This window comes from Nomascus leucogenys, chromosome X, assembly GCF_006542625.1.
Source record: "Nomascus leucogenys isolate Asia chromosome X, Asia_NLE_v1, whole genome shotgun sequence".
Lineage (NCBI taxonomy): Eukaryota > Metazoa > Chordata > Mammalia > Primates > Hylobatidae > Nomascus > Nomascus leucogenys.
The window spans coordinates 138,504,763-138,642,799 of NC_044406.1; the positions used below are offsets into that span (position 1 = coordinate 138,504,763).

Genomic DNA, 138,037 nt, shown 5'->3' on the forward strand with positions numbered 1-138,037 from the left:
GCGGAGCCGGGGTTCCCATCACCGTCCAGTCTCCCGACCCCAGGTGCTAGGCTCACCTCAGGCAGGGACCTACCCCGATTCTCAGGCGATGCCTGGACCAGGAGGCAGGAGGACTGGCCTCTGGTGTCGAGACTTGGGTGAGCCCCACTCCTTCTCTGTTCCTTCTCTGTAAAACGGGGGGTCGACTGTGCTCTGTCTTGCAGGATCCTGGGGCAAGCTTCACTTAGTCTCAGCGGCATACTTCAAGTCTGCCGTGCCCCAGTGCTACCCTGTCCCAGCTTTGGCAGCTGCCCCCAGGCAGAACACTGGCCCACAAACCATCCTGTGTCACCCACAGGACGCACAAGGAGATAGTGGCCTCATCCCTGACTCCAGAGGCATTTGCTGACTCCCCAGATGGTCCCTGTCTCTGGTCTGTACCTGACAGGGTCCAAATTCAGGTCAGACACCAGAGCCCTGGACGGCGAGGGTGCCCTGCATATAGCAGAGGACCCCGTGTGGCTCCTACGGGACTGTTAGCTGGAGTGGCAGCTCCTCAAGGAGCCCAGTGAAGACCCAGCTGCCAGGCCTCCTCCCCACCTTGACCAGCCCTGCACCCCTCTGGATCTCACACATTGCCCCATTGCCCCAGGATGGAGACTCCTGCCTGATGGCCCTTGCCGGCCCCTGCCCCTCCTCCACTGCTTCCCTTCTCCCCTCCACCCAAGCCTTGCCCACAATTAACTCATTTCTTAAGATTGCTTCCAAACCTAAGTCAACGCTGGACAGGGCTGTAGGAAAAGCTTCCTCAATACTGGCCCTGAAGAGCCGAGCCAGCGGTGAGATCAGTCCTCTCTGCCAGCCCCCGTCTGCCTGCCCCCGCAAACCCTGGCTCCCACAGCAGAACCCGGGGTTGGGGCTGCAGGGACACCCCGGTTGGAGCAGGGACTTCCGGCAGCCCTCTGAGGGTGCTGGGCTCTAGGAACTGGAGCCAGACACACCCTTGTTTGCCCCTCACTCCACCACACGCCCCTCTGGCCCCACCCAGCAGTCCCCTCATCGAGCCCAGCCTATTTTCCACCTCATGTCATCCTGACCCACAGGTGCCCCTCTGACCAAGAGCATGCGTGCAGCTTAGGCACATCAGAGACCCCAGACTGTTGGCCAAGAAGTCTGGGGGGAACCCGTGACATGGCTTCACCCAGGCAGTGCCTGGAACACCCATGCTCCTATGTAGGGGGTCAGGACAGCCACAGAACGTCAACTCTGCCCCCTACCCCATTTTACGGAGGAGAAGCTAGAGACCTGGAGGGCAAGCAGAGGAACCAGGAGCCAGCCCAGCCCGAGGCACACCCATGCCCAAGCAGCACTGGGGTCTCAGGCACGGAAGGCATACCCTCCCCGCCTGGGCTGTGCCCACAAATTCTATTTCCTCTGGAACCCGGAGGCCTCCACACTGCTGCCCATGGCAGAAGCCCATGGCCTTGGCACCCACCCCCTCTCCTTTCACAGCCATGGATGCAGGGCCCAGCAGCCTGCGGTGGCCGACCCTGTCTGTGGTGGGCCTCTCAGGCCTGCCACGTGTGAGACAGAAGCCCCATTCATGGAGGCCACTGGGCCAGAGCCAGCGGAGATTCAATGCGGGCCTCACAGCAAAAGGGCAGGACCGCCCGGTCTGAGGAAAGGGCAAATCTGTCTCTCTCTTCAGGTGGGAGCAGCGCACATTGTGGGGAGTTGGGGGCAAGATCTGGGGAGGCGTTTGCTCAACAGAAGCGGGGCCTTCCCAGGGAAGGGCTGGGGTGGGCAGGGAAGGCTCCAAGTGCCGCAGCCAGGGCCAGGAGCTCAGGGAGGAAAACCAACTTGTGCCGTCCGCCATCGTCCTGCCGTGGCCACCACCGTGCCTCTCCCAGCTCTCCTTCCTTCCATGGCGGCCAAGAGGAGTGTGCTGCTCCCCATCCTGGCACTGTGGGCGGGGTGCTGCTCAGGAGGGGCCCCACCAACCCCCATGGGCTTGGCTACCCTGCAGCTGCTGCCCAGCCCACCAGGGGCCCCCAACGGTGAGTAGCTGGCACCAGCAGGAAGAAGACTGCCGCAGGCTGCCCACCTCAGGCCCACTTTGGGTACTCAGGCAGGGCTGCACAGGGCCCGTGGCCCTGAGAGAGCCCTCCCTGGTGGGCGAGGGGTGCATGCAGGCTCTAGGGGCGAGGGAGGGAAAAGGCCTTCCTAGGAGCGGGCGCTACAGTGAGGCTGAGAGCGGGTCGGGGTGTGCTGGGGAGGAGTTGCTCTGGCTGCCCCAGTGCCTCGTGAGACAGGAAGAATCTCAGGAGACTGGAAGTATAGGGCTTGGGGGTGAAGTGGGGTCGCTGGTAGAGAGGGGCTCGAGGGGCCTGAGGACATGGGCTACGAGTGTGGCCTTTGTCTTATAGGCCAGTGGTTGTAGCCACACTTGGTGGCCCTGCCCCAGGCTTGGGGGTAGGGCAGGAGGGGCCAGGTGGGTGGGTCTGGCCCCCACCCCTGCAGACAGAGCAGTGTCCCCCATGGTTGGCCCTGGTTAAGGAGGAGCTGCTCCATAGAGGAGGGGAGGCATTGGGGTTATCAACATTCCTCCAAAGTGGCCGACAGACCCCTTGAGGTGGCCCCCGGGCTTGCCTAATCCCCAACAAACCCCCTGTAGCAGACTCTGGGGCTTTCACCTCTAAAAGCAAATTGTGCCAGGCAGCAGCGACCCCTTCATCTCCCCAGAAGCTGTCCCTAGGAAGCACGTGTGAGGTCCTTGCTCACCAATGGGTATGGGGCAAAGGGGATGCTGGGGAAATGCCCTACCGCCCCCCCTCCCGCCCTTGGGACACACTGGGGAAGTGAGGGGAGGTGGGACCCAAGGTCCCTTGAGCAGCCCAAGGCTTTCTACGCAGGGCTGCTGAAGCTCCCCTGGGCCCAACCTATAAGCCCAGCCCCTTAGCCCTAATGGGCCTAGAGCGCCCCCCCCACCCCCCGCAGTGAGGAGCTGTGTAAGTTCTGAGAGGCAGTCTGGGTTACCGGCCCCAGGGGCTGCTGGCCTGCTGGTGACGGTGGGGACACACTGTTCTCTCCCCAGTGCTCCTCAGGAGGTAAGGGAAAGGCGGGGGGAGGCCTGGGTAAAGAGGAAGGGCGATGGGCTGGCTAGCAGCTGACAGCCCCTTGGGGAAAGGAGGCAAGGCCCCCAGCCCACACTGGCTCCTTCCGCAGGTCAGCTGCAGCCCATCCCTGGCATTGGCCACCCAGACAAGCCTGAGGCCGGAGAGCTGGACCAGCTGCGGTCTCAGCCCACCCCGAAGCAGGGAGCTCAAGGAACCCCCACCCAGTCCCACTCCACTGGCTGGAAAGCGCCCCCCAGGCCAGGGCTGGCCCTGAGGAAGGAGTCACCCCCAGTGACCTCGGAGCAGGAGCAGGGTCACAACAAGGGCCTGGTCACTGAGTGGGCTCAGCCCCAGGCCACAGCTGCCATAAGGGCTGGGGCAAGGAAGCCCAGGGCCTTGAAGCTCAGGCCCTGGCAGGCCGGCAGGGACCCTCAAGCTCAAGAGGGGGCAGCAGTCACCGAGGAGGACCAGGGCCAGAGGACAGGAGGCCGGGAAGACAAGGAAAGGAGCCTGAAACCCAGGAGGCCCCCCAAAGGTGAGAACTGGCCAGGACAGGCGGCCTTCAGGTGGGGCCTGGGGCCTGCTGGGGCTGACAGGACCACGCATGAGTTTGGCTACCCAGACACTGCCCCGTTCCCAGTGTTTCCAAGCCAAGTGCCCTCGTGTGCGGGGTGGGAGGGAAGCCCTCCAAAGTCACGTCCCCTCCCCAGCCTCAGAGCCCCCATTTGGGCCTTTGCCCTTGGTGCCAAGGGGAGGGGTCCCAGTAACCCGTCGCTCCAGCCCAGGCTGGCTGAGTCACTGGCAGGCCCTGGGAGCCTCAGGCAAGCCCCTGTTCCTCAGTAGGCCCCTGTTGCTTGTGACCCAGCGGGGGCTGTCTCTCTTCCTCCAGGGACCTCCCATCATCCTGGGCCGAGGATCCTGCGCCCCCAGAAGGACCACAGCCGAGGCCGGGATGGCAGCGGCAACACCTCCAAGACCCCGGGCCGTGGGTGGAAAAGACCAGGAAGCACACATGGGCCCAGGCACAGGCACGCAGACCTGGGCACCACCCAGCAGGCCATGCCCTCTCTGCCGGCCTCATGCCTCCTGGCCCAGGCAGTCATCGCCTGTGGCAATGTCAAGATGAAGCATGTCCCTGCCCTGACCGACCCTGGTTTGACCACACTCTACCTGGCAGGTGGGTGGCCTCCTCCCCCCACACCCACCCCTGCGGCAGGGATGAGAAGGCCGAGACCTGGGCTCCCACCCTGGCTCCCCTGAGCAGCCCTGTCTGGTGTGGGAGGTACAGAGTGGCAGCGGGCAGGGGGCAGAGAATATGGCTGCCCCGTGTGCGCACAGAGAATGAAATTGCCAAGATCCCAGCCCACACGTTCCTGGGGCTGCCCAACCTGGAGTGGCTGGATCTCAGCAAGAACAAGCTGGACCCCCGAGGCCTGCACCCCCATGCCTTCAAGGTATGCTGTGGCCCATTCACCTGCTTCCAGGGGGCCGGGGCTGGGGCTGGGGCTGGCAGGTCCCAGATGACCCAAGGCATCCATTCACTGCAGGGTGGAGCTGCTTAGGGGGTAAGGCCTGGAGGAGGCACTGCAGAGAGCACCCAGCATGGTGGGTTTCCACAATTTGGTGTGACGTGTTCCATCACTGGGAGTAGCGGGAGCAGTGCAGGCCTGCAGGCCTGCAGGCCCTGTATAGGAGTGAACAGAAACCTTCCCAGACAGGCCTGGATTCAGTGGGAACTAGGAAGCTGTGATGCCACCAACAGAGTGCCCTTGGTCAGGATGGGCCCAAAGCCATGCCCAGGAAGGCCTGTGCCCCGACCAGCAGGCCCCCAACCCCAGCCCACCTATTCCCCACAACCCCCCCAGAATCTGATGCAGCTGAAGCGGCTGAACCTGGATGGGAACTCGCTGACCACAGTCCCGGCCCTACCTGCCTCCCTGCAGGAGCTCAAACTCAACGACAACCTCCTGCAGGGCCTGCAACGCAGCAGCTTCCGTGGTGCGGGCGAGTTCCGGGGGCAGGGACCGAGGGGGCCAGGCCTGGGCAGGTGCCCCCTCCCCCAGAACAGGGGTTGGCAAGGGGTGGGTCTGCCCTCCAGGAGGCACACTCGGGAGAGTGCCCAGGGCAGCCTGGCTGGAACGCAGAGGAGACTGCCAACCTGGGTAAGGGGCCCTGGCCTCTAGGGGCAGGCAGGGGTTCTGGAGCTACCTCGAGGAGCTCTGCAATGGCTCACCGCACCCCTCTGCCCGCCTGCCGGGCTCAGCCAGCTGCTGACGCTGGAGGTGGAAGGGAACCAGCTGCGTGACAGGGACATCTTCCCCCTGGCCTTCCAGCCCCTCTGCAGCCTGCTCTATCTGAGGCTGGACCGGAACCGGCTGCGGACCATCCCACGCGGCCTGCCGGCCTCCCTGCAGGTGAGCTGGAGTCCCCAGGATGGGGAAGCAACATTGTTACCGTCAGACAACCCTGCCTCTGCTTCTGCTGAGGGGGCGTGCAGCAGCCCACAGGGGGATCTGTGCGCTGAAATTCACGAGGCTTCAGGCCTCTCCTGAGCTTGACCTAACCTTCCAGAAGCCCACAGTGGGACCTCCTGGATGGCTCTGCATCCTCTGGGGTCTCTGAGTAAGGCCCATACCTTCTCTCTGGACCATACAGTCCCCTGAAAATCCACCCCTGCCATGGGCCTGAGAGTGGCAGAGACTGGCACCTGAGTTGCACAGACATGGCTGGGTAGAAGGGGACAGAGCTGGCAGAGAATGGGAACAGTCAGAGTTGGAGCCTGACCAGGTGGCCAACAACTGGCAGGTGGGCCCCTCACCCCGACCCCTGACCCCGACCCTAGGAGCTGCACCTGGGCACCAACCTCATCGAGGAGGTGGTGGAGGGCGCACTGAGCCACATCCACAGCCTCAGCGTGCTGGTGCTCAGCCACAACCGGCTTCAGGAGCACCGGCTGGCACCCCGAGCCTGGATCCATCTCCCGTGAGTGGCAGCCCCAGAGCTTCGCCCCAATGGGCATTCGGAGGCAGAGAGCAAGGATGGTCCAGAGCAGTCCCGGGAGGCAGGTGGGGAAGGCAGAGAGGGCGATGCTGAGCCACGGAGCCCCAGAGAGGGCCGGGAGGCAGGGGGCTCCAGGGGAGGACTTGTTCCTTGGGCCTGGTCTTCGGTGGGTCACCGGGGTCACCTCCCTCCCTGCTTCGGTTAGCATGGGCCCTCAGTCACCACAGACTCTTCCAAGATATTGCCTGCAAGCTTGCAAGGCATTCCTTCTGTCTCTCCCACCCAGCAGAATCCCCCTTGCCCTCCCATGCCTAGGCCTGCCCTGCCGGCGCCCAGGAAGCTCACCTGGGAGGTGCCACGGGCCTGGATGGAGGACAGCAGTGGTGGGGAGAGCTGGCCCAACGATGGGTGCAGTTAGGAGGTGACAGGGGCAGGAAGCAGCACGGAAGGGCTGGGGGCACAGGAAAGTGGGGAAGAGAAGTGCATGCATGTCCTGGGGCTGCCATCACTGAGTGCCACAAACTGGGTGGCTTCAAACAACAGAAATAAACTCTCTCAGTTGCAGACGCCAGAAGTCTGCAATCTAGATGTTAGGGGGCCGCGCTCCCTCCGGAGGCCTAGGGTGGGATCCTTCCTGCCTCTCTCAGCTTCAGAGGGCTCCAGGTGTTCCTGGGCTTGTGGCTGCACGTGGCCGTCTCCCCTGCGTGTCTTCCTCTGTCTCGTCTTCTGTCTTCTGTCTCTCAAAAGCACACCTGTCATGGGAGCGGGGCCCACCCAGGGAACCCAGATGAACTCAGCTCGACATCCTCCCCTGCAATCCTTACGTCTGCAAATAAGGCCACGTTCACAGGTTCTGGTGGACATAGATTCTGGGGGCCATTCTTCACCTCATTCCAAGAAAAGTCAAGGGCAGTTCCCTGCATCTGGTTGGGACAGCTAGGTAGGGATGCTGGCACACAGGCCACTCACGGCGACCAGATGCTGTAGGGCTGTGGGAGTCGGGCTACGGAGTCAGGACACAGTCCTGGGAACAGCGGGGAGGGCTGGGGGAGGCCGGGTGCCAGGCGAGAGGCTGAGGAGGGCCTGATGACCACCAAGGCAGGGTGGGGCCGCAGTGGGGAGGGAGGCGGGGGTCGACAGACAGTCTGACCCGCCATTCCAGGGACCAGAGCCTCCCGCCCTGCATCCTCGCGTTCCAGGAAAAAGTTACCAGGACGTTTGGGTTTAATTATTCCTTTTTCCTCTCCCCCACTTGCCAAGGGGGCAAAGGAAAGCAGACAGCAGCCTGGGAGGGGCTGCCCGGCCGCTATTCCACTCCTGCCTCGAGGCCTGGGCAGGGGGCTGGCGGCCAGTCAAGCCCCAGCTGCCTCAGCCCCGGCCTCTCCTGGGCTCTGGCGCCGCCCATCTCTTTTCGGGCTGGTGGAAAGGGAGGGGCCCGAGAGGCACAGGAGCAGCCCGAAAGGCTGACCCTAGCCATGGGGGCTGAGGGTGTTGCCAGGAGAAGCCTTCCCTGTTCCCTCTCTCCATGTTCTTACCCATTCCGGAAGCCTCACCACCCTCTGCCCTTGCACACCTGCATGGCCACAGGGACCAGGGCTTCCTGCTGCTGGGATCAGGGCCTCAAGGAGTCAGGTGTCCACCATGGAGCGACCGGGGGCTCCTAGCTGAAGGTGGCAGCCTGAACTCCACTGTCAGACAGCGAGGGCTGTGTGACCTCCCAGGGTCCCCCAGCCCTAGCCCTCGTGGAGCCTGATCTTTTTCTCCCTACCCATCTAGCTTCTACACATCTGAGGATAAGACTGGGAGAGGCAGGATGAGGGCAAGAGAGTGGGAGGGACAGAGGAGAGGGCTTTGAGGCTGAGGACCGGCAGGGGCAGAGAGTTCCCCGGCCCCACTTTTCTCCTAGATTTTAGGCGTCACTCTCTGAGCTCTGTCAGGTGTCAGGATTAGGAGACGGGAGACCCTGAGGCAACACCTGGAGGGAAGGAAGTGAGTGGGAGGACGGTCCCTCGGTCTCCACAATGACAGCAGGCATCGCTAGCCCTGCAGGGAGCAAGGAAGGCCCCCACCCAGATCCTCTAATCCCTAGGCCTTGGGGGACAGAGGAGGACATAGAGCCACACAGGGCCTGGCCTGACTCACACAGGAGTTGCGAGAGTCCCAGCTGTTGAGAGAGAGTTCGGGTTGCGGCTGCCATCTCGGAGTGAATCCCCACGCTCGTCTTGGGAGTGTGGGGCTGCAGCCCCTGGAGCTCCCCTCTAGGAGTTGCCAGCCGTCAGCTCCCTCTGCCCCTGTGTGCCCCGCCCCATAGGAGGCTGGAGACCCTTGACCTGTCCTACAACCGGCTGGTGCGTGTGCCCTCCTTCCTGCCGCGGGGCCTGAGGCGCCTGATGCTGCATCACAACCACATCGAGCGCATCCCTGGCTACGCGTTCGCGCACATGAAGCCAGGCCTAGAGTTCCTGCACCTGTCCCACAACAGGCTGCAGGCTGACGGCATCCACAGTGTGTCCTGCGCGCCTCACTGGCAGAGCTGCTGCTGGATCATAACCAGCTGCAGGCCATCCCACGCGGCCTCCTGGGCCTCAAGGGACTGCAGGTGCCGGGCCTGAGCCACAACAGGATCAGGTAGGGCCTCCCTCCTCATCCCCACACCCGCGGCCGTCTCCACCCCGGCACCCCTGCCAGCACACAGAGGAAGAGATACCCTGAGGCCAGGAGGCCCCGCCTTCCGGCTGGGCTAGGACAGGCTGGCCTTTGGGCTCCTTACGCACAGGCCGCAGAGGCCGAGGGCAGGAGTCGGGGCTCGTCCACCCTCCCCCAATCCAGCCATCCACCCGTCTTGGTTGCCATGATGGAGGCTGTGCCCAGTGGCTGGCAGACCTGGAAAGCCAAGGGCAGGCAGTGGCCGGATGCTGGCAGGGCTGCAGCCCGGAGCAACAAGGGCTGGGGCTGGGGGCCTGGCACTGAGCCTCGAGTTGGGAGGGGGCCAGGAGGCCGCAGTGGTCTCTGAAGCCTGCCATCACTCCTCCACAGTGCTGATTCTGTGGCTCGGTCTTACCGCTTCTCTCAGGGCAGGGGTCTCTGTCTCTTCTTGAATGATGCCTACCCCTTCTTTCCGGGGTCTTCTCTCCCCTGCTTTGCCCCACCCCTCCCTTACAGACAAGTGCCCTTGAATTCCATCTGTGACACGCGCGTGGCCCGGGACTCCAACCTCATCTCCACACACCTGGAGAACAACCTCATTGACCGGCACCGCATCCCGCCCACTGCCTTCTCCTGCATCCGAGCCTATCACAGCGTGGTCCTCCAGCCCCAGCAGGGGGAGGAGGGGGGCTCCTAGCCCCGCCTGCCGCCTTCGTCCCGCACACACTCTGCTTCTCGAGGGGGTGGAGGAGCAGGCTGAGCTGTGCTTGGCCTTTGCACCACTGGGAGAAAGGTCTAGAAGACCCCACTGCTTCCAGTGCACCCACTTCCCATTGACCGGTGAGGCCCCTTCACTTAGCGAATGGCCCAGGGGTGAAAGGTGGCACAGGTTTGTACTTGAACATAATAAATGCAGCTTGGGCAGGCTCACCAGCCAGCCTCCCTCCCTCCAGGAGCTACGCTGCATGGCCTGGCTCTCCCATGTCCGTGCGGTTTCTGGGCCGCACCTGAGACTGTCAGCAAAGAGATTCAGAGGGTTTGGGTCCCACAGCTTCTCTGAGAGCCTCCCCACCCCCACCCTGCCTCACCAGGGTCCTGAAGTCCTTGCTCGGTCCCAAGCCATCAAGGAGCCAGGCTCCCCACCTTTGCTTGGGGCAGCATCTGCACCTGATCCCTCTCATCCCTGTCCTGGGCCTGGACCCAAAGAGGTGGGCTTGGCTGGCAGAGCAGGAGGACGTGGAGGTTCAGGGCACCTGCCATTGGTCCTAGAGCCACCCACACCTGCACTGAGACCTGGGGCAGGGGCTAGTGACCACCGCACAGTGGCGCCTCTCAGGAAGCCCCTTTGCCTCTCCCTTGACACCTCCTCCCATTCCTGGCCCCAGAACCCTCATCCCAGCCCCCAACACGCACACCCACCCGCAAGAGAGGTCCCCAGGGCCCCACCCTCAGCTCACAGATGAGTAACCTGCCCAGGGATGTATGGCTGGCTTGCTGTGAGACCAGGCTGTGCCCCTATCTGACCTGGTGCCAGGGAAGGGTGGGGAGTGAGCATATGGTCTGTGCAAAGCCAAGCCCCTCCCTGAGCACTGGGCAGGGACCACCCCCGGCCAGAGTTTCTGACTGTCTGCCTGAGCGAGGCCAGCCCTCCATGTTGACCTCCCCATGTGCCAGGAGTCCCTGGGAAGTGACAACTCAGCCCTGCCGAGCCCTGAAGACAGACTGGCCAGATATGCTGGTGGAGACCCTGGGTCTGTTGGGCCCTCGAAGGCCACTGAGGCCATTGCCCCGTTGGCCTGCCTGAGTGAGGGGGCCCCTGGGAACCGGATGGGGTTCCTGGGACAGCCTCCACAGCTCTCTAGGCCACCAGGCCCTGTGCCAGGAAGGGATAGGGACAAAGGGTCACAACCAGCAGGGAGCACGACAGCCACTGCCCTGGGGTGGGGCTCACAGAGACAGCCAGGTGACAGGCATGGAGGATGCCGCAGTGGAGGGCCCAGCAGAGACACAGCCCAGCCCCAAGGAGCGCATGGCTCCGTCCCTGTCCTCTGTCCCTCTAACTTGTGAGCCTCCAGCATGCCCCTCTGGCCCTCGCTATCCCATCCCATCACCTCAGCACCCCCATCTCGATCTGGGCACAGCCTTGCTATTTCCCGGCCTTCCTCCACCCTGGCGGGGCCGCCCCTCTCCTTCCCCTCTGCCTCGGGGCTGCTGGATGTGGGTGGAGCAGAGGAGGAAGGGCACAGGGTGTCCGCTGCGAGGACCTCGCCCCGCCATCAGCTCTGCCTAGGACCGGGGCCTGGGAACTGAGTCTCGCCTTGCTCCCATTCCCGTGGCCGATTCCCCCTACCCCTGCCCCCACCCCTGAGTTCTCAGTGGAGAAAGCGCCAGACTGTGGCGGGGGCGGGAGAGGCCTGGGAAGCTGTGGGCTGTTTGCTTTGGACTCATCCCGGCATTCCTTCTCCTCCAGCTGGCCCCTCAGATATGGCACTTCCTGTTTGGGCTGGGTCAGAGGTCAGCAGCCCTCGAGGCGCTGGCCCCACTCTCCCAGCTCTCACGACCCCTCCTCCCCACCTGGCCGCCCCAGTCCCTGCGCCTCTTGCTCAGGTCACCCTGCAGCCCCCACCTTCTCGCAGTCCCAGAGGTCAGGCCCAGGAGGCACAGGAAGCGCAGGCTGGGCGAGTCCCCCACATCTCCTGCCCACTTCTTACCACTGCCCAACAGATGAGGCAAGTGGGGAGGAGAAGGGGAGGGGCCCCTCAGCTGCAGGAGGGCAGGGGCCAGGCGGGCCACCCACAGGTGGTTAATTCCACTTCTCAGAGCCTCGGCGGGGGCTAATCCTCCTGTGACCTTCCCGACTGGGGAGGCAGGGGACTCGCATTCGGGAAATGTACCTTCGGGCTCTTGGGGTCGTCACCTGGCCAAGGGAGAAGCTGGGCTGCAGCCGACCCCACAGGCCTGGCCAGGCTTCAGCCAACCTGCGCTCCAAGATGGGGCAAAGGGACTGGGCCTTTATTTCCCCCTCATGACTGGGACAAGGGTGCTGTTTTCAGCCCAGGGGATTCCCCAGAGGGCCAGGAGTTCAGGGCTGGGGGCTTCACTCCTTGGGGCTGTGGGAGGGCTGGTCAGAGTCTAGCTGGCACCGCAAGGGAATCTCTAGACAGAGCCCCAGCCCGAGAGCAAGGGCAGCCCAGCCGTGGCCCTGCACCTGCCTCTCCTTCAACACGGGCCACGCTCGGACACCCACTCACTCCCACCTTCGCTGTGATTACTGTGCTCCTCTTCGGGGTGGCTGCTGGCGCCATCTGAGGGTACAGCAGTGGGCGCAGCCCAATCAGTGACCCCAAAGTGCTGGGCATCTGAGGGGACATTGCAGTGACAATTGCAATAGTGATGGCAACAGGGTAGGTGTGGCTAGGGTCAGAAGGGAGGCGCTCATCAGTCCTCAGATGGGGATGGGGATGCTGAGGTGATAGGGTGGGACTGAGGGTAAGGACAGTGGGGACAGCTCACAATTCAGAAGGGTGGAGAATGCGGGCGAGGAGCCATGCCCTCCCTGGGGCTGGGCCTGTGTCTCCGGCCTGAGACCTGGGTGGGACCTTGCACCTCTGCTCCGCCTCTGCCAGCTGCAGTCCCAGAAAACTGCCCATCAGCTTCCAAATTCTTCTCCAACTGGCCCCCCACAGGCCCACACCTCGCCTTCGCCACATTCTGTTCTGAGCCCTCCCTCCGGCCTAACACCCCCATTCACAAGCATCTCGCCTACTGTGCCACCCTCCACCCCCTACCCCCATAGTAGCTGCCACCATGGTCACACGGGGACAGTCTGCGAGATGCTAAGCTGTCTGGCCCTCAGGACAGGTGCTATCCCACCCCATCTTCTGAGCATCTGGGCCAAAGATTGCTCCGAGCTGAAGTCAGGGCTCGGGACAGGGCCCAGCCGCTTCCCACTCCCACCAGAGCCTCCCAGTGCTGCTCCTGGGCTCTGGCCTCCCTGAGGGAAGACCACAGGGGTCCTAGGGTGCCCCTGGCCTCTGGCTCCCGGACTTCGGCTTCCAAGGCGACCCATCTTCCATCCTCTGGCCACGCCCCAGGCCGTGCCTCTCTAAAGATAGCTAGACGCAGACCGGGCCTCCCCGGAGCCCCCATGCAGGCCGTGAAATTACAGCCCTGGTGGCCCGGAGGGGAGAGATGCTATGTGATTATGTCCTCAGAGGAAGGTCAAAAAAAGCTCCTGGCATGGAGAGTGCCAGCTTTCACCAGCCACACCTCGGCCATCCAGCACTGGGAAGCTTCCAGATAGTGGAGGCTCCGCTCACTCAGCACCAGCTCGGCTGCCCCGGGGCATGTTGGCACAAGCCTCCTCCATAACCGCCCCACCCCCTGAACTCAGAGGTCCCCGCTGAGCATCAGCTTCATGCCGCTTCGAGGCTGCAGGTCATCCAGAGACCCTTGAGTGGTGGCGGGGTTGCCCACTGGTGTCTGCCCCCGAGGGTGCGGACACTGGGAATGGACGAAGCCCACAGGCTAGGAGTGAGGCCCACTCAAGGCCATGAACTTGGGGCCGCTCTGGGCAGGGTCACTTGCTCAAGAGGTAACCTCGACGTGTGAGTGACAGGTCCCTGGATGGGAATTTGTCCTGGAGGCTGAGGCTGTGCAAGAGCTACTCCCCAGTGACGGAGAGGCGGCCTCAGGGCACTGTCTCCTCCTCTAGAAGCTCTCCCTGCCCCCCAGTCTTGTACGGGCACATAGCACTTGTCACCTCCTTGCTTCTTGAGGGTCTTGCTGATGGTCCAGGGGGTGGGAGCGCTGCCTGTCTGCCTCGCCCACTGCAGCTCTCTGTCCCAGCTCTCTCGGCTCGCCCTCTGTCTCTCTGTCCCATCCCCAAGACAGGCATGGGCCCTTCTGTTCACACCATCAGGATGGAAGGGTGGGGGGGTTCGTGTCCAGGCAGAAGGGTTCGAGAAGCAGCCGCCCACAGAGAAGAGGGCCCACTGGACACACTTGGGGAGCAGGGCAGAGGGAGCCCAGGGCCCAGTTCTTGTTTCCAGACCCTGGAGAATCACGGAACAAGCAGCCCACCTCTGTACGGGACCCCTGCATAAGAGACCACCTCCCAGGCTCCTAGGCTCTGCCCTCTAGGACTCACACCACCCGCCAGTATTTCATGCCCAAATGGGACCAGAGGGCTCACAGCCTGCCCTCTGGGCGCCCCTGCCCCGCTTCTCTCCTGGGCCTCCCTGCTGTAGCTTTGAAGACAGGGCACAAACAGCTGCAAGCCAGCTGTGGGGGACAGGCTGCAGCTGACTCCAGGTCCTCTTCCCCACACTGGCCAAGGAGATGGCAGCTGGCCCTGCCTCCCCTCCTCCCAGCCCCCTTCCTCCGTGGCCCTCTCCCTCCCTCAGACACGTCCTTGTCCCATCCTTCCGTCCCATGGCTGCCGCCCCACCTGCTACCTCCCAGCAGCTGTCCTGGGTGCTGTCCCGGGCAGGCTGGGGTGGCAGCTGCCTGAGGAGGCCTAGACCAGAGCTAGACTCAGAGCAGGGAGACCACGGTGTGGCCTGGGGCCCTGTGCAGGGGCAACTGCCAGGGCAGGACAGCTTTCCCTGGAAGCCTGAGCAGGCTGCCCAGGGCTGCCCTCCCCACGCAGCTGAGGGGGTCGGGCTCCTTGTCAGGTGGAGAGAGCTGAGCTCTCGGCTCCATCCGGCAGGAGAAGGGGTCTCCCGGGCTGAGATGCAAGGCAAGGCTGGTGCCAGCAGGACCTTCCGGCCCTCTACAGCCTTTTGGGGGAAGCATCCCAGCTAGGGCCTAGGGGGCCTGTGCAGTGGCATCCCAGGGTCACATACAGGCCGTGCTGGAAGGGGCCGGGTTCTGCTTCCCCCACCTCCTGCGCCCTGTCTGCCGCTGGTTCCTGGGGAGCTAAGACAGCTGTGTGTCCGCCTCCTCCCCAGGAGCCCTGAGGGCCTCAGGAAATGCCTGCTCTTCCTTCCTGCCTTGCGCCCCCCGTGCCTGCCTTCCCCCTGCTCCCCCTGCCTCCTCCCAGCCCTGAGAGGCCAGAAGGGCAGAAGGCTGCCTGCCCGCCAGCTCTGCTCGCTAGCGAGGAAGCTCTGTTCCTAGAGCACTTCAGCTGGGATCAAAGTACCTTCTGCGCTGCAGAGAGAGCCCAGGCCTGAGGACAGGGGAGTGGGAGGGGAAGCAGAAGGGGGAGGCCCTAGGACTGAGGTACTGCCGGGCTGGTCTGGGAGTGGCCCCCAAATTAGAGGGCCAGGCCAAGTGATTCAGTGGGCCCTAGCCAGGCCGAGTGACTCAGTGGGCCCCAGGCCGGGCGTGCAGTTATGGCTTATTGCAGACTGCAAACCACAGATACAAGAACCTTCCAGGCACAAGGACCGTATTTGTATGAGTATTGCCCCCAGAAGCAGCCCCCAACTTCAGGTAAGAGCTGCAAGGTGCATGCATAATGTGTCTCCCCCAAGCAGGGTGTCGCCTCATGGCCACTTCCAAGCCCCCTCCAGGAACATGCCTGGCTGAGACCTGAGGGTGAGGTCGGTGCAGGGCCGGACTGCAGCGTCGCCTGGCTCCCCTGTGTCTCCCCACACACCCCCCCCCCCCGCCCCGCATGTGTGCCCTTCCTTCCACCGGCAACTTCCCTCTTCCCTACTGGTCTGCTCCAGCTCACCTCCTCCAGGTAGCCCTCCTGAGCCTCTGGCACTGCGCATGGTCCTGTGCCCCCACGGTATTCAGAGCTGTTTCACCCCCACTGGGACTCCTGGAGGCTGAGGCCCTGAGTGACGGCTCCTGGGTTCTCAGTCCCCAAGCAGTGCAGGAAGGTACTGGGTACCAGCACCTTGGGCAACAGGCGTGCCTTGAGTGGGTTTCTCCTTTTTTCTGAAACGGCTTTACTGAGAGTGACTGTGCTTCCCACACGATTTGCGCATTGAGCACGTACAAGGCGAGGGCTTTTATTTGGTGTATTCACAGAACTGTGCAACCATCATTCAGTCGATTGTAGAACATTTTCATCACCTCAAAAAGAAAACCCATACCTTTAGCTACCACCCCCCTAGCACCCACTGCCCACGAATCCGCTTTCTGTCCCCACCGGGGAGCCTATTGTGGACATTTCAAATGAATGGAACTGGAGGCCCTGCGGCCTTTTGCGACTGGCTGCTGTCACTGAGCGGAATGTTTCCAAATGCTTCTCTCTCCACCCAGACTGCTAGTCAGGCTTCGCTGCCTGTCCCAGTCTCTACCGACATATTTCTCCATGAATGAGTTGGCAGTGGGGGAGGGAAAGAGGGTGGGACAAAGATGAGACCAGGCCGCCATGAGTCGGACGCTGAGGCTGGGCAAAAGGTAAAACACACAAACCGGCCGAAAAACAAGCCACCCCCTTTGTCTGGAAAGGGCACATGTGGTCTCCAATCTCCTCATTCCAACCACGAAATCAAGAGAGAACCAGGGTTACCAGCCTGGCCCCTGGTTTCCCACGTCTCTCTTCTCCCTGGCCCAGTCTAGAAGCTTCTTGCAGGCAGGTACCGCAGTTTGGTCAAAATGCCATGTGTCCCAGGTCCTGGCCAGGCCCTGAGCTGCCACTGGTGAACAGGAAGGGGGTCTGTGCCCTGCCATGCCCCCAGGTAGAGCTCTCCTGGGAGCATCCTCCCTGGCCTGGGACCTCCCAGACCCCACCCCCCGGCCGAGTGATGGCACTGCCAGGGGGTGAAGACCCTCAGCCCTCCACATTGTCTTCTCTCCATTGGATGCCCTTCTCTCTAGCCACCCCTCTCTCCCTCTCTGCCCCTTCGAGCTTTTTCTCTCAATATGCAATTTTCTCTTTTGGTCTTCCGCACTCCTGGCCCCCAATTCTATTGCAGATCTGTTTCTCGCTCCATCTAAACCCTTACCGCTGTGTCTCAGGAGCTGCTCTTGCTGAGGGAAGAAGGGGACACTACGGGACAGGGGGGCAGTGTCGTACTGAGGACCTGGGCTCTAGACACTGGAGGAACTGGACTCATTTGGGCCCTCAGGAAGTGGCCGAGGCTTGGTGGGGTAACCCGGTTAGCCCCCGTAAGTGACCAGCACAGGGTTGAGCCCAGAGGAAGTGGCCACCCACAGAGTGGTTCTCATGTCCGAGGGGACCTGCAGGGGTTGAGCAAGAAGACTGACTCGCTGGATCCTTCGTCTCTGAATCAGCTCAGGGCAGGCAAGCGGGGGAGCCCCCGCCCCGTCCTGCCACCACCAGACGGATCGGGCCCTCTTTTTAAGGGAAGAAAGGCTGGAGTGGAAGGGCGGGTACAGGGCGCCAGGAGCCTACATGAAGTCCTTCCAGAAATCCACAACAGCTACCTCTCTGATCCTGGAGAAACCACCTCCTTGCTTAGGCCCAAGCAGGTTCCCGGCAGGCTCAGGACCAAATTCCAGGGGCCACTCACGGGCCTAGCAGCCCAAGGCCGCCTCCCCCGCGTCTTTCTTCCATCTCTCTTTCCTCTGCCTGGCGAGATGCCAGCCAGCACCTCAGTGTTCCCATCTGGGCAGTGGAAAGTTCGACTCTCTGGGTCCTTGTTTGAGTGAGTGCGAGTGTGTCCGTTCCTTTGGTGTCTGCCCCAGGCCGGGGAGGGAGGGTGGGGAGGTGGTGGGGGCGAGGGGGCGGGGGCTCAGCTAGTCCAGCCGTCTACAAGAAAATTGCTCCCTTTGAAGCTGCCAGGGGGGCCGGGAAGCCTGCCCCCTCCTGCCCGCCCGCCCTCTCCGCCCCACCAGCCCCCTCCCTCCTTTCCTCCCTCCCCGCCCTCTCCCCGCCGTCCCCTCCCCGTCGGCCCGCCTGCCCAGCCTTTAGCCTCCCTCCCGCCGCCTCTGTCTCCCTCTCTCCACAAACTGCCCAGGAGTGAGTAGCTGCTTTCAGTCCGCCGGACAGACCGGACAGATAGACGCGCGGACGGCCCACCACCCCAGCCCGCCAACTAGCCAGCCTGCGCCTGGCGCCTCCCCTCTCCAGGTAGGGCTGGCTTCAAGCTGCCTCCTCAGCAACCCAGAGATGCCTCTGGCCCTGCTGCCTCCGCTGTCCCAAGCCCTGGTCCTGCTGTCCCCAGTGCCCCGAGGGTGTCCACAGATTTCCCCAGTGCTCTCTGGAGGCTGCTGATCCACGCCCCTTCATCGCCACCCTGCGGTCCCCTTGGTCCCTGTCAGGCTTCTGCCTCGTCTCGCACCTTTCCCTCACCCCTTCCTCTCCCTCTCCCTTCTGACCTTGCTCTGCTTCATCCAGCTCTTGTCTCTCTGCCTCCCACTCGGGGTCCGTCTTCTTGGCTGCCACCCTAGAGCGTGGCTGGGTGACTGGCACCCCAGCTTTGCCAACGGCCCTGTTTCATCATTGCAAGTCCCAGGCGCATGCTCCACTCCCTCAGCCTCGCTCTGCCCAGGCGCCTCCTTGCTCCAGGGCTTGGCGCCTGGCCCGGGTTGGGTCGGCTCGGGGAGGACCGCCCAGTGCCCACCGAGCTCAGCACCCAGGAGCAGTGCTCCGCTGCACTGCCCGAGGCCAGTCCTTGGCATGGGCTGAAAGACTTAGTTTCCCAGGCACGCCCCAGGCACCCTGCCCAGATATTCCTCGCTCGCTCACCCCCAGGTTAACGCTCTGCCTCTACGTCCTCTGTGAGAAGTCTGGGTCCTGGGAGCCCTCGGTGGCTCAGCCCTGCCTGTTTCCAGGACCCCCTTGGACTGGGACTCAGAATGGATGGGGAGGGGAAGGTGAGAAAATCAGGCAACTGTGCCATGTTCCCCAGGGCGGACCTGGCTTGGGGTCCCAGAGGGGCCTGCCAAGGGACCCAGGAGAGGGAGCAAGAGAGTGCCCTGGAAGGCCCAGGGAGGGGAGCGCCCCCTCACTGCTCCATGGGTGGGGCTGGGTGCCTGAGCTCCTGCTGAGCAGAGCAGGGGGCCCAGGGATCTGCAGGGCACAGGGCACAGGGCACATCAGTCTCCAGTGGTCTGTCTTGGTAGGCAGGCCTCTCTCCTGCTGTCCTGGCTGCCAGACTGCTCAGGTCCCATCCTCAGGGGGCTCCTGTTTCTGTGCCCTCGCCCCTCCCTGGCCTGCCAGCTCTCTGCCCTATAGCAACTAATTGGAACTGAGACAAGCTGGAGATGCTCAGCCCCCCTGCCCCCGTGCCAGAAAGGCTCCCGGGGACCAGCGCCCGGGGGTGCGGGTGAGCACCTCCTGGTGACACCCAGCCGCCGGTGCCAGCCGCACCCCAGCAGAGCTGGTGTATGAGCATGGGTGTCTTGGTGCAGAGCGTGCTCATGTATGGCTACTGTGGGCCAGTATGGTGAGCCTTTGAGGGCAAGCCCGTGTGGGTATATTGAAAGGAAGATGCAGGGCTGCCTCCAAGCCACCAGGGCTGGGCGGTGGGAGCAGGTTGTGAGCCAGGGAGCAGAGGGGGCTCCCATGGCAAGCTGGCCAGCTGTGGGTGGCAGCCCTGGCCTCCCTGGCCCACCTTCAAGCCCCAAGGACCCAGGTGGCAGTGGGCATTAACCCTACCAACGCATAGATGGGGAGTCTGGGAAAGGAAGGAGGGTGTTTCCAAGGCAAGAATGAGTTTCCTGTCTTTAGCAACATTCCAGAGTCACTCAAACAAAGCTATAGCGTGTCCCTTCCAGTGACAGCGCCAAGTCCCCAGAGGAGGGGTTTGTAATGAGTTCACACTTGACAGCACTCAGAGCCTTCAGCAAGGGCTTCTGAGTCCTTGCCATCCTGTATAGAGGTGGGATGGGGACCTCCCCCCCTGCCGTCTCCAGTGCTTCCCGGGCCCACCCCATCCCCACCCCCACCCCCACCCCCCACCATCTCCAGCCTGCCGGGGAGTCACATGTCCTCGGCCCACAGAATCCCCAGCACACGCCCCACCCACAGGCCTAGCCACAGCCCTGGGGTCCCTGGCACCCCACCTGCCAGGGCCCTTCCCCTGCCTTGCTCACTCCCCAACACCCCTGATGGTTGGAAAGGTCTTCCCATGCCCACCACGACCCCCTCCCACTCATCTGTGGGCAGGAGAGCTTGGTCCCTGCCCCACGTTGCCCCGCCAGCATCCAGGCCCATCACCGAGCCCCCTACAGGCCTGGGAACCCCACTGCTGGGTGGGGACACACCAGCTGGGGGTCTTGCTCACACCGAGGGGCTGGGGGTGGTGGTGGCTTTCCCAGGGCACCCTGCCTTGGGCTGCAAGCCGCTGGGTGGGCACCGGCTCCCTCGGAAGGCAGCCCAACCCGGGATCCTGCCCGCCCTGGCCCCCACCCTGCCGGCCGGGGCCTGGGGCGATCAGTGCCCCAGCTCCTGTCCTCTTCTGCTCAGATGCTGGGCTGGGAGACCAGGGGCCACAGCTCGGCCACTCAGAGCCCTTTCTGCAAGTCTTAGAGGGAGCAGTTGGGGGGTGTGTGCAGAGGCGCTGCGCTGTGGGGGGGGCGCATGGCTCAGTCCTCCGGGCCCGAGGCCCGCCTAGCGTAAGTGGCCTCCAGGACTCATGGCCAGGCCCTTCTCCAGCCTTCCAGAAAGAACCAGCTTCCCAGGGTTCCCTGGGGAAGGCCTGGGGCCACCTCCTCTGGAGGGGTGGGGCCTGTGCTTCATTCCTCCTTCCCCAGGTCCCCTTCCAGGCCAGAAGGTCCCCTCCCCGACCTGGAGCCCACAGCCAGAAGCCCCTTCTGGGACTCTAGTCTCCTGGGAACCGCCCCAGCTGCCCCCTCCGCCGTTTGCCTTCTTCCCCCGCCCCGTCATGGCTCTAGGTCAGAGCAGCCTCTGGGGTGGCTGTGGAGGGGCCACCAGCCTTGGCACTTCCGAGGACTGCAGAACCCTCCCACTCCCAGCTTCCCACCTTCGCAGCTCTGATCCCAGCCAGCCCGAGGGGCAGGGTCAGGTCCCGGCTCCCTGGCAGGCCTGGTGAAGGTGCTGCCCATTCCCAAGGGGCTCATCTCTGAGGCTTAGGGGCCTGGGGCTCTAGCCAGCCTTCCTGCATGGAACTCTCCCGGTCTACTGCATCTTAAGCCTGAGCTCCACTTAAACACCGGCCTGAGATGAGCTGGAGGACCAGGGGCCCAGCGGACTCTGTGGGTCTCTTGAACTTGCCTCTGCTGGGCATCCCAGCCCTGTTTGGTCCCTGAGGTGTTCAGATGGGCCAAGGGGAGCATAGTGGGCAGACTCCTGGGTGGCCACAAGATTAGAAGGCAGCCCTGTACCTGGAGGCAGGGGAAGCCTGGGAAGCCAGTGTGACTTCTATCCTCTGGAAGTCTGAGTCCCTGCTTGGCCTTGACTGCCATCCCATGGTTCTTGGAGGCTGCCCTCATGCAGAGAGACGCACAGCCATGGGAGCCCAGCAGTCCCAGGAGCCTGAAGCTAAGCAGGCTGTGGGCCGCCCTGGCTGGCTGGCTGGAGGAGGCTAATCCCAGCGCAGCCCGAGCCCCTGGCAGAGAGCGGGTTGCGGCAGGGAGGGGCTGCAGGAAACCCTCCCCTCCCCTCCTGGCCTTGGTGGGCCTGTACCAGGGAGGGAGGGAGGCAGGGCCCCAGGCTCTGGGGGACAGGCCGGGAACATCTTCCCTGGGGCCCTGAAGTGCTCGCCTGGGGAGACGATGGCTTTTCCAGGAGACTCTCTGCAGACAGAGGCAGAGGTGAGAGGCTGGGCGGGGGCTGCCCTGCTGGCTGTGTTGGGGCTGAGGAGGGGCTTCTGGATCTGTGGGCCACAGGGAGGCTACTGATGGTGGCATCCAGAGAGAAGGGCCATGCTTCCAGGGGAGCCCCCCCACAGCCCCGAGAGTGTGAGGCGTGTCAGCTTTGGGGCCTGTGGTACCGTCTGCAGTGGGAGAGGGTGGGTCCAGACATGTGGGCAAGGACACAGACGGACAGACAGACAGTGTGTGCAGTCCCAGCTCTGCTGTTTCCTCACCGTGTGGCCTTGGGCAAGAGTTTGGGGCCAACACCCTGAGCCTCAATTTACCCCCTCATCAAGTCCTGAGAGCATGGCTTCCTTTTTATAGTCAACGGGGGACGGCAGGGGGCTAAGTCAAGAAATCACATGAGTCCCCTGCTCTGCCTCTGAGAGGTGACAGCATCCTCCCTTTTCCTTGGAGACTCTAGCAGGAGGCCCCGGATCTCTTCGGGGAGTGGGAGGGGGCAGCAGTAGTCCGTGTGCAGAGGACCAGGAGCGCACAGTGGGAAGGGCTGAGTCCTGCACTCCGCCAACTGTGGAGACAGGCTGGACCTTGACATGGGCACCACAGGCTGCAAAGGCCTGGCACAGAGAGGTGGGAGGTGGCTGGGCGCATCAAGGGGGAACTCCACCCTTGTCGCCACCCTGCCAGAAAACCTCTGGAAAGGATTTGAGCAGCAGATGAGCCGGGGTTTCCCAGCCCCTCCACGCGTGGCTGCAAGGGGAGCAGACGCCCGAGCGTGGCTGCCTGAAGGGCGTGCTGGGACAGTGGCAGGGGCTTGGAATGTGGCTGGGTCCACCCCTCCCCACTCCAGCCCCCAGCCGCTCAGGCAGCCACTCCCACAGATGAACGCACACACCAGGCTTTGGCAAGGCCATGGAGGGTACACATCCCCTCTCTGGTTGATGCCCAAGTACAGGCTGGAGCCATCGGCGGGGAGGGACTGGTGGACTGGGGCCTGGGAGAGTGGCAGGGGGCAGGCCGGGTGTCAGCCGGGGCACAAGCACCAGGCTGCTGGTTGAAACTGGGCCCAAAAGGCTTTGGCGGCCAGAGGGGAGGGGAGGAGGGACACAGTCCCAGGCACCCCGCCGGGCTGCGTGGAAGGTGGCACGTGGAAGGTGTGTCAGAGTTCAGGTCGGGTTGCTCAGGGGGGCAGACGCCCAGGGCTGAGGCTGCGGAGACAGCATCCGGCGTCTGCCACTTGGCAGCTGTGAGCCACACCATCTGCAGGCGAGCTCCCAGGGCCCGCCAGACCTCAAGCCCTGCTCCCGCCGCCCTTGGCCTGGCCTGAATGCCTGGCACGGACCCTCCATGTTCTCAGAGGCTGCCAACGCGTCTTGTTTGGCTGTGACCTCGAGCAATCCAGTGCAGAGGACTGCGCTAGCTTTCAGAGGGGCAGACAAGGAGGGCCCTATTGGGGTGGGGGCGGAGGCTCCAGGAAGCCCAGCCTCCTCCCTCACTCCCACCTGCGGTCGCCGAAACTGGGGCTTATGCCATTGCTGCTCCTGTCCTTTGCTCTAAAGAGATGGCATCCAGGGAGCTCAGGGCACACTTTGGTGGGGCTTGAAACCCTCCCTGAAGTCCCTGAGGACACACCCAGGGAGGCCAATGAAGGGAAACTGAGGCCCAGAGGCCTCAGTTGTGGCGGTGGAGAGTTGAGGACTGGAGGGACTTGCCGTGGATCTCACAGGATCTGACTATGGAGTATTCCTGCTTCCTGGGCTGGGGTCCCCGCCTGCCTTATCTCTGTGTGGATATATGTGTGTATATGTGTATGTATACATATGTATATGTGAATGTGTATGCATGTGTGTATAGATGTGTGCATGTATGTGTGTGCATACGTGTATGTGTGTATACGTGTGTATGTGTGCCGGTATGTATGTGTGTGTGCACGTGTGCATGTATGCATGTGCGTATATGTGTACATGTGTATAAGTGTGTATGTGTGCGTGTGTGCATGTGTGCATGTGTGTGTACGTGTGCATGTATGTGTATAGATGTATGCATGAATGTGTGTGTGCATCTGTGTATATATGTGTGTATATGTGTATCATGTGCGTGTGAATGTATATACATGGGTGTGCGTGTGTGTGTCTAGGTGTGTGCATGTATATGTGTGTGGATGCGTGCATGTATGTGGATGTGTGTGGATGCGTGTACATGTGTGTTTTATATAGGTGTGTGCATGTGTGTGTGCACATGTGTGTATGTATATGAGCGTGTATGTGTATGTGTGCACCTGTGTGTGTGTGTGTGTGTTTACGTGTGTGTGTGCATGTTCTGGCAGGATGGAGGGGCTCGGTGTGAGGTGGTGGGGAGAAGGCAGGGGCCAGGTTTTGGGAGGACAGCTGAGCCTATACTGCCAGGACCTCCCAAACTGCCACCCCCAGTCTCAGGCATTCAGGCTGTCACAGGCCCAGAGACGCGGCTGGAGCCCCTGTGGCTGAGGAGCACAGCTGAGAGCTCAGGCAGGGCCTGGAGGCGCCAAAGCTGAGTTCCAAGTCAGGCTGAGTGACTTGGGAGAAACCAGAGCCTGTCTCTCGGCCTTAGCTTTTGTGTCCGTAAAATGGGGATACTCATCATGCCAGCTCCAGGGGATCCTTCCCCCCAGGCTTCCCTGGCTCCCTCTGACTTCATGGGCCCCTTGCTGCCTCCTGTGGCCTCAGACACGGAGCCTGCCCCTTCCTCGGGAGAGGTCTCAGTTTTGTGCCAGTTCTTTGAGGGGAAATGAGGGATGTGCCGGGAAGCCTGCCCGGCCCCCACCCCTCCAGCCTGCCCACTGTTTGGGCACAGCCATGAGCCATGGAAAACCAGCCAAACCTTGTCCTACTGCCTCTGTCACGGGGCCCGGGTGTATGGGCCTCCCAGCCCTCAGCCTCCCTCCCCGCTCCGAGAGAATCTCTTCCCCTCGCCCCCTTCTCAGTCTCTTGGAGACCCCCCCAGACATCCCACCGTATCAGGCAGCCTGCCTCCAGAGCCCTCGTTGCCCCACAGCTTGTCCCGGGAACCCACCTGAGACCCCGATGGCCAGTCTTGCCGTGACTGGCCTGCCCTGCGCCTGTGCCCCCTGCCCTGGTGGAGGGCCCGATTCCCTAACAGGAGTGCCTGCAGGGAAGTCCCAGCTCCTGGGGAGACCCCTGGCCCCGGGGCAGGAGTCCCTGTAGAGTCCTCCTCCAGGCCAATGCATGGGTCCTGGGGGGCTCCAAGCTGGCCATGGTCAGATGGTCCTCTGTCCCCTCAGCCTTCCCCAGCCCCTCCCCACAGCCTCCCCTCGGCCCAGCCGGACCACCCCAACCCCACCTGTCCAGGGCTCTGGTGGGGTGTTCCAGCCCTGACTCACTCTCCCTGGGAGGTAGCGGCTTTGGCAGGGGCGTCGGCAAGGAGGGGCAGGGCAGTCTCCTCCCTCCCCCACTCCATCTTGCTCTCCTGCTTCCATCCTGCCCTTCCTGTTCTCTCCTACTGCTTCTCCTCCTCCTCCTCCTTCTGCCCCCGGGTGTCCAGTGGCACTGGGAGAGGGTCCTACAGTGGCAGCAGGCATCGGAGGCCCTGCCCTGCCCCGGAGGAAGGGAAACACCATCCAGGTAGGTGAGTGTTGAGCCTTCTCCCTACTTGGGGGCTAAGACCCTCCGGGGGGTTCCCCTAGGTCCTGCTGGGCCGGCCTGGTGCTGGCAGGCCCTGGGCTGCAATTGTGGGCTCTCAAGGCTCAGAAGAATGAGGGAGGCTCGGTGCTGCCCCAGCAGGGGCCTCCTGGTGACCCCAGGGGTCAGCATGAAGTCCAGCTCCACATGAGGGGGCAGCTGAGCTAAGCCTTGGGCTCCGACTCCCGCTTTGCAGTGTGGCCCAGGGCCTGTGGGCTCAGGAGGGCTCTGGGGCCGGCTGCGGAAAGGCCACTCCACAGGCCTGGCAGCCGCTATAGCCACAGCCTCACCACAGGCCCCTCTGTCCACAGGTGTGGGAGGGGGCATGGGTGGCTTCTAGGGGGGATGCCAGTGCAGGGGGGACCTGTGCCAGCAGATGCTCCCTGGAGCGCTTTATGGGGGCGACAGGACAGGCCTCCATCCCAACCCTCCCCTGGGCTTCATGGAACTGGAGGCACAGTGCTTGTGCTCAGACCCAACCTGGCCCCGAAGTGGCCTCAGGCCCCCGGCCCGCTGGTAGCGAGGACTCCAAGGCGGCAGCCCCCGGCAGCCAGCCCAGCCCCCAGGGCAACGGGGGAAGCATCAGGCAGGGCGGGGCTGCTCATAGGGTGCTGGCCTAGGGGGCAGAGCCCCCACCTCCCCACGGCCTCCTTAGACCCCTGCAAGCGGCAGCTGGGCTTAGGGGGCTCACTCGCTCTGCTGGAGCCCCAGACAGCCCCTCCCCAGCTAGTACTGGCCCTAAGTGAGGGTGTCATGGGCGTGCGACTGCTTCAGGTCTGCCAGAGGCCCCTGCTGCCCAGCTGGGCTCCCCGTCTCCAGATGCACCGAGGGCCACCCCAGGCTGGGTGGCGAGCAGGGCAGGCATGTTTATTCCCACTTAGCAGATGGGGAAGGTGAGGCTGGGGTGAGACCTGGGCCTTTGCTGAGGAGTCAGGGTGGATGGAGTGGTAGGAGAGGCCGGGCTCCAGCCTCTTCCTGTAGGGCACGTTCCCGGCTGCCTCTGGACGGGAGACCGTGTCTGATGAGGAGGAAGGAGGCAAGCAGAGGTGGGTGCTGGGGGCAGGCTCGGGCAGGGCTGCTTCCCCTCCACTCCCACCCTCCGCCTGGGCCTGGGGGGACTCAGGCAAGCCTGACCCTGCCCTACCACCCTGGTGGCAGCCTGCTCCCCCGGGGGGCCTCTCTGGGCTGCCGAGGCTGTGGGCAGGGAGGAAGGGTGGGAGCAGATCCGGGAGCTCCAGGGCTGTTTGGGCCAAGGCGGTGTGGGCGGGGGGCTGGGGCGGGTGGTCCAGAGGAGGAAGCCAAGGCCCGGGGCAGTGTAGGGGGCGCCGTGGCCTCCACCTCTGGGGCCTCCATACAGTGCTGTCTCAGCCAACTTTGCCCGTGGCCTCAAAGGACACTCCCTCTTTCTCCACCCTGCCTCCCTACCTTGGCCTTAGAGGGTCTGTGAGAAAAGTGGGCAGGGTGGAAGGGGGGCTCAGGAGGTAGGAAGCAACTCAGAGTTGCCAAACTCAACTAACTTCATCCACGCTGCCCTGAGCCCAGAACTCAAAGGAAGGATTGGCCCGGGTAGGAGACCACAATGATGTCCCCAAAAGTGAATTCTTCAAAGCGCTTGAGGGCCAATGGCTAGGATTCCTCCTCCACCTCCTCCACGCAGCCTCATGGATGCCCCCACCCTAAGGCAGGCTTCTGGCAGACTCAGAGGCGTGGGGGCCTGCAGACTTGCCAATGAGGAGACATTTCATCGCCTGATTAAGCCAAGTCCTGTCCGGGATGGGGAGGGGCGTAGTGGAAGGGGTGAAGGGAGTGGAGTGGAAGGGGCACCCTCCTTGCCAGCAGCATCCACTCCCTTTCTGCCTGGAGCCCTCTGCCCACACTCCGCCCTCTCCGCCTCCCGCTCCAGGGTCTGGCCGTCCCTGGTGAGGTATGGGAACGCAGTGCCACCACACACACGGAGCACCAGCCCCTGGCATGGAGAAGATGGGTGGGTGCTGGTGCTGACGATCCCCCCGCCTCTTCCCCCAGGCCCATCCGCCATGTGGCCCCTGTGGCTTCTCGTGTCTCTGCTGGCCCTGAGCCAGGCCCTGCCCTTTGAGCAGAAAGGCTTCTGGGACTTCACCCTGGACGATGGGCCATTCATGATGAACGATGAGGAAGCTTCGGGCGCTGACACCTCGGGCGTCCTGGACCCGGACTCTGTCACACCCACCTACAGCGCCATGTGTCCTTTCGGCTGCCACTGCCACCTGCGGGTGGTTCAGTGCTCCGACCTGGGTTTGTCCCTGAGTGATGGGGAGCGGGGTGTACAGGGAGGCACAGGCGCAGCCTGAGAGCCTGTTCTGAAGGGGGCACATGCCGGTCCTGTGGGATGGTGGCGAGCATGATGTGAGCATAGGAGGGGTCCAGCCGTCTGGCTGTGAGCTGTGCAGTTTGTGCCCACTTGTGGTGGCATCCCCGTGTGCCCGTCGGTGTCCCTGTGTGTGTGTCCCCCGTCCTCCCTACCAGTGGGGCTGGTCGGCTGGATGGCTCCAGGTTCATGCTGGTGATGGTGGTGGGGCCCTAGGTCTCAAGTTCATGCTGGTGATGGGGGTGGGGCCCCTAGGTCTGAAGTCTGTGCCCAAAGAGATCTCCCCTGACACCACGCTGCTGGACCTGCAGAACAATGACATCTCCGAGCTCCGCAAGGATGACTTCAAGGGTCTCCAGCACCTCTACGTAAGGAGCTGGGAGGAACCAGCAGGCCTACAGCAGAGGGCAGGGGTCTGGGTGGGTGCATGTGCATGGACGTGTGGGGTATGAGAGGGGTTTGGGGACCCGTGGGCTTCAGGGTGAAGCCTGGAGCCAGCCGTGATGGGAGCTCCCAGGCTTGCGGCTCACTCATGTGGGTTTGAGCAACCGCAGCTGCAGCACCGGATCACTCAGCTCGGCTCCCTTCGTGGCTGAAAACGTTTCATCACAGCCATTCCTCCCAGCACCAGAGGAGAACGGATTTCATTGTAGCCAGTGTGCGTGTGAGGAAACTGAGGCTTGGAGCAGCAAGGCAGTGGTGGCACTGCTGGGGCTCAGGACCGGGCCGGGGTGCTGCCTCCTGCCCTGCACTCTGCTCACAAGCACGGACTGACCTCCTCAAGGCCCAGTGGGCTGGGGAGGCACGGGAAGGCCGGAGAGAGGGGCGGGTGGGGCGGGGAGTCCGTGCCTTCACCTCCTCCGCCTGCCCTGCTTCAGGCCCTCGTCCTAGTGAACAACAAGATCTCCAAGATCCATGAGAAGGCCTTCAGCCCACTGCGGAAGCTGCAGAAGCTCTACATCTCCAAGAACCACCTGGTGGAGATCCCGCCCAACCTACCCAGCTCCCTGGTGGAGCTCCGCATCCACGACAACCGCATCCGCAAGGTGCCCAAGGGCGTGTTCAGTGGGCTCCGGAACATGAACTGCATCGGTGAGCTGAGGGCCTCCCAGAACATTCCAGAGCCTTGTCTCGAGGCACGGGGAAGGGAGACCAAGGGATACCTTTAGACGCTCAGTTCAGGAAAGAGTATGCTGAGAACAGTCAAAAGAAAATCCATGGATTTCTTGGCAAATCCTCCATGCAGGCGATCACCATGGCTAAAGAGGAGACTGGGCCAGAGGGGCCGGGTGGCTTCCGGGAGCCCCGTCTTCATCTCTGGCACTCCTCCCTTTCCTCTTGCTCCCCCTGGAGCTAGCAGTCCTGGGGCTAGCGGTCCTGAACAGCTAGGAGTTTGCAATTAGCCCGGTAAATTAGCAGAACTGCTTTTAGGAGATGGGAGCTCCCGGAAGTGACAGGACCCGGGGCTGTGCAGGGACCACCAGGCTCCCGGGCTAATGAGGTCTCTCCCCTAGAGATGGGCGGGAACCCACTGGAGAACAGTGGCTTTGAACCTGGAGCCTTTGATGGCCTGAAGCTCAACTACCTGCGCATCTCAGAGGCCAAGCTGACTGGCATCCCCAAAGGTAGGAAGCCCACTCTTCCCGCACGCCTGCCTCACCCCCAACAGCACAGATGGCCAGGGTGGGGGCTCTGGATAGGCCCGATCGACTCCGGGAAAGGCTCAACAGTCCCCTCCCGCCACCTGGGGCAGAGCTAGGGCTCCTGCCCTCAGCACCCGCATTCTCCCCCGTGCCCTCTTCTCCTGGCAGACCTCCCTGAGACCCTGAACGAACTCCACCTGGACCACAACAAAATCCAGGCCATCGAACTGGAGGACCTGCTCCGCTACTCCAAGCTGTACAGGTGAGGCCAGCAGGGCACCGCCCAAGGGTGATGCCAGAGTCCCTCAGTGCTGTGTGGCCCCTCGCGCCCAGCTCCCCATCCTTCTCTCCAGCCTTTGAGTCCGTGTCATTCTCCCGCTCACAGGCTGGGCCTAGGCCACAACCAGATTCGGATGATCGAGAACGGGAGCCTGAGCTTCCTGCCCACCCTCCGGGAGCTCCACTTGGACAACAACAAGCTGGCCAGGGTGCCCTCGGGGCTCCCAGACCTCAAGCTCCTCCAGGTGAGAGCTGGCCGTGCACAGCCAGGTTCCCTAAGGCTGGGCTGCGGGAGGCGTGCGTGTCCCCAGGCAGTCCCTCAGCCCCCTGGCCCTCCTTCCCGACCGACCGGCTCTGGGCATCTGCAAGGGAGCGGTCCTGATGCTCCCAGCTGGTGCAGAGGAGGCAGGGAGCAGGCGCTCCATGGTGGATACCGAGCAAGGCAGCCTGGTAGATCTTGGACCTGAGGGTCTCCAGGTGGGTCGGACACCAGAAAGATGTGGCAGGGTCCAGGGAGTCGAGAAACTGTGGGCGTGGGAGTGCACAGATCTGTGCCAAGGCAGTGACAGCCCAGGGCAGGAAGTAGGCTGAAGAGGGGGAGCAGGGTCTTGCCTGGGATTCTATCTGGAGCTTCCATCCCTGGCCTAGCCCCCAGCCAGCTGAGTGATCTTGGTCTTGCCCAGCCCTGCTCCATCCACAAGTGTTTGGAGCACCCCCATCCGCACCAGCTGCCAGCCAGCACCGCGCAGGCCATGCCCATGCTGGGCCGAGTGCGCCCTCTGGTGGCCATTGTCGTGTTCACCAGCACTGGGCTCCCAGCCCAACCCAGCAGGCGCCTCGCCTGCCCAGCTCTGCTCCTCCCGGAGACAGCAAGACGGTGGCTCCAGAGAGTGGGAGGGGCCGCTAGAGGGCGAGCTCCTCTGCTGACCGGAAGAAAGAGGAGGGCATCCCAAGGGCTCTTTCTCCTCTCATGCCCCATGGAGTGTGAGGGTGCTCCCCCGAGGGTCAGGCCACCTTTCCTTCACCCCACACCACCAAACGCACCACTACCCCAGCCCCGCCCCCACATGTCCTCAACCTGACCCACCTGAGACCCTCATCCTGGTCCCTGGTCACATCCGGTGCCTTAATCCTGGCCGACGCCCACACAAAGAACACGCCCATGCCTTGGTTTGCTCCTCCCAACAACGGGGAGCCTCTGCTGTGGCCCCTGAAGTAGGGTGCAGAGGCAACAGCAAAATGCCTCCCTGAGGCAGCGGGCTTGGCGTGGAGGGAGGGAGGACGTGACCCGGCCCCTCTGCCCTCAGGTGGTCTATCTGCACTCCAACAACATCACCAAAGTGGGTGTCAACGACTTCTGTCCCGTGGGCTTCGGGGTGAAGCGGGCCTACTACAACGGCATCAGCCTCTTCAACAACCCCGTGCCCTACTGGGAGGTGCAGCCGGCCACTTTCCGCTGCGTCACTGACCGCCTGGCCATCCAGTTTGGCAACTACAAAAAGTAGAGGCAGCTGCAGCCACCGCGGGGCCTCGGTGAGGGTCTCTGGGGAACACAGCCAGACATCCTGATGGGGAGGCAGAGCCAGGAAGCTAAGCCAGGGCCCAGCTGCGTCCAGCCCAGCCCCCCACCTCGGGTCCCTGACCCAGCTCGCTGCCCCATCACGGCCTCTCCCTGGCTCCCAAGGGTGCAGGTGGGCGCAAGGCCCGGCCCCCATCACATGTTCCCTCAGCCTCAGAGCTGCCCCTGCTCTCCCACCACAGCCACCCAGAGGCACCCCATGAAGCTTTTTTCTCATTCACTCCCAAACCCAAGTGTCCAAGGCTCCAGTCCTAGGAGAACAGTCCCTGGGTCAGCAGCCAGGAGGCGGCCCATACGAATGGGGACAGTGGGCTCTGCCAGGGCTGCTGCACCTGTCCAGACACACATGTTCTGTTCCTCCTCCTCATGCATTTCCGGCCTTTCAACCCTCCCCACTCTGCGGCTCCCCTCAGCCCCCTTGCAAGTTCATGGCCTGTCCCTCCCAGCCCCCTGCTCCACTGGCCCTTCGACCAGTCCTCCCTTCTGTTCTCTCTGTCCCCTTCCTTCCTCTCTCTCTCTCTCTCTCTGTGTGCATGTCTTGTGCTTCCTCAGATCTTTCTTGCTTCTGAGCTTGGTGGCCTGTCTCCTCCATCTCTCCGAACCTGGCTTCGCCTGTCCCTTTCACTCCACACCCTCTGGCCTTCCGCCTTGAGCTGGGTCCGCTTTCTGTCTGTCCGGCCTGCACCCAGCCCCTGCCCACAAAACCCCAGGGACAGCGGTCTCCCCAGCCTGCCCTGCTCAGGCCTTGCCCCCAAACCTGTACAGTCCTGGAGGAGGTTAGGAGGTGGAGGCCCAGCATCCCGCGCAGATGACACCATTAAGGGGGGAGCCCTAGGCCTGTCAGGCCCTGGCCCTTCTGCCCCAAAGAGAGGAGAGGCCCCACATCCCGCCAGAGTCCCAGACATCGGTTTTCATAGAACCCCCTCACCCCCACTGGTGGCTAGGTCTCCCCTTATCCTTCTGGTCCAGCACAAGGAGGGGCTGCTTCTGAGGTCGGTGGCTGGCTTTCCATTAAAGAAACACTGTGCAACGTGGCTCCGTGCACTGCTCCTGTGGCGGCCTGGCCTCTCCGTGCCCCTCCTGGCCCTTGGGCTCCTTGCCCTCAGAAGAGGGGCCCCGTCACCCTCAGGTCTGGGCTAGCCTGTTTCCCCTCCCTTCTAGACACTTCCGTGGCCCCAGCTGTCCTGAGACGGGGCTCCAGAATCCAACCAGGCCTGAATGGCCCCTTCCCTCTCAGCGTGGAGTGTTTGCCAAGAGCGCGCCGACTGCAGGGCACCAGGCTAGAGCCTGGAAATCTAAGCGGGGCCCGGCCTGCCCAGCTCCACGGAGTCTAGGGTTCACAACGAGGCACCGCCAAAACCCAGGGAGTGACACAGGAGGGAAGGGGCCCCATGGAGCCAGGGCAGGGTGCTGTGTGCACCCACTTGTGCTGGCCTGGCCTTGGCTCCCCAGCCAGCGCCCTGGCAGGTCACAGTGTGTGCGGGGAGAGCTGAGCCTGGGCTGCAAGGCATTGGCATCGGCTGCACACTCACGCACCCACAGCATCCAGAGAGAGGATCCAGGTCAGGGCCGGGAAAGCCTGCATGCTGGGGACACAGGTCGTCCCGGAAAGGACAGCTTGGAGGGGGACAGTCCCCAGAGCAACGCTACCGCCTGTGGCTTTCCTTCGGCCCTGCAGGAAGAGCCTCAGAGCAGGTGGCGGGACCTGGGGCTTCCCTGGGCAGCCCCAGGCTCCCAACAGAAATAGAGTGGGCAGGGCCCACGTGAGTGGCAGCCTGGCACTGCGTGTTGGCTCCTCACACATAACCGCGTCTTTACGCCTGGACTGGCACTGGCGCACTGGCGTCCCCAGGTTTCTCCTCTCTGGGATAGGAGGTGCCACGCAGTGTGGTGGCCCAGTGATAGAATGTCACCATCAGCATCATAGCACTATTCTGGACCATATGCTCCACGGCCCGGCAATGTCTGCTGAGCTGGGCAGGCGTGGTGCAAGGGAACTGGGCAGGGGCCAGGAGTCAAGGCTTCGGGCAAGTCCCCTCGCTGGCTGGGAGGAGGGGCAGCCAGCGCCACGGCCTGGCAGAGATGGAAAGATGGGGCTTCCGCCCATTCATCTGCGAGTGGGTCTTGGGGCACTGGCTCTGTGTTCAGTGGGTCCAACACAGCCCCCGTGAATCTGTCCACTCTGCCTGCCTCCCTCCCATCCTTCCTGTGCCTCCTCTCCTCTCTGTCTCCCCCTCATTTCATGCACCTTCATCACACCCGTCCCAGCTCAGGGATGCAGTGTGGGTGGGGGACAAGCTAGTGTGATATGGGTGGTCAGCGCAGAGGAAGGCATCCTGCAGGCTGCGTGCTTAGCCCACACAGCAGGGGGTGCCCTGCGGGCAGCACACACTCTGCCTGGACTGGAGTGCCAAGCCCCCCAGGCAGGAGCCCAGAGCTGCACAGGGTCACAGCCTGCAAGGGCTTCTGGGTCATGGTGGAAGGTGAGCTCCATCCTCAAAGCAGTTGGTCCTGACCACAGTGTGAAGATGAACCATGTAGCCTCACTCTACCGCCAAGTGTGGTAAAAACTATTAGATAATACTAGCCAAGGTGAGACTGATTTGGGCTTAAAAAAGAAAATGGCTAGGCTTGGTGGCTCACGGCTGCCATCTCAGCACTTTGGGAGGCCAAGGCAGGAAGATTGCTTGAGGCCAGGAGTCCAAGACCAGCCTGGGCAACATAGTGAGACCCCATCTCTAAAAAAGAAAAAACTAAAAAGTTAGCTAGGCATTGTGGCACACGCCGGTGGCCCCAGCTACTCAGGAGGCTGAGGCTGGAAGATCACTTGTGCCGGCGAGGTTCTCCCTGCAAGCTGCCAATCCCCCACATTTACTTGCAAGTGGCTTGGAAAGTAGGACTGTGCTCAGGCCCCCAGCTGTGGCACAGGAAGGCCTAGGGTGGACAACGGGTGGGCTGCGAGCTCCAGCTGATCTTTGCTTGAGTAGGATCCCCTGAACTTGGGGACAGATTGGGTGTAGTGTGAGAACGGGGTTGGTTGTGATGCTCTGTGGCCTGGAGAGGGGAAGGGGACCCTGAGGACCACCACCTGACGGCCAGGAGCATCCTGGAGCTGTTGGAAGGCAGCAGGTGTGGGCTTACACACGTACACACACGCACAAACACACGTGCACACGCACACAAATGCGTACACAAACACACACGCACACATGCACACTTGAACACACAAACACAAGCACATAGAAACACAAACATGTGCCGCACAAACACATGTGCACACAAACACACACAGCAATGAAGGTCACAAAGCCGCTTCCTTGGGGAGTGGCTGTGGAGGGCACAGGGCCGCGGTGGGGCCGTTTTCCAGCATTTGCTGCAGGTCAGGTGCCTTCTGGGCGCAGCAGGGCCCAGCGGGAGCCTAAGCCGAATCCACTGCTAGGGTTTAGACGGGTCCGGACTTGTCAAAGGGGCAGCGAGCCAGACCTTGGCAGGCTGGGCCCACGATGAGGGCAGGACCCCTGAGGGGCACGACCCCTCCTTGGAGGGCTGCAGGGGCAGGTGGCAGGCCTGGGAGCCAAGTCAGAGGGGCTGGCCTGAGGACTTGGCAGTGGCCTGGTCTCCAGGCTCTGCTCCCACAGGCTCCAGCTCTAGTCTCAGGAGGCAGGGACCACAGGAAGAGGCCAAGCCCCTGCCTGCCACTCTGGACAGGCAGGGCAGGGCACCATCGCCAGCAGAGAGACCTTGTCTCCCTCAGCTTCTGGGAGGGCACAGCCTCTCTGGCGCCCTGGAGAACCCTGGGCAGCCTGGGTGCTGAAGGGCCCTGATGCCTGCTGTACAGGGGCAGCCAGGGCCCAGGCAGGAGTGCCCAGGGGACTGTGCTGGAGCTGCACTGGCAGGAGTCATGCCCAAAGAGCCATCTCTGTCTCTCTCTCTCTCTCTCTCTCTCTCTCACACACACACACACACACACACAGACATACTCTCACACTCACACACACAAACACACTCACACTTGCACTCACACACTCACACACACTCCCACTCACATGCACTCGCACTCACTCCCACTCACACACACTCACATACTCACACACACAATCACACACACACTCACACACTTACACACTTGCTCTGGCACACTCACACCCCCCACACACTCACTCTCGCACACTCACACTCACTCCCACTCACTCACACATGCTCTCACACACACCCACACACGTGCTCACACACACCCACACCCACTCACACACACTCTCACACTCACACACACTCACACCCCCACACACTCACTCACACACACACACCCCCTCTGCATCGCCAGCCAGAGCTTTCTGGAACCACCAGGCGTGGATGTACTCAAACCAAGCAGCCTAAGAAGCCTGAGTTGTGCTGTGGGCAGAGCTCTGCCAACTGGAGCTCCTCGGTGGCCCAGCTGGGGCTTGGATGAGTGGCCTGAGGCCACTGTCATGGATAACCACAAACCGGGTGGCTCGCCACAGAGGACATGGACCCTCTCCCAGTCTTGGAGGCCAGAAGTCCAAAATCCAGGTGTCTCAGCGCCACACTCCCCCCAAGAAGCTCTAGGGAAGGCTTCTTCCTGCCTCTCCCAGCTCCGGAAGGCTCCAGGCGTCCTGGGCTTGTGGCCACCTCACTCCACTTTGCCTCTGCAATCACATGGCTTCTTGTGTGTGTGTGGGGGGGTTCATGTGTGTGTGTATATGTGCAATGTGTGTATGTGTGTGTTTCTGTGAGTGTATGTGTGTGCGTGTGTGCATATGCATGTGCATGTGTGTGCATGTGTGTGTGCGTGTGTATGAGCATGTTTGTGTGTATGTATGTGTGGGTGACTGTGTGTATGTGTGGGGTGTCTGCATGTGTGTGTATGTGTTTCTGTGAGTGTGTGTATGAGTGTGTCTTGTGTGTGCATGTGTGTGACTGTGTGCATATGTGAATATGTGTCTGTGTGTGTCTGTGTGTGTATGTGTATGTGGGGGGTGTGCATATGTGTGTGTGTGTGTTTCTGTGTGTGTATGTGTGTCTCTGTGCATGGATTTGAGTGTGAGCGTGTGTGTGTGTGTAATCTCCCCCTTATAAGGACACTTGTCACTGCATGCACGGCCTGCCTGGATAACCCAGGATAACCCCACATCTCAAGATTCTTCACTTGATCACATCCGCAAAGACGCTATTTCCAAATAAGGTTGTGTTCCGGTTCCGGGGGTTGGGACATGGACACATCTGTGGGGACATTTTTAGCCTGCCCCTGGGCTGCAAGTGGACATGAGCTTGGCCCCTGAGGCCTTGGGGAAGGGGCTGGGACCTCAGCCAGGGAGACAGTGGGCATGAGAAGATGGGATGGGGGGCCCAGGCCCAGCCAAAGGGGCCCTCACTTCAGAGCTGGCCAAGGAGTTGCTGTCCCAACAGTGGCAGGAGGGACCTGGGCAAGGAGGAGGCATGGCCCAGAGGCCCGGGACAGGAGGGGCCTGGTGACCTGGTAGGGGCCAAGGAGCCAGGAGAGAAAGCAGTTGTGGGAAGGGAGCGGGGACTGAAGGGGCTGGAGGCAGAGGGGTGAGTGTGGGGATGAGGCGGCCAGGCGGGGCGGTGGGCAGCCGCTGAGAGCGGGGTGCTCTCTGTGGCTTTTGTTTCCCAGGCAGTCTTCAGCAATGTGGGAGAGTGGGGTGGGGACGGAGGCCTGGCGCGCCCTAAGGAGGCAGATCCAGGGCATGGTGGGACAGGCTGGCTTGGGACCTGGCAGGGAGCTGGGAAGCAGAGTGGTCTGGGCCTCCCTGGGTTTGGCTCCCTAAGTACTCCCAGTGCAGAGGACAGGACTTGCTGTATGGGAGAACTTCCTAGCAAAGCTCCCACCTCTTTACTGATGGAGGACCCAAGAGGGGCTGGCCGGTGAGCAAGGATCACCAGTGACACTGGCAGCATTTGCCTGGAAGTCAGGTGTCCTCATTCCCAGGCCTGGGCCCTCCCTCTCAGCCTCAGGGCTCTGGGCTGGGAACCAACAGACACAAACCACAGAGAAGGGACCATCCCCTTACCTGGCCATTAGCTGTTTAGGGGCCACAATTTGCTGAGGACTGGGGACTTCCATGACACTTTGTTCCTTGGCCATCTGACCTTGGCCTCAGTGGGACTCATCGCAAAGGTATGCACCATGGCCAACTCTTGGCTGGATTAGCCATGAGCAGTGCCCTGGGGGCCCCGGGGAGGAGGCAAAGTGGTGGGACAGGTAACCCCTGCCTCAGATTTTCTCCCCTGAACTTGCTTCTTCCCCTTGGCCAGAGAGGGCCTGTGCAGAGTCTGGGGTCAGAGAATAGGGAGGGGAGATGCATAAACACGCAACCCAGGCAGCAGCTGCTCCAAGCTCAGGGAGATTCCCCCATGTGGATAGCAGCCATCAGTTAAATGAACAGCCTCCATCCCCCAGGGGTGCTCAGTATGTTCCCTGGTCCCCAAGGGAAGACAGTGACGCAGCCCAAGGGGACTCTTCTCTCTGCCTGTCAGCTCTCACAGCCACTCCTAAGCCTTTAAGTGTGGGTCTCCCCAGCCCCACACCTGCCCTCCCAGAGCTGCCCACACATGTCTGCTAAGAGGTGCCTGTCTTCAGCCAGGACCCACCCTTGCCCAAGGGATGCTCCTGCTGGGGGCCACCAAAGGAGGCCAGCTCAGCAGCCTGCCTCTGCCTTTGCTCACTCCAGAGCAGGGCCCTCGGGCCTGGGATGGAAGGACATGACCCCAGGGAGCCTGCCGCAGTGTGGGAAGCCAAGAAGGAGCATGGCCTGAATGCACTGGGGAAAGGAGGCCACGGGCCCTCAGGAGGCGCTCCTGTGCTCACAGCTCCTCTGCCCTCCTGTGGTGCCTGGGGGCATGGGGCCAGCTGGCCTCCCGGCCAGGGACCGAAGTCCAGCTTGCGACCTGCTCCGGGTGGGATCCAGTGCCGTCTGGGCCTCCACTTCCCCATCTGGAATGTGGGGTAGTAAGAGGAAGGACTCCAAGATGGCAGGGCTCTCGCCAAATGGCCAGAACTTAGCTCATGATAAGTTTCCGGCATCGTTGGGGCTTGCTTCCGTCTTGATTTTTCCCATTCGGGGCCATGGGAAGTCACAGGCTGTGTGTGTGTGAGAGGGGGGTGTCCCCATGGCGGCTCTGGGCCCTGAGGAGCACGCCCCAGGCTCCGGAAAAGCTGCCTCAGAGTTGGAGTGGAAGGGGACTGCGTGAGTGTGCAAATGAATATGTGTGAGAGTGTGAGTGTGGGTGCAAACCGAGTGGGGAGCGTGTGTGAGTGCGACTGTAACTGTGTGTGAGTGTGTGTGTGTATGTGCCCATGTGTGTGCTCACTGGGTGGGTGTGTGAGTTGTGTAGGTGTGAGAGCATGTAACTATGTGTGAATCATTGTGTAACTGTGTGGGCCACCGAGCTTGTGTGGGTGAGGGTGAGTGAGCACATATGACTGTGAGGATGTGTCCGCGTGAGATTGTGTGTGCATGAGTGTGTGAGTGTGTGTTTGTGTAAGTAGGTGAGTGAGCCTGAGTGCATGCATATGAGCAGGTGTGAGTATGTGTGCGTGCATGTGAGTGGGTGTGAGTAAGGATGTGTGAGCGCACATGTGACCAGGTGTATGAGTGTGTGTGTGTGTGTGCGCGCGAACCTCAGCCCACACTGAGAGGTGCCAGGGGCTTGGCCCTGGCTCTGGGATGCCAGCTCTCACTGGCTTTCCACGGAACCAGCTGCTTCCTGTGGAAGGGAGGGGCAGTCTGTGGGGGTTGTGACAGTTCCCTGGTCGCAGGGGCAGCAGAACCTTCCTGTCCTTTTGGTCCCTAGCACAGTGGTGCCTCCTCAAAGAGGCCTTCCCTGAGCCGCCAGCAGCCTCTTTCGTGGCTCCCCATCAATGGGGTTCCATAGCCCTGACCCCAGCGGCGTGAGCACATTTGCCATCTGCCGGCCACTCCCTGCTTTGTGGTCCCTGCTGTGTCCCCAGGGTCTAGCACACAGCATGTCCGGGGCCCTCTTTGTCCAAGGCAAGAAAGAATTCGAGGCTGCGTCCAGGCCTCTTGCACCTGCCTCAGGCTCCCGCCCAGAGCCTCTACCTGTGCCCCAGCGAGCATTCTCTGCTTGCTGCTCAGAATGCTGGCAAAGGCCGGCCCTGGGGTCAGAGGCCTCCACTGCCCCTGGAGCTGGGAAGCCTGGGAGTCCACTGGCAGGCACGGGGGTCTCTTTCCAGGTAGGTGGGAACGCGTGCTTGTGGGTGTGGACAGGTGTCTGCACTGGGGTTTGTCTGTGTGTCTGTCTCCACTCACACCGGGGATGCATGTGCCCCTGAGTGTCTGTCTCTGGTGCCCACCTGTGTGCAGTCTCTGTGTCCTGCCTAACGGTGTTCCCGTGATAACCGACGGTGAGGGTCTCCGGTAAGCGCCGCTTCCTCTGGGAAGACGCATTTGGACACCCGTACTCTCAACAGGTAGTGGAGTTTTCAGGAGACCACCAATGCCTTGGAGCCCACCGAGGCAAGACCCAAGGACCCCACACTACACATCAGCCACCCGGCTCTGTGCCCCATTTTACTGTTGGGGAGACGCACCTAGAGGACAGGAGTCTGGAGAGGTAGTGGCAGCCTAGAACCCCAGTCGCAAGCTCAGGGTGCTCTCTCTGCACTCACAGGTGCCATGGTCCCCGAGTTTCCATCCCCACCCGCCCCCACTCGGCCAGTGCCCTTTGGGGGCAATGCCAAGCCAGGAAGGGCGGGCACCCTCGCGCGTCCTGGGAACAGAAGGGCGCGCATCGGGCGCGTAGCTCCGGAGCCCCGAGGACCCTGCGCCGCGCACCGCCCCCCGCGCCCGCTCCCTCCTCCCTCCCTCCTCCTCACCCAGCTCCCTCCCCCACCCCCTCCCTCCCTCCGCGCTCAGAGCTGCGGTTGGAGCCGAGCGCGCCGCGTCGCCCGCCGCCGGTGCAGAGCGTGGGGAGCACTCGGCCGCAGCCCTCGCCCGCCGCAGAGGGTCGCGTCCCGCGCCGCCGGCCAGGCCGCCCCGTGCCCGGGCCTTTCCGTCCTTGGAGCGGATCGTTGCCCGCCTGACGCCCGCCCGCAGCGACAGCGCCCGCCGGAGCCGAGGCCGCGGCGGCGGCCGTGCCCATGCCCGGGTAAGTGGTGCTCGGGGCGCGCGGGCGCCGCCGGGGTGGGCGCGGGCGCGGCGCGGGCACAGGCGCGGGTGGGGATGGGAGGATGACCCGGCAGGTGGTGCGGCGGCAGGTAGGGGGACGCGGGTCCCCGCCCGAGGCATCTGAGCCCCGCGCCGGGCCTGCGTGTCCTTGCGGCACTGCGGCCGCGCGTCACCCCGGGGCCCCAGGCCGGCGGTCAGCTCCCCGCACCCTGCACCCTGCGCCCCGCATCGCGCGCGCACGCGCATCCGTGTCTGAGGAACAAGGCCGTTGGGGGCTGCGGGCCGGGGCTCAGGGTGGGCACAGCCGGGGGCGCGGGATCTGGGCCGGGAGCCCGCCAGTGCGCACGCACCTTCCAGGAGCCTCGGGCACCCCCTCCCCCCGCGCCCTCACACTGTATCATCCTTCCCCTCTCGCGTTCCCACACCGTTCCCCGCACGCCCACGCGGCTGCCCAGCAGACCCCACCGCGGTCACGGGCAGTGCCCACGAGGAGCCGCCCGGGGCCACACTTAGGTAACTTCTCCATCCCTCCAGGAACAGCTGTCTCCCCCTCCTCGCCTGTGTGACCTTGGCCAGCCAGCTTTTCCCGTGGCCGCCTCCGTTTTCTCACGGGTGAAAGCTCTGGCTTTAAGATTCTGGAATTTGGAGTGGCAGGTGCCGCATCTCCCAGAGCCTGAGACGATGGGCTTCTCTCTCTATGACCTGGTGTCCTCCCTTCTGCTGGCCCTTCTGGGGGTTGGTGGCTCAGCCAGCCAGCTGAGGAGGGGTGGGAGGCAGGGCAGGGGCATGGCACCCGGGCAGGTCAGGACTGGAGGGAGTCTTGGAGAGCCCCCGGGGTGAGGGCTCCATGAGGGTTTAGGAGAGACTGTGGAAATGCTCCTTCGCCCACTCAAGGGGCAGGGAAGGGACCAGAATTCTTCAACTAGATGCTTGCCATTTCCTGGCGAGGTCATATAACTTTCAAAGATGAAGCCCCAGGGCCTCCGACCTCAAGGGAGTCCCTGCCTGCTGAAGGATCAAGTCCAGCCTGTCCGCAACTGGCCCCCATCCTGAATTCCGCTGGCACCCCAAAAGTCAGCCGACTTCCCCTGACTGACTTGGGCACCAGTCTGGCAGGCACCCCCTGCACCTCCTCCCCTCCTTTGCCTACTAGGCTCTATGCCCTCACCCCCTGCCATCGCCCCTCACTAGTCAGTGACCATCTTAAGGCAAGGACTGGCTCTTCATTTGCACAGGCCTGGCACAGAGTGGGCACCTGGTTTCTGCATGGCATATTCATGACCTTGACCTCACTGAATCTGCAGACTCACTGAACAGGAGAGGCAAGGCCTGGATTTTTGTCCCCATTTTTCAGATGGGATCATTGAGGCCCCCAAGAGGAGAAAGGATTCAGCCCTGAATTGAGGCCCCTTCCTTCATGAGCAGATGGCTGGGGACGTTCCTACGAACCTAGTGGGGCAGGGAGGCGGGGAGAGGTTATTGTAATAATCAGAGGCCGGCTCCACTTCCTGAGCTCCCTCTGAGCCTCACATCAACTACACGAGTGAATGGCTGTTTTCATCCCCAACCCCCACCCCCCACCGCCACTTTTCACAGATGAGGAAACCGAAGCCATTGTGGCTCAAGAAAGGGGAGCTGGGATGCCGAGGAGAGGGCCGGGGATGCCTGGGCCCCTGCGGGACACAGCTGAGACCCAGCAGAGGGTCCCAGGGTGAGGTCAGCCCCTCAAGTCTGCACCATCGGAAGGGGCTGGGAACTTGTGGTCCCGGGCCATTGATTGTCACTGCTGCAGGCCCCGAGGCGGGGGAGAGCCAAGGACACAGCCAGTCTCCATCAGCTCCACCTGGGCCGTGCCCAGCACTGCCAGGTGGTTTGAGTGCAGGAGTAGGCATGCTCTCACACAGCAGGGGGGTAACAGGCAGATGGAAGTGGGGCGGGCGTGGGGCAGTGGGGGGGCTTGCACAGAGCCAGAAGGAGAGCGGGTCCCTTGAGGAAGGAAGGCCCTAAGGCTAAGAGCATGCCAGGGGACAGCCACAATGCCAGGTGATGGAGATGCCCCAATCGGCCCCCGAGGGGCAAGGAAGGGGCCAGAGGAGGCTCGTGTGGGCGCCTGGGGCTTCAGCGACAGCAGCCCCGTACCTGATGGTCTTTGTGACCTTGGCCAAGTCCCTTCTCCATTCCAGATCCACGGAGGGTGGGGGTGGGCCTGGGCGAGCTGGAGCTTCAGAGGTTGAATCATTCACTAGCGGGAGAAGCCAAGCCTGTGAGTCAGTGAGTGCTCTCCATCCCAGAACGTCTGCTCCCAGCCCAGGGATGCAGCCACGGAGTGCCGGGGTCAGCTGTGGAGGACCCTCTGAGAATGTCTTGTGGAAAGGGGTGCCTTCCCTGCCCAGTAGACAGGATGAGGGCGCCCCAGAGCCCCAGGGGCTTCTGAGAGCTGAGTACCCTCTGGGCCTCTTGCAGCCAGCAGAGCCAGGCAGAGCTTCCTCGGGCCTTTTCACCTCCTCCCCCACCTCACGGAGCAAGTCATCAGCACATATGAACTCCCTTCTGATTTTAAATTGATGGCTTGTGTATTTCACCAATGGCCACTGTCTCCATCAGTGGTCGGTAGCACATCAAGTAATGTCAACAATGATAATAGTTATAATGGCAGTCACTTTATGTCAGACACTGAGTGCTGCACAGACATTTCCCTGCCCACTTAATTGAAACAACAACAAATGATTGCAAGTGCTGTTATCCCCATTTTGCATTGAGGCTGAGGCCCAGAGAGGCTAGGTAACTTGCCCAAGGTCACACAGCCAGTAGGTAGCAAATCCAGGGCTGGAATGCAGTCCGTCAGGCTCCGGAGTCTGGTCTGTGCTTGTAGCCATTACTTCCTGTGTCTCCAGAAGTGTGTGCGGAAGTCAGCAGAACAGAGTATGGTTCATGTGAACTCACTGTCTCAGGTACCCCCGGCCTTGTGGGCTGAAGCCGGGGATTCTTGGGAAGACCTTGCAGCTCAGAAGCTGAGCCACCTGCACCTCTGCCCCATCTACCCACTGAGAGAAATGGACAACAGGTGGATTTCTATCACTCTCCAGCAACTCAGGGACCGGCTTGCTTTGCATTCATGGCCCCTTCAGGGCACCCAGAAGCACTGGTAGTGCACGTAAATGGCAGCTGATAGATGGGGACCTGTGCCATGGTACTGAAGGCAAACACTTCCATCTAAGCAGGTGCGAGCCTCACCAGTGCCATCTCTGAGATGGGCCGAGGCACTGGGCTCTTGCTGTGACTTTGCAGCAAGCTCCCCAGCAACGCCCTGGGCTGGGTATGCCAGGCAGAGACCTGGAGCATACACAGGGCTCCTCCCTTCCCCGCCCTGGCTAAGCTGGCAGAAGCCAGGCCAAGCAGCGCGCGGCTGGAAAGCCCTCCCCTGCCTGGGCTCCTTCTGTGGGGTGGGCGATGCTGGCAGTGGGCCTGGGAGCCTGCGGAGAAGGATCAGAGCCACGCGTCACCGGGGCAGAGGGAAGCAGGCTCTCAAATGCAGGGGAATTCGGGCATCCTGGACTGCCCAAGGTTGGGAAGGAGACAAGTCTAAGGTCACATGGCTGAGTAGGTGGCAGGACTTGAATCAGAGCAACAAGGCAAGGGTGGAAATGCCAGTGGTTGGGGAATCTTGGGACTGGCAGGACTCTTAGAGCACAAGGAGCTTTCCGGAGTCTTGGTTCCAAATCAAAGTTGTGCAAAGCAAGTATGTCCGTGTCCTTGAAGAGCATCTTATTTAAAGGGGTTCTGAGCCAGCCTCTCTTGCTCTGTAGGTGGGTCTCTCAGTAAGTGAGCAACCACTTTATTCCAGTGAGAAGTTCTCCCCTGAGGCCACAGGCTCGAGGCACTTTCCCCAGCTGCACTGTCCAAGCAGCGATTTTATTAGAATGCACTTCCTCAGGTGCACCAGCCACATTTCAAGGGCTCAGGAGCCGCCCAAGGCTGGTGGCTACCATCACAGACAGTGCAGAGAGAGAACATTTCCATCACTCCCGAATGTTCTGTCACACAGAGCTGCTTTACAGGAAATGGAAACCCGAGTCCTCACACGGACCCTGAAGCCACCTCCCACACCCACTCCCTGGTGGCACAAGGCCACTAATGCAGCAGCTTGGGCTCCCCTAGAGAACCATCCTGAAGAGAAGCCCCAAAGAGGGCTGACTGCTCACAGATATTTGAAGAGGTGTTCTGTGATGGGACAGGCTCCAGTCTGAGAGCTTAACAGGTAGGGACAGAAAGTGCCAGGCTGGGCTTGAGAGGGTCGTTCCTCAGAATGGATGAGTGCGTTCTATTGTCAGAATGGCGCCAGCTATGCCAGGGGCCACATCTTATTGATGTGATGGGCATGAGGGACACCGCCCTGGTTCACTGTGTGCCAGGCTCTGTGTTTGCTTCAGGGGAGACGACGGAAAGCAGAAAGCAAACGCAATGCCCTTCCTGCCCTCCTGGAGCCTTTGTGCTTTGCTAAGTGTTCACCAAAGTAAGAGTGCAAACCTGGCTGGGGCCGGGAGGACGGACTGAGGCCACCAGGCCAGCCGGTATCTCCCAGGGCTCGGGTCCACAACCTGAGACCCCGCCCATCCGGCCCTGACCCCGCCTCCTCAGCAGCCACACGTGGCCGGTGGCTACCATAAGGGACAGTGCAGAGACTCCAGGATGTACTGTCACACAGAGCTGCTTTAGAGCAAATGGAGACCCGAGTCCTCACACGGACCTAGACACCCCCCGCCAAGCCCACTGTCCCATGGCTCCTTGGAAGGGAGTGGCCAAGCATGTACTCTCCAGGGGCTGCGCAGATACCTAGACAAACGTAGACCAGGGAGGAGGGAAAGGGCCTCTGTCCCAGCAGCTCACTGTGCCGTGGGGGATGCCCAGACCTCGCCTCGTGCTGACTCCAGTGGCCCTAGCACACCCAGCATGGGGCAAAAACCAGATCCGGCCACCGCCTGGTCCTTATTAGACCCCACCATATGCCCAGCGCGCTGCCTGTGCTCAGGAAACAGCAGGGAGGAGTCGTGGGGTTTTTTTTTTTAATTGATTTCTTCCTATTTAAAAACAATACTCTTAATATGCTCTCTATAGGAAACGTATAAAACACAGAGAAGTCGAAGATGTAGTAAAGCCATCCTGTGATGCAAATGTAAATCCAACATCTCCATTTGACTCATTTCACACTGCTGTCCTTATACCATGGGCTCAATTGTGTGATCTGTTGTTTTACTTCACATAAGCATTTTCCTTATTAATATAATCCCTTCCTAAATGAATGGTTTTTTTCAAAATGGTTATAGTCTAATTTTTTTACGATTGTAAAAGCAGTAAGTGCTTATTGTAAAAATAAAGAATGATCTTGAACCATGCAAAGAAGAAATTTGATCATTCAACAGTTATTTACCAAGCACCCGGGATGTATCAGGCGGCCTTCAGTAATTACAATTTTTAATGGCTGAATAATATTCTCCCAAGAGATTGTAATTCACTTAATTATTTGGCTATTTTTGGAAACCCAGGCAGTCAGATTTATTTTGCTCTTGTACGTGAGCTCTGCTGAGGAGCCTCTGCCCTGAGGAGAGGACCCAGACAGAGGTGTCTACTGCCAACTTGTTCTCCAAAAGGGATTTTTCATCGCACTGGATGGTCTCGCTCACTGAACCTCGCCAGCACTAGATATTTTAATCAAACAAATTGTCATAAGTATCTAGGTCAAAAATATGTACTTTAGTTTATATGTCTTTAATTGCTGATGAGGGGGCACGTTTTTCCTCATGTTTATAAGTTGTTTTTTCCTTGTGAATTATCTGTTCCTCCCTTCATTTTTTTTTTTTTTTCCTGAGACAGTCTCGCTCTGTCACCCAGGCTGGAGTGCAGTGGGGTGATCTCGGCTCACTGCAACCTCCACCTCCAGGGTTCGAGCCATTCTCCTGCCTCAGCCTCCTGAGTAGCTGGGATTACAGGGGCCTGCCACCACACCCAGCTAATTTTTGTATTTTTAATAGACACGGGGTTTTACCATGTTGGCCAGGCTGGTCTCAAACACCTCACCTCGGGTGATCTGCCCACCTCGGCCTCCCAAAGTGCTGGAATGAAAGGCGTTTATTGAAGTCTTAGTGTTTCTTCTGTGGGCTTGAATAAACTGTATGCATGAAAAAACAGTGACAATTTAACAGGTTTGTTGCAAATAATTTTTAACACCTTTGTTCTTTGCCATTTTTTTTCATGCAAAAGGTAAACACTTTGTTGCTCACAATTATTTGTGATTTCTTCCATTGTTTCCAGGCTTAGAAAATCCCTTTCGGAAATTTGAGAGCTGTTCATTTCTGAGTTTTCCATGTGTCTTTGTGTGTGTGTGTGTGTGTGTGTGTGTGTGTGTGTGTGTGTGTGTATAGGGGTGGTGTAGTTGCATTTTTAAGATATTTAACTCTTTAATTTAGGGATTGGCAAGCTTTTTCTGCAAAAGGCCAGATGGTAAATAGGTTTCCAGTTTGCAGGCCACATAGTCTCTGTCCCGAGTACCCAACTCTGCATGGTAGCCTGCAAGTAGCCACAGACAATGCAAAATGAGTGGGCGAGGCTGTGTCCCAATAAAACTTTATTCACAAGAACACTGGGCTGCCAGATTTGGCACTTAAGCTGTAATTTGCCAAAGCTGTTGCATCCAAATGAGATGTGTCTTAGGGAATAGTTTGAGGTGAGGCTCTAAGGTGCCTCCTTTGCAGATTGCTAACCAGTTGTCCCCATCTGTAGTAGCAAATCGGTTGTTCCCTGGCTCATTTGCACTCACTGACACTGGTCTGCAGTCAGACCTGGTGCTGGCTGCCTGACCTGAACCATGGGCCCATCTGTGTGCTGCTGTGCTGGTGATGTGCTTTTGCCTCTTGTACCTGGTATCATTTAATACCTGACCTGCTGGCCTCACCTCAGCAATCCTACAGCTTGCTTCTCTGTCCGGTGGACTTTAGAACCACTTTGTCAGGTCCCTCTTCCTCCCTCCCCGCCAAGATAAAGCACTGGGCGATACATTCTCTGGACATCCTCAGAGTTCTGAAGCCGCAGATGAGTCCGGTCCCCATGGGGTGGAGTGGCGGCTGGCTCTGTGCAGACGCTGTGGGTTTGACTCTCGGCAGACGGGAGGCGGGTGTGGGCAGGAAAGCGCCATCCTGAGTGAAGGCCCCCAGCTGAGGATAGCCAGACGGCCCTGGGAACGCCACAGCCTCCTGACTGAGAAACACGAAAACAAAGCCGGCAGTACAAGAGAGCGCGGGACACTGGGAAGCCACTGTGGGCCGGCAGAAGATGACCTCAAATGACAGGACTTTGGCCTTTCTGCTGCTCTTTTGGAAATCACTGTCCTGACCCTCAGAATTCCCTGCACTCTAGCATTTCAAATCAAACCCTGAACTGGGTTAAGGCATATGGAGTGGCCGGTTCGAAACTGAACCTACATTCCCACAGATTGCGGGCCAGGGGTGTGATGACGGCACAGGGTGTGACCAAATGGGAAGGGGCCCTTTCTCCAGATTGGACCAGCCCGGCGGTAAACGCTTGGCTCCCTCAGACAGCAGCAGGGGCAGGAGAGTGTGTCCAGCCCCAATTCCCGGGCAGAGCAAGGGCTCACCAGGCACAAGGGTCCATTCCACCCCCCACCATGGGCCTCAGCTCCATTTCTCCTGGAAGGATCCAGGAGCAGACACTGCCACATCTGGGCTTGGAGCCACAGGCCCGGGAGAGCTGGGCTCAGGAGCAGCTGGTCCTGGCTCCTCTGGCTCCTGGGGTCTCTGGGTGCTCTCCTGTAGTCAGAGGGCGGCTGCCAGCTGATGGTCCCATGCCTGGTGCAGGAGAAGAGGGAGGGCTGTGGACGGGCAGGGCATGTCTTCCACCTGGTCTCGTCTCTCCCTCCTGGCCTATGGCTCATCTGCCCACAGCACTGGGACCAGCAGCTAGGCTTGGAAACCTCCGTCCTGGGGAGTGGAGCAAGAGTGCCCCCTTGTAACCCATCCATGGGGCCAGAGGGTAAGAATGCGCTGACCTGGGGGCCACTGCCCCAGGCGCCTGCCCTGGTAGCCCCTAGGGAGGCACTCGTGGCTGTGTCTGTAGGTGGGATGGGGTGGGTCAGGGCTCCCAGGCCACCTCCTGGCCCTCTGCACCCCATCCACCCTTCCCCGAAGGAGGAAGCTGGGCTATAGCACAATCGTGGGAGGGGGTATCTGAGATGGAGAAGGGCAGGGTTGGGGTCTCCCCTAAGGGAGGAGGGGAGGGGAGTGAGCACACAGAGCAGAAATCCACCCCTCCGGGTCCTGTCCCCAGCGCAGATGTGCTCTCCCGGTGCCTTCCCAGTGGGGAGGGCGGGCATCTGTCCATGAGCACAGAGGGGGCGGGAGGAATGGTGCTGATGACAGATGACGATAAGAGGGTCAGGAACTGGAGGTGCAGCTGGTGGTGGGAGGGTAGGAGGGACCTGATGGGCTGTGGGGCGCGCTAAGGGAGAGACTCAGAGCCCTGCGTTGGTGTTGGGTCCCGGCCTGAGAGGGGGCCCTCTGCCTCTGCACTCCCTTCAGGCACTCCTGGAGCACTGCAGGAGCTTTGTGATGCTTCCTCTGGGCTTTGCTGGAAAAGCTTTGGGCTCATATGCCAGGTTCCTCGGTCAGAAATAGTGTCTTAGGCAATTCAAAAATGAGCCAGCAATGCTCAGTTCATGCGATTCAGACAGCAGCCAAACCCTTGATGACCTTCAGGTCCTGCTGTCACAGCCTTGGCTGCAGCTTCTGAGGTACCCTCTCTCTGGGCACCCTCGCCACTGGCTCTTCCTCCATCACCAGGTTTGGCAGCAGGCATCCTGCCCCCTCAGCTGGGGAAAGTGGCACGGATACTTCAGTGTGCTCGTTCCTTGGGTCTGGGTCACAGAAGGGCAGGCTTGACTCCCACCTTCAGTCGGAGGTCTGCCTTCCAGATCCTTTTATTGGCCTCTGACCTTGACACCAATGCATCCCCCCAGCCTGTCCTCCCAAGGACTTTGGCCTGCTTCCAGAAACCAGGATGCCCTCTCTACTGCCCCTGCCAGGATGCCTAATGGGGCCCCATGGGACTCGTTCCCTAGGAGGACACGTGTATGTGTCCTGGTAGCTTCTTATTTAGTCACTGCCTGTCCAAGCTGGAAGGACTTAGCCCAGGACCCACAGCCCCATGGCCTCCAGCTGCCTGTAATTTCCTTAATTACCTATTTAGGCCTTGACGGCTTCCGGTCCTCAGAGCTGGCTCCGAGATTGGAAGCGGGCTGGGACGGGCACCGAGGTACCACAGTAGAGCTGGGGCAACTTGGGGCACCTCTCCTCCCATCCACATGCTCTCTGGCTATGAAGGGCTGGGAGGACAGGGACCCGGCTTCCTATTGGACCCCAAACACGAGGTCTCCATCCCTTTGCAGGCTAGAGTCTTCCATGCAGGCCACAGCCACAGCGTTTCTAGGTCCCCACGCCGTCCGTGCCTTCGGGGCTGCTGGGCAGGCCCAGGCTGGTAGGAGGGGCGTGGGGAGTGCGTGGGGGCAGGGTAGTGGCTGGCCAGGCTCACGCTGCAATGCAGCTCGCACACCCGCTGTAATTGGATAATTAGTGTCATTATGCTTCCTGCTCCCTCGCTCTCTCCTTCTGCAGCTCTTGCCTTCTCTGGCAGGAAACAAATGACTGTCCCCCAACCCTCAGTGTAGACTTCTGGCCCCAATCACAAAGGGACTTCCAACCTCCCTGTGGGATCCAGGGACACCCAGCATTGTGAGGGCTGCCTGTGTGGGAGACAGGAGCACTGCGGGAGTCCGGGCAAGCTTGGGGAAGCATCCAGAGAGGCACATGGGTTCAGCCCCCGGCTGAACGGAATGTTCTGGCCTCACCGGTCGAGCTTGATCCTGACCCGTGAACTCTGGGGTCCAGCTGGAGTCCAGCTGAAGACTTCAGGACAAGCCTTGGGAGGGGCGCGTGTGGTGGGAGGGGCTGACTCAGCAAAGAGCATTGCCCTGCTCGGCTCCTGGAGATCTCATGGGCTTGAAGGAACCTCGGGGAAAATGGGCCCAGTCCCCTGGGGACCAGCCTCAGGGTGTATGGGTAGGTGGAGCCCTGCCTTCTCACCAACCCAGCGAAAAGGAACGAGGACCATTTCACAGATTAAAAAGTGAAGGCCCAGAGAGCTTGAGTGACCAAAGCCAGCACCTGCACTCTGGAGCCCTGAGGTTGACGGGGACAGATTTCCTGCCCAGTCACTTTGCTGAACTCTTTTAATTGGTTCTAATCACTTGCTCGTTGCGTTTCTGGGGTTTTCAGGGCCGTAACTTGGCAGAGGAGCAATGTAGAATCAATCCTCTGGAGCTAGACCACTTGAGGTCACGTTGGCCTCTGCTCCTGGCTTGCCGTGTGACCTTGAGGAGGCTCTCTAACCACTCTGTGGCTGAGCCGCGTGTGCTCTTTGGTGGGGATGGCCACCCCCTGCTAGAGAGGCTTCTGGCAGAGTGATAGTCATTCTGCCTCTCGTCCGTGGCTCTATCCTCTCCCTTCTGCCTTAGCTAGAACTTCTAGGACAGTTTCACCCCCCAGGGAGCTCAGGGGAAAGTGGGGATTTGGTAGGTCCTGGAGAACCAGGCTGGATTTGGGTTAGGAGTGAACATTTTCTCAGGCTATGGGCCTGGCCTATCTAACAGAGACCCAGCATAACAGCGGCTTCAGTGAGACAGAGTTGACTTCTTTCTCATGTAAGAGTCGAGGTGGGCAACCTAGGGCCAGCGCAACAGCTACTTAGCCCTCAGGAATCTGAGCTCCTTTGATTGTGTCATACATGGACTCCATGTGCAAGATGGCAACAGATAGACAGCTGCGGCAGCACCTGTCCCCACATCAGCATTCCAGCTGGCAGGAAGGAGGGGAAGGGCAGAGGAGAACACATTCCTTCTCTTTAAGGGCACGGCCCTTGAAGTCGTCCCTGTCGCTTTTGCTCATACCCAGTTGGCCAGGACATAGTCAGATGGCCATGGTGAGCTGCAAGGGAGTTGGGGGAATGTCATCATTAGCTGGATGACAAGACAGCTGAAAATTAAAACATGACATAGGAAGTGGGAGAGTAGCTAGCAAGTTTCTGCCACGCACCTCTGGGGATTCATTAACAGCTCCTCAAGACACATTTGAGAAATGGAAGGTACCCATCTTGAGGCCAGGCTTTCCCCAGGTGACCTGGCCAGCCCTTCTGGGGATGGAATGGGTCAGTACCTCTGAAGAAGTGCAGCAAAAGAGGGGGCCATTTGTGAGCAAGAGGGCAGGGGCGGTGGTGATGGCCTCTCTCCAGTGATCTGGTCCTGTGACACCAAATAGGGCACCCACCTGGCTGGGCAGGATATGGGTGGTGTTAAAAGTCACAGAGGCCGTAGGGTGGGGGTAGGGGCATGGGGAAGGGTCTGCTTGGGTTTCCATATCCAGTAGGGGGGTTTCCTGGAAGTTAAAATCCATACGAGCAAACTGCTGGCTGATTGGGCTGGTCAAGGCAGTGAAACTCCTGCAATCACAGCTTGTGGCTTGGGCACACGGGAGGCCATTCAGGCCCAGTGTCCACCACCGTGGACACAGGGCGAAGTGGCTGGTGGGGGCTGCTTGCATGTTCTATCGTGGTGACATAGACATCACATAAAATGTACCACGTTCACCATGTTTAAGTGTGCGGCCCAGGGGCAGAAGCACATTCACGGTGCTGTGCAGCCATCACCACCATCCAGCCGCAGAACTTGTTCATCTTCCCAAACTGAAGCTCTGGCCCCGTTCAACCCCAGCTCCCCATCCCCCAGCCCCTGGCACCCACCCTTCCACTGTCCTCTCTACAGAGTTCACGGCTCTCCTTTGAGGCCCTCACAGGAGTGGAATCCTACAGTGTTGGCCTCTCTGTGACTGGCTCCTTCTACGGAGCCCAACGTCCTCAAGGGTCAGCCATGTTGAAGCCCGTCTCAGAATGGCCTTACTTTTTAAGGCTGAGTCCTATTCTATGGCCTGGATGGGCCACATCGTGTTTATCCAGCTGCCTTTCCATGGACATTGGGTTGCATCCACCTTTTGGCTATTGTGAGTAATGTTGCTATAAACTTGAGTGGACAAATATGTTTGTGTCCCTGCTTTCAATTCTTTGGGGCCTACCCCAGCAGTGGGGTGGGGGTTCCTGTGGGAATTCTACTGCTTTCCACAGTGGCTGCGCCGTCTTCCATTCTATGGCGGCGCTTGCTTGAATGAGAATTCTGGGCCAGCCCTGGAGCCTCTGAAGGCAGGCAAATGTGTGGTCTCGAGCTCGGCTAGACACCCAGATCCCCCAGGGGCTGGGGTGCTTTATAGCATTCTGGTCCTCCAACTTCTGAATGGGAAGCTCTGGACCCAAGACTCTGTATTCGTGAAGTTCCCTGAGTGGGGAGGGGTGCCCACCCAGGTCTGGCATGGGCTGCTGTAGATTAGACTAGAGCACTGGGCCACCTAGGGGCCAGGAGTGCTGCAGAAGTGCATCCACCCAAAGGCGCAGGCTGAATCGGGCAAACTCCTGGGCTCCTGCCACCTCCAGGGGGTTTCTGTGGGTTCCAGAATCCTCCTTGTCTGGACCCTTGTTAACGAGGACTTCCAATGCCTGTGTCTTTCTGTGGCACCCGGCGCCGGACAGGCTGTTGCTTTGGCTTTGCACGCAACTGCCAGTGGGTCCCCAAGGTGGCCCCTCCAGGGCTGCCCTGCAGGGCAGAGCTTCAGGCAGGTGGGTGCATGCAAGAGTGGGGAGGGGGCGCCATGGTGACGGCTATTGTTTTTGCCCAAAGCTGTTCCAGGCATGAGAGCCACTTGTCATGTGTACAGATTGTACCAGGAACAGGGGGAGGAAGGAACAGAGCACTGGGGGCCGGTGGGGGGGCAGAGGGGGAGCCTGTCCCTTTAAATCTGTTTTCTCAGGTTTTATTTCCTTCTCTTTTCCCATCCTCCTCCCTCCACCAGCACAAGTGGAGCCGTGAGGGCCCAGGAGCTGCAGCGACGGTGCCTCTGAAATATTAATGAGGCTGTTCTCTGCCTCAGCTCCTTCCCTCCCCCTTCCCTGGCTGCATGCAGGCCTTGTCCTTGGAACCCTCCTTTCCCCTCCCGGGTGGTCGCCAAGGTGCGTCAAGCAGAGGGGAGGGGACAGGGGAGGCAGGAAGGAGAGGGCCTCGCACAAGGGCAGGAACATGTGGGGAATCAGGGATAAAAGGGGTCTCCCAGGTGCACACCAGCCACCAGCATCTCCACCTGCCTAGGATCATGCCGGGCCCAGGAGAGGCCAGGGTGGCTGCCAGACTGGGCGCCCTCCTTCCATGCCCTCTCCCCACCTGCTCCCCAGCTGGTCCAGGAGCCCACCCCGGGCCTGACCTATGAGGCCTGGGCCACGCCTCTCGCTGTTGCCTTGGCTTGCTTTTCCTCTCTGGGTTCTGCCGGGCCTGGCCTGTGTCCTAGGAGCCTGGAGGTGGAGAGAGATGGGGGATTATTGTTTTAAGGAATCCCCGTAGTGAGTCATGTCGCTGAGTGATGGGCCCTTCTGAAAGGCGGGCCCTTGCCTGGTGGGTCTGTAGGGAGCAGGTGACGGACAGTCTGCCTCCAGGAGGGCCCACGGTGGAGGGCATGTGCCCAGGTAGGCCCCAGGCCTCCACCTCCTACCCTCTGCCCCTGAGTTCTGCTTCCTTCTTGCTTCGGGGCCACGGCATCCCGGGCCTGGCTCTGGCATCCAGATGGTCGGAACACCCAGGAGCCGCATGTTCTCATCACTGAGGGTCCAGTGACTAGGGAGTGACGGGAGCTGGGACTTCCTGGCAGTACATGCCCCATCATCCCTGTGGGGATATATGTCCACACAGACCCCAGAAGCTGAAGGGGTGCTCGACTGGGGTGCAGTGGGGCTGTTTTCAGGAAAGAGAATGGGGTGAATCCCGATGTGTGCATCACCTGAGATCTGGAGGACGGTGGTGGGATCTCGCCCTCCCTCTGTTCTCTCCTCCATAAAGGCGGAGCAGGTGGCCAAGTGGAATGCAGCCTGGGCCTGCTGGGGAGGCTTCGAGGGGTGTCATCAGAGCGCCCCAGCAAGGGCGGCCATGACCCACCTCAAGTCACATGGAAGGCAGGGCTGGGAGAACCAGGGCAAAAGCAGGAGCCTTCCTGAGCCTCAGTTTCCCCTCTGTAAGGCAGGGAGAGTTCTCCTGGCCCTCGTAGGGTGTTTCCAAGGGTGCAGTGAAAGAAACATGTCTGTCAAGAGCTGGCATGCAGATGTGGGCTCAAAACTCAGTGCGTGCCATGGGGTCCTGAGAGGGGCCCCATGGGAGCGGGGGTGCCCCCTACTTAGAAAGTGCCGAGCCTTCTGGAGGATGCTGGGCTGCCCAGGGCCTGGAGGAAGTCCATGGGGGATTAAGTTGGAGGTGCCGGGACAGCCCCCAAAGCCAGGGAGGGACAACACAGGGGAAAGAGGACCCCTGGGTCTCTGGTCAGGTGGGTTTGAGTCACTGGGTGGGGAGTAGGCACTCTGAGCCTAGTGGGGAGGTGAGGGTGTCTGGGCCCTGCTGGAGAGAAGAGTCCAGAAGGCGGTTGAGTAATGGGCCTGGACTTGGGCCATCCCCTCCAACAGTCCCTGGAGGCAGCAGCCAGGGACCCCCCTGGCTGTCTCCCACCACGCGGCGGGCCAGTCTGTGCGGGGATGGTGCAAATGCCGGAAGGTGTGAGGCCCTCTCTGTGGAGGTTCTCATTTCAATTTAGCCAATTAAGGTCAGAAAGATGAAAGAGCACAGAAATGGTATGTTCCCTGCCCTTTTGGTGCCTACAGACCGTTCTCGGCAGCCAGCCCAGGCCGGAAACTCTGTCAGGCCTGCAGAACTGATAGGCCTAGTCACTTCAGTTCTTGGCCATTTCAGCGATGGCTGCTGTCTTTATTGGGCCTCAGGGAGGCCATCGCCCAGGCTTATATAGAACCCAGAAAAGCAAAGTGTATGCCATTTGGTCTCTACAGCAGCCAACAGTCGTTCTAAATGGGCCCTACTTTAACTGATGGATCCTGTCTGCCCTATAGCCTATTGCATTCATGAAGACAATGAGGGTTAGCAGAGCACCTCGACCCCACCCTGTCTTCCAGAATGGAGACTCCGCCTCCCAGGCCTCTAAGTTCCTCATCTGGGGGCCGGGCCCCCATTCACTCATTCCTCCAGGCCCCCGGCCACATGCCGACCCCGTCCCACGTGTCGCAAAGAGCTTAGGACCCAGCTCGTGGGAGACATGCTCACAGATCATTGCAATGCCAAGCAGAGTGAAATAGGAATGGGTCGTGGGATTACAGACTCAGGCGCAGTCAATTTTAGCTGGGGAACTGGCAGAGACTCCTGGAGAATGTTCCACTTGAATTGTGACTAAGAGGATTCATGGGAGGTCAGCAAGTGGAGCTGGAACAGAGGGTGTGCGGCGTTCGGTCAGGGCTCAGAGCTGGCAGGGCTGTGCGCCTGGGGTGGGAGTGGGGCTGGGAGGTGCTCGGAAGGAATCTGGCCTCTTGCTTGACGGGGATGGGAGACTGAAACGGGGACTCGCTGGAGCGATGGTGCCTGAACCAGGAAAGTGGCGACTCACAGCAGGGTCGTGACCAGTTGCTGGACTAGAGGGAGACCTAAGAGCTTGCTGAGGGATGGGGATCCTGCAGTGGGGAGGGCCAGCAGGGCCAGCCAAGGAGAAGGAACTTGGCCCCGGGACAATGGCAGAGGGGAGGACTGCCTCCTTGCCCACTGCCCTCTCCATATGTCACTGTGGGTCCACTCAGACACGGCCATGGCTGCAGCAGTCAGGAGCAGCTGTAGGACCTAGTATGGTTCTGTCTGGGCCACCACTGTGGGGTCAGGGGCAGGGACCGGGTGGGGGAGGACAGAGCTGGCCTTGGGTATGCCCTGGTCAGAGGAGGAAGGATGAGCACGTGCCAGGGGAGGGCCACCAGGCCTCGGTGACCGTGCCACAAGGAACTCGTGATCTGAGGAACAAGCATTTCTGTCATGGCCGTGTGTCACCCACTGGGGGCACAGAGCCTGAAACTGATGGTGGCACAAAGTTGCTCCATGGTGGGATTGCTGAGGCATGAGGTGACTGGAGCTCAGGAAGGCAGGGAGAAGGCGGCCTGGCAGGCGCACCGCCACAAGAAAAGGTCCTGGGGTGGGGAGGGGAGGCTGTCTCGAGAATACGAGGAGTCCAGGTGACAACCGAAAGCTGCCATTGCCGCCTTGAGGGGTCAGAAGCAGGACACCCAGCTGTCCTCTGGCTCTGCCACTTCCCCAAGTCAGCCTCAGTTTCCCGCGTCAAAAAAGCAAGGGCAATTCGTCCACACAGCACCCCCAGAAGGAGCCCGCCTCACCTGGGCCAGCTTTGCTTGCTGTCCTGGCCCCCTCTCCTCAGCTCTCACTCCTTCTAGTCTTTTCCCCCCATGCCTGTCCCCAGACGCCTTGCCTCACCTTTGCCCCAGCTGCAACCCCACAGCTCTTGGCCCTCGGGCCTGCCGTTTTCCCGGCCCAGCTAGAGAGGGGCGGGGTTAGTGGAAACTTGTCGAGCACCTGTCCCAGCGCATCAAGCCAGTGCCAGGCATGTGGTAGCTGCTCGGTGAATGTGTGTCAGGTGACCAACTGCAAGACACGGCAGGGAGAGGTGGGGACAGAGGACGGCACAGGCACGTGGCCATCATTTTGTCCCCACATCTCCCAGAAGTGAAGGCTGCTTCATGTGCAAAGTGTCGCGAGAGTAAACACGCAGGTGCCCACGCTTTTCAAACATGGGTCACTGTGGATGGATGTTTCGTGAAGTATCCACCAGGGCCTCTCCTGAGAATAAGGCCATGGACTTGGCCGTGTCTGCTTTGGCTGCCTGAGGGCTTTCTCCCCTTTCTTCAGGGCTCTGGGCCACTCGTTTCCAACGGATGCTTCTGAGCCAGGAGCTTCCCCAGAGACGGGGGTTCAGGGCCCTGCTGTGCTGCCATGTGCACTGAGGCCATTTCAGTTCCATGAGGATGTGGCAGGCTTAGCTCAGGCCGGGAAGGAGCGGAGAGAGAAGAGCTGCAGTGGGCCCTGCCAAACACTGTGATGGCTGCAGGAGGGGCAGCCTGGGCCCTAGCAGATCCTTAGGTAAGGTGACGGGGACAGGGAGAGGGATGACAACTTTGCGATGCTCGGCAGAGGGGGGAAGGCAGTGTGGCCAGGGCCGTGGCCTAGATGCTTTCAGTGTGGAGAGACTTTAGCTCCTTACTTTGTCATCTGGAGGGAAGAAGAGCGTGGAGGGGAGCGGGTGGCACCATGCTGTGGGCTGGGACATTGGCAGACTCGCCAGCGACCTGTGGCTGCTTTGGCTTTCTCCTGTGAGCCCTCTCCTCCTCTCCTCCTCAGCCACTCCTTTTATCCCCTCCCTCTTCTCCCTCCCTCCATCCCCCTTTCCCTCCCTCTCTTTGCCCTTCCGTCTTGTCCCTCTCTCCCCTCCCGTTTCCCACCCTTCCTCCGGGCCTCCTCCTTTCCTCACTCCTGGCCCCCCAGGTACTCTCAGGGCCACAGAAACCGTGAGCCACTAAGGCCACACCAGAAGACCACCAGGGACTCATGGCATGCCCGCTGCACAGGGTGCATCTTAACCAGGCAAGAGCAGGGAGTGAACCGGAGTGGACAAGCCCAGGACTGGTGGTGGGGCACGGGCAAGACCAGCCACTGATCAGTCCCAGCACACTGCCCTCACTTCAGCGTGGGTTCCCGAATGGATTTGGGGGGCAGTGAGAGCCTCTGCCTCCAGCTAGCTAGTGTTAGCCACTGCAGGGTCCTGGCAGGAGGCATCGACACTTCCCCTCCCCAACCTGGGCAAGCCCTCCAGGTTCTGGGCAGCCGTGGTGGGCAGGACCCAGAAGTGGCCTGGCTGGTGGGGCCTGGCAGACCATGAGGGCCACTGGCCCAGCCTGGGAGGTGATTTTTGCACGTCGAGGGTCATGGCACAGACTGAGTGAAGATTCGCAGAGAATATTCTGGAAGATGGGACCTCAGTTTTGTCTCAACCACTCCCCTGGCTTCTTCTCGCCTCCGTCTCCCCAGGTGTCCACGCTTAGCAGCTTTCTCACCACCGCCAAACCTTGCCTGGGCACCGGGACCGTGGGTGGCCGCCTGTCCCTAGCTGTGGCTGAGCCAAGATCGCACTTGTGAGAAGGCCTGACAGGCAGCATGGGCGACATGGCCAATAGTTCCATCGAGTTCCACCCCAAGCCCCAGCAGCAGCGGGATGCCCCCCACGCTGGAGGCTTTGGGTGCACGCTGGCGGAGCTGCGCGCCCTCATGGAGCTGCGAGGGGCCGAGGCTCTGCAGAAGATCGAGGAGGCCTACGGGGATGTCAGTGGGCTCTGCCGGAGGCTGAAGACCTCACCCACAGAGGGTAAGTCCCTCTCAGGCTGCGTGCCCCCCAGCCCTGCTCCCAGCCTTCAGAGGAGCGTCCTGAAGGTGTCCTTACCCCCAAAGCTGGCGGGGGTCAAGGGCCACCTGTGCCCCTCCCCTCAGCCATTTCCCTTGACGGGGAGATGCCCCGGGTAACCTAGGTCCTCAAGGGGGTGTGACCTGACCCCCTCGTCTCCACACCTCCACAATCAGGAGTTCTCCGCTCTATAGAGCCAGACTGGGAAGGAGGAGATGGGAACTTCATGGGACGCACACACAGGCAGAATGGGCCCCAAACAGAAACCCTTCCGAGGAACAGGGCAGGGCGGGGAGGAGGAAGACAGCCCCATCTGTATATTTGGGGATTTCCGGTGTGCTCAACCCTGTGTTCAGTTAAGGGGGATCAGAACAGGAGGAAGGGATGTGGGGTGCAAGCCTTCGGAGTTTCGGGTGACCGGGGCCTCTCCTGGGAAGAGAGAGGATGGCCTGAGGATGGCACGAGCCATTTGGGCCTGGCAGGAAGCGGTGACCAAAGCTGGGGCACGGGAGGCCCAGAGTGCTGATCAGAGGTGGCACTGACTGGCCACAGGCTGTCCCAAAGAGGCACAAGCCCAGGGTAGTGTCAGTCTCGCTGCTGAGGGAGGCTCACTGTCTAGAAAGATCTGGGGTGGAGGCCTGACTATCTCTGTGGGAGGCAATGCTCCACTCGGCCTTGTGAGGCCCGCCCAGCCCTGGTTGCTGCGGTCTGCCATGTAGCGGGGACCCCCAGGAGCCAGGCCCAGCCCCAGATTCCAGGAGCCACAGCATTCTCTGGCCCTGCGTGCCTGGCAGGGCTGCTGGGGCTATCCCAGCCTAGTGCCAGGCCTGTTCCCCAGCCAGTGCGGGCTGATTTGATCTGCTGCCCGTCTGGGCGACGCCTGGGCCCACCCATCTCCTCTGCTCCCAGCCGCGAGGCTCCTTGGCACCTCCAGCCTCCCGCTCTGCCCTCACCCTCAACCCAGAGACTGTTCTCCTGTGGCTCCGGTCTCGGCCCCATCTGTCTGCAGGTGGCACTCAGGCTGCAGGGAGGAGTGGAGATGGAGGAGGGGGGCTGCGGGCCAGGTCAGGAACTCCGGGGTCTGCCTGGGTCTCCCTAGCTTTGTGCCCTGGAGCTGATGCGCCCGTGACACCCGGCCTCGCCGCCGCACACGCCCTCACGGTGCAGCTGCTGCTGGGGCCGATGGCTTGGCTCCGCTCCCGAGCATCTCCTGCCTTCCCTCCTCCTTGCGCAGCCCCCGAGGAGGCTGTGGAGGGCCATTTATCCACAAGGGCTCTGGCCTCTCCCAGATCAAAGGAAGCAGATGGGCCTCAGCTGTCTGCTCTTCCCCTGTCTGCCAGGCCTTGTTAAATATTTAAAATGTCAAGGCCCCTGGGAACCTGCCGGAGTCTGCCATGGAGCGCAGGAGCTCTCGCGTGCCTGTGGAGGCAGAGGCACGGAGAAGGGCAGGTGCACAGGTGGGTGGCTTGGCCTCTGAAGGGCTTCCAAGCACCTGGGTCCCCAAGGCCACAGTGCAGGGAGCCGGCCAGGCCTGGATCTGCTGCCCACAGAATGAGCAGCAGAGGACCGGCCCCTCCCCTCTTCAACCCTCAAGGTCCTCGGGCTTGAGCTGTCTGGGTGCCAGGAGCGGGTGACTCACTCCCCGCATCCCCTAGCCCGGCCGTGCACCCAGACCCCGGTGCTCAGACCCGCCCGCCCCTCAGTCCTCCTCAGACACAAGGGCCTGAGCCACGGGGGCAGCTGGCTTTGTTGTGCCCCAAGCCCCATGCCAACCCCCTGACAAGGTGGGCAGACTTGGAGCTGCCCAGGAGGCAGGCACTCCCCCGTGGGGCAGGTGCTTTATGGCGAATAGTGCATTGCGGGAAGGGGACTTTATCTTCTGGCGGTACACTCATCAATCCGCTGCCGTCCCTGCCTTGGGAGCACTCCAAGAGGATTCCAGAACCCATCCTGGAAACCGCGCTGCTGTTGTCAGGAAACCTAGGTCTCAGGCTGAACTCAGAGGTGGGTTCGCCCAGGAACCTGGCCCCACCCAGTCCCCCTCTGGGCTCCACAGGCAGTCCTGGAAAGGAGGGGGCGGATTAGCTGGGAGCCGACACGATATGCTCCTAATCCAATTCCGATGGCATCTGGCCTCTGCTCCGGGCAGGCCGCCCATCTGTGTCCATGCCAACCGGCCAGCCCCTGCCCCCATGCCCTGGACCTGGACTGCCCTCGGGCCTGCTGGGGAAGCATGTGCTCAGAGCCAGAGGGGCCGCAGCTGTGTTCCTCCTCCCCGTCAATGGGTGCTGCGGCGGGGCAGCTGTCGTGACCCCGAGCGCACAGGAAGGCTAAGGAGAAACGAGCAAGGCTACAGCTACAAGGGCAGATCAAGGCCAAGGGAGAGGCTGGCGAGGGCGAGGGAGCTCCTGGGGAATGGGCCAGGGGTCCCGGCTGCTCTCAGGGACAAACTGGGCATGTGAGGTGGGGCAGGCAGGAGACAGACTCGCATGGAGGCTCCAGGTTAAGGGCAGTGGAGACCCCAGGTGTCTGGGGAGCTCTCTGCTACTCCTCTCCTTCTGCAGAAGCCCCACGGTTAGCACGTGCTTGTTCTTAAGTCACTCGGGGGGTCTTGTACTCCCTAGTACTGTCCCCAGCTGGCTTCGCTCCTGTAATTCCAGGAGACAGTCCCAGTCCAGAGCGAGGTGCACACCCCTCGGTTGGGTCCCTGGTCCCCCGCCCCCTCCCCACTACCCAGGAGCTGAGGTCGTGAGTTAACCCCAGGCTCCCGATTGGGGCAGGCTCGGGCCTCAGCAAGAGACCTTTGGCTCCTGAAGAAACCTGAGCCGGGGGAGAGAGGCACGGACAGCTTCGGCTCTTCTGGGTGGGGAGGACGCCATGTGGCCATCGCCTAGCTGGGGTGAATGAGCCACGGCTGTGCGGGCGGCAGCTTCTGTTCCACTGCAGCCAGGGCTACCCCTGCCCCTCCTCGGAAGCCCCAAGGTTAGCATGCGCCTGTTCTCCAGTCATCTGGAGGGTCTTGTGTGCCTTCGCAGACCCACTGTGAGTGCCCCATGGGCTGGGGCTGGGCTCTCTGGTCATCCCGTCCCTGCAGCAGATGGCAGGCGTGAGCCCAGCTGCCCAGAGCCGGGAGCTGCAAGCTGCTGTCTGTCCACTAGGTGTCAGTGTGGGTCTGGTCACGGCCGCGACCGCACCGGGCGCCAGGTGAGAGCCCGGGAGGGCTCCTCCGGATCAGCCTCAGCCGGGGCTGAGAATCCTGGGGCCAAGGGTGGGGCCAGAGGAGGGTGTCATCGCACATGCCTACCCCGGTAGAAGGTGGCTGAGTGGGTGTCCAGGCCTGGATGCCAGTCACCCATGTAAGCTTCCAGTACCTTCAGGCCAAGGAAGACTGAGAAGTGAGCATCCTCAAGGATGACAAGTGACAGAATTGGATAGGGACGGGTGGCTCTGATTGTGAAGGCAAAGCCAATTTGGGGGCTTCTGAGTGGCTTTGGGTGTCATTCAAGTCGCCATGTAGACAAGCTGTGAGCCCTGGCTGAGGGATCAAAGTTGGCGCCGGAGCTGCATTAGAACCAAGGCGGCTGGGTCCTGAGGGCCCTGTGCTCACCGGGTCCTGTCGGGCAGCGTAGGTTCTGTCCGGACCTGGGCCACAGGCCGGAGCTCTGACTCATGGTTACAGGGCCCTCTCCGCCTCCAGCCTCAGTGGCCTTGTCTGCACCCTGCAGAGAGCAGCTGATGAGCAGCCCAGGGTGGGCAGTGTCTCCCTGACCCCTGCGAGGCCATGCAGCCCAGAAAAGGCTTGAAGACTTCCCAGTCCCTCCCTCAGCACCATGACTCCGGTTTGGCTTCTCCCCGCCTGCTCCCCACCAGGAACCCACTCCCACTCCCGTGCCTCTCTCTCTCCTCACATGACACCGTTCAAGAACTTGCATCTCCCATTAGCTCTCATGCTCCCTCCCCACTGCTTCTTCCCTGAGAAACTTCTGGAAAGTAAGCCTCCGCTCCCTGTCGCCAGCAGCCACAGGCACCCTGCAGACTCCTGATCCCTTGGCACTGGCCGTGCCCATGCCCCCATCCCTCGGGCCCTGCCCACCGGCTTTGCAGGCTGTCCTGTCCCCACAGGTTGGGGAGGGGGGTGTTGGTGACAAGCCTGCTCAGGGAATTCATAGGCTGGGAGCTAGAGAGGTGTTTCCTGACAGGCAAAGAGCCCTGGCCTAGTCTTTGGCATCTGGTGCCATCCCAGCCCCCCCTGATTGGTGGCCTTCCCCATGTCTCCACTAAAGTCCCCTGGACACTCGCTCTCCTCCCCAGGGGACCATTGGCCGTTCTCTTCTGTCCTGTCTCCTAGCAACCCTTGTTTACCTGGTCATACGCTGCTGGGTCCCCTCTGCGCCCCCTTGTTGGGTCCTGTCCCCTGCCTTCCAGTGCCCCCTCAGCGGTAGTGTGGAGGTGGCCAGGACAGCACAGGGACCTGGGACCCGCTGGAGTCCGGGTGCCTCCTGGCCTGTTTTGTCATCTGTGTGTCAGGAGGAGGATGGCTAGGGACTCCCCGTGACAGCAGCCAGAGAGCCGCATGCTCACTCCCACGTGCACGCCCCCAGCAGTCTGCAGAAAGGCTCCTGTGTAGAGGGAGAGCCAGGTGCTGGCCGAACGGCCCCAGAGGGCTGCTGCCACCCCAGGAGCAGTCAGGCAGGGCCACATAGGAGGCCTGGGACACGCAAGGCCAACCCGTCCCATCCCATCCTCTCCTTCTGTGCTTCCCGGGCACCGTGCAGGCCTGGCGGACAACACCAATGACCTGGAGAAGCGCAGGCAGATCTACGGGCAGAACTTCATCCCCCCGAAGCAACCCAAGACCTTCCTGCAGCTGGTGTGGGAGGCCCTGCAGGACGTGACCCTCATCATCCTGGAGGTGGCTGCCATCGTCTCTCTGGGCCTCTCGTTCTATGCACCGCCGGGAGAGGAGAGTGAAGGTAAGGCCCGCCGGGGGCCTGGGCTGGAAGGAGGAAGAAGAATGGGGCTTGAGATGAGGGACAGTCACAGGATGGTGACGTCTCCTCCACTGCTTGCTTCTGTCCTCCGCACAGCCTGTGGGAATGTGTCGGGAGGCGCAGAAGATGAGGGCGAGGCCGAGGCTGGCTGGATCGAGGGGGCTGCCATCCTGCTGTCTGTCATCTGTGTGGTGCTGGTCACGGCCTTCAATGACTGGAGCAAGGAGAAGCAGTTCCGAGGCCTGCAGAGCCGAATTGAGCAGGAGCAGAAGTTCACGGTCATCCGGAACGGGCAGCTCCTCCAGGTCCCCGTGGCTGCGCTGGTGGTGGGGGACATTGCCCAGGTCAAGTACGGTGAGTGCCCTGGTCTTCACCCACCCTGTCAAGGAAGCTCGGCTCCTGCTTCTGGGGAGGGTGAGCCAGAGGAGACCCCCAGCACAGGGTCTCCCCGGTGGCCCGGGTGTCGTCACCTGCAGGAGGCCAGAGGTGGCGGAGGTGGCGGAGGTGGGGGAACACGGGGCAGGGCAGAGTGGGAGAGTTTCAGACACAGCAGGCCCCTGAAGAATCAACTGTCCCCACAGCCTCCAAGGCGGGCTTTCCCCCTACAAAGGATGCAAATGTCCTCGTTCCCCAGAAGGAGGAGGGCTCCCAAGTCCCTTTCCCAGGCGGCCCATGGCACCTGACGGAGCCTCCCCTGGGGCAGCCGGGAGGAGGCGGTGGGGAGAAAGGCCTCTGCTTCCCGGTGCTCTAGGCGACCTGCTGCCAGCTGACGGCGTGCTCATCCAGGCCAATGACCTCAAGATCGACGAGAGCTCCCTGACAGGCGAGTCTGACCACGTGCGCAAGTCAGCCGACAAAGATCCCATGCTGCTCTCAGGTGAGGGCCACCCTCCCGGCAGGCCTGGCACCAAGGGGCGTCGGCAGCCATGTGGCCCAGCATCCTGTCCAGGCTGCCTGCTGGGCTCAGCCTCCACCTCCACCAGGGCCTTCCAGCATAACCTTCAGGTTGGGAATCTGAAGACTCTGCCCATCACGAGGCCTGATGGTGGCAGCTCCAGCCACAGGGCGAGGAAGCTGGCCCTCCAGGCCCAGGAGAGTGCTTTGTGTCCTGAATGGGAAGCCCCAAGCGGAGAGGCTCGCGGGAGCCAGCACAGCACTGTGCTTCTCCCAAATCCAGACCCTCGACAATATCCCGTGGGGGTAGTGTTCCCTTTCCAGAAGGTTTCAACGTAGTCCGGTGTTTATCCCAGTTGGAAACGTAGTGTGAAATGGGACAGGAAGGCTGGAGGCCCTAGGTGGGCGCTGTGGGCCTCGGGGTCTCCTCCAAGCCAGGGAGGAGGCTTCAGCCTAGTTTCAAGGTGGACACCGCGTCCCTGCTTCCGGGAGACCCTGGGAGACAAGTTGTGGGTGCTGAATATGTCTCCCACTGGGTGGTGCAAATTCCTGTCTCAGTCTCTGTGTTGCTGTTCCAGGCACTCATGTCATGGAAGGCTCTGGAAGAATGGTGGTGACCGCCGTTGGCGTGAATTCCCAGACAGGCATCATCTTCACGCTGCTTGGAGCTGGCGGAGAGGAGGAAGAGAAGAAAGATAAGAAAGGTAGCGCAGCAGTGCCGCCTGTCCCTGGTGCTGGCGGGGGCTCCTTCCACGCAGCCCATTCTTTCTTTGCGGACCGGTGCCACTGGGGGCTCAGGGAGAGCCAGCCCAAGTGGGTGGTAGGCCGGGCCCTCTCTTGATTCTCCTTGGAGACTCCTCTTCTGAGGATTTCCCCCCTGAGAGCCGGCAGGCCAAGGGCCCCTCCAGTGCCGTTGACGGGGAGCTTCCCTGAGACCACCATCCCCAAAGGCTTCCGGATCCCATACCTACCTGGGCAGGAATGGGGTCAGAGGGACAGGGGCCCGTGCCAAGTAAGGTGCCAAGGATCCCAGGCCAGCGTGGGAGGCAGCCAGGGAGGTGGGGGTCAGAGGTCAGAGGAGGCTGGGACAGGTGAGGGCCGGGCAGCCCACCTGTGGGTGGTGGCCCTGCCCCGGGGCTTACAAAGCTAGGCAAGCCTGAGCCAGGAGGGCCCATTCCTCGCCCTGTGGCTGGAGCTGCCACCATCAGGCCCTGCAGTGGGCAGAGTCCTCAGACCTTCTAACCTGAGGACTATTCAGGGAGGCCCTGACGGACAAGATGAAATGGCTGCCACAGCCCCTTCTGGCCTCTCCTGCAGCCAAAACATGGTAGGGAGCCACACCCGCATGGGAAAGCTCTGCTTCCTGCCAGCGACCTCCAGCCAGGGCCCTGGGGCCAGTGCACGGGGCGTGGGGGCGTGGGGGCGTGGGGCAGGCAGTCAGGGCCCGGGGAAAAGGTTAGCCCTGAGCCCAGAGCTCCCTGGAGGCAGCAAGGGAGTAGCTGGATGACCCTCTGTGGCCTAGAAGCTTCCACGAGCCCTGCCTTCTGGCAGCCTGGGCCTGTGTCTCCCTGCACCGGCTCTTCTTTGTGGCACCCAGTCCTGTAGGGCTCAGTGCAGTGTCTCACCCCGGTGAGTGCCCTGGGGGTGCACAGGCAGATGGGCGGCCCTGGGCCTCGTCTGGGCTGGGCTGGAGTCCCTAGGCCTCTGTCCTGGGAAGCCCAGCTGCCCCTGCCTGGGCTGCCTCCTCATGCCTTGCACACAATGGCCCTCTCCCACTGTGGGTCCACGGGAACCCACGCTCCTCTGGAGTCTCCAGCCACCCTTCTCAGGCTGCTCACCTTCTCTGTACCTTAAATGAGTGTGTCCTTCCTAACTGTTCCAGGCCTCTCCTTTTTATTTTATTTATTTATTTTTTTTCTGAAATTGACAAGACCATTCAGCCCCTCCCAGGCCCCACCTGGCCCTCCTCTCCAGCACCCTCAGGCTGTGCTACTTAGGAGTCAGAGCTAGAGGGCTTCCTGGAGGAAGGGAACCCTGAGGGGGCCCTGGAGGGAGAGCAGCAGCTGGCCAGCTGGGGAGAGGGTACCAGCAAGACCAGGGGGCTCCCTGCTGGCCCTCCCCGTCTCTCCCGCCCCATCCCCATTGTTTGGTGCAGCCTGCCCGGTACACGCTTAGGATACTTGCCTTCTACCTGCACCCAACCCCCTATTTCTTGTCTCTTGACCTTGACTCCTATGCACCTTTCTCCAAGTGTGCTTCTCCTCCTCACCTTCCCCCCACTCCTGCCTCTTCTGGCGGGGCCCAGCCCTCCTCTTCCAGCAATGCTCTTCCCAGACCTCCAGAGGCCTCCCAGGGCCTGTGTGCAGGCTGGGTCCGGAGTCCATGCTTCCTTCGGGCCCCCACGGCCCCAAGGCTCTGCCATCTCCCCTGCTGTGCTGTGCGGTCATCCCACGGCCATCTTGTGTCCATGGGGGTCTCCCCTCCCTGCAAGAAGGCCCTCTGTGCCCACAGGAACCCTGGGCGGAGAGGGCCTGATCAATGCTCCACCCCTGGCTGAGTAGTGGGGGGGCCCTCCCTGCTCCCTGGGGACCCCAGATCCCAACCCCAACTGCCTGGGAGTGCAGATGTGGCCCCCAGGAAGCTCCTCTAACTGCAGCTCTCAGAAGGGGTGACTGTGCCCACCACCTGAGCCCCTGGATAGGGCCACTTGGGGCCCAGCCTGGCCTTGCAGGGCTGCTGGGTGCCGGTGCTCAGGCTGGCGCTCCTGTGCAGTAGCCCTGGGCTGACCAATGACCTAAAAGCACCCTGCAGAGTCCTAGAGTCTCATTCCTTTGTCCCTTTAAAACACACACTGGGGCCAGGCACAGTGGCTCATGCCTGTAATCCCAACACTTTGAGAGGTCAAGGCGGGTGAATCACTTGAGGTCAGGAGTTCGAGACCAGCCTGGCCAACATGGCGAAACCCCGTCTCTATTAAAAGTACAAAAATTAACTGGGCGTGGTGGTGTGCGCCTGTAGTCCCAGATACTTGGGAGGCTGAGGCAGGAGAATCGCTTAAACCTGGGAGGTGGAGGTTGCAGTGCTCAAACACACACACACTGAGCTAACTGCTGGACATGACTGCAGGGGAAGCCGATCCCTAGGCAAGGGCAGCTGGGTGCTGTCTGCCTGGCTTCCAGGGGTTAAGGGCCATCTAAGTGAACCCCTTGAGCTGGTTTGCAGGGAGCAGACATCCCGACTTGGGGAGGTTCCAGCTTCCGGGAACCTCCCACTGTCAGCCGTGTGTGACCCAGGGCCCTTCCAAGGCTGGCTTTAGGGGTTCAGTGTAGGGCTGAGCTTAAGGCCCAAGGGGGAGCCCTGGGCAGAGGTCTGGCTCAGGAATGCCAGTGATCATGGTGACCGTGTGCTGGGAGGTGGTGACGGGGTGAGCCTGGAAAGGACGGGGCATGAGGAAGGTGCTGCAGTGGGCAGTGCTTAGGGCCACCAGCAATCAGGCCCCTCCCCCCCACCCCCTCTGCCACGCGGCCCCCAGGCTGTGCTGTGCATGTGCATGTGTGCGCCACACGGTGTCCTCAAGCCTTCGTGTCTGTCATCCCTCTTCCATTGTAGGCAAGCAGCAGGATGGGGCCATGGAGAGTAGCCAGACCAAAGGTAACGGGCACCGCTGCTTGGGCACAACTAGCTTGGAGCCCTGGGGGTGGGGCTGGTGGAGGGCACAGTGTGGGGGGAGGGTCACCTGCCTCAGTGGCAGGAGCAACACTTGGAGACCAGGTGAGTGGGCTGCACAGTCCCGTCCCAGTGCAGAGGGAGGAGCGAGCACACCCCTGGGGCTGCTCAGGGCATTCTGGCCACAGACACTGCTGGCGGCTCAGCCCAGCCACCTAGAGGAGACCTTAGCCCAGCACGGGCGTAAGGATCACCTGTGAGTGGGCCCCCCGAGTCCACTCTGGCCAGATGAGAAAACTGAGGCCCAGAACGGCTGACTCACCTGAAGCTCTGGGTCCCTGTCAGTGTGTTTCCCAGGCCAGCTTCCTTTCAGCCAAGCCTGTGGACCTGGGAGACAGAGTGGTCGGCTGAGGGCCAGAGGCCCGGCTCTCCTCTCAGCCCCGGACACCTGGCAGGTGCCGACACCCTGGGGCCAGCATGAGCCTGGCTGTGAGACGCAGGAAGCAGGAGAAGGGGTGGGAGGAGCGGGGAGGAGGCCGGCTGTGGCCCACGGAGGAGAGGAGATGTTGGCCAATGCAGCAGCCAGCTCTAGGTGCTGGAGTCCGTGGGGGACAAGGCAGGTCCTGACCCTCAGGAAGGTCATAGGCAGAGATGACCCAGGCAACGCCCAGTGCGGAGCTGGGTTTGGGAGGGCACTGGGGGACAGCCCGATGGCTGGAGCCCTGGGTTGGGGAGGTGGCAGCAGATGGGGCACAAAGCTAGAGGGGCCCAGCTGGGTGGGGCAATTGTGTCCTGACGCCACTGGGAAGAGGAGCCGTGGCAAATGGCCTCGGGCTGGCAGGTGAGGAGGAGCAGGAGGAGGCAGAGGTGATGGCAGTAGTGCCAAGAGCCCCAATGGATGGGGGACCAGAGTAGTGAGGGAGAAAGATGAGTCTGCTCTCCCCAGGTCGCTGCGTCGGTCCCGGGGCAGAAGAGGGAGGTGGAGTGGCCAGGATTACTCTGGGCCGTGGAGTGGGTGCAGCCAGAGCTTGGCAGGGAGGGAGATGAGGAAGTGACAGAAGCAGAGGAGTGGGGAGAGGAGGGAGCCGGAGTGGGAGACACACCACCACGGTGTCGAGGGCAGCAAGGATGAGGAGCACAGGACCCACCAGGGAAGAAGGGAGAGGAGCCGTCTGCTCCAGGGGAGAGGCAGGGAGGGTGCTGGAGCGACAGATGGAGCCTGGACAGGCACAGGGCTGGCTGGTGGGAGGAGAGTGCATGGGGCTCCTGGGCCTCCCTAAGGGAGGTGGGAGTTGGCTCGGACACCAGTAGGCAGATGAGTCAGCTCAGGGTTCTGGAACATTCCTTGGGCCACAGGCCTCTGCTCTCAGGTATTATTTGGGGCATTCCAGGACCAGTCACCCTGTCTGTGTGCCCAAATTCCTTGTGCTGTGTCTGTCCTCCCTTCTCCCGAGAGAACCATCTCTGTCCCACCTAGAACAGTGCTGGAGCCCACCCACCCACCCCAAGAGGGCCTGGGCTTAGGAGGCGAGAGAAGGGAAGCTGATAGACTTGGAAATAGGAGAGCTCCACGGAATCCCGTCTCCTCTCTATGGTGTGGCATGTCTTTCCCCACGAAAGCCCCTTATAACCCCTTCTCCCCAGCCAGGCACTGACCTTGGCCATGGGGTTCCTCTGTGTGCAGCTAAGAAGCAGGATGGTGCAGTGGCCATGGAGATGCAGCCCCTGAAGAGTGCGGAGGGTGGGGAGATGGAGGAGCGAGAGAAGAAGAAAGCCAACGCACCCAAGAAGGAGAAGTCTGTCCTTCAGGGGAAGCTCACAAAGCTAGCCGTGCAGATCGGGAAAGCAGGTAGGGATAGCAGGAGGTGGCGGGCCCAGGCCATTGACTGGGCGTGGAGGATGCCAGGCTCCTGGAGGTGAGCCCAGGCTGTGCAGAGCAAGTGGGAAGGAATGTGGCAGGTGATGTGTGGGCCAGGCAGCCAGGGGCACAGGCCAGGCCGGCAGCGGCCATCAGGGCCTGGCGCAGCCCTTCCCTAGTGATCGTAAGTCCCAAACCCTCGACGAAGGCCCCGGGTCACACACTGAGCCACTGCCCATGAGGTGCCGCTACCCAAGGCTCCAGGCTCTGCCCCTGGCACACTCCAAAGGCAGCTGGGGGCATGCAGGGCTGGTACTCCACCTTCTGGGGGCAGTGGGGGATAGTCCTCCCCAGCGGTGCTTCTCGTGCCATCAGACCACAAAGTCCACTCCCCAAACCCAGCAGCACTCCAGAAGAGGCCACACAGAGCCCCCTTGCAAACAGGCCCCAGCTCACCTGCTGAGCCAAACCCGGGCTGTTTATCCTGAAACGCAAGGCAAATCTACAAGGCCTCCACAAATGCCTCCGAGACCGTGTCCACACCTCTTCTTCCCTCTTCCTGTCCCCCTCCTTCCCTCACCCATGGCAACCCCTTTCCTCTCCTCCCCGCTCTGTGGCAGGGCTGGTGATGTCTGCCATCACCGTCATCATCCTGGTCCTCTACTTTGTGATCGAGACGTTTGTCGTGGAAGGCCGGACATGGCTGGCAGAGTGCACGCCGGTCTATGTGCAATACTTCGTGAAGTTCTTCATCATTGGTGTCACTGTGTTGGTCGTGGCTGTCCCAGAGGGCCTGCCTCTTGCTGTCACCATCTCCTTAGCTTACTCTGTCAAGGTAATCATAAAACTTACAGTTGATACTGTTTACAGACTCAGAAACCGGGGTAAGAAGTCACTGGGCGCCTTGGTGGCAGTATAAACTGGGGACATCTGGGATGGCTCAAGGGAGGAGAGGAGGTGCCGAGCAGGGACCCAGGGGGCAGCTTTTGCTGATCTGTCAGCTCAGGTCCCCGGGCATGAGATGAGCCAGAAAGCAGGCAGGCGGTGGGATACCCAGGGGGTCAGCATCTGCACAATGTGGGCAGTAGGACGGAGGGGCTGGGAGGCAGCAGGGAGGCGGAGAATCAGCAGAGGGCCTGGGACACTGGGAGGCAGTGGGAGGAGGTGGGGGGAGCCAGGCGTGGGGTGGTGGGGTGGGAGAGCTGCAGGGCTGGTGGGTAACTGAGAGGGGGCTCGGGCAGGGGAGGTCCCGGGTGCGCATCCCGCCCCCACCATTGGACGAGGCTGCTGATGCCTTACAGCCTTGCTATCGGCTCAGGGTTGACCAAGGTCCCCAGTGGGCTTAGTGCCACACGTGGAGCCAGCTGAGCGGAACAGAGTCGCGTGATGTTTGTGTTGACATCTCTCACTCCTCCACCCCAACAAGCACCTGGGCCAAATGCCCACACCCTCGCCCTTTGCAGAAAATGATGAAAGACAACAACCTGGTGCGCCACCTGGATGCCTGCGAGACCATGGGCAACGCCACAGCCATCTGCTCCGACAAGACGGGCACGCTCACCACCAACCGTATGACCGTGGTCCAGTCCTACCTAGGGGACACCCACTACAAAGAGATTCCAGCCCCCAGCGCCCTGACCCCTAAGATCCTCGACCTCCTGGTCCATGCCATCTCCATCAACAGTGCCTATACCACCAAAATACTAGTGAGCTGGGGCAGGAGCGGGCGGGCAGGGCTGGGGGCAGGAGCAGGGGAGGGGCCTGGCCAGGGTGCCAGGTGAGCTGTTGCAAGGTGCTCATTAGGCCCCCCCTTGAGAACTTTTGCCCATCCCTGGCCTCACAGGTGGCTCTGGCTGGGAAACTGCCCGTAGCTAAGGCAGACCTTCCTCTGCTCCCCGCCGCCCACACCCTAACGATGTGGTGACCACGAGGGGGCAGAGCTGGGGCTCCAGGGGCAGCATGGAGGGTGGTCTCAGGCCCCCAGTGCCATGCTAGCTCTCCTCATCTTGCAGCCTCCTGAGAAGGAAGGCGCCCTCCCACGCCAGGTGGGCAATAAGACGGAGTGCGCCCTGCTGGGCTTCGTCTTGGACCTGAAGCGGGACTTCCAGCCCGTGCGCGAGCAGATCCCGGAAGACAAGCTTTACAAAGTGTACACCTTCAACTCGGTCCGCAAGTCCATGAGCACAGTCATCCGCATGCCCGACGGTGGCTTCCGCCTCTTCAGCAAGGGGGCCTCAGAGATCCTGTTGAAAAAGTGAGTGAGCAGCAGGGAGGCCCCGGGGTATGCACGGAGTTTCTGATTCTATTGTCGCGGTAAAAAAGGCCGAACATAAAATTCACCATTTCAACCACTTTACAGTGTACAGTTGAATGGCATTAAGCACATTCACAATATCATGCAACCATCACCACTACCCAGTTCCAAACCACCCCCATCAACCCGGAAAGAAACCCCAGGCCAGGAGCAGCCCTCCCCACGCCCCTCCCCAGCCCTGGCACCCACTCACACTCATGTGCTTCCTCTCTGTATGGATTTGCCTGTCTGGACATTTCCTATCAAGGGACTCATACACTGTGTGGCCTTTTGTGTGTGGCTTCTTTCCTTATTGTAAAGTTTTTCAGTTTCCTCCAGGTATTAGACCTTCCTTTCTTTTTTTGTTTTGTTTTGTTTTTTCGCTCAAGCCATCCTCCTACCTCAGTGTCCCGAGTAGCTGGGATTACGTGGGCATGCCACCACGCCCAGCTAACTTTTAAATTTTTTGTAGAGCTGGGGTCTCGTCATGTTGCCCAGGGTGGTCTTGAAGTCTTGGGCTCAAGCGATCCACCCACCCCGGCCTCCCTAAGTGCTAGGATTACAGGAATGAGCCACTGCGCCCAGCCCGAACTTCCGTTCTTTCTAAGGCTGAGTAATATCCATTGTATGCTAAAGCGCATCGTGTTGGTCCGTCCATCCATCCAAACGTGAGTCATTTCCACCTTTTGGCTGTCGCGAGTCATGCTGCTGTGAATATCCACGTACAAGTTTTTGTTTGAACCCATGTTTTCAGTTCTTTTGTGTGGACGTCTAGGAGAGGAATGGCTGGGTCGTGGTGTCCACCAAACTGTTTTCCACAGGGGCAGCACCGTTTCACATTCCCACCAGCGACATAGGAGGGTTCCACCTTCTCCCCATCTTCAACAACACTTATTTTCTGGTGTGACAATGCTGATGGGGGCCATCCTTGTGGGTGTGAGGCAATATCTCCTGGTGGTTTTGATCTGTGTTTCCTTGATGACTAACGACGCTGAGCCTCTTTTGCTGTGCTGAGTGGCCATCTGCCTGTCTTCCTTGGGGAAATGTCTGTCCTAGCCCTTTGCTCATTGCTGAGTTGGGTTGTTTGTCTTTTTCCTGTTGGGCTGTAACATTCTTTCTGTATTCTGGATCCTAGATCCTTATCAGCTATGCGATTTCTACACATTCTGTCGCATTCTGTGGCCTGTCTTCAGTCTCTTGATCGTGCCCTTAGATGCAGAAATGTTTGAAATCGTGATGACGTCCAGTTGATCTATTTTCTTGTTGTTGCTTAGAGATGATGAAAGTTTTCTTAGAGATGATGAAAATTTTCTGGAATCGGAGACTGGTGATGGTTGTGCAGCTCTGTGACTATACTAAAAACCATTCAATCATCTACTTTAAATGGGTGGACTGTGTGGTGCGTGAATTATATCCCAATAAAGCTATTAGAACAAAGTGAGGGAGAGTGCACAGCGTCACCTCCAAATGCCCTGGCTTCCCCACTCCCACTCAGCCTTCCCGGACTCCACACCCTTGGCCTTGGCGTCTCCGTCCCCCACTCACCTGGCTCCTCATGACTGCCGTCCCAGGGCCCTCAGGACAAGGTCCTCTGCAGGACGCCCAGGGCTCCCCAGAGGCCCAGGCCCACCCTCCTTCCTGTGTTCAGCGGACTGGACCACCAAGTGCACCCTGCCTGGCAGCCCCACCCACAGCGCTCACCGCCAGGGCCAGGACCACCTCCTTCCTGGAGCCATCCCTGTTGGTGTGGGGGCCTCAGCCCTGTTTCTGTGCTTCTTTTTTGGTGGGCACTGAGGGACACTGAGGCACTGCGGACAAAAGGCCCAGCCCGGCTTCACTCTGCTGGCTGTGCATACATGAGCAAGTTACTCCCCGCTACTCCCATGCCTCAGTTTCCCCGGTGGCATGGAGATCACAGAACACTTATCTCTGGGGAGGGGTGTGAGGATTCTGTGGGTGAATCCACATCCGTAGGAGGCCCTCCGTCCACACAGCTTCTGTTATGATCATTTCCTTCGTCACCAGCCTCCCGTGCAGTGGCAGCACCTGGCACTCGCAGCCCCACTGGCTTCTTCCACCACGCCCGCCTCTGTGGCCCTCGGCTCTTTTGCTCCCTCCTCTCCCCACCTGAATCCTCCCAAGTCCTGTCCCTTTTGAGAAGCTCCCGGAGTCATGAGCGCTCTACTGAGGCTGTGGCTGCCTGGACATGGTTATAGCGATTGTCCACACACTTCAGTTTTTGCCCATGTTCCACCCCCTTGCCCCATGGAGTCTGTGGTGGAGCTGCCATGAGCCACGTGCTCCTGCCTCCCTCCCGGTCTCTCAGCCTGCAGCAGTGCATGAGTGTCCTGGTGCCTTCAAGCAACAGAAATGGATTCTCCCCCAGTTCTGGAGGCCAGAAGTCCAAAAGCAGGGCGTGGGCAGGGCCAAAGCGCCTCCAAAGCATCTCAGAGAGGATGCATCCTGCCTCCTCCAGCTTCTGGTGGCGGCCGCCAGTCCTCGCATTCCTCGGCTTGCAGCTGCCCCTCTCTAATCTCTGCCTGTTGTCACACGCCCTTCTCCCTGTGTGTCTGTGTTCTTACACGGGGCTCTCCTCTCTGATAAGGACCCCAGTCCTTGGCTAAGCCCCCAATCCAGTGTGACCAGCGCTGTTTCCTGTTGTCTCCCCACCTCCACCTCATCTCTGCCCACCCCCTGCCTAGGTGCACCAACATCTTAAACAGCAATGGCGAACTCCGAGGCTTTCGGCCCCGGGACCGGGACGACATGGTGAGGAAGATCATCGAGCCGATGGCTTGCGATGGCCTCCGCACCATCTGCATCGCCTACCGGGACTTCTCTGCAGGCCAGGAGCCCGACTGGGACAACGAGAATGAGGTCGTGGGTGACCTCACCTGCATAGCTGTCGTGGGCATTGAGGACCCTGTGCGGCCCGAGGTAGCCACCACCTTCTCTGTGAGCTGCCCTGGTAACTGTGCCCTCTGCCCGAGCTTGTCCGGACTGGTAGGGGCGGCCTTCCTTCACACATAGCTGCTGCAGTCCCTCCGTAGTACACTTGAGCCCTGTCCTGGGTGCTCTCACCCTGACACCCACACAAAGGCTCTGTCCTGCCTGCTGGAAGCCCCTTCCTGCTTGACCTATGGGCCCAGCTCAGGCTCCACCTTCTACCAGGTGAGAAGGTGGCAGTGGCAGAGAGACCGTCGACATTTGGGATCTGATCCACCCAGGACCGATGGACTGGAGGTGGTGCTGAAGCCTGAGGGGACACAGGTTTGGGGGACAGGGTGGGCATTTATTGGTTGAGGGTCTGGCTGGGGCTACTCTACGGTCAGGACATCCCATGGGGAGCTCACGGCAAAGGTCCTGGCGGGAAAGGGAGCCCAGAAGCATATCTCCATATGGACGATGCCACCAGGGGAGTCCAGATGAGGGGGACCTCAAGGGCCGCATGGCAGATGCCATGGCCTTGACACTGGGAAGTCACTTTGTTGTTGAAAGATCCCAGACCCTGGAGAGTGTGGAGGATGGCCGGCCCCGGAGGGAGAGTGCAAGGCATGGGGTGCCCCTCTGTCTCCCCAGGGCCTCTGCATGGCACCCACCTGTGTCAGAAGCAGGGCCACTTTGATCCTGCCGACTACCCTGAGAACTTGTATTTGTAGGAGCCACCCTGGGGGTGCAGGTGCTACCTGGGAGGAGAAGCTTCTGGGCTTTCCTTCGGGAGACAGGCATTCATGTATTGGATCACGTAGCAAAGACACTCAATTCAAAGACAGTGCATCTAAACGCCAGCCATGGGTCATGTCGACAGAGCAGCCCTGCGCCCCGAGGAGAACATGGTCACTTCTCCCAGAGAGGGAGCACCTTGAGCCTGCCCTGGGAGAAAATGGGTGGTAGCGGAGGACAGGGGACAGAAGTCCAGCGAGGGAAATGGGCCCCGCAAAGGCGGGCAGCAGCATGAGTCCCGGGCCCCGCTGAGCCTGGGAGAGCAGAAGGAGAGGGTGCTGGTGAGGTGAAGCAAGGCCACACTTGAGGACAGGCTTAGAGGCCTTTCCCTTCAGGAGCCATCGAGTCCCTCTGTTGGACCAGGGAGCAACTGAAGCACGGAGCAGAGGAAGGAATCTTGCCAGAGGGGCCCGGGGAATAGGGACAGCTCCTTTCCAGCTAGAGTGGCTGAGAGAGAGTCCGAGTGGTGGACCACAGTGACAGGGCCAGGCTGTGGAGGCTGGGCAGACCCCCACAAAGACTGGCCAGCCTGGTGGTGGCCGAGGAGGACGCACAGAGGGCCCAGCGAAGTCCTGGGTGCCGGCAACAGGCAGTAGGACACAAGGGCCTCACTGAAACCTGCCAGGGTGCTTGGTGGTGCGGCAGGGCTGCAGCCAGAGGAGGGCCCGCGAGGCTGGGCTGTGGCTGCGGTGGTATTGATGCTGGAGCTGGACCGGCCGGGGGCACTGGCAACTTCTCCAGACACCTGGCTGGCTGCTGTGCTGCGGGGCCTTGGGGAGAAGGCAGGCAGCAGGGCTGAGCAGGCAAGGAAGGACAGCCTGGCCTAGCCCTTTGGGGCCATGGGGAAGGAACTGGGCTACAGGCTGTGGGCCTGAGGAGGCAGGAGGCCTGGGTTCGCAGCTGCTGGTTTTCAGGCTCGTCACGGCCACTTGGTGGCAGCAGAGGGGGGCTTCCAGACTTTTCAGGGCCAGGCATTCACTGGCTCAAAGGAGAATTGTCTTCCTGTGGCTCGTGATCTCGTTATCCAACACCCCAAGATCCTCAGAGAGTAGAAAGTGTCCCCGAGGCTGGCAGTGAGGCCACTTGGTGGTGTATGCTGCAGGAACCATTGGATCATCCTGCCACAGCTTAGAGTGGGGCGCCCAGCTGTCTCCCTGGCAAAGATCACAGCCCCCCTGCCCATGGCCTCAGGGGGTGCCAGCATGCGGGGACTCCCAGGTCCTCCCCTGGTGTCTCCCGTCTGCCCTACCCCTGGCTCCCGCTCCTGCGTGTCTACTCCCCCCACCCCCCCGCAGGCTCCCTAGGCCTGGGGGCTGTGCCACACCTAGGCTTCTGCACTTACCCGACGGTGCTCACAAGCCCCACTGCCTAGGCTTGACCTCCTCATTCAGGTTCCCAAACTCTGAACCTGGCTCCTCTTCTCCTCTCCCCCTGCCCGTCCACCTCAGTGGCATCAGCTGCCTGACCCTGTCTCTCTGTCCCCGAGCCTGAAGAGCCACATACCTCTTCATTTGGGAACTGTCTTCCCTGTCCCCCCACCACTGGGACAATGCCACCACCTCCCGGCCAGTCTCCTGGCTTCCCGCTCTCAACCCCTTGCAGGCTGTTCGCTTTCCACTCAGCACTGGGGAACCTCTTTCTCTTCCTCCAGAATCTAATATGATGCAGGTGGTCCCCAGCTTTTAACATTTTTTTAACTTAGTGCAAAGGTGATGCATATTCAGCAGAAACTTTACTTCGAGTCCCATACACCCATTCTGTTTTTCCCTTTCAGTGCAGTATTCAATGAGTTACATGAGATAATCAGCACTGTATGCCACAACAGGCTTTGTGTTCAATGCTTTTGCCCAAGTGTAGGCTAACATAAGTGTTCTGAGCACGTGAATCGGATGGGTTTACTGTCACCTCTGCCAGACCTTGGGCCACCTGCAGTTCTGATGGAGGAAGGGGTACTGCCTCAACCCAAAATATGTCTTGCCTCGATGGTCACACCCACCTCTCTTGTCTCTTCTAGGTCCCTGAAGCTATCCGAAAATGCCAGCGTGCTGGCATCACGGTCCGCATGGTGACTGGGGACAACATCAACACAGCCCGGGCCATTGCAGCCAAATGTGGCATCATCCAGCCTGGGGAGGACTTCCTGTGCCTGGAAGGGAAGGAGTTCAACCGGCGGATCCGCAATGAGAAAGGCGAGGTAGCACCCGGCTGTCTGCCACCCCAGCCCCCCCTTCACCTCCCCCCAGCCCCCTGCGTGCCCGCCCTAGCTCTGCAGCGTCCTTGTGCTTCCCCTCCCCAGATAGAACAGGAGCGGCTGGACAAGGTGTGGCCCAAGCTGAGGGTGCTGGCCCGGTCGTCTCCCACCGACAAGCACACACTGGTCAAAGGTAGCCGAGCTCCCACACCCCTTTCCTGGGGTGGCCAGCCCGAGGTTGTCTGCTTCCTGACACCAAAAGCCAGGTTCCCAAACAGGTCCCCAGGGCCTGCCTAGGAAGCCGGTTCCATTTGTCCCATTAGCCCAGAGCAGCAGGGCAGGGGCCCATGAGGGAGCCAGGGTTCGGGGAGGGCCGGTGACTCACTCCAAGTCACACAGTGAGTCTCTAGGAGCAGTGGGTCTAGAGCCAGGGACCCAGGATTGTGTCCCCAAGTCCTAACCAGATCCCTATCCTCCCACCCTGGCCCTGTCACTCAGTGAGATTGCTTACTTATTTGGGGATAGGAGATGATCCAGGTGACGGGGAGCACAGATAATCGGGACAGTCAGGACGGGGCAATCCCGAAGGGTTTTCACCGCCAACCTACCCCCATAGCTCCCTGGGCAGGGCTACACAGGCTTGTGGTGACAGATGGCCCCAGCCCTGCCCTGCCCTGATCTGTCTTCCAGGGATTATCGACAGCACCACTGGCGAGCAGCGGCAGGTGGTGGCTGTGACAGGGGATGGCACCAACGATGGGCCAGCCCTCAAGAAGGCGGACGTGGGCTTCGCCATGGTAAGCCACCTGGTGCCCACCCAGCTCACCACGGCAGATGGGGCCTGCGTCTGTCCCACGGACATTAGCTTTGTACCAGGAAGTGGGAGCCAGTGTTGGGGCAGGTTACGGAGTGCCTGAAGGTTCTTTCTTTCACATCCTGGCCACTTGGGCCTGCGTGGGCTCTGCCAGTCAGGGGACATGTGGTTAAAGGCATCTGCTGTGGTGCCCAAGGTGACAGTGGGCCCCAGACGTACTGTGGAGAGGAAGGGGAATGGGGGGTGGGGGCTCATCACTGATGGCAATGCCCACCCCCTGTCCTCTCTAAATGGACTCTCAGCCCCAGATGAGGTGAGCAGAGTCCCCAGAAGTGCTCTTCCTCTGCACTTCCTTCCTGTTGCTCACCCACTGAGCAGGGTAGCCCTGCAGATGCCACCCACATGGCTGGTTGCGGCCCCTCAGTGGCCCCACAGCCACTGAACGCAGCAATCTGGCGAGCCCCTCTCCCTGCCCTACCGAAAAGGAGTGTCACCCGGGGAACCCAGCCCAGTCCTTCCCAGCACCTGTAGCCCAGAAGGGAGCTCCAGCCCAAGCTCCGAGAGGTGGCAGCTCTCACAGGGCCAGGCTTGCGGCAGAGGAGAGGACTGCGCAGCTTGGCACAGCTGCAGCTGCGCCTCCATGGGACAGGGACTCCTCTGCAAAGACCCGCCCCGCCCAGGGTGTCCCCATGCAGGACTTCCCAGGGCTCCTTAGCCAGCAAGCCTCTCTGGAGTGCTAAGAACAGACCACGCTGCTTGGTGGCCACGTGGTGGCAGCTGGGCTTAATGTGTAAAGCTGTGTTGATGCCATGTCATCAGCACCGTCTGTGTTTATGAGCAAAGCCCCCCTCACCATGACATGTGACAACTTACTGTTTGTAGTACAAGAATGTGTTGCATAAAAAAACAACAAAAACCAGTGCTGTTCTTGGCTTTGGGGGGCGGGGTGGGATGTTATTCAGAAGGGGAGAGCAGGGAGCCAGCGCAGGCAGGCCAGGTGATCAAGGGGGGCTGGGGAAGGGGCCCCCACAAACACTCTGTGTGTCACCCCCCAGGGCATCGCAGGGACTGACGTGGCCAAGGAGGCCTCCGACATCATCCTGACTGATGACAACTTCACCAGCATTGTCAAGGCAGTCATGTGGGGCCGTAACGTTTATGACAGCATCTCCAAGTTCCTGCAGTTTCAACTGACAGTCAATGTGGTGGCCGTGATTGTGGCCTTCACAGGCGCCTGCATTACTCAGGTGGGTACTGGGGCTGCCATGCCCCAGCTAGGACACCTGGGCTCAGGCCTGAGGGCCAGATTGTGAGAGTGAGGGCTTTGTTTTCTTTGCTGCAGATTATTTTAACTGAGATCAAATTCACATGCCAAAAATTCACCATTTTCAAGTACATAATTCAGCGTTCGAATTTGTAGGACATTCACCATGTTGTGCAACCATTGGCTCTATCTAGTTCCAGAAGCTCGTCATCATCTTAAAAAGAAACCCTGTGCTCCCCCATTTCTCCCCAAACATCCCAGCCCCTGGCAACCACTCACAGGCTTCCTGGGTCTATGGATTTGCCTGTTCTGGACATTTCATTCCTATGGGATCAAACAATATGTGGCCTCTTGTGTCTGGCATCTCGCTTAGCACCGTGTTTTCAGGCTCACACACACCGTAGCATAGGGCAGGACTTTCTGCCTTTTCATGGCCTCATAACACTCCACGGCACAGACTGCCACATTATGTCTGTCTGTCCTGATGGACACATGGCTCGTTCCCACTTTTTGGCTCTTGTGAATGGTGCTGCCAGGAGCATCTGTGCATGAGTTTCCACACGGGCTATGCGTCCCATGGGAACCCTTTCTCAATAGTCCCATTTTCCCCATTGGTGAGTGTCCAGATTTTCTTCGCCCCCCACTTAGAAAGGGGGTGCAAATAAATAACTGTTTGTTGCTGACAGGGATTTAAATTGCCTGCTGATCAACTTGGTCTTTTCAAAACAATTTTTTTAATTGAGATAAAAATCACATAACAAACTTCACCAGAACCATTTTAACCTTTTGAAAGTACATAACTCAGAGGTTTATATCCCTCCACAATGTCTATTCCCAGAACACTCTCATCACCCCAAAAGGACACCCAGACCCCGTGAGCCGTCACTCTCCACTCCCCAAACCCCAGCCCCTGGCACCCACTCATCTGCTTTCTCTCTCTATGGATTTGTCAGTTCTGGAAGTTTCCTATGAATGGAATCAGACAGTACGTGGCCTTGTGTGTCTGGCTTCTGTGAGGCTGATTTTTAACCAACAACTCAGAGGAGCTGAGAAGGAAGGTCCAGTTCAGAGTTTCTGCCTCCTCCTGCCCCTGAGGTGCAGGAGACAAGGAGAGCAGCCCTCACTCTGTTGCCCCAAATGGCAGACCCCATCGTCGGGCTGTTTTGTGGTCTGGGGTTTTTCACCTCCTGCGAGGGATTTGGAGCACACCTGCTGCCAGGTGAGAGAAGGGAGGCGGGCACATGACAGCCCAAAGAAAACGCCCCGCTAGCGTAAAGGCGATGTAGGGATGGAGATGTCTGTTTTCATGGGCATGAAATCCTGGTGATGGGGACCCCATGAGGAGCCCCCAGGAGCTACTGGGTTTCCACCCCCAACCTTCCCGGGCAGGCGGCCCATGGAAAGGTGACTGCCTCCTCTCCATAGGACTCTCCTCTCAAAGCCGTGCAGATGTTGTGGGTGAACTTGATCATGGACACGTTTGCCTCACTGGCCCTGGCAACGGAGCCACCCACGGAGTCGCTGCTGCTGCGGAAGCCGTACGGCCGCGACAAGCCCCTCATCTCCCGCACCATGATGAAGAACATTCTGGGCCATGCCGTGTACCAGCTCGCCATCATCTTCACCCTGCTGTTTGTCGGTAGGCTGGCCAGGGGCACCCGGGAGGCCTTCGGGGCACTGTTGCCACCACCTCGGGCTCCGATTCTGTCTGGTGTGCCTCCACCTGTGCCTCCGCACCCAGTACGGGGTGGGACGCTGCAGTTCTTAACTGGACAGCACACAGGGGAAGGAGCAGATGGGCCAGGCTAGCAACCCTGCAGCCAGGCCTGCTGGTGGCCTGCAGCTCTTTCTCAGCCTCTCCTCGCAGGCCCCTGAGCAGCTGAGAAACAGTTCATGTCTTGACATCCTGCCCACGGCTGTGTAGCTGTGTAGAGTAGGCAGCTTCTACCCAGCCCCAGAGTGGCCACGGTAACCCTAGGAACAGGACAGCCCACATTGACCCTGTGAAGATTGCTCCTGTGGAGTGACTGGGGTGCTGTGCTGGAAGCTGTGAGGAGGCTGGGGGGTGACGGCAAGAGAGAGGAAGAGGAGGAGGGCGTCTGAGGAAAGCCAGCATTAAGAACATCCCTTCTTAATCTCTTCCTTCCTGCCCTCAGGCTCAGGGTCTGGCCCCGGGCCCAGAGGGATCTCAGGACTCTGGTTGGTTGAGCCTGGGGTGGGTGTGGCTGCCTTGGGCCTTGGCTGTGAGCTGGTAGTGGCCGTCCCCTGGGACAAGGGACCCATCTCGGGAGCTACACACCGCAGTCTCGCTCCAGAGTCATGCATCATGCGCTGAGCTGACTGTGCCTGGTTGGGGAATGTTGCTTTCCAGGGGAGCTCTTCTTCGACATCGACAGCGGGAGGAACGCGCCGCTGCACTCGCCACCCTCAGAGCACTACACCATCATCTTCAACACCTTCGTCATGATGCAGCTCTTTAACGAGATCAACGCCCGCAAGATCCACGGCGAGAGGAATGTGTTCGACGGCATCTTCAGCAACCCCATCTTCTGCACCATCGTTTTGGGCACTTTCGGGATTCAGGTAGGAGGGGCGGCTCCACTCTTGGCCTCTGCCACTTGCAAAAAGTGGAGGTGGTGGGCTTCAAGACCCCACGTCCACCCCTAGTACTGGCCTCCCCACCTCCACTCCCAGAAGGAGCCCCACCCCACCTGGCTTTCCTGTAGCCCCTGTCCTCTCTGCATGTCGGAGAGGGCCTTCTTCATCTTCCAAACATTGCTGGCCTTGCCCTGGGTTAGCGCGCTGGCTTCCAGAAGGGTTTCGTGAGCCTTCATCAGAACTAAGTTTTCTCACAGATGCTGGAAGGAGTCCTCCCTGGCTCCCTCTAGGTCTGCCATTCCCATTTCTAGCACTTAATTCCTTGGCATGAGGCTGCCAGAACTCCAGAAGTTTCTTTTGGAGGTGCCCTCTGTGCCCAGTGCTGACACACTAACCTCTGCTTCCCACAGTGCTGTGGACAGGCTGGTCAGCCCCACTGTCTAGGAGGGGCTGAGTGTTCTAAAATACAGTGTATTTGTAGAAAAATTGAGGTATAGTAAGGCCAACAGGTCAGGAGACAGTTGCCACTGAAAGACAGTTTATGACTCACAGACCCCAAGAGGAGGGCACATGCCACAGCATAGGGGCCCACATGGGAGAGCGCCAGGCAGGAGGTGGGGTGTGAAAGCTGTGGACAAGAGCCTTTGCTGTGGTTCCCTCGGGGAGGAGCGGGTGAGGCAGGGCTGGTAGGCTCGGGACTGGCTAGGTTGCGTCACTGCAGCGGTTCTAGGGCATACGGGTGCTCCCTGGCTGTCTGGTACCTGGTCCTGGGTAATGAGCGCAAGGGGTTAGTGGCCCGGACTGTGACAGTCCAACAGAGGACGGGGTCAGTTTGCATTTGGACAGCTTGCCCGTGCAAATTGGATGCATCCCCGAGGAGGCAGGAGGCCAAGGCAAGGTGACCCCGGCAGGTTCTAGGGTCCTCCAGAATGAGGCGTGTCCAGCGTGCTCTGTCATCGCACCCCCGGCCTTGTGGTCCTCTCGCAAGGAGCAGCCCGTGCAGCCGGGGGAACCAACCAGGGTGGCTGGGCCTTCAAGGGGCTGGAGGACAAGGGTGGCTCAGGAGCCGCAGCTGGACTTGCCTCTCTCCCACTTGCCCTTCGCAGATTGTCATCGTCCAGTTCGGCGGGAAGCCCTTCAGCTGCTCCCCGCTATCCACGGAACAGTGGCTCTGGTGCCTGTTTGTTGGCGTTGGGGAGCTGGTCTGGGGACAGGTGAGTGACAGCCCTGCCCCTCATTTCAGACTGCCCTGCAGACAGCTTCTGTGATGGGCCCACTTGCCCTGACCCTGCTTCAGAGCCTTGGGGTCCACACCCTAGGAAGCACACTGAGGGCTCAGGCCTGTGACACACCAGGACCCAGGGACAGGCCACAAGGGAAGGTGTCAGCAAAAGAATGCAAAGGAACATGACTGGGATGTGACAGGGCCCAGGAAAACTGCCCACAGCTCCCCTTTCTATGATAAGAGCCAAAAATTGCCCCTTCACACTGGGTGGGTAGCTTGGGAAATCCCCACATATTTTAAATCAATCAAACAGCACCCTGATCAATAATCCATGGGGCGAAAAGAAAGTCTCCAGAGAAATTAGGAAATATTTTGACCTGATGGAAAGGACAGAGAGTCCCACATCGAGCTCTGTGGGCTGCAGCTGAAGCCACACACTGGGAAGTTTCTAGGACCCCACAATTAGATCAGGAAGAAACAGCCTGGGTATTTAGGATCCGCTTATCTCTGTCTTCATCAGCTCCGACTGTCATAGCAAAATACCATAGACTGGGAGGCTTAGACAACAGACACTTACTTTCTCGAAGTCCCGGAGGCTGGACATCCGAGGCCAGGGAGCCAGCGGGGCCAGTTCCTGGTGAGGGCTCCTTCCTGGCTTGCAGACAGCCGCCTCCTCACTCTGTGCTCTCATGGTGGACAGAGGGAGCAAGGTCTCTGGTGTCTCCTCTCCTAGGAGCATTAATCCAGCAGGATCGGGGCCCCACCTTGGGGACCTCATTTAACCTTGATCACTTCCGTACTCCAAATCCAGCCACACTGGGCACTAGGACTTCAACACATGAACTGGAGAGCACAGTTCAGTCCATAGCATTCCGGCTTTTCCTTTTTTCTCTCTTTTTTTTTTTTTTTTTTTTTTTTTTTGAGACAGGATCTTGTTCTGTTGCCCAATGTGGAGTGCAGTGGTACGATCACAGCTCACTGTAGCCTCGAACTCCCAGGCTCAAGTGATCCTCCTATCTCAGCCTCCCTAGCAGCTGGGACCACAGACACATGCCACCACACCAGGCGAAGTTTTGTATTTTTTGTAGAGATGTGTTGTGCCATGTTGCCCAGGCTGGTCTTGAACTCCTGACCTCAAGTGATCTGCCTGCCTCAGCCTCCCAAAGTGCTGGGATTACAGGCGGGAGCCACCATGCTCGGCCTGGCTTTTGTTTCTTGATGTCTGTGCCGGCCACAGGGGCTGCTGCAGCTGCTGCGGATGCCAGCCTTCTTGCTGGCCCCAGCATTAGTGTCCTCGGGGACAGCCCACCCAGTTCCTCTGTTTCATTTTCAGAATTCTCCTTTCCCTCTGCTACTGCACCTCACCTCCCAATCACACTTGAACCTGGTTGCTCCATGGAGTCCCTTCACTTCCCGAAACCTGGACTCTAACCACAGCCCAGAGGGGTGCCAGGCCCTCTTCTTGCTCTTCAAGCTCCCAGGCCACTGGCCTTCTGGTCCCCCCAGGAATGCGGCACCAGCCTGTAGCTCGGCCTCTCGGGGCTACTGGGTTGTCCTTTTCATTTTTAACCTTGTTCAGTTACAAAGATAAAACGTGTTCAAGTGAAAAACGAATAGAAGGGAATCTCTGTGAACCAGTCCTCAAGTCCCCCCGCCCCCCCCGCCACATTCGACAAATACACTGGCATAGACACACAAGACAGACGAGACGTCTTGTTCTAGAACTCCAGATGCCCATCATCCCTTTCTGTGGCTTCCCCTGCGTCCTTCTAGACTGTTCCCCCCACTTCCCAGTGGCCTACAATATGCAAAGCCATGCCCTCTCTTTACTCCTGCCAGGCTCCTTATCCAGTCACGCTTTCCAGCTGTCACCCCCCTTGTCACCTCCCACCCTCCCTAGCCCCCAGTGCACAGGTCTTCTCTAGGCTGGTGTTCCCCAGCTGTCCTCTCCCAGGGAAGTTGCGCAAACAGCACCTGTGTCTCCCAGCAACGGTGTGGAGCGACATACAGGGAGTATTGTCAACCAGGGCAGCTCACCCAGGCCCCGGTGTCCAGGGCTTTTCTTGGGGTGGTTCGCAGAGCCATGCTGTGGTCACGTGGCTGGCCTCCGTCTCCAGCCCTCTGGAGGTCCAGCTGTTAGTGTAGACTACGGGGCACGGTCCCCAGCCCCTGCCCCAGTGAGCCACGCTGCTGTCAAGCAGGATGTTCCAGGGCCTTAGCGATCCCTCCCAGGAGCCCCTGCTGCACAGCGTTCCACTCAGGCCACTCCCCGGGCCCTTTGGCTGAATGGAACTCCATGGAGGATCCGCTTATCTCTGTCTTCATCAGCTCTGACTGCCATAGCAAAATACCACAGACTGGGAGGCTTAGACGACAGACACTTACTTTCTCGAAGTCCCAGAGGCTGGCCCAGAGCTCCGCGTACTCTTGAAAAAGCATCTCAGCCCCCCCCGGGGGGCTCTACACCAGGTGTCCAGGGCTGCCAGTTCCCGGGGGGACTGCCCTAGCTTTACTCCCTTTGCTTAGTCACAAAAACAAATGACATCCTTTGGAAGAAGGAGGCCGGCGTCTCCCTCTGGAGAGGGACCTTACGCCAGGCAGATGCCGCTCAGCCCGGCTCTCACGGCCACTTCTGTGTGGCTCTCCCAGGTCATTGCCACCATCCCCACCAGCCAGCTCAAGTGCCTGAAGGAAGCTGGGCACGGGCCCGGGAAGGACGAGATGACCGACGAGGAGCTGGCCGACGGCGACGAAGAGATCGACCACGCAGAGCGGGAGCTCCGCAGGGGCCAGATCCTCTGGTTCCGGGGCCTGAACCGGATTCAGACGCAGGTAAGCCCCGCCTCGCTCTCGCCCTGGCACTTCCACCCCGAGAGGGTAGAGGCAAGCTGGCCAGCAGCAGCCAAGAGCCGGCCGTCTGCACCCGACACCCACAGGGCAACCCTTTGGTCTTGCTGCCAAGGTCACAAAAGCAGCTGCCAGTGTCCCCTTTGCCATTCCGGGGTGTGCCCGCTGACGGCTGTGGCACTGAGGTCGCCTCTCCCCGACAGCTCCTTCAGAGCCCAGGCATCCCCTGTAGCTAAAGGTGTGTGTGGGTGACTAATGGCTCTCTCAGAGGCACAGGCCAGCACTGTCCTCATCACTGCTGGGGCTCCCTTTACTTGGTGGGAACGGCCCCAGGTCATAGGCAAGTGACATTATCGGGAAGACAGGCCCATTTCAAAGAGCCACCAGCAAGCTCAGGGTTCACTGGATGACACTGTAAATGCGATGGGGAGACTTCATTTGGGAAGTGGACTCTGGCCACCGAGTTGGTCCTTTCTGGTCATCCAAATCACCAAGGGTTAGGGCCGGCCAAGACCAAGGGCGTCAGCTGTGTTCCTCTCTGAAGTCAGATGGCCACCACTGCCACCAGTATCGGGCGCTTGCCAGACCTACCATGCTCCCTTGTTCCCATCTCCTCCCGGCCCACAGTTTTGCCAGAATGCTCCAGACTCGCTGTGTCTCCACACCCCTCCCTGGAACTCTCTTGTGATCCCACTACAGCCTGGCCTCTGCCCACCACTCCCCAGAAACGGCGCTCGCCTAGGTCTGCAAGGCTCCCTTCCGGCTCCTGGGGTCGGGCTATCCCTGCATCGTTCCTGCCTGCTGTGGGCACTGCCTGGAGACTTGCTGTCCTCACCCGCCTGGCACCCCCACCTCCTGCTCAGCCCTCGCCCCACCCTGCTGTGGCCCTTGAGTGCTGAAAATCCTGGCCGGGGAGGAAGAAAGAGCCCATGGGGACCCCACCTGCGGCCTGGCCCCTCTCCCACCGCAGCCCCTGCAGCCTCTCCTTCATGGCCTGCCCCTCCCCCAGCAGCCTCCAGAGGGCCACCCAGCATGCTTCACACTCCACCTCCTTCTGCGAGGCCTGGGCCACCGTCTCTCAGGTCACAGCCATCACTCCCTGCCCCTCCAGGCCCTGTCCAGGATCCCCAGTTGCAATGCCCCTGACATGGAGCGACTGACCCTCCTCCCTGAGGTCCTGCCAGAGTAAGGACACCACTGCACACTTGGCTGCGGAGCCAGGGCCCCGCCTAAGCCACCAGCCCCAGCTCAAGCGGGAATAGGCGGGGCCTGAGGCCACACCCCTTCCCAGGATCTGTCACACATCACCAAGGGCTTGTCCCAAAGAATCATCCATGCAACTTGCACAAAGCTGTTCTCGGTGCCCTGGGTCCTGTGTTCCCTCCCAGTGGTCTCAAGGGCCGAGTCTCAAGGGACCCAGCCTCAGGGCAACCCCACTCCCTAGGCCTCAGCCTCCTTTGCTTGCCTTAGCTCAGCTCAGCCCCTCCAACACCACCCTCTGCAGTGGGACTGGTGGAGCCTCTCTCCATTGTCCTAAGGATGAAGTCCACGGCCCCGACCATGGCCTTCAAGCCCCTGCCTCTTGGTGTCACCCCAACCTTCCTGCACCCCTGCACCCCCGGCTGCCTTTCCAATCATGTCCTCTGCCCGCCTGTGCCACTGCACCTCCCCAACACCCGCTGCGTCCCCTGGGGCCCTCATGCTTACAAAGCCCTCTTTGACTCCTCTCACTCCCACCACGGGCTCCTTGCAAAACTTTCCAGAGCTGCAGAGTTCCCAGAGACCACGATCATGCAGGGCTAGGTCAAGGGGCACCAAAGAACTCCACATTTAAAGAGCCCCCCAGGGGTCCAAGGGGCCTCTGCAGCTGAGAACCGGGAGACGAGGCTGGCATCCTGGGCACCTAACACAGCGTAGCCTGGGAAGGATGTCTTAGGTCTGGACTCTGAACACTGTCACCTATGCCCTGGCCTGGCCAGAACACAGAGAGCCCCGGTGAGGAAGGGAGCAGGCTTTGTCACCAGATGGCCTGCGTCTCCCCTCCCACGTGCAGGGGCTACTGCCTCAAGCACAATGCCCGGACAGGCCAGGGGTGCCGCACAGATAGTCTCTTCTCGTTCCCTGCAATAAATATTTCTGTGCTAAATCTTAAACACATCAAATGTTAGCAGCAGCACTCACGTCTCCCCCAGTGCCCTCCTAGCGGCCCAACTGTGCCTTCTACGAGACCATGCCTATGAGCCCCCCAGCTGCCCCCAGATGGGCTCTTATCTATCGTACCCCTGTTGTGCTACAGAGCCCAGAGCTGCCCAAGCCTGGGGTGGGGGGTGAGGACAGCAGGACCTTGCCCCTCGGCGGCCCACTTCACTCCTGCCGCTGCAGCCGAAGGCGACGTTAGGTATTCCAGCAGCTGAGACAACAGCCCTGCCCTGACCTGAAGCATCAGTGGTGTCAGTGGTACCCTGGCCACCTGTGTGTCTCGTGTCCTCTGTGTGTGGGGGCTACTGCAGCCTGGCTAGTAGAAGCGGGTCCCATCGGTTAGAGTCTTAGAGTTCCAGGCTGTTCCAATTGTCAGTGCTCACAGAGACACGGGCTGCTGAGTCCCCTGCTTTACCTATGAGGAAACAGGGTGCACTCCTTCCCCTTGGCACAGCCGATCCGACTTTTCCACGGGCTCCTGACCCCCATGGCTTTTCGCTTTGACTTTGTCACATCCAACTCACCATGTTTCTCAGGAATGCTGAACCAGTCAGTTCTTTTAGCCAGCTGTGTAAGAGCATCTGCTCTCTTTGATTCGAAATACCTGCTTGAAAAATGGAGCTAAAGCTTGGGAGAAGCCCGTCAGGTTGTATGTATGCCCCAAGCCGAGAAAAACATTTCCTAGGCAGCTGGCCCCAGGTTTCTGCGTTTTGGGAACCACAAAATTGCTCCCCAGATTTTGGAGGCCGGCACAAGCTTTTCTGTTGCTAAGTGAAGGCATTTTGGCTGGGCGCGGTGGCTCATGCCTGTAATCCCAGCACTTTGGGAGGCCGAGATGGGCGGATCGCCAGGTCAGGAGATCGAGACCATCCTGGCTAACACGGTGAAACCCCATTTCCACTAAAAATACAAAAAATTAGCCGGGCGTGGTGGCAGGCGCCTGTAGTCCCAGCTACTTGGGAGGCTGAGGCAGGAGAATGGCGTGAATGCGGGAGGCAGAGCTTGCAGTGAGACCAGATTGTGCCACTGCACTCCAGCCTGGGCAACAGGGCGAGACTCCATCTCAAAAAAAAAAAAAAAAAAAGTGAAGGCATTTTGTAACCTGCTCGCACCATGGTTCCATACTAACATATCAACGCACCAGATGGACAGGGTGTCATTCCAGAATAAAAGAGTCCTTCAAACCCAGAACATGTAGCTTTTTGCAGCGCTCATGACTCGGTCTGTCTTTTTTGCATCCCATTATAACGCAAAGGGAAGCTTCGTCAGCAACTGGGCCTTGCTCCTGGCTCAGCTCTTGGGCTTCCAGGTATGGGTGGTGGCGACTGTGGTATTGTCACTGATGTGGCTCTCCCACTGGGACACCATCTGTAGCCAGGCCAGACCAATGCAAATCTGAGGCAGGAAAGGCATCTTTCCTATCCCTCATCACTTTTGCCGCAGCGAGAGTCCTCTCCTGAATCTAGACAGGGGACCCCCCTGCAAGCCACCGCGACGCCATCACATCAACCATCCTCCTTCCGTGCGCTGACACACTCAGTATGCGTTCCTCACGGTCGCAGCAAGTGCCACGAGGTTCCCCTTGTGACAAGCAAGCGAGTGGGATGTGCTGGGCAGAAGGGGACTGGGCAGGCTGAGAAGAAAGAGGAGTCCTTTCCACAGCGCGTCAAGGGCTGAAGTGGCGTACATCCTCATTTTGGCCGGTGCAGGGGGAGTCTGAACACTCAAGCTGCCTTCTTCCACGAAGCCCTGGCCCGTTTCAAGACACCCAGCTGAACCTGGTGGCCACCACATAGCACTGCAGGGCTCGAGATGGAGCAGGTAGCTTTGGGCTCCAGATGCGCACACTGGCTTTGCTGTTCACATCATCTCCAGTGAGACGGACATGAGTCCCCATCCCAGCCAAGGGCAGGTCAGGAAATCCAAAGACACTGGGTCAAGGCCCTCCTGCCGGCCTCAGTTTCCCCAGCCTCGCTTCCCCTTCAATTTGTAGGAAGCGGTAAGAGTGGGGACAAAGCGAAGCCATGGCTGCCAGTCGGTGGGAAAACCCCCTCCTCCGCTAGGTCCATTCTTCTGCTGAGGTTTCGAGGGGGCGCCCCCTGCCCAGTCACTCGGATGAGCCACAGAAGCTGGCGGAGATGGGCAGGCGGACGGAGCATAGGGCATAAGTCCTCCGGGTTTAGAGGAAGCAGGGCGGGTTCTAATAGGAGCGTGTCATGTCCCTCAGGTGTGTTGGAGAGGAAAAAGAAGGTTGAGAACTATGAAGTCCGTCCTGACAAGTGGCTTGCAAGGGGCATTTCTGACATGTTTGCAGTGTGCCCTGACTTGTGACCTCCTTCCCTTCCCAATCTCATGACCACTAACCATCTGCTCAGCAAACCCTCTCTCGGTGGGTGGCACAGAGGCTGGCCTCAGTCAGGGCCCTGTCCAAACATCGCCAGCTCCCAGTGAGCGGGGTGACCCGATGAGGCTTTGCTGTCACCCTATGTGCCCAGTGGTGGCCCCTATCCTCGCCCAGCCCTCCCTTCTGTGATAGCCTGGACAACAGTGCAAGCCAAACTTTATCTCATTTTCTCTCCCACAGATGGAGGTAGTGAGTACCTTCAAGAGAAGCGGTTCAGTTCAGGGTGCTGTGCGCCGGCGGTCTTCGGTCCTCAGCCAGCTTCATGACGTAACCAATCTTTCTACCCCTACTCACGCAATTCTCTCTGCTGCCAATCCCACCAGTGCTGCTGGGAGTGAGTCTTGACTTCCCTTTTCTCTCATAAATGGCATCTCTGGGGAAGAATAAGCCTCCCCAGCTCGGCCTTCTCTCTTTTCCAGTCTTGCATTCCGCTCACCGTGGCTTTTCTGTTCTTTCTTTACCGCCCTGTCCAGTCCTGCCCGCCCAGACGGTGTCTCTCGAAAGCCATATGCTTTTATGAAACGTATTCAACCCATGGCACTTCCGGACCTCCCGTTCTTTGCTTTGTTTGGTTTTTCGGTTTGTGTTTAGTGCTCCTTGTGCCATTGGTTCTCTTTTCTTGAACTTGTCTGCCTTTGCCGATGGTTCTTCATGAACTTGGGCCACTTCTGGGGGTGTCTGGTGTCAGGCTGGGGCCTTGCTCAGTGTTCAGTGGTGCAGCGTCAGGGCAGCACGCGGGCTCAGGGCCGCCTTCCCGGGGCTGGAGGGGTGGCGGGTGCCTTTCCCTCACTGTTTGCCACAGAAGAATCTAGCCCGCATACCCAGGAAGTGGGGCGGCGCTTCCAGCATCCTCCTTGAAGTGGTTTCCTAAGGATGCTGCTGTCACCTGTCTCCAGGTGGGCTCAGTGCTGGCCAATCACTACTGCACAGGTGGTGCCTGCCCTGTAGGCCTTGCCCCAAGCCACCGGGTGTTAGAGGTTTCCCGAGAACTGGCACTCAGAGGCCGGGCACCACTTCTCTTCAAGACGTTGCCAGGAAAATTTCCCACCATGTTGGTCACAGTTTAAAGAGAACCCAGGGGCTATCCTAAGGAGGTAGAAACTTCCATAATTGCTCACATCTTTTTACAAGGACAAAGGGGAGGCCACTCTACCGCTGGCACCACCACCCTGATGGGAGAGAATGCAGGGAACCCAGTAGGCCCAGCCAGGCAGCCTGCTTTTTCCAACAAGCTCAAGAGAGTTTATACACCAAATAGTAAACCTTCGTGCGTGGGCCCAGAGCCTTTGCCAGGATGGTTCTATGCTACGTCTTTCCTTTCCTTCTAGCAAGCCCCCGAAGCGCTCCCCTCTGCCAACACGAACATGCCACTCCCCTGCAGATGGGAGTCCTTAACCACACCTTTTTCCATCACAGACTCTTCCAGCTTGATTTCTTTTCTTTACCTTTCTTTTTTTTTTTTTTTAGGAACTGGTGAGAGGCCCCTGGTGGGGGTCACCCCTCCTCTTGCATAAGCTGTCATTTTGGGCCACTCTGTCCTTTAAGGAAGGGAGGAGGCCCATCCTGTCCCCCTTGGGAACAGAGCACGTGCGCGCGCGCACACACACACACACACACTCCTTCTCCAAACCACAGGCCACGCACACCTCCAGCTTGCTCCACACTCATCATCATGGGGCCACCTACCCTGGTCACAAATATTGGCTGACACCGTGGCGGTTGGGCCGAAAAGCAGAGAGGCCGACAGGAGGCTCTGCCAAGTCAGTTAAGGCCAGAAATGGTTTGTGGCCTCCCAGCACCTTCCTTCCTGGGAGCTGAGGGCAGCAGGGGGCATGGCTGTGCCTCCGCCTCCCTCCCCCTTGACTTCCTCCGTATGTCTCTTTGCCGTCTTTCTCTGTGCTTCCTGTCTGTCTGTCCATTTGCCCCTTTGTTGAGTTAAGGGGAAGGCAGCCAGCACGGCCCCACTCCACGCGGTCCTCGAGCCTTCTCCACAGCCCTGGCCTCATCCCACCCCAGGACCAGCTCCTTGTCCCTCTCCAGGTCCAGCCCAGCCTCTGTGGGGCCTGCTGTCTTTTCTCCCTCTGGATTCCTCCTGCTTCCTCCCTGGGGCGGCCTCTTGCTCCTCTCTTCCTTGGCTCCTAGCACTTCCTTCCTGCCTTCATTCCGTGGCCATCTGTCCCCCTCCTCCCCACCTCCGGAGCCTGGCAGTGCCGGGTAAGTAGAGTGGGAGAGACGCCACCCCTCCTGCTGTTCACAAGCTATTCCACGGGGGCCCTAAGTGGCGGATAGCCAGAAGGAGGGCAGCTGTCCCTTGCACACTGTGTGCTCCAGCAGAAGGTGGGTGGCAGGGCCCTCCGAAGAGGCCCATCCCAGCTGAACATCAGCATCCCAGAAAGGACTCTGCCGTGGAGGAAGATGCTGGCTGGGGACCTGGCAACACCAAGCACATGCCCACTTCTGGAAGCCACCTGCCGCCAGAAGCACCTCCTGCCATCACCGCAGTGCAGCGGATTGGTTTAGAACTCAGAACCCAACCCCCACTCCACGCTTCAAGGACCCCAAGCAATCACCAAGCCCAGCACCCTCATCCTAGAGATCGGGGGAAGGAGGTTGCCCCCAAGGGCCAGGACCTGCACTGGGTCCCATAAGCAGCCAGGCCTGGCAGAGTGGGGACTAGCACCAGCGCCCACCCTCTACTTGGAACTCTCTGGTGGATGAGAGATGCTCTGAAGGCTGTGACGGAGCTCCCCTAGACAAGAGGGCTGCCCCAACTAGGCCTGAAGGGGCGTCAAGTCACGTGGTTTCCTAAGGCAAACCCACAGTTTCCCATCCTCTTTGCCTGCTCCAGGCCAGGCTGCCTTTCAGCCCACCAGGAGTCTGGGGCCTTTCTGGGCACTGGAGCTGCCTCCGTCCCAAGCCTTTCCTACTAAGGACTTCAGGCCCTCCGGGGAGAAGGGCCAGGGGTTGGTACCATGACATCCCCTCACCCTGCGCCCCTGGGGCCAATGCAGGAAGTAGGAAGGGGGTGACTAGGAGGGGTCGAGAGACTCGGGATCGCTGGGGCGCAGTGCTCACACACTCGAGCCCTCCCCACCCTGTCTAACCTCCCACGCCTTTGCTGCTTCTGGACTCAGGAGTCCCAACACAGGCCCCGTCCCTCCTCTGCATGCATTGTCAGACTGTGCTGGCCACAACTTCTGACTCCCAGCTCCAGGCAGCCTCCGCTGCCCCTCCCCTGCCCAGCCTGGTGACTACCCCACACCATGCCCCACCCACACACTCACACACTGAGGCCACAGTATCACCCTCCCTGTTGGGTGTCCATATTCCGGAGAGCTGGTTCAGTTCAGACCAGGGACAGCTGGTTCAGTCGCTCGGGTCTACCAAGGGCAGTAGGCACAGGGGGCTGCGCGTCTGCCACTAGGAGGCACGGGAGGGTGCGCGATCATTTGGAAAGCCCCACCAAAGCCACTTGAGAGGCCTTTTATGTCTGTTTTCCACTGGGACACACAGACACACCCCAGCCACGCATCCAAAGTCTATCCTTCCAGCAGCGCCACGCCAGGCCTGTGTGAGATGCTCACTGTTGGAGTCGTTCCTGAGATGCCTCCTGACCTGGCCCAGCAAAGGAGCAGGGGTTAGGCAGCGGGCCATGAGTCTGGTCCCATGTGGCCACCGGGGGTCCCTCAGGGCCATTTAGTTCCCGTTAATCATGCTGGAAACAGATCACGGCAGTTGCTTGGTTTTATTGGCTTCGGCAACATGAAAACCGTGTGGCCAAAGGGGCCAACCCGGGCCACGTGAGTCCCAGGCTTTCCCTGGACACTCGTTTCCAGGGCCCAGGGCGACGTACTCACCACACTCACAGCCCCGCGGTGGAAGCAGTCTTGTTTTCTGGAGTTTGCTCCATTCTCAGGAAGGTCATGTGCTTTGAGCCAAGCCTCCCTCCCTGGTTTCTGGGAACGGTGTATTGGCATTTTTTCTCAGATCTTTGACAGTCTGCACCCTGCCTCCATGCTGGAAGCAGTAGCAATCCTTCCCCAAGAGCCCTGCCCTAGGCGTTCCTGGAACCCTGGGCCCTACCACAGGGGAATGCCCTTCCAGGCAATCCCTAAAGTAGACACCAGAACGCAGCCTAGGGCAGACCCCAGAGCCCCTGGTCCGAGGCCCTCCCCATCAGGCACTCCGAGTGTGGACTCCCAAGCTGGGAACCAGGGCCAGAGACCTCCCAAGACTAATTGGAGGTCCCGCAGCTGGATTCAGCCAGTACGGAGGCAAGGGCTCAGCTGGGCCTTCCTCCTGGGTCCTCTTTAGTCCCAACACTGACTTGCCACGCCCGGGTCAGTTCAGCTTGCTGCTGTTGGGAGCACAGGTCTAGGCTCACACGGTCCTGGGCATGAGTGTGCACACAAGGTGGGAGGCAATTTTCATGAAACTTGCCAGCTGCAAGCAGTTCTGGCTTGTCAGCACACACAGAGCCATGTCTTGTCTTTTCCGTTCTTTGGTTCAATTCCTTGGGGAAAGAGCCAGCTGTGGAGTTTGCATTTTCATTTTTCCTAATTCAAGCATGTGACATCCCCGTGGGGTAGAAAGGGGCCTTCCCCTTGCTCTTCCCCCACATAGAGAAGTGAGGCCGATGCCACCTTCTCCTCAGTGTTCAGGCTATCTGAGTTTGGCTTCTCATTGCCCGAGTTGACTGATGGTTCATATTGCCACAGGCTCTTGAGGACACCTTTGTGTCGCTTTCAAGTCGTGATTCACCCTCACGCCTACAGGGGTTGTTTTGGGCCTGGAAACCCTAAAGTTCTTGGCGAGAAGTTCCCCATGGGTCTCCCTGGCTGCTGTGTTCAGAATCCGCTCTAAATTCAAAGCTCAGATGCCTGGGGAGCTGACAGGTCCCTGCCTCCAAAGGAAGGTTCTGGACCAGTGGTTGGTGCTGAGCAGTGGATAGGTAGGGAGGAAATCGACCAGAAGCATCCGAGCTCTGTGAACCTTAGCGGCTGAGACTGAGCAGAGCGCAGGGAGCCCCTCGGGTCGGCTGGTGCCCAGCACAGGGGCAGCAGGATAGGGCTTGTTTCTGCTTGAGGAATTAGAAGGAAGAGTGAGAAGGTGTCAGGCACAGCTTCTGTCGTTTCGTTGTCACTGCGGTTCAGGAGTCTTTGCTTTGATTGTTCTCTTTTCCTTTCCTTTTTCTACTCTTCTCGGTCCTTCGCTTGTCTCCCTGCTTCTGTGGCCCTTCTCCGCCCTCATCCTCCTCCCCAGCCCTGCACTGCAAACTCCAGCACGTGAAGGCTAACCAGGGGCACGTCTCCCCATGCACATGGCGGGCACCTCCACTCCAGCTGGCCGGCAGTGGCATCGCACATGGTACTGCACACCTGCACCCCTTCCGCTTTGGCTCAGTGTGGCCAGGGATGGGCCTTGTCAGTCTGCAGCGTCACCCGCCCTGTGTAAGGCTCAGAACTGCTCATCCACGCAAGTCAGGAGCCCGGGCCAAGCCCACGGCACCCAGCATGTCTCCTCTGGGCAGCTGGTAACAAACTGGCCAGGACAGCCTCTCTAAGGATGCATACTTGGGCTAAGTTCAGAGGAAGGAGGAAGGCCAGCCAGGCAACAGAAAGGGCAGGGGTCATGGCTCCAGGGAGCCCCTGCGTGGGGTGTTCAGAAGCAGCTCCAGCCGGCTGGGCATTGCAAAGTGGGCAAAGAGCTATGGGGAGGGCCGAAGCCAGCACAGGAGGCTGGTGCAAGGCCGTGTGGGCCCCAGACATTCAGCCCCGTCCACTGAGCCCCTGCTGGGTGCGGCGAGCCAGACAGACCCCTGCCCCAGGGGGATTACCTTCCAGTGAAAGGTGGATGTAGGGGGCACTTGAAGACAGGAGCACAAGTGGGCACCATGCTGCTGGGGGAGACAAGAGTGAGGGGAGCCTTCCTGATGTGGGGTGCAGCCAGAGCAAAGGTCCCCAGGTGGGATGTGCTGGAGGCTGAGGGGTAAAAGAGGGCAGAGTGAGAAAGACCGGGGCAGGCTCCGAGGGCCACAGCCAGTGGAGGGCTTGTAGCGGGGGAGACCAAGACACGCTCTGGTTTTCGGGCCGCCGTGCTAAGGGCGTGGAGGGGTGGGGGCGAAGTGCAGGTTCTGGATGGTGTTTGAAGGGAGCTGCGGGGCTGGGGCCGGCAGGGGGTTGGGCCTGCTAAGTTTGAGACCCAGCTTAGACGCCCAAGTCTGGAGCCAGAGCCGACAGGCTGTTAGCCAGCAGGTGGAATGGAAGGCAGAGAGCCAGAAGAGAGTACCTAGACCCAGAGGAGGGGCCCTCAGGTGTCAGGGATGGGAGAGGAGGAGGGGCTGGAGCAGTGTCGGACAGTGCTGGGGAGGACTGTGAGGAGTAAAGGACTGTGGCCTCTCAGGGCCATCAGCCATGATGGGGAACGGAGAAGTGTGGCAGAGGGAGACAGCAGGAGGACACAAGGAGGTGGGGACACAAAGTGGGGAGCCACCTCGCCTCACCCGGATGAGATGGGGAGGCCCCCAGCCCAACCTGACCCTCCTAGGGGCATCTCTCCCTGAAGAGTGCTTTCATTTCCTTTCTTCTTAAATTGTCACAGTAAAACGGGCTTTTGGGGGTACAGTTCAATGAATTTCCACACAGTCAGGATGCAGGCCAGTTCCATCGCCTACTGGAAGGTTTGGAGCCAGATGGGGGACCAAGAGTCTGACTCGGCAGCCGGAGAGAGCTTGGAAACTCCACCTGGAGAAGGGACAGGAAGGATGGAGGGCTTTGCTGGTGGGGGTTGGGGTCCCAATGTGACCCCAGGGCCCCAGGCAGGACATAGCAGCAGCAATGGAGGTGAGGAGAGGCTCAGATGTGGAAGATGCTTTTGAGTTAAGGTAGGGCCCACAGGACACATGGATGTCTGGTACATAGGGTCGGGGGTCAAAGTGCCTCTGAGGTTTGGCCAGAGCCCTGCACTGGGATGGGAAGTGTGCTGGTGGGCAGAGTTCAGCTGGAGCACTGACAAGAGCCCTCCTCGGGCCTCCTGCAATTTGAGAGGTCCCTTAGGCATCCGAGGGGGGACACCCGGGAGGCAGCCAGGGCAGAAGTCTGGCAGTCCAGGAAAAGGTGGACGTGGTGCAGCTGGTGTCTGCAGTATTTACGGTGGCCTGATGGTCTATAGACAGCATTGACAGCCCTGGGGGCCATGAGATTCCTTTGGGAGCAGTAGGGGCGGGCGCGTCCTGGGCTGGGAGCAGAGCAGGAGGCGGTGCAGGAGCCTGAGATGAGGACAGAGTGAACCCAGGCTGGTGGAAGGAGGGCGTCCTCGAGCACCCAGGTGGGAGCGCAGCCCTCTGGGATGGGCCTCTCTTAGGAATTTTTGCTGCTCTCCATTAAACCAATCTCCCAGGAATTGACTGCGTCCTTCAGTGTTGGGTGGGCTGAAAACACCCCACCCTAAGACCAACACCAAAACATTGTTTAATGGCCCAGGACTAGAATGCAGGGAAAATAGAGCCTGGAGAAAGCTGACTCACTGTCAGCTGTAACAGACTCACCAGGACTCCAGCCAAGCCTAGCACCCCCGAACAGCAGAATGTTGGGGGGCAGCCCTTCCATCCTGCAGCGGTTCACTCAGTCACTTGTGCATTCCCCAGGTGTCTGCTGAGCAGCTGCTCTGGGCCAGGCTCTGTTGTTAAGCCACAAACAAGGCAGGTGCCATCCGGGGGGGGCACACCGGAGCAGCCGGTGGGACCGGAGCAGCAGTAGCAGCAGAAGCCCAGCCTGGAAGGAAGGGCTGGCTCCGTGGCCTGGCTGGCTTTTGTGGAGGTCTTTGGAGTTGAGCCAGGTGCAGTGAGACCTGTGCATAGGTTTGAGCAGGGGCCTGGCCTGATCACATGTCCCGGGTCTGAATGAGGCCACCAGCTCAGCGAGGAGAAGGGTGTGGCCAAGGTCATCCGGTGTACTGCCAGCAATCTCACCCCACACAGCCCTGGGGTCAAGGCCTGCGGCATTCTGTCCTTTTCGTGACTTGATGGGCATGGCAGCTTCCACACCACAATCCTGTACCAGAAAAGGCCTAAATAATGAGGCAACATCTGCATTGGCTACGCAACTGAATTCTGTTTCTTTTCATTAAAAATGTCAAATTATTCTCAATTTCTGTGTTACCCCTAATTCAGAAACCAGTCTGGGGATAAAGGCCTGAGTGAGAATAGTTGACCATCTGCCATCTGGCAGATGTGGCTTTCCCGAATCCAGAGAAAATCCTAACCAGATTTCAGATGGGGTGCTAGAAAATTCCAATGTGGCGCTTTTTGGCTTACTTTTTTTAATTATTATTTTAAATAGGAACGGGGAGTATCACTCTGTTGCCCAGGTTGGTCTCGAACACCTGGGCTCAAGCGATCGGCCCACCTCGGCCTCCCAAAGTGCTGGAATTACAGCCGTGGACCACCAAACCTGGCCCTGGCTCACTTTTTGCACTGGAGAGGTGATGAGGTTGGCATCATTTCAGCTGATTCCGAAGCACTGTGCTTTGCCTAGCTGAGCCCCTGGAGGGCTGAAAGAAAGTCACCGAAAAAAGGTGATTCATTGTCTAAACTAAGGGACGGCTAACTTTTCCTATACGGAGCCACAGAGGAAATATTTTTAGCTTTCCAGGCCTGGTCTCTGCTGCCGTGACACAACTGTGCCCTTACAGCATGAAACTTAAACCAGTAAAATTTTATTAACCAAAACTAGCAGACAGCTGGGGTTAGCCCTTGGGCAAGCCCTGACACCTTGTCTAAATCCAGAAAACCAAATATCCTAGATAGAACCTTGGCCCCGGAAATGCTTCAGAGCTCCTAATGTGTCCACCTGCTCACATAGGGAGGGGTGGACAGGTGTTGGGTGAACCCCAGGGTCTGCCTGGCAGCTCAGCACTCTGCCTGCTGCCCCCTATAGGGATGGCAGTACAAGGTGGGCCAGCTACCATTGCAGCTGTGCTGACACTGGCCTGTGCGAGGCCAGGCAGAGGCCTCCCCATCAACTCCTGGCTTCTAGAAGCAGGAGGGAGCCCAGGCTGAGGGGCCAGGGAGCAAAGAGAGGCAGCAAGGACTTGAGTGCGTGAGGCAAGGTGGAGAAGCCAGAGGAGGGAAGGGCTCATTCTTGGAGCAGTGCCCCTGCCGGAGGGTCAGGGGGCTTCAGAGCTGCCATGCGCTCAGCTGCGGGCAGAGGGCCACTGTGCTGGGGGAGTCTGGGGCACAGCGGGAGCTCTTTCCTGCGGGAAGTTCCGCTGATCTGAGGTCTGCAAACTCCTGTGGGGAGGGATGGCCAGGGAACAACACAGAGCAAAGCCCGGGAGGTGGCAGAGATGCAAGTTTTGGAATGTCTGACTGGAAGATGGAGGAGGAGACAGGAGAGAGGACAGGGGGAGTGAGGCCAGAAGAGCAGGGGCACCAGATTGAACCAGACCCAATCAGACTCGGGGGCTATGGGGAGGCCACAGGGGCATCTGAGCAGAGACTGGCTTTAGTGGGTGCAAATCAAAAGTGTGGCCATTTCAGTCTCAGATACCTCCAGCTGGGGACTGCTGGACTCTCTGGCCTGGAGCTCTGAGTACAGGCCTGGGCCACAGTTTCTGGTTATAGCCAGATGGGCCCCAGCACTGTGGCCAGGGTGGAGAGGTATGGACAGAGAGGAGGAGGGACAGAGCCAGGCCAGAGCTCTGGGGCACCCAGGGACAGAAGAGAGGGCAGTGGAGGAGACGGGGCCAGAGCAGCTGGTGAGGTGGAAGAGGGCCAGGCAGGGGCAATGTCAGAAAGCCATGAGAAGTTTCCAGAAAGAGGGATGATCATCTGTGCTGAGTGCCCTGAGGGATCAAATCAGACGAAGATGCAGAAGTGGCCAGTGGAGTTAGCCGCAGGGAGACTCTGGACACGGCAGGTCCCGGCTCCAGCCATGGGAGCTGGGGGTTGGAGGGAGACCCATGTGAGAAAGGCCGGCAGTGCCCATAGCCTGGGAACTTGCCCATACCAGCAGGTACTTTGGACTTTCTGGTAAGATCAAGAAGACAGCCCACTCACCAGCATTCTCTCCTTTTCAAATCATTTTTCTTTTCCACCAAATTGGAATTCAGATTGGGCAGAGACCCCAGAGGTCACCAAAGCCAGTCGTCTCCCCAGAACAGGGAATTGGGAGGTCGCAGCCAAGAGCCTAGTGCAGCACTCTCCAGTTCCAGAATACCTGCCCAGCTCAGCCGAGAGAAAGACATTGTCATCTTTTCCTGCATGCGGATCGGTTGACGAGACCAAGGCCCACACCTGAAAACTCTTTCCAAAGGCAGGCAGAGCCACCCCATTCCGTAGCAGCCCTCCAACAAATGGGTGGACATTTCTCATGCCATGACCCCCAGCCATTGATGTGGGTGGAACTTACCAGCAGCAGCCGGCCACTGACTGTCTCCTTCCTTCCTTCCTACCTTCCTTCCACGTTTCCTTTCCTTTCCCTTCCTTTCCTCCCTCCCTGCTCCCACCTCGGGCCCTGTCTCTCCACCTCCCACTCCAGATCCGGGTGGTGAAAGCGTTCCGTAGCTCGCTGTATGAAGGCCTGGAGAAACCAGAATCCAAGACCTCCATTCACAACTTCATGGCCACGCCCGAGTTTCTGATCAATGACTACACCCACAACATCCCGCTCATCGACGACACGGACGTGGACGAGAACGAGGAGCGCCTCCGGGCCCCCCCGCCCCCGTCCCCCAACCAGAACAACAACGCCATAGACAGCGGCATCTACCTGACCACGCATGTCACCAAGTCAGCTACCTCTTCAGTGTTTTCCTCCAGTCCCGGGAGCCCGCTCCACAGCGTGGAGACGTCCCTCTAACAAGAACTTGTCTCAGCACACGCGCACACGCACACGCGGACTCCCACGAAGTCACACGCGCACACGCACACTCGGACTCACACGAAGTCACACGCACACATGCACGCACACACACATATGGGGACCTGCACACCTGCAAAACGAGGGAACAACTAAGGTGGCTGAAGACCTTTCTGGCAGGGCATTTGCAAGGACCCAAATCCATTCAACAAGGGTGCAGCCTGTCACAGGGACTCCTCATCCAGACCCAGGAAGACGAGGACAGGGAGGAGGAAAAGGAGGACAAGAAGGGGGAGAAGAAGGTTTTTCATCCAAAGGAGGAAGGAGAAGAAGTAGAAAGTGCGAAGAGCTGAGTTCCCCACCTTTTTTTCTATTGATGCTTCTTTTTTAACAAACTACAGTTTTACCGTGTGTTTGCCGTTTGGGCTGTGTGGTGGGCAGGGGGCTGCTTTGGGTTTATGGGGAGCTTTTGTTGCACCCATGCAGGGGCAATCAGATCAGCATATTCATGCAAAAAAAAAAAAAAAAAGTTGAGTGCTCTGCAGGGCTGTGAAGGGTGCCACCTGAGGGAGCCGCCTGCAAGCGGCCCTGCAGCCACAAAGCAATCCGCCCCCTGCAAAAACTAGGCACATCTGCAGTGTGCATGTGTGTGCGTGCATGCACATATATGTATGTGTGTGGATCTGTACACACGCACATATATATGGCCAGATGCATATTTCAATAAGGAACTATTTACTGGCATGATACTTGCATTCCTCTTATCAGGCATTTTCATTTGGAAATTTCATTATTGAATGTAGCAAGGTTTGTTTTTTGTTTTGTTTTTTGGTTTTTGGTTTTTTTTCAGGGAACTAGACTGCAAGAATATCTTTCTGGTCAATCCATTTTTGTCCCTCATCACCCCGCCCCCACCCTTCGCTCCTGCCCTCTGCCCGGCCCTATCGAGATTCCCAAGGAGAAGGCTGAGAGGGGATGCTCCAGGTCTGGAGCAGGTATAATTGCAGCATTTGCACTGAGACCCCTGCCAGAGAGGAGAAAACCCTTTCAATGGAAATTTTAATCTAAAAGGAAAAAAACAAAATATTGATGAGAAGAAGTCCTCCAGCTACTGAAAGGGGAGTTTCGTTTTCAGCTTTCTTTGGTTTCTACTCCAATTCCACATCCTTCATCCTGACCACGCCCCCAACTTCAAGAGCACGAAGCACTCTTGGAGTTGTGGGTCCTGTCCAGAGTCCAGAGAGCAGCCTCAGCTGAGCACAGGTCCGAGGGGGCGGGGGCGGGGCCAAGAGCTCAAAAGAAGCCAATGGAGGGAGAGGGAGCATCAGAAGCCCGGAGGAGCTGGCGGTGGGAGAATGACGGCAGGGACGCAGCCACAGTTCAGACCCTGTCCCCTCAGCACCTGGATGGACTCCCACTGTTTGCTTTGGCAAATGCTGAGGAGTCCTCAGTAGACCACCTCGATGTCTGCTGTGACACCAGAGGCGCCACCATCAAAGCACTCTTCCCACCCTAGTCTTTGTGTCCAGAGGCCGAGCTTAAGCCATGAAGGCATGGATTTGTGGCTCAGCACCAGGTCCTGAGGGGAGCCTATCCTGGCAGTGTGGGCACCTGGTGGCCAAGCCTCAGTTCCCCCCAAATGAGCAAAGGGGATGAAGAGGGGCTCGACTTTTGCCACCCTCCTGAGGAAGCCCCTAGGTCCACACAGTGATGCCATGGGGGACCCTTGCCTTCCACGCTTGCAGGTGTTAACGTTTTGCAGGGAGGTGTTTGGGCCTGGGGCTCAGCCGCTGGGAGACAGTTGGGACCTGAGGGACAGAGGATCGGAATGGAAGCCAGCAACGTGCACTGGCACCCTCAGAAGGCTTGTCTCACCTCCACCGGCATCCACACAAAACCAAACAGGAGCAGGCATCATCCCCACTATTCCCATGAATGCCATCTCACCCCTGAGCAGGAGCAGTCAAATCTCGGGCAAAAGAATTTCGGTTAGAAAAGAAAATCCCACTTTAAAATGCCAGCTGCAGATAACTCAAAGCCATCCCTTTTTTCTAAAGGGCACATTGAGAATGTCACCCATTTGTAAACTGTTCCCTGATGTCCTTGTTTAAACGATAATAAGAAAAAGGGCAACTCCATTTGTTGAGGGTCTTTGTGTTCTTCAACGAGAAATCAAATTTGAGACGTTGAAATTGGAGCTGCGTGCTGCTGCGCTCACCGGCTTCTTCTCACTCTCTGTCGTAGACACACCGATAGGACCAATGGCCAATAGATATTAAAAGCAAACCCTCACTGCTGCTGTATAAAGTTGCCTAATGTAAATGTTGATTGTTTAGTCCCTAGGTCACCTTTGTGCTGTGGTGTGGAGTTCAGAAACAGGGTACCATGACCTGGAATCTTTTGCTCGTTTTTGCAGTCTTCAGGCTGAGGGCCCTGTTTCATTGGGAAGCCCCTCTTTATAAAGCATTATATTACCTGGAATGGCTTGGTCAACTGTGTTCAGTTCATAAATGTTTTACATTTTTATCTGCCTGTTATAAAGATGAACAAAAAAACTTAATGAGAAAGATCACAGATACATAATAATTTAAAGTCTGTAGTTTAATTTCCTAACTTAAAGAATAGACCAAAATTTCTGTGTATAAAAAAAATGAAAGGCTCCTTACACCTTGGTCTGGGTAACGTGTGTGATTTATTATTTGGTGAATTATTGTGCAGAACAAAACAAAGATGCCTTCCTGCTGCTGTAACAGAGCTGGAGAAGCCCCGGGCAGGAGGGGGTTTCCCCTGGGTGTGCAGCAGCCTGGCCGGATGTGTATGCAGAAGAGGAACTTATGCTGGGATGTTAGGCCCCCAGTGGGAGGGACGCCAGCTGCTGCAGGAGCCGCGGCTGTCTTGACTTGAAAGGGCCTGTAGTACATGGCGCGGTGGCTCAGTCCTGTAATCCCAGCGCTTTGGGAAGCCGAGGCGGGAGGATCCCTTGGGCCCAGGAATTTGAGGCTCCCTGACACACATGCACACTCCTCACTTCTTTTATTGTAGTAAAACACAGATCACATAAAATGTACCACGTTCACCATTTTTAAGTGTGCAGTCCAGGGGCAGAAGCACATTCACGGTGCTGTGCAGCCATCACCACCATCCAGCCACAGAACTTATTCGTCTTCCCAAACTGAAGCTCTGGCCCTGTTCAACCCCAACTCCCCATCCCCCAGCCCCCGGCACCCAATCTTCTACTTTCTGTCTCTATGGATTTGACCACTCTAGGCCCCTCATAGAAGTGGAATCCTACAGTATTTGCCCTTCTGTGACTAGCATGATGTCCTCAAGGATCATCCATGTGGAAGCATGTGTCAGAATTTCCTTTTGAAGGTGAACCATACTCCATTGTCTGGATATGCCACATTTGGCTTGTGCAATCAGCCATCCACGGGCATTTAGGTGGCTTCCGCATTTCAGCTACTGTGGATCATGCTGCAGTGAACATGGGTGTGCAAACCGCCCTTCCAGACCTTGCCTTCCATTCCTTTGGGCCTACACCCAGCAGTGGAAATACTGGATCCTATGGGAACTGTGGGTTGACCCTTTTGAGAAACCGCCATTTTCCGTTCTCATCAGCAGTGCAGGAGGGTTCCAATCATAGATGCCTTTTTGCTAATCCAAAGCCACAGGAAGAAACCCAACGTTTCACTCATTCCCTTAATCCACATGCTGCATTCCTGAACACCTGTGCCTGTGCACGCCCATGCTCCATGGTCCCACCCCTGCTTGAGCCCAGAAGAGCCAGGAAGGCAATCCTGTGGCCAAGACTTGTCAATGACCACCCTGGCGATGGCGCTAAGACCACACTCCCCTCACTTCATTGGATTTCTCTCTCCCTTTTCGACTTGGCAGCACCGGAACACGCATTTTCCAGGAAGGCTGCCAAGAGAAGAGAAAAATGGCTTCAAAGTCATTCAAAGCATCAGAGTCCATGCTTCTAAAACTGGCAAAAAGACCAATCAGGCCAGGCGCAGTGGATCACACCTGTAATCCCAGCACTTTGGGAGGCTGAGGCGGGGGATCACTTGAGGTCAGGAGTTCGAGACCAGCCTGGCCAAAACGATGAAACCCTCTCTCTACTAAAAATAAAAAAATTAGCCAGGCATGGTGGTGCAGGTCTGTAATCCCAGCAACTTGGGAGGCTGAGACAAGAGAATCGCTTGAACCCAGGGGGCAGAGGTTGCAGTGAGCCGAGATCGCGCCACCGCACTCCAGCCTGAGTGACAGAGTAAGATTCTGTCAAGAAAGAAAAGAAAGAAAGAGAAAGAAAAAGAGAGAGACAAAGAAAGAAAGAAAAGAAAGAAAGAAAAGAAAGAAAGAAAGAAAGAAAGAAAGAAAGAAAGAAAGAAAGAAAGAAAGAAAGAAAGAAAGAGGAAAAGAAAAGAAAGAGCAAAGAGAAGAGAAGAGAAAAGACATATCGAAAACAGCAGGCAGAAGAATCGCAGCATGCCCTTGCTGCACTGGTGTCCAAGTGCATCCTGAACCGTAAGGATGAGTAAGTCCACATGGAGCCAAAGTCCATACCAAGACAGCTGGCCCTTCATGGAGAGACATCATGCTACCCCAAAAGAATCGCAAATTTGTGTCTGTGAATTCCTTGTCCACAAGCTTCTGCTTCAAACATGACACAGGTTCCACGGGGGAAAATCGGTACTCAGCGAAACAGCTGAGTCCTGGGAGTAAAGGCTTGTGCAGGGGTCTGGGGGAGGCCCAGGCCCGTGTGTGAGTGGCCCATGGCTGCTCACAACAGAAACTTCTCTCACAGTTCTGAAGGCCAGAAGTCCAAAATCAAGGCATGGGCAGGCCCTGCTCCCTCTGAAGGCTGCAGGGGAGAATCTGCTCCAGGACCTCCTCTTAGCTTTGGGCATTGCCAGCCGTCCTCGGAATTCCTTGGCTCGTAGATGCTTCACTCCAAGCTCTGCCTCTGTTGTCGTGTGGTTTTTCTCCCGTGTCTGTGTCTCCCTGTGCGTGTGTCTGTCTGTGTCTCTCCTCCTCTTTTTTTCTTATGCCTCAATCAAGAAGCTTTATTCTCACCCACAGCACAGTTCAACGCACGTGGGAGGCTCTGTTAGGCTCCAGAAGAAATATAGGCACGAAGGCTGTTTCCAGCTTGCAATTCTGTCACCTCAGAGTCCTTTCTTTCCCCTTTGCTCTTCAGTGCTTACAGTGACATCTATAATGTCCCCTGGACTTCCAGAGACGAACATGAAGCACATGATCCTATCTAGAATTGGCGGGCACTAATTTTCCCCATCACAATGATTGCCTGTTATTTCAAGCAACTACTACGTTCTTTATTGGTTTTACATTTTAACATACCGGGCCAGGCATGGTGGCTCACGCCTGTAATCCCAGCACTTTAGGAGGCCAACGTTAGAGGATCGCTTGAGTCCAGGAGTTTGAGACCAGCCTGGGCAACATAGCAAGGCCTCACCTCTACCAAAAATAAAAATAAAATTAAAAAATTTGCCAGGCACGGTGGTACACACCTGTAGTCCCAGCTACTTAGGAGGCTGAGGTGGGAGGATCGAATGAGCCCAGGAGGCCAAGGCTGTGGTGAGCCATGATTGCAAAATAAATAAAAGAGAAAACAGAAAAGAAGAGGGGAGCGGAGGGAGGGAGGGAAGGAGAAAGGAAGAAAGGGAGGGAGGCAGGGAGGGAGGCAGGGAGGGAGGGAGGGAGGGAAGGAAGGAAGGAAGGAAGGAAGGAAGGAAGGAAGGAAGGAAGGAAGGAAGGAAGGAGAAAAAAAGAGAAAAGAGAAAAGAAAAGAAAAGAAAAAGGGGTGGATCAATTAGCCCAAGATACACAGGTGATAGAACCAGCCTTCACAGCCAAGTGGTCTAACTCCAGAACCCACTCTTTGTTTGTTGGAATGTTAAAATGTATTTGAATGCTAAAATGTGTCTTGTCTTTTCTGTATGTGTCTTGTCTTGTCTTTTGTCTTGTCCTGTCTTGTCTCGAACTGCTGAGCTCAAGCCATCCTCCTGCCTCGGCCTCCCAAAGTGCTGGGAATACAGGCATAAGCCACTGTGCCTGGCCTAATTTTTTTTTTTAATAGACAAGAGGTCTTCATATGTTGCCCAAGCTGGTCTTGAACTCTTGGGCTCAAATGATCCTTCCACTTCCGCTTCCCAAAGCGCTGGGATGACAGGCCTGAGCCACCATCCCCTGCCTATTTTTAAAATGTTTGAGGAATATCCATACTGTTTTCCATAGTGGCTATACTATATCCCACCAGTAGCGTGTGAATGTTCCCTTTTCTCCACATCCTCACCAAAGCTTGTTTTCTTTTGTTTGATAGTAGCCATTCTAATTGAAGTGAGGTGATATCCTCAGTGTGGTTTTGATTTGCATTTCCCTGATTCCTGACGTTGAGCAATTTTTTCATATACCTGTTGGCCATTTGTATGTCTTCTTTGGAGAAATGTCTGTTTAGGTCTATTGCCCATTTTTAAATTAGGTTGTTATTCTGTTGTCTAAATTCCTTATATATACTGGATATTAACCCCTTGTCAGACGTAGAGTTTGTGAATATTTTCTTTTTTAAAAAAAAAAAAAAAGATAGAGTCTCTGTCTGTCACCCAGGCTGGAGTGTGGTGGCGTGATCTCGGCTCACTGCAACCTCCGCCTCCCAGATTCAAGCGATTCTCCTGCCCCAGCCTCCCAAGTAGCTGAGATTACAGGCACCCACCACCATGTCCGGCTAATTTTTGTATTTTTAGTAAAGATGGGGTTTTGCCACGTTGGCCAGGCTGGTCTACAAACTCCTGACCTCAGGTGATCCACCCGCTTCGGCCTCCCAAAGTGCTGGGATTATAGGTGTGAGCCACCACACCTGGCCATCAGGGCCATTTTTACCATATTAATTCTTCTGAGCCCTGGCCACCTTCTCTTCCCCTGAGCACTTTTCACTACCATGCTACACATTCTCATTCTGTTTCCCATCTCTTCCTCCACATAAGCAAGGAGTTTCACCTGGTTGCCAGAGCGTAGGCAAGGACTGGGCACACAGTAGCTGCTCAGTAAATGTGGTTCTTTGACCAATTAGTCTTAAAAAGCTTACAACAGGTAAAGCAGGAGCCCACATTTAGGAGAAGTTAATCATCAAAACCCACAGGGGAGTTCTACAAAATGAAGGGCAGGTCAGCCGGGGCAAGCCTGCCCACCAGGGAAGCCCGTGACATCTGCTCAGATACTTCATCCTGAGGACACTGAACATAGTCAGAATAAAGCCAAGCAAGACTCTGCCCTGACCTGCATCGCCCCTGCCCCCACACCTGCAGGAGCCGGAACCCACCCTCCTGTGTAAACCTACCAGTCCCCTGGCCCTACGCACATGCTGAACGTACGTCTAGCCTGAAAGGGGACCCAGAGAGCGCCTCCTGGACTGCTCTATTTCTTACCCACTGGCTTTTGAGCAAGGAGTCAGAGGGGTGCTGGGGACCACAGCTCTGAGTTTCTCCAGCCTCCCCATCCAGACTGGCTACCTTGACATTTAGAAACGCATTACTTTTAGTTACATTCGATCAGGTCTCGCTTTTCTGAATGCAAGTGATCCTCCCTAAGCCCAGGCCTGCCTGATGGCGGGGACACACTCTACCTGCGAGCACTCCGAGGGAACCAGGCTCTCAGGGCCCCTCACACCCCCATGTGCAGCATGCGCTGCAGAGCAAAGCTGAGGGTCCCTATTGACTTGCATCACCTTTTTATTACACTAAATAGATTTCAGCCACGTTGCACATACATTCTCACTATAAATCTGGCTTTTAAAAAATCCCTAGGGATTCAGTCTCATCGATTTCATGATTTTCCTTTCATTGATGTCATGCCGCTATTGTAGTCAGAGTCCTCTCAAAGGACAAAAGCAGATGTGGCTGCCTTGGGTCAGCTGCACACAGTGCACTCCCGGCCTGCCCGCTGGAGGCGCGGCTCCCATCATCACCTGGACCGCGACTGCTAGGGACTGTCAAAGTGGCAGCAAGCCATCGCCTTCTCCAGCCCTTCTCCAGCAGCACAACCAGTCCTCTCAGCTGGTCCTCTGGGGACCAGCCGTCATGGCGACGTGGTGGCAATGTCCCCAGGCAGCCGACCATCCTGGGCTTCTCTTTGGGCAGGCCTGGGCCAGGACCTTAGGGGATCTCTGTGTCCATGGTATAAATCTGAATGAGATCAGACACGATATTATCAATGATTGGCTTGGTAAGGTCGTCACTAAACACCTAGAAAGAAGAAGGAAAACAGGTTCCAGTTAGACTCTGTCTGTGTTAAACAAGGCACCTGCCACTAAGCAGAGAATCGCATTTCACGGACAGGGGAGGGGCACAGGGACTTGGCTATGCAGGAAGACGGTAGCTCTCCTGCAAAGCCAGTTGAGTTCCAGCCTGCTGAGGCCAAACACTTTACAAGGCCGAGAACATTCCAGATGGAACAGGCCTTGGTGATCTTCTGACCCAGAGAGGAGGGGACCTGTCCAAGGTCATGCAAAGAATTGGTAACACAGCTGGCTCCAGAGCACAGGCTCCTGCCTCCTGCCCAGGACTCCCTCAGGTCCAGGGTCTCTGGGGACACTGGCAAGAGGAGAGGGTGGCAGTCCCTGTGCAGCCACAGGCAGGCTAAGTACCCGGACCCCACGCCTACCCTAACCCAGCCCCTGGGGAGCATGTGGACCCACTCCACAGTCCGGACCACCACGTGCAGGAGCACTCGCAAGACGGCAAAGGACATCCAGGGGGCCCGTGGCAGGAGGGTTGCAGCCCAGGGCCATGCCACAGGCTGAGGTCCACACCCTGTACCTTCCAAAGGCAGGTCTGGCCTCTGCCCAGCTCCTGGAGGATAACCTCTAGGCCCCTGGAAAATCCTGCCCCGTGTGGGCGTCTTGGTTGACTGGACTGCCAGGCGGGGTCTGTGCTAACCACATCATTTATGGTGAGGGCCTTGGGCCACAGAGTCCCAGCTAGATCTCTGGTGGCTGCAGCCCAAGTGACCAGGGTTGGCCACGCAGGCGCTCCACGCCCATGCGGCCCACCCCCCGCGGAAACCCTGGCCGCCACTGCTGGGGTGAGCTTCCCGGTTGTGACTCCGCGCACGCTGTCCCACACTGTTGCCGAAAGAAACAGGTGCTGTCTGCACAGCTCCCCCGGGCGAGGAGCCGCTGAAGCTCACGCCTGGTCTCTCCTGGAGCCCGCCCTGTGCGCCCTGAGCCTTCGCTCACCATAACCTGTGTCCTTTCCTTGTAATAAACCGGAACTGGGAGTGTGACAGCTTTTCTGAGTTCGGAGCCCTCCCAGCACAGCACTGAGCCCCAGGGTGCACTTCGGGATCCCCAGTGATAAGGGAAACAGTAAGTAAAGCAGCAAGACCTTGGTCAGATGCTGCGTCTATAGCCACCCTGTGCCAGAGCTTGCTGCCTGGGGAACCAATGTACCAATAAGATCAAGGCCGTGGCCCAAGTCAAGAAGTGGACCGACGTCCACCCCTGCTGAATGCTCCCAAAGAACCCTAGGTTCCTCTGTGGCCTACAACCTCAGCTAGGAGATGGTGACCCGGACACCCTCCAAGTCCTGACTCAGGAAGCACAGCTGTCTTACCCTGGGCTCCGGGTGAAAAACAAATACTTCAGAAATGCACACTTACTTGCTGGGGTCCGTGACCTGTGTGCTCCTGGAGACCCCAAGCTCAGAAGCAATCATTAAAAAACATTCAGGGGCTGGGCATGGTGGCTCACGCTTGTAATCCCAGCACTTTGGGAGGCCGAGGCGGGTGGATCACTAGAGGTCACGAGTTCAAGATCAGCCTGGCCAACATGGTGAAACCCCGTCTCTACTAAAAATACAAAAATTAGCCAGGTGTGGTGGCACACGCCTATAATTCCAGCTACTCGGGAGACTGAGGCAGGAGAATCACTTGAACCAAGGAGGTGGCAGCTGTAGTGAGCTGAGATTGCACCACTGTACTCCAGCCTGGGCAACAGAGTGAGACTCTGTCTCTATAAAAAAGAAATAAAAAAATAAAAAATAAAAAAAGCAGGGCCAAAACATGGAAGCAGCCTGCGTCCATCGATGGATGAGTATGTTAATATCATATGGTCCATGCAGGCCATGAAATATGATTCAGCCATCAAAAGAAAGGACATTCTGAGACGGGGACTCCAACATTGTGCTCAGCGAAAGGAGCCAGTCACAGAAAGGCCCGCACTGTAGGATTCCACTCCTGTGAGGGGCCTCAAAGGAGAGCCGTGAACTCTGTAGAGAGGACAGTGGAAGGGTGGGTGCCAGGGGCTGGGGGATGGGGAGCTGGGGTTGGACGGGGCCAGAGCTTCAGTTTGGGAAGATGAACAAGTTCTGCGGCTGGAGGGTGGTGATGGCTGCACAGCACCGTGAATGTGCTTCTGCCCCTGGGCCGCACACTTAAACATGGTGAACGTGGTACAATTTAGGTGATGTCTATGTCACCACAATTCAATATAACAGTCCAGAACAGGTGGCAACCCTGGGGCACCTGACAGCAGAAGAGACACAGAACCAAGTCCTAGGAGGAGACACTGCTGGCCACTGGGGACTTTGCCTTTTTGAGGGCGGTCCATCTGCTTATAAGACAAAAAGCAGCAGTGGCTGGAAAGAGGCAGGTTCTCCTTCTGCTCAGCAAGAAGGGGATGGAGGGCACTCGGTGTGGCTCTGGACGTGGAAGTTTCAGCAGCACTGTGTGATGACCTGCATCTTTCTGACCCCGCCACCGTCCCTGCATCTGGCAAGTCAGAGTGCAGGCAGGCTTCTCCAGGGAAGCACATCAAGCTGCCATGCTGAGCCCGTGGCAGATAAGTGACAGGAGTCGCTGTAAGAAGTGGTGGCTGAGAGCACACAAGGAAGAAAGGATTTCAAAAGCCAGGCCGTGAGCTCTGCAGCACCCGGGTGGGTGAGGCCTCCCAGGATCTCACTCATCATGGGGGATCAGGCCCTCGTACCCCGCCAGCCCACAGGAGGCACCTGGATTCCGGAAGCTTCTGGTGTACAGCCCCGAGCTGGGAGGCAAAGGTCAGGTCAAGTTTAGCAGAGCCTTTAAGAAGAGCTGGCTGAACATAAGCTCACTGCCCCACAAAGGGTAACTTCTTCCCAGTCTGAACGATGACTGCGTGAGTCTGGGCCGCCAGCAAACAACTTGCTGGTAGAGCTGCTTTCCTGGCTGTGCAGGGTCACCTGGGCTCGCACTCCTCTGGGAGGGGCTAAGCATGGGACACAGGTGGTACTGGCACACCAGGTGAGGTTTACGAGCAAGCACAGAAGACAGAGCAGAAAGGAAGAGAGATGCAGCATAGCCAGGCAGCCCAGGGCCAGGGCCACACCCACCAGATGTCCCCAGAGGGTGTCTGCCCCACCAGAGTCCAACCCTGAGCACGAGGCAGCCATGTTATGTGAAACTCCCTGAGCAGCCCGAGCGTGGAGCAATACTGTCTGTCCACACAGATGGCCCTGCACCACCTGCACACTGCCTCGGGGACAGGGTGCTTCCAGCTTGAGACTGGGAACACGGGTGCATGGGTTCAAAGACATGAGCACCCGCTATGGTACCAGGGAGGCGCAGGAGATCGGGGAAGACGAGATGCCCAGCCTCGGGCACTCACACCTGACTGGGGATACGAGATTAGACAATAAACACGCAAAAATCAGCAAATGCTGTGGTCTTCCACAAGGCACACGGGCCAGGGAAGAGGGGCAGGGGCACCTCTATGCAGAACAGCCCCGGCCACCTGGAAAGCTGTCCTATGTGCAGGCCTACAGAGTTCTACCACCTACCCCTCCGTGATCTACCTATTAATACCTATCAATCACCCGCCACCCTGCCCATCAGCTCTCTCACCTATCCACCTAGGTGTGTCAACTAGCCAGCTAGCTGTCACCTACGTAGCCATCCAGCCCTCTCCGTAAAGCACCCCAGATGTTTCTGATGGGAAGCCAGGTTTAGTAACCTGTGACCACAGTCAAGTTCCCAATCAATTCAGTAAAGGCGGTTCTCCACTGGGGCAACCCTCCTCCCGGAACACCAGCGACGTCTCGGTGGAGGCCAGCACTCCTGTTCGACATCCGGGACCCCTAAGTGGCAACTGTGCCGAGGGGGAGAGCCTGTCCCAGGCCATCGAAACAGGGTACTTTCGAGCTTCCATGTTCCCCAGCAGCCCGTATCTTTCTTCATGGATAATTAATAGCATTTGGTGAGCACTACAATACAGAGACTTCCAGAGGGAAAGGGGGCACGTCCAGTGTGCCAAGCAGCCACCTCACCTGCCACCACGGCTTCTCAGCCTCGACCTCGGCGGGCACCTCAACTCCGTAGACCTGCAGGGCCAGGTAGAGCACCGCCACGGCGATGTGCTGGGCCTGGAAGCGGAGGCACAGCCCCCCGTGGTAGCTGTCCCGCAGCAGGGCCCAGGCAGTGACGGCAACGGGGGTCCGCTGCCAGCTGTGGCGGTTCAGCCAGTTCTTCAGGGAAACCAGATAGTGGAGCAGGTACTGCAAAGACATGTGTGTCAGCCTTTAGGCCCACTAGCTGCTCTCCTCATGCTGACATAATCATATCAGCACCTGCTCCAACCCTCCAGCGGCTTCCATGTCCCTTAGGAAGAAGCCCCAAGGCCTTCTGCTGGCCCCATCTCCTGCCCCTCCCACCCCACCTTCCAGCAAAACCCGTCTAGGGCCTTCGCACTTGCTGAGGCCTCTGCCTGAAACCAGCTCACCGTATGCACCTGCCCACTCTCACCCTCCAGACCCAGCTCTAGGGAAACCTACGAGGGCCACCCCCACCGCAGTCCCTCTCCACCACAGGGCCCGCTCTGGCCACCATGAAATGCCTCAGGGCCTGGTGCTCCGGAGAGCACCCTCTTCATGGGCAGAACACAGGGTGCTGCTCCCCATGCATCTGGCCTGGTGCCAAGGGCACATGCTGTCCTCGGCCACAACATCCAAATGACCTCGCAGCCCAGCTGCCAGCTCCTGCTCTCAGAACACTGACATTTTGCCAGAACCTCACACAATAAGACAGACGCTGCGAGCTCTCTGGACAGTCTGGAACACACATGCGTATGACCCCAGCACACCATGCAGGAGGGATACATAGGTTACTTTCCACCCCAGCCCTGACTGGAAGGAGGGGAAGGGGCTGGCAGGCTCCCAGCCACACCAAGCTATCAGTTCCCCATCCGGGCACAGATCACACACCCCTCAAGGTCTGAGCGCTGCTTTCCTAAGCCTTGTCGCCTTGACAACTCCACCCTGCAGCCACCAGGGCATCTCCCACCTTCCCCCAGGATGCTCACCAAGCATTCTGCTCACTAAGACACTACTGCGCAGAAATCCCAGACCAGGGCTTTCCAGGTACTGAGGTAGGAGTGTGGAAAGCTGGAGGCAAGATTATGAAGGCGACACGAAGGGCCCGTGTGGGTGGAACTGCCTCTCACCTTGGCTGTGGTGGTAGGTCCATGAACGGAGTCGTGATAAAATGGAACAGAAAAAAATACACACAGGAATAGAAGTGGAAGTGAGGATGCCAGTGGACTGTGTTGGTGTTGACATCCTGGCTGTGTTCCCCCTGGGGGAGACTGGGCCAAGGGTACATGTCACAACTGCGTGGGAATCTACAATGATCTCAGTAAGAGTTCTGATGAAAAGGAATGAAACTCCTAGCCCAGAGACCCAAACCACAACTCCTCCATCTCTGTCTCCGGCCAGCCTTCTGAGCTGCCCGTGCATGGGGCTGCAGTGCCCAGAGCATCGTGCGCCTGTCGCCTAAGCGTTGCACTTTTCCCTTTTGCTGCTGTTTGAAATGATGCTTCTGTTGAGACTCACACGTTCCTAGAAATTAAAAGCGTGCTGCTTGACTCGAGCGATTTGGCTTTCCCCATGGCTTCCTAAGCACAGCTGAGCTGGGGGCGTGCTCCGAGGCATCACAGCATCTCCTGGGGACGGGGACTCTGGCCGGTCACGAAACCAGTCTGCTTCCCCGAGGCCCAGCATGCACACCATCTATATGGGTCACAGGAGCTGCCACAGCTTCAGCGGGCAGCACGGACCCCGCCCACAGGTGAGCAGGCAGAAAGGCAGAAGCTTAAATGAGAAATGGCTGAGAAAACCCACAGGAGTGGGACAGGAGAGGCCGGGCGGCCAACCCAGCCACAAACACAGAGCCGGGAGACCCAGTTCCCAGCCGCAGCCCTGCTCTCCTTCTGTGCTGTGCTCTCGAGTATGAGATGGGAGGCGCTTTTGGGATAAAGAACAGAGACCATGGCTTAAGCCTCTCCAAACAGGCACCAATTCCCCAGCACGTACCTTGTGTGGATGCTGGAAGGAGACCTGGAAGCGCAGAACTCTCAGCATGAGAAGCTCACACTGCACGATGCTGTCCCGGAGCTCCCAGAAGCGGGAGTCCAGTTCCAGGGGCTCACCGCCTGGGTTAAAGTACCTGCGCGGAGAAATGGCGATGCTGCAGCAGCCAGGGCAGTCTCCCCTGAGCACTGGATGGCTCACATTGCTTAAGTCACACAATGTCCATATGCAAACTACATCATCCATTTGCAGATTAATGTAGGGTCATTTTATTTGTGTTTTTATACAAAAATTCTTCATCTCCACATCTAGTGTACAGAATGAAAACAGTAACCAACAGAGGAAAGAAGCCAGCTCCTAGTTTTAGCCAGATGGGCTGTCCGCTATCATTCAGCAAAATGTCAAGTGCAAACCCTGGCTGTTGGCGTTGGCTCCAGAGGAACCGGAAGCTTGAGCATGCCAAGTCGGTTGTGCTTCCGGTTATACTCAGCCCGGCATTAGGGAGTCTTCATCACCTGAGGTGGCAATGCCCAGGGCTCTCACTCTGGGCCCAAGGAACGTATTTTTTTATCTTATTTTTATTTTTTATTTTTTGAGACAGGGTCTTGCTCTGTCTTTCAGGCTGTAGTACAGTGGTGCAGTCACAGCTCACTGCAGCCTTGACCTCCTGGGCTCAAGCGATCCTCCTGCCTCAGCTACCCGAGCAGCTGGAACCACAGGCAAGCGCCACCACGCCCGACTAATTTTTGTATTTTTGGTAGAGACGAGGTTTCACCATGTTGACCAGGCTGGTCTTGAACTCCTGGGCTCAAGCGATCCACCCGCCTCGGCCTCCCAAAGTGCTGGGATCACAGGCGTGAGCCACCACGTCCAGCCATCCAAGGAACATATTTAAGCCTCTCATGGGAATGATGTACTCCAAAAAGTGAACATTTCTCAGTTTTATATTTCCCCGACTGTCTTTCCCTTGCCTTGGCGAAGACCCTGCATCCTGCCCCAGCAGGAACACACCTGCTTGGGCCGGCTGAGCCACGCCCACACCACACCCACAGCAGGGCGGGGCTCCTAAGCAACCGGGACCCACCACCTGGCTGGGTCTGCACCCTCCCGCTGCAGGCAAGCTCTCCTGCATGCAGCCATCCCTGTCTAAGACTTCAACAGAATCTTCTTTGACATGCCTCTCCAAGCTCCCTCTGCTGAAACCCCACCTCTGCCCTCCATCCAGCTTTCCACGCTCCTCATAATCTGGCCCAGCTTTTCTCTCACAGACCCCACTGGCCTCTGACACCAGGCTCCTTCTCACATTTGCTGCTACTGTTTCTGGCCCTGGTTCAAGGCCACCCAGGTACTTCCTTCCAAGCTCCACTGCTGGCACCTTGTGGGCAGGGCCCCACAGGAGCCTTCCCTGCCCTTCCCCCCCCACCAGGTGGAGATGAGGAGCCCATCCAAATGCCATTACCTGTTGGACACATTGATGATGTCACGAGTCCGCAGGTGCTGCTCTTCCACTTTGCCAGCCAAGTAAATTGAAGACATGGCAATCAGGTAAGGGTCATAGGCGTCCAGGTTGGTCTCGCAAAAGAACTTATGGTAAATGGTGCAAGCAGTGGCAATGGGAATGGACCGCATCCCTAGCTTGACACCTGCAGAGAGAAAGCAGGCAAGAGAGGACTTCAATCCAGCACTGGCTCACTGCTCCAGTGAGGGGAGCCATTGGAATGGGCCCTAGCAGGTACAACCCTACTTGGACAAGGCTAAGAACTTCCAGCAGAACCAGTGGCTCCCGCTGGGTCTCTCACTGGGCTCTCAGACTCTAGTGGGTGACCCAAGCCCTGGGGATGGTGTTCAAATGCAGACTTCCCCTTCTGTAGGTCTGCGGCTCTGAGATTCTCCACTTCTGACAAGCCCCAGGTCATGCCCATGTCAGGGGTCAGTAGACCACGCTCTGAGAAACAAGGGTTCCGAGTACTGCTCAGTTAGCAACTGGCATAGCAGCTTCTGTAAAACCCTGGAAAAGGACTATATGCTCTTGTGTGTCTGGGTTCACCTTAGCAAACAGCTAGCTAGAAGTCGCCCACCCCACAGCTACAACGACAGAAAAGAAACGGCCTCATGGGTGCCACAAGTCCTGAAGTCACAGTGAAAGATTACACTGAGCACTGGTTTCCTAGTCCACAGGTTAGAAGAGGTGAGCAAAGCAAGCAGCGTGACTGCCAAGAGTAACCACTTGCACTGCAGAGAAAAGGCAATGTTTATGACCACGGGCAGGCACCAGGGAAGGACACCAGCACATTGAAAAGTGGGCTGGGCATGCTGGTTTACGCCTGTAATCCCAGCACTTTGGGAGGCTGAGGCAGGAGGATTGCTTGGGCCCAGGAATTCGAGACCAGCCTAGGCAACAAAGTGAGACCCTGTCTCTACAAAAAAGAGAAAGAAAAAAATTTTTAAGGTGAACAAGACTCAAAACACCAGAGCAGGACTCAGTGGATTCACTTAGGGGTTAAAGCCCATCCCCAGCCCATCCCTGAATGGCTCCTAAGAAAATCACTGCCCTGGTGCACAGAATCAAAACAAAATCACAACCACCAGGGTTCACAAGAGAAGGTTAAATGACATCCACTAGGCCAAAACAGGAAGGTGAAGAACAACCGACAATCAACCATGAAATGATGGTCAGCGTCCTCTGCCTAAGAAGGTAGATCAGTTCCCTAGGGCTACTGCAACCAATCACCACAAATTCAGCCACTTAAACAACACACATTTATACTCTTCTGATCCTGGAGGTCAGAGGTCCACAACCAGCCTAGAAGGCTAAGATCAACGTCTAAGCAGGGCTGGCTCCTTCTGGAGGCTCCATGGGAGAATCTGTTTCCTTGCCTTTTCTAGCTTCTAGAGAAGGGCTGCATTCCTTGGTTGCTGGCCCCTTCCTCCATCTTCAAAGCTTCCAACTCTGCTTCTGTCCTCACGTGGCCTTCTCTGACGGTGACTCCTCCTGCCTTTCCCTTATAAGGATGGGTGTGGTTACACCCAGATAATCTAGGATGATCTCCCATCTTAAGGTCTCTAATCACATCTTCAAAGTCTCTTTTGCTATATAAGATGACATTCACAGGTTCCAGGGATTAGGACAGGGACATCTTTGGGAAATCAATATTTAGCCTCCTACAAAGGACAAAGGTTTGTGCAATACATTTTATAACGAAGTCCCTCAGAAGGTCTAAACTTGTTATATAGAGACAATTCCTACCTGGGACCCCTCATTCCAGGAGATGCCAGATAAGGTGCTGTTACTGACATGACCTTCCAAGCCTTGTTTTACAGAGCAAACCCCAATTTACACGGACCCTCCGAGCAGACGGTAGCAGATGAGGTGTCACTGCCATCCTTCCCTAATAATAACTTTGCAACTCTTCTTGCAAATTACAGTAAATTTACATATCACTGGGATGAACAGTCCTGCAGCAGTCCTCAGACTCTCTGCCCACCTTCAGTAGAAAGCACATCTGCCCAATCCTTCTCCCTCAAGCAACAAAGGTAGGAAATAACTACCCGCCAACTAACAGTATCTCCTATCAAGATACTGTTGATGGGCCGGACGAGGTAGTTCACGCCTGTCATCCCAGCACTTTGGGAGGCCGAGGCAAGTGGATCACCTGAGGCCAGGAGTTCAAGACCAGCCTGGCCAACATGGTGAAACCCCGTCTCTACTAAAAATACAAACATTAGCCGGGTGCGGTGGCACACACCTGTAATTCCAGCTACTGGGGAGGCTGAGGAAGGATAATTGCTTTAGACCGGGAGACGGAGGTTGCAGTGAGCCGAGATGACGCCACTGCACTCCAGCCTGGCCAACAGAGCAAGACTCCGTCTCAAAAAAAAAAAAAAAATACTGTTGATGGCTGGATGGAAACAATGTTTCTACAGAGATCTTGGCTTAATCACCTCGCCTGGGAAGCGCGGAGCCCAACACTATTGTGGATGTCCTGGCAGGGTTCGGAACAGGAGCTGCACGCAGCCTAGGTCCTCGGAGTGACAGGAACCCCCGGACAGCGTTCTCCAAAAGGCTCCGCGCGACTAAGCGCCATAAAGTCTACCGGAGTGCAGGGCCGCGGGTGCCGGCAGAATGAGTGGCGCACTGCGCAGAGGTGCGGGCGCCCGGGCCGGTCCCCGCCTCGCTGGAGGCCCGACCCGGCCACGTCCTCTCCTAGTGCCTGCACACCGGTCCACGCCATGGGGATACCTCGCGGCTCACTGCTCAGCACACCGGACGCGGCGCAAAGGCGGAGGTCCTCAGCCCCGAGCCGGGCTTCCCGGCCTCTGCTACGGTGAGCACTCTGGAAGGCCGGCCTCGCCAGCCGCGCCCGCTCCGCGAAGCGGGCCGCGGCGCCGCCTGTCCCGGCCTCCCCCGGCCGCGGTTACCTGCCTCCATGATGAACCTCGCCACTCGGAAGTGCACCCTGGCTTCGGGCGCCGGCTGCCCCTCGGGGCACCGCGCTGCAGGCCCCCCTCCGCCGCCCTCCGGGGCTTCCATGAGGCCCCGCGGCACCGGCAGAAGGAGAGGCGGCCCCGGCGCGCAGAGGCGGGCAGAACTGGAGGTGTTCGCGGCGGGCGCGGCCGCTCCACCCGGCTGCGTCACGGCCCGGCCGCCGCTCCTCCGCCCCGCCCCGCAGGGCCCGCACCCAATGGTGAGCGCGCGCCTGCGCCACAGAAGCTGCCTGGCCGCGCGCGCAGGCGCAGGCGCAGGCGCAGGCGCAGAGGCCGACACCACCGGGCGGCTAACACGTGTCCACCGGCCCCTAGACGCCTCGAGCCCCGCCCCTGGGAGACGCAGGCTCCTCCCCGCGGAGCGAGAGCCCGCGGAGCTGCTCGGAGACCCGCGGGAGGGCACCTCCGGTCACCCGAGCCGCAAATCCCCGCTGTCCGAAGAACGTGTCGCCCCGGGCTGGCTGCCCAGCGTGGCTTAGGCCAGGTACAGCCGGCAGCGCCCGCCAAGCCCTGGGCTAGGGACGCCTGCGGGAGTTCACGGGGAGGCGCCGGTGTCTGAGGTCTGAGAAGACAGCGGCCACCGGAAAAGGTGCTAGTGTTTGCAGACCCCGATCCATCGACACCCCAAGGAAATGCTGTGCACAAAATTCCAACAGGGCCTTTTCGAATAGACGCATGAACGATGTTTGTGTCTGGATCGTCCAGCCTCCCGGAATCGATTGGGAATCTAGCTTCTGCTTGCCTTTCCAGCGCGACGCACAGTAGGAGCCTAATAAACGTTTGTTGAATGAATGCTGAATATCGAACTCATGTATTTACCATCTCATTTTTCATTCGTGTCTTCCACAAGCAGGAAATGGTGCATCAGGCTTTAGGGACATAGAACCCCAAAGGGACTCCCAAGCTAGTGACAGTCACTGGAGTCATTCTGATACATTCACATCATTGCTACAATTTCAGACAGCTGGCAATATGGAGAGGAAAAAGCTACTGCTCCCTAAACCCTTCTGCCCAGGCGCCTTGATCTCCTGATGATGTGGAAGTCTCCACCTCTTACCCCCACCCCACACACCCAGTCCGGCCTGATTCTCCTTCCTCAGCACTTCCTGCCTCCACCAGGCTCCCCAAGTCCTCTCTCCATCCCAGCTGGGTTAGTTTCCTGGGGCTACTGTAACAAATGACCACAAATTGGGTTGTTAAAAACAGCAGAAGTATATCCTCTCTCAATTCTGGAGGCCAGACACCTGAAATGGAGGTGACACTAGGGCTTTGCTCCCTCAAAGGCTCTGGCAGAGGATCGGTTCTTCCTTGCTCTTCCAGCTTCTGCAGCCTGAGTTCTTCCTGGGCTTGTGGCCCCATCACTCCGTCTCCACATGGCCTTCTCCCTGTCTTCTCTTCTGTCTCTTATAAGCACACCTGTCACTGGATTAGGGCCTACCTAGATAATCCAGGAGGAGCTCATCTTGACGTCCTTATTTTCATTACATCTTGCAAAGGCCCTTCTGCTAAATAAGGTCACAGTCACAGGAATTAGGACATGGACACACCTTTTGGGGGCTGGCATTCAGCCCACAATACCAGCCGCCAGAGCAAGCTTTCTAAAAGGCAAGGCTGAACAGGTCCTGCCCTGCCTAACACCCTCCGGAGTCCCTTCACCTTCAGGAGAAAATGTGAGGCCTTGATCTCACATGCTGGTCCTTGCGGAGTCACCCTATCAAATGACCGGCCTCGGATCTCACCACTTTGCCTCATGGCAGAGACCTTCGGCAGGTCCCCCAAAGGTTATGGTCTCCCGGCTGAACGTCTCTGCACATATTCTGCCTGGTGAGGGAATTACCGCTCCACTTCCATCACCCAGCTTGCTCTTGTCTGTATGTGCGCGGGTGTGCACGTGTGTGCGCATATGTGTGCGTGTGTGGACTGACTCAGGGTCCCCAGCTCCCTGTGCTGCTGACACCTGCCATGCCTTGAGCACTGTGTCTGTCCCCAAGCTGTGAGCAGCCCCACCCTCTTCCCCAGCCCAAGGCTGAAACCTGCCTGGGCAATGCCCAGAGGACCCACCTCCCCTCAGCCCCGTTGGTGGAGGCCAGGTCCTGTGTTCCTCCAGACAGTGCCCCGGGCTGGACCAGCCACAGCTAGATCTGGAAGGCTCAAGCCCATGTTCCCTAAAGCAGCTATGGGCCTTGGGGGATCAGGCTGCTGCCTCTCAGCTTCCCCCACCACCACATCTGTGCACACTACACACACACCCCCATGCACACGCACACACATGCATCACACATCCCCCCCACATACACACATGCACACGTGCACATATGTGAACACCCCAAATCATACAGTGCTTCCCTCTGGCCCCTGGTGGCCCGCCCATCCTCTAGGCACAGCTCGAACTCCTCTTTCTCCTCTGGGGCTTATGTGCTGAGAAGAGTCCGGGCTCAGCAAGTAAAAGGTGCCTGGGAATGTGAGCCGAGAGAATGACTCAATGAACACATGAATTTTAAAGCCCTGGGTCACCTCGGCGCAGTGGTTGATGAGTGAATAATTCACTAGCCACCAACTGGAGCCAGCAAACTTTTAGGCAGCACCTCCTCTCCCACTGGCAAGCCTGTCCCCATTGTCCCAAAGGTGGCATCCCCCGTCTCATCTCCCCTGGCTCAGATGGTGAGTTCCTTGAAGGCTGAAGCCTGGTTCTCAACCCCAGGCTCATCCCTGAGGTTGACAGTCACCATCAGAAGCGCGATTCTGTAATATTTGCCAGCGCTTCCTTAGCTAATCCTCACCATGTGCCCATACACTGATTAAATCACAGCCTACCCCTCACAATAGCGCTATTATGGAAAAGAGTGAGTGACTCATTTCAAGGAATAGGACTCGGGCCGAAGCTCGAAGGATGAGACAGAGAAAGAGGGAAGAGGCATCTGGGGTCCAGAAGAGAGGCTGTGCACAGGCAGGGCCACGTGAAAGCCTGGGTGGTCTTCAAAAAGCATGGGCAATTTCCAAAGCACCCACCCTGCCCTGGTCTTCATCCTGGCAGCCTCATCAAAGTCCAGGCCTGCCACTTGTCCTTAGAAACTCCTTGCTGCCTGGGAACCTCCTGCCACAGTCACCTCTCCACTGTACCTTCCGAGCCAGCTCCCTCTCACCATCAGCAAGATCCACAGCCTCCATCTGTGTTCTCCCTCCCCGCTCCCCACTGCCTACCCACCCTTCATCTTTCTATTTAATTATTTATTTATTTATTTATTGATACAGATTCTCGCTCTGCCACCCAGGCTGGAATGCAGTAGCATGATCTTGGCTCACTGTAACCTCCACCTCCCGGTTTCAAGTGATACTCCTGCCTCAGCCTCCTGAGTAGCTGGCATTACAGGCCAGGCATGCGCCACCACACCCGGCTAATTTTTTGTATTTTTAGTAGAGACAGGGTTTCACCATGTTGGCCAGGCTGGTCTCGAACTCCTGACCTCAGGTGATTTGGCCACCTCGGCCTCCCAAAGTGTTGGAATTACAGGTGTGAGCCACAAAGCCTGGTCAGATTGTAACTTTTTGGTGAATCAACTGCCTGGTATTATTTTCTTTTTCAGAGATTCAAGTAACCAGGAGCTCAGCAGAGTAATTGAGCAAGCTCTGAGCACTCACGGGATCTTGGGTGTGACCAAGTTGGACCTAAGGAGAAGTGGTGCCAGTTGGGCATGAGGGCCGGAAAATCCACCCCAGCAATAGATGTGTGGGAGACTGAAACCAGATGAATGGGTGCCAGGGCCAGGGAGGGAGCACAGGGAGTGACTGCTGATGGGGACAGGGGTGACAAGGATGTTCTGGAATTAGATAGTGGCGATGGTGGCACAACTCTGTGAATACATTAAGGGCCATTGAATTGTACGCTTTAAATGGGTGAATTTTATGGTGTGTGAATTATATCTGAGTAAATCCATCATTTTTTAAAACTACCACATGCAATCATGCCACCGAGGACAAAGTCTTCTTATGGGGAGAAGGGTTTCACAAGGAAGAGCTGGGAGACTGGCCAGCAAAGAAAGTCGGAGGGCAGAGCAGCTGGAAGAAGCGGGCAGTGTTACGGAGCCAGGAAGCTCTCAGAAGGGCCAAGTGAATGCAAGGAGCTGAGCAACCCAGGGCATCCGCAGGACAGCCACAGCAAGGGTGGCCGGGCTGTCCTGGACCTCTGATAGCCCAGGGACGACTCCTGATAGCAAGGAGGCGGTGCGGGAGGGGACCAGAGTGGGGTGTACCCTCAAAGTCCTGCAACGAGGTCAGCGAGGTCATCTCTGAAACAAGGCTCCACTGCGATGGTTGGAGATGGGGGATCCTCATTGTGGGGGTGCACAGCAGCCAGAGTGGGAGCTGATGGAAACACCTTGGCCTGAAATCTGTCTCCTAGGCAGCCTCTGAGCCCCTCCTGTGATGAGCAGCTGGCTGCCCGTCTCAGATGGGTGAAGGCTCCTGCAGCAGGAGGCACCTTGTGGAAGCTCCTGTCCCACAACCGCATGGGGACTCCACTCACAGCCACTGGTCCCACTGTGACCCTCTCGCTGGAGCAAAGCAGGAAAGCCACTGGCAAATGATTTGCAGTTCCATTCTCATACACAGAGAACTGTGGGCGGCAAGCCACCCAGGCGCCTAGGCAAGAGATCGAGGACACGAGCTGTTCCAGTATAATAAAATATAAAACAAGAATAGTCATACCAGATATAGATCTTAGATATGATTGTATATGAATATCATTAATCATTAGTTGGTAGTAATTACTCTTTATCCGAATATTATAATAATCCCTGCTCTATAATCATAACCTAGGAAAAACCAGGCCATATAGAGATAGGAGCTGAGGGGACATAGTAAGGTGTGACCAGAAGACAAAAGTGTGAGCCTTCTGTTATGCCTGGACAGGGCCACCAGAGGGCTCCTTGGTCTAGCGGTGACGCCAGCGTCTGGGAAGACGCCCGTTGCCAGGCGGACCGTGGTCTAGCGGTAGCAAAAGGTGTCAAGGAACAACACCCGCTACTTAGCAGACCGGGAAAGGGAGTCTCCTTTTCCCAGGGGGAGTTTAGAGAAGACTCTGCTCCTCCACCTCTTGTGGAGGGCCTGACACCAGTCAGGCTTTCCCACAGTTATCCGGAGGCCTGACTGTCTCCCTGTGATGCTGTGCTTCAATGGTCACGCTCTTAGTCCACCTTCATGTTCCATCCTGTACACCTGGCTCTGCCTTCTAGATAGCAGTAGTAAATTAGTGAAAGTACTAAAAGTCTCTGATATGCAGAAATAATGGCGTAAGCTGTCTTTCTCTTTGTCTTCTCTCTCTCTCTCTGCCTCAGCTGCCAGGCAGGGAAGGGCCCCCTGTCCAGTGGACACGTGACCCACGTGACCTTACCTATCATTGGAGAAGACTCACATTCTTTACCCTGCCCCTTTTGCTTTGTATCCAATAAATAACAGCGCAGCCAGACATTCGGGGCCACTACCGGTCTCTGCGCATTGGTGGTAGTGGTCCCCCAGGCCCTGCTGCCTTTTCTTTTATCTCTTTGTCTTGTGTCTTTATTTCTACACTCTCTCGTCGCTGCACACAGGGAGAGACCCACCGACCCTGTGGGGCCGGTCCCTACAGAGAACTCTAGAAGTTTCCACTTGCCCCAAAGAGCAACATTATGCTTTTACTATCCTTCCCCCTAGGACACTTCAGCTCTCCGGCTCCATGCCACAGTCTGTCTCCAGGGACCTTGCCCTTGCTGTCCCTCGCATGTCACACAGATCCACTCTATCCATGACAACATGCTGACAGGATCTGGGGATCAGGAGCAAGTGGCTGAGGAAGGGAGGGAGGGTAGAGGTCAAGGTATCAGGGAGAGAAGAAGGAGGCCTGTCTATAGCATGAGTTACTCAATTGTCATGCATTAATGGGGCCCTAAATGTGTTATTTTCCTATGGCGCATTTGTACAAAAGTATCAAAGTGAAGATGTGTTTGTTTCCGTTCATGGTCCCCCCACCCTTTCCTGTGGCTGCCATAACAAAGTAACACAACAGAAATGCACTCTCTTGCAGCTCTGGAGGCCAGAAGCCTAAGATCCAGGTGTCTGCAGGACCCTGTTCCCTCCTCTGCAGGCTCTGGGGGAGGCTCCTTCTTGCCTCTTCCAGTTCCCGGGGGATCTGGGTGTCCCCTGGCTTGTGGCGGCACCACTCTATTCTGTGTGAATCCACGTGGCCTTCTCCTCTGTGTTTGTGACTTCTTTCCTTCTTATAAGGACACCTGTCATTGGATTTAGGGCCCTAATCCAAGAGGATCTCATCTCGAGATCCTTAACTTAATTACATCTGCACAGATGCTTTTTCCAAATAAGGTTCCATTCATTGAGTTCAGAGGGTTTGTTTGTTTGTTTGTTTGTTTGTTTTTGAGATGGAGTTTCCCTCTGTCACTGCATGGTGACCTCTCTGGTGCTGTCCTCAATCTGCTGAGACCAGTACTTGTCCAGCTCCTCTCGTTTCTTCCAAGCCAGCTCGTCATATTGGGCCCGGATGTCTGCCATGATTTTGGCGAGGCCCTGAGATTTGGGGCCTCTACCTCCACGGTCAACTCAGAGCTGGCAATCTGGGCTTGTAGGCCTTTTACTTCCTCTTCGTGGTTCTTCTTCATGAAGAGCAGCTCCTCCTTGAGGGCCTCGATCTCTGTCTCCAGCTGCAGCCAGGTGACATTGGTGTCATCAATGACCTTGCAAAGCCCATGGATGTCGTTCTCCACAGACTGGCGCATGGCCAGCTCTGTCTCATACTTGACTCTGAAGTCATCAGCAGCAAGACGGGCACTGTCGATCTGCAGAACAATGCGGGCATTGTCCACAGTATTTGCAGAGAGCTGAGCCCTCAGATCCTCGATGGTCTTGAAGTAATGGCTCCAGTCTCTGACCTGGGGTCCCTTCTTCTCCAGGTGCTCCCGGATTTTGCTCTCCAGCTTCTAGTTCTCAGTCTCCAGGCTCCTCACTCTGCCCAGGTAGGAGTGCACAAATTGACAAGCTGATCCTAAAATGTATATGAAAATGCAAGAAACTCAGAATAGCCAAAACAATCTTGAAAAAGAACAAAGTTATTTTTCCTAATTTTCCAAGACTCACATTTCCTAATTTCAAAGCTTACCACAAAGCTACAGGACTCAAGTCTGGGTGGTACTAGCACAAAGATACTTATAGATCAATTGAACAGAATTAAGAATTCAGAAATAAACCCTTACATCTATGGTCAATTGATTTTTGCCAAGAGTGCCAAGACGATTCAATGGCAAAAAGAATAGTCTGTTTAACAAACGGTGTTGGGACAATTAGATATCCACATGCAAAAGAATGAACTTGGACCCCTAGCTCAGACCATATACAAAAATTAACTCATAATGGATCATAGATCTAAATGTAAGAGCTAAAACTATAAAACTCTTGGAAGAAAACACAGGAGTAAATCTTGATGACCTTGGCTTAGGCAATGGTTTCTTAGAAAGGATGTCCAAAGTATCAAACAAGCAAAGAAAAAAATAAATTGGAAAATGAAAAACTGTTGTGCTTCAAAGGGCACCACCAAGAAAGTGAAAAGACAACCCACAAAATAACAGAACCTATTTGCAAATTACACAGTAGCTGATAATTGACTTGTATCTAGATCATATAAAGAACCAATGCAACTCAATAACAAAAAGAAATAGCCCGATTAAAATTAGGTAAAGGGATTTTGTTCACCGCTGCTCTGCTCATGTTGCTACTGAGGTTCCGAGGCAGCAGGAAGAGATGCGGCCCCTGGATGTCGTCGAGCTGTCAGAACCGGAGGAAGTGGAGGTGCTAGAGCTGGAGGAGGATTTTGAGCAGTTTCTGCTCCCAGTCATCCATGAGATGCGAGAGGACATTGCGTCACTGACAAGCACTGGCGGGTGTACCTGTGGAAGTGGAGCACGCTGTGGGAGATGGACATATATGCTCATCCAGATCAAAACCCAGGTGAAGGCTTCGGAGGAGCATCCTCAACCACCTCCACAACCCGGGCGACGCAGTGGAGGGTAGGGTGGCCAAGAGGTGCCAGAAGGCCGAGGAGAAGGCCAAGGAAATGGTGAAGATGGCAGAGATGCTGGTGGAGCTGGTCCAGAGGATAGAGACGAGCAAGTCGAGAGCACAGTCGGTGGTTTACAGCCACTGGATTCTGGTCAACTGGTGGAGATTGGCTGACACCCAGGAGAAGCTGAAACCAGAGAGCCTTTGGTTTTCTCTATTTTACTCTGTCCACGCTCTGTCCTCACTCACACTCAGTTCTCTGCTATGGTCTGTGGTGGATGAACTCAATATGAGTTTTGATTGTTAGTGTTTTTGTCTGGGGAAGTAAGTTTATTTGGAAAATGCTCTCTCATACAGGAATGAAGGCCTAGGCCACGCTCTTGCAGCAGTCACATTTGTTCCTGGGCTTTGGTTGTTATTTCTAAATGTTTGAGGTGCTTTGTTCTTTCTTGTGTGATCTGATAACTCCCTGAAACTTTGGATCTGTGTGTGACACATGAGCCTCATTGTTGGAGTTCTCCAGCTCTGGAGGGGCTGAAGGAGCCGCAATGATTCTAGAAGATGACTCCATACAGCAACTACTGAAGAAAGGACCAGGCTTCAGCTGGGAATGTGGATGGGCCCACCTGGCTGGGACCCATGAATCTGGAGAAGAGCTGGAGAATGGAGAGTATTATCTGTATCTGAGGACTTTAATTTCTGTGTGAGACCAAAGGAGGAGAGACATATTTTGTTCAAAATTTAAATTTTATGTGGTACACTATCTGATATAACCTGTCTAGTGAGTTTGTTTAAACAACGTAATTCAGCTTTATCTGACATGGAACCTGAAATAGAGGATGAGACCTTGATATTCTGTACAAGTTGATGTAACACCCTGATGCATTTCGGGGACTCTGCATGAAATGAAAGAGATTTGCAAAGACCCTTGAGGGGCTGGGGGATGAGAGTGTGGAACTGTACATTGGACCCTAAACTGGAGTGGAAGAGGCATCTTCAAGGTTCATACATTGTCCAGCTATAAGTTCATTTAAGTAGCAGACCTGATAAATATTTGAGGTCAAAACCGTACCATGTTTTTTTAAAAACTTACCATGTTAATCAAAGTATTCATTTGCTTGAAAAGAAAAAAAAATTGGGTAAAGGATCTAAATGGACATTTCTCAAAAGACTATATACAATGTGCCATGAGCACATGAAAAAAACGGTCAACATCACTAGTCATTAGTGATGCAGATCACTAGAAAATACAAATCAAAACTAGAATGAGGCCGGGCACGGTGGCTCATGCCTGTAATCCCAGCACTTTGGGAGGCTGAGGCAGGTGGATCACCTTAGGTCAGGAGTTCGACACCAGCCCGGCCAACATGGTGAAACCCCGCGTCTCCTAAAAATACAAAAATTAGCCGGACGTGGTGGTGGGTGCCTGTAATCCTAGCTATTCAGGAGGCTAAAGCAGGAGAATCACTTGAACCCGGGAGGCAGAGGTTGCAGTGAGCTGAGATTGTGCCACTGCACTCCAGCCTGGGCAACAGAGTGAGACTCTGTCTGAAAAAAGAAAAAAAAAAAACTTGAATAAGATACAATTCACCCCTGTTAGGATGACTATAATAAAATTAAAATGGAAAATAACAAGTGTCTGTTTGGAGAGGATGTGGAGGAATCAGAACCCTCATACATTGCTAGTAAGATGTTCAATGGTTATAGCCATTTGGGAAAATAGTCTGGCAGTTCCTCCAAAGGTTAAACATAGAGTAACCATGTGACCTAGCAATTCCACTCCTAGCTATACAGCCAAGAGAATTGAAAGCATATGCCCACACCAGATCGTGTGCACAAATGTTCATAGCAGATTTATTCATAATAGCCAAAAAGCAGAAACAACTCAAATGTCCATCAATAGATGAATAAACAAAATGTGGCGTATCCAGGCAATGGAACATTATTCAGCCCCCAAAAGCAATGAAACACTGGTCCATGCTGCAATGTTGGTGAACCTTGGAAACATTATGCCAAGCCAAAGAAGCCAGACACAAAAGGCCACAAAATTATATGAGTCCATTTCTATGACAGATTGGAACAGGCAAATCCATAGAAAGGAAGATGAATGGTTGCCAGGACTTAGGGGGAGAGGAGGATGAGGAGTTAATGCTTAGTTGATACAGGGTTCCTGGTGGGGGTGATGAAAACGTTCTGGAATGAGATTGTGGTGATGGTGACATAACTCTGTGAATATTTTTTAAAGTATTGCATTGTACTCTTTAAAATTTTTTTTGTAAAGGCAGAGTTTGCCACGTTGTCCAGGCTGGTCTCGAACTCCTGGACTCAAGTGATCCACCCATCATGGCCTCTCAAAGTGCTGGGATTACAGGCATGAGGCACCATGCCTGGCGTGTATACTTTAAATGGGGAAACAGGGTGAAGTGTACATGGGACCTCCCTGCACTGTCTTTAGAACTTCTTGTGAATCTATCACAACTCAAAATAAAGACAAACCGACAGAAAAAGGTGTCAGATGGACTGGGCTCATTCAGGTGTTGGCAGAATTCAGTTCCTTGGAGCTATAGGCCCTCCTTTCACCTTCCAGCCATCAATGATGCCAAGAGCTCTTCCCATCATCTCTGCATCTTTCTGACTTCGGCTTCTGGCCTTGGCCAGTGAAGCTCTGCTTGTATGAGCTCACCTCCCTATGTTAAGGTCAACTGATGAATAGCCCAAATCATATCTGCAAAGTCCCTTTGGCCATGTAATGTAACATACTCACGTGCGTGACACGGGGATGAAGGTCATGGGGGCCGAAATTCTGCCTACCAGAAGTGGATTGTTTCAAAGCTATTTGGGATGGAGAATCCCCAGGATCAGTGAGGAAGTGGATGTTGGGGAGGAGGAAGAGGAGATATCAAGGAGCTCTCCCAAGTTTGGGCCAACCAGGTGGGTGAAGGTGCCAGTCTCTGAGATGAGGAACGGGTGTGGGAAGCAGATGCGCTCCATTGTGACACGTGGAGTTTGAGGGGCCTATGTCTTCCAGGGGGTTGTCCCCTAAGGGAAAGGCCTGGACAGCCATAAGAGGGACTGAGGTCACCCAGGACGAGGGTGACGGGTGAAAAGGAGCTGCCGGGGCAGCGGGCCGCCGCGAGCCCCTCCTGGGATCTTCCGCCCCAAGCCCAGCCTGCGATTCCCTCCCTGGAAGGAGCCCCGCATGCTGACCGCAGCTGCCGCTAGGGGGCAGAGCCGTCTACACCAAAAGCCACCCCGCTCCAGCGTGCGCGTGCGGGGAGCGGGGAGGTGCGCGAGCGCGTGTGCACGCACGGCGGGGGCTCGCTTGTCGCTGAGTCCGGCGAACTAGGCTCGCCACCCCCACCCCATCCCCCTGCTGCTGGGAGCCCCAGGCAGTCCCCGGCCAAGGCGCTCCAAAAGGTCCCCTCTGTTGAGGACTGGGAAGCAGGCCCCGCCCCAGTGCCCCCCAAAGCGCCCGCCCTCCCCTGATGTGGCTGGAGAGGGGTCTGATGCGGCGGGGCTGAGCTCGGAGCTGGGTCTCCTCCGGGGCCGGGGTTGCGGCGGGGGGCGGTCACTCCCCCTCCCTGCCTCAGCCCCGCACCCTCCACGCCGTGTCTCCGGCATCGAAATTCACAGCAAAATACACAACTAGTGAAGAACTGGGCTCGGGTCCCAGAAATAGGCTGCCCTTTCCAGAGGGTGACGGGAATATCCTCCCTGCTTCCCGTTGCCATGGTTTCCGCTCAGCCACCAGGCAGCCTGTTGCGCGGCAGCCATTTGCCGCGACGGGATGCTGCTGCCGCTGGTGTGCAGCAGGTCGCCACGCGAGGAAGGGGACAAACTGCCCCGGAGACCCGCCTACCACGGAGAAAAGGCCACGAATCTAAAGACACCGGAGGGCGCCTACGCGGGCCAGATGGACAAATGCTAGCGTCAGCACCTGTCTGTAGGGGCGCCCTTGGCCTGGGCGCTGGACCTAGGCCATCAGGACTGGAGAGCCTTCTCTTCTGGCCAGAGAAAGAGCAACGGGTGGCTTCCTGGCAGGTCCGGAGCTGGCACAGCACAACAGAGCCTAGAAAATCACTAGTAGGGCTGAGCTCCGGGTACCACCGCTGCAGCCTTCCTGTTGGACCCAGTCTGCTCAAGGACTCCCTCACAGCCCAGTGCTTTCTGTTCACCCCGGGGCGCTCCCCGCCCAGCCTCCTAGCCTCAGTGAGTGGGAAATGTCTGTGCTGCCCTCTTGCCCTCAAACGCATGTCCTTGCTCGGCTGCTCCCTGCTCTGCCCCATCTGGAGGGGACAGGGTGAGGACGCGCCCTGGAGGCCTGGCCCCAGCTTGGGCAACACAGCCTAGCGGGGTGATCACACCTGGGCCTGCAGCCCCTCCAGCACTTCCTGGGGCTGTGCCGGCCATTCCAGACCATTCCTGCTGGTGGAACTCATGACAGGGCTTGTTTACGCCAGTAACTGTGTTCTAACACCTCCCCCACCCCGATCATTAACTTTTCTGGTCCTTTTCAGTTATTAAAATTCAGCCCAGACTCACATCCCATGGGCCTCCCCTCCCCATCCTTGGGGCTGGAATGGACTGGAATGGAGAGGAGGTGGCCTGACCTCCCTTCCCTCCCTTCCCACCCCCCACCCGCCCGGGCTGGGGCAGGCAGAACTTGTGCCAAGGTGAGGGGGTGAGAGGGGCCCCATCTTTGCCTGGGCTTTTTGATGCCTGCCAATGGGGTCGCCCTTTTCTGAGGGCAGGCTCAGCCCCTTCCTTGCTAAGGCTAAAGACCCTCTGGGATTGGGAAGCCCTGTCCTCTCTGGGCCCCACCAGTGTCTACCAGACCCCCTCAGACCTCTGGCCCCCACGCCTTGTGGCCCCGGGGCAGAAGGCAGCTGGGGTAAGAGTACCTTCAGTCCTGCCAGGCTCAGCAAATGTCCTGCCTTCAGAAACCTCAGCGGGCAGACAGGCAGGTGCCTGCTCAGGAATACGGCATGCCCCCCCATCCCACAGCGCTGGCAGGGCCTTATTTTCTCCCAACTTTTTGGCATTTTATGGATTAAAAACACAGCATTCCCCTAAGGGCAGCCTGCTTCTGCCCGGGCTTCTGTGGGAGTGAGTAAGGGTGGTCTCCTGAGGGAAGTGTGATTCTTGCCGGGGCCAGAGGCCAAGACAAGCCAGGAGGGCACTTACCCCTTTGGGACATCTTGCCCTTGTCCTTTCTGTTTTCTCTACTCAGGCCTGTCCCCTGAGCTGAGGAAACCAAGAGAATTCCTGTCCTTTTGGATAAAGACCTTTTCCTAAGATCGTTTTTTCCTAGAAATAAGCGTACTTTATTAAGATATTTTGGACTGGCCAGGCACAGTGGCTCATGCCTGTAATCCCAGCACTTTGGGAGGCCAAGGCAGGGGGGATCACGAGGTCAGGAGTTTGACAGCAGCCCGGCCAACACGGTGAAACCCCGTCTCTACTAAAAATAACAAAAAAATTAGCCGGGCGTGGTTGCACATGCCTGTAATCCTAGCTGCTCTGGGAGGCTGAGGCAAGAGAATTGCTTGAACCCAGGAGGCGGAAGTTGCAGTGAGCTGAGATCACACCACTGCACTCCAGCCTGGGGGACAGAGCGAGACTTCGTCTAAGGAAAAAAAAAAAAAAAGATATTTTGGACTGATTTTGTGTGTCCTGATGCAGTTTTTCTTTGTGCATTAGACATAGTGAAACACACAGTGCAGCCAAGTGTGTGGGGCCACACTGCCTCGCTTCCCTCTTCCCCTCACAGAGCTGGGCACGACAGCTGCGGGCACAGGGAGCAATTGCCTGGAGCCAGAGGGGGCAACGCCAGCCCAAGGGCAAATGGGCAACCCTGTGCGAAAGGCTTCGGCAACCAGACCATCTACTTTAGAAGAAAGGAGAAGAAAAAGAGCCCCCAGGAGAGGAAGCAGCCCCTAACCCAACTGACAAGCAATCCATTCGCAGAGACAGAAGGGCCTTCAGTGAATTGGTTTCAAAGTGCTTGATTTCTTAAAATCAGAACAATTGATCATTAGAGAACTGATTAAGCTACAGCCGCTGTTGAATAAAAGGTAAAAATAAACTCCTTCATTTGAATTCCAAATTCAGGCTTGGAGGTGACCTAGCCATGAGGCAAACTGGCTGTGGGTGGACAGGGCTGCACACGGAGCCAGTGGGTGGACGTCACCTGAAGTCTTCTCTCCTCCCAAAGTGTGGGTGCTGGGACCCCAAGGGCGTAGTGTGAATGTCCCCAGCACTTAACACCAGGGTAGCCCAGGTACAGACGCTGCTGAGGGGCTGGTGCAGGTTCTCCAAGGGCCACTGCTGTGCCCAGAATGAGCCCCTAGTTCCGGATCAGGAGGAGCAGGGGGTGGGGGGGGTCCCAAAGGAGAGACTGGTTCGGGGGCAGCTGCAATTTACCAACAGGTGCAGAAGTACTTTGACATTTTAGCCACAGGCACAGCCCTGCCAGTGGGTACCAACTGTTGTGACCAGAGATGGCAGGGGTCAGAGCCAGTCCTGGGACCCAATTTCTCCCCTCATCTGTTACCTGGAGGGGTCACCAGGGCCTAATGAAGACTTTTGAGGTTTCTCAGCCACAAAAGGATCACGGTGCCTCTCCATATGGAATTCAGCAGAACTCTCACCTTTTAAAATGGTCTAGTAGATACTGAGTAGACACAAAAGGACATTTACAAAATATGTGTAAGTGTAAAGAACAATACAACGAGCCTCTGTGTACCCACCACCAGCTTAGAAGAAAGGTAACGTTCCCTTTGAAGGACCTTGGGTGACCCTTCTCATTGACCCATGTCCCCCACCCCCACTTCAGAGGTGACCTCCTTCTGGAATTTTGCATATACCACTCCTGTGTATTTCTTTATAGTTTCACCACCTTTGCATCCCCAAACAATATATTTTTTAGTTTTGCCTGTTTTGAATTTGATATAAATGGAATCATACTGTCTGTATTATTCTATAACCTGCCTTTCCACTGAATGTGGTATTCCCGAGACTAAGAGCTGTAATCCATTCTTCCCGCAAGCATTCTGTTCTGTTGTGGGATTAAACTACAACTGATCTCTGCATCATCTGCTTGGTGGAAGGGGGAATTGTTTCCACTTTTTGGGCTGTTACCAGAGTCCTGATGCCCAGCACAAGTTTCACCAGTGGGCATATCCAGGGGAAAATCCCTGGGCCACCAGAAATGTACACTTGCAACTTTGCTGGGCAATGAAAATTTGTTTTCTTAAGTGGTTGTACCAATCCGTATGCCCCCCCTGTAGTACACAAGCTTTCTAGCGGTTTCACAGCCTTGCCAACACTTGATGTCGTCAGACCTTATTTTCCATATGGATAACCAATTGTCCAGCATTATTTATTGAACATTTCCTTCCCCCACTGGCCAGCAATGCCAGCTTTGTTATACATCAAGGTTTTTGTTGTTGTTGTTTGTTTGTTTTGAGACAGGGTGTCACTCTGTCACCCAAGCTAGAGTGCAGTGGCGTGATCTCAGCTCACCACAGCCTCGACCTCCCGGGCTCAGGTGGTCCTCCCACCTTAGCCCCCTGAGTAGCTGGGACTACAGGTGCCCACCACCATGCCTGGCCAATTTTTTGTACATTTCGTAGAGACAGGGTCTCACCATGTGTTGCCCAGGCTGGTCTCAAACTCCTGGGCTCAAGTGATCCTCCTGCCTCAGCCTCGCAAAGTGCTGGGATTCCAGGCATGAGCCACTGTGCCCAGCCCGCACTATCTTAAATATGGCACATTTATAATAATTATTAGAATCTGCTGAGGCAACTCCACCCACCTCCTCCTTCTCTATGAGTGTCTTAGCTGTGCCATTTGTTCTTCCATATAGATTTAAGAACCACCTTGTCAAGCTCCATTTACAAATGGCATTTAGATTACAATTACGTTCAGTCTAAAACTTAAATTGGAAAGAACTGGCATGCTCAAAACATTGATTTTTCAGAAAATCCTGGATATCCAAGGTAATGGCAGCTCCGTAAATCTGGAACTCTCAACAGAGCTTCCAAACCAAAATCACTTTTAAAAAGCAAGCACAAATAAAACCACCCAAAACCCATGTCCTCGTCATAATCAGAAGACAGAGAGCATTTGAACTTCAAAGTACCTAAAACAGATCAAGTCACAAGGATGGGGAAATAGATCCTCACAGGAAATACAAATGGAAACAAGTGAAGCAAACCATATATCAAAACATAACCACCTTGAAAGAGAAATAAACTCGGCAAGCAACCTGAACACGGTATATGGGACTATATGTCCTCGAGTGAAAGACAAAAAGAACTCTAGACAAACCTGGAAATCTACAGAGTAGTTTTCTTCTTTGCAGAGACATGAGTTGATGACTCTGAAACTACTTTCCAAGTATTCTAGGACTGAGCAAATACATAAATATATTGTGGGTAATGGGAGCCAACTTTCTCAGCAAGAGGGAAAGAAGTTACCAACCAGCAAGTAGGAGGAAGACTAGACGGGACCTGGTGCTGTTGGGTTGAAATTGGATGGGTCAGTATGAACTCATGGTAGATAGATAGATGGATAGAGATAGATGGATAGAGATAGATGATAGATAGATAGATGATAGATAGATAGATAGATAGATAGATAGATAGATAGATAGATAGATAGATAGACAGACAGACAGACAGATGTGGGACTGTATATACATATATACACATATATGTATCTGCATATTTGTATGTATTTTCAATGTGTGTGTAATTTCCC

The 138,037-nt window shown here is 58.1% G+C and overlaps 3 protein-coding genes and 2 pseudogenes across 15 annotated transcripts; 3 read left to right on the plus strand and 2 right to left on the minus strand.

Moving 5' to 3' along the window:
- Positions 1-17,508: 17,508 nt before the first annotated feature.
- BGN (biglycan) lies at positions 17,509-31,942 on the plus strand. The gene is made up of 8 exons (XM_030806818.1): positions 17,509-17,733; positions 27,086-27,334; positions 27,663-27,775; positions 28,286-28,499; positions 28,922-29,032; positions 29,219-29,312; positions 29,436-29,574; positions 30,637-31,942. Exons 2-8 carry the CDS (start codon positions 27,097-27,099, stop codon positions 30,832-30,834), a joined length of 1,107 nt encoding a protein of 368 aa, XP_030662678.1. The 5' UTR covers positions 17,509-17,733; positions 27,086-27,096; the 3' UTR covers positions 30,835-31,942.
- Positions 31,943-39,836: 7,894 nt separating this feature from the next.
- On the plus strand, positions 39,837-105,077 carry ATP2B3 (ATPase plasma membrane Ca2+ transporting 3). Of its 10 annotated transcripts, XM_030806827.1 has the most exons (23): positions 39,837-40,055; positions 58,200-58,533; positions 63,345-63,542; positions 63,657-63,914; positions 64,312-64,437; positions 65,033-65,158; positions 68,064-68,105; positions 69,805-69,969; positions 70,599-70,813; positions 71,442-71,684; positions 71,991-72,232; positions 74,974-75,208; positions 78,009-78,188; positions 78,291-78,378; positions 78,876-78,982; positions 80,055-80,246; positions 81,689-81,902; positions 82,635-82,846; positions 83,968-84,075; positions 86,736-86,918; positions 91,717-91,870; positions 96,799-96,903; positions 102,075-102,200. In XM_030806827.1, exons 2-23 carry the CDS (start codon positions 58,326-58,328, stop codon positions 102,098-102,100), a joined length of 3,627 nt encoding a protein of 1,208 aa, XP_030662687.1. In that variant the 5' UTR covers positions 39,837-40,055; positions 58,200-58,325; the 3' UTR covers positions 102,101-102,200. The 10 variants fall into 10 exon arrangements, with proteins under 10 accessions (XP_030662687.1, XP_030662684.1, XP_030662689.1 ...); XM_030806824.1 differs by lacking the exon at positions 96,799-96,903 and having other exon boundaries at positions 91,717-91,803; positions 102,075-105,077; XM_030806829.1 differs by lacking the exon at positions 96,799-96,903.
- A 5,048-nt stretch (positions 105,078-110,125) lies between these two features.
- CCNQ (cyclin Q) lies at positions 110,126-121,396 on the minus strand. Of its 3 annotated transcripts, none has more exons than XM_003279286.3 (5): positions 121,169-121,396; positions 118,209-118,392; positions 116,753-116,885; positions 114,713-114,940; positions 110,126-110,596 (listed from the first exon to the last, which is right to left on the minus strand). In XM_003279286.3, the coding sequence occupies exons 1-5, from the start codon at positions 121,278-121,280 to the stop codon at positions 110,567-110,569; spliced, it is 687 nt and encodes a 228-aa protein (XP_003279334.1). In that variant the 5' UTR covers positions 121,281-121,396; the 3' UTR covers positions 110,126-110,566. The 3 variants fall into 3 exon arrangements, with proteins under 3 accessions (XP_003279334.1, XP_003279333.1, XP_030662691.1); XM_003279285.3 differs by having other exon boundaries at positions 110,126-110,656; XM_030806831.1 differs by lacking the exon at positions 121,169-121,396 and adding an exon at positions 120,692-121,150 and having other exon boundaries at positions 110,126-110,656.
- Positions 121,397-127,660: 6,264 nt separating this feature from the next.
- Positions 127,661-128,983, minus strand: LOC100584805 (annotated as a pseudogene). Its single transcript, XR_180395.2, has 2 exons — positions 128,980-128,983; positions 127,661-128,264 (listed from the first exon to the last, which is right to left on the minus strand). The product of XR_180395.2 is annotated as a keratin, type I cytoskeletal 18 pseudogene (transcript).
- Positions 128,984-129,016: 33 nt separating this feature from the next.
- LOC100585123 lies at positions 129,017-129,600 on the plus strand (annotated as a pseudogene).
- The last annotated feature ends 8,437 nt before the right edge of the window (positions 129,601-138,037 follow it).

What these genes read in the sequence shown, in the direction of transcription:
- BGN (XM_030806818.1), top strand. Translation starts at nt 27,097, where the DNA reads ATGTGGCCCCTGTGGCTTCTCGTGTCTCTGCTGGCCCTGAGCCAGGCC. An exon ending in AGGGTCTCCAGCACCTCTAC is followed by an intron (nt 27,776 to 28,285) that starts GTAAGGAGCTGG and finishes GCCCTGCTTCAG; the next exon opens with GCCCTCGTCCTAGTGAACAA. An exon ending in CGCTACTCCAAGCTGTACAG is followed by an intron (nt 29,313 to 29,435) that starts GTGAGGCCAGCA and finishes TCCCGCTCACAG; the next exon opens with GCTGGGCCTAGGCCACAACC.
- ATP2B3 (XM_030806820.1), top strand. Translation starts at nt 58,326, where the DNA reads ATGGGCGACATGGCCAATAGTTCCATCGAGTTCCACCCCAAGCCCCAG. An exon ending in CCTTAGCTTACTCTGTCAAG is followed by an intron (nt 70,814 to 71,441) that starts GTAATCATAAAA and finishes CGCCCTTTGCAG; the next exon opens with AAAATGATGAAAGACAACAA. An exon ending in CAGGCGCCTGCATTACTCAG is followed by an intron (nt 80,247 to 81,688) that starts GTGGGTACTGGG and finishes TCCTCTCCATAG; the next exon opens with GACTCTCCTCTCAAAGCCGT.
- CCNQ (XM_003279285.3), bottom strand. Translation starts at nt 121,280, where the DNA reads ATGGAAGCCCCGGAGGGCGGCGGAGGGGGGCCTGCAGCGCGGTGCCCC. An exon ending in CCTTCCAGCATCCACACAAG is followed by an intron (nt 114,941 to 116,752) that starts GTACGTGCTGGG and finishes ATGTCTTTGCAG; the next exon opens with TACCTGCTCCACTATCTGGT. An exon ending in CTGAGAAGCCGTGGTGGCAG is followed by an intron (nt 110,657 to 114,712) that starts GTGAGGTGGCTG and finishes TCTTCTTTCTAG; the next exon opens with GTGTTTAGTGACGACCTTAC.